Genomic DNA, 144,179 nt, shown 5'->3' with positions numbered 1-144,179 from the left:
AAGCTCCTTTGGGTGTAACATTTGGTAGTCAAGACACCCGCCGTTGCCTCTAAAGGTAAAGCACCCCCATTGGAGCTGTCGAAAAAAAAAATATTTCCTTTTGCTGTCGTTTTTGAGACGGGCTCTCGATCTCTAATTTCCGTCTTGCAGCTTATTTCTTAAGTATGCATTTATGAACCGTCTTACTTTCTGCTAAGATGTTATAGGGTAAACATTTACGTGTCACGAAAATCATGAGAGAGACCAACAATGCACAAAAGATTTACCGCTTAGCCTTAAGAAATAAGGTGCGAAACCCAGTTCTACTGTCACGAAATGAGCAAACTTACTGAGCAAAACTACTCGTGTGCTTTCCATAACATCACACTTACATGCCACTACTGGTACATACCCGCAGTGGCTGGCGAATTCAGCTTATTTATGAGAACTGCTCTTAATTACAGTAGAATTATGAAAATCGTGTATATTGCAGCCGCGTAAATCGTGTTACCATCAGTGGCTGCGCAACCCTTGTCTTCAGCCACACTAGCCTAATCCCAATGAGCCCCAGGCTCAACTTTTGCTTGAGCTAGTTCGTCAGAAGTTATGATTAAGGCGCAGAAAGATAAGAAAAAGAAAAAAAAAAGTTAGGAGAAAGAAGTGGTGCCCGTCCTGTCGATGTGTGTTCTTTGTCCTCGTGTCTTCGTGCCTTAATCCTTCTTCTCAGGCACTCAGGCACTTCTCTCTAGCATGCATGGCATCGTATGACTCGTTATGAGCTACTAAAAAAAAGAAAAAGAACTTTAAAGCAAACAAGCAACCAGCTGACTCGATGTAGGAAATGGAATGTTACACAGTTGTCGCAGGCGGCACATGCTTACAGGTCGGAATGCACAGCCAAGTTCTCCGAGGAATGTAGCGGCTGTGCAGGCCAGTGGCCAAGGGGCGCTCATTAGGCTGGCCTTGCCGCGGCGTGCCGGCCACACGCATTGCGTCATTTGCTCCGATCTGTGTTTGCGAGCGGGTGCGAAGAAAACAAAAAAGGCGTGCCCGCGCAGCCGCGAGGTCGCCGTCGATCGATGCCTGCCGTGTACGCATACTGTAAGATATCGGACAGCGAAATGGCTGCCGCTAGTCGACAAGTGCGCGCTCGCGCCTGCAAGGACGCCCACGTTACAAAACGATCGGAGGTGGAAGAAAGAACAAAAAAAAAGTAAGAATCAGACGTCTAATCTCGGTTGACCTGAACGCGAAAGATTTTTTTTTTTTTTTTTTGCTGGTTTCTCGCACGTCATCAAAGCGACGTAACATGCCGGTTGCTGGAGCTCTCCTGAGCCACTAAACGTGCATAGGAATATCGCCATTGCAAACAGATATTATGATCGTCTTGACGCCGCCTTTTCAGATCCGCAGCTCACTGATGGCACTTTATGGGGGAAATTTAAATGAGAAAAGGAAAAGAGTTCCTGTGAACCATTGTTTCGGATAGCAGCGAAAGTCGTGGGACATAAAACAGGCGAAAGCAACACGTGAAGTCAGAACTATGTCAACGGCGCTCCGTGTTCAGTCCGCACTGAAGTCTCTTCTCATATTTTCACATTCATCGATCACATAAAGCTCTCCTGACCCACCGTGTCATTTGCCCGGCACTCGCTTGCCATCGCACAAGGCTCCGAGAGCAGCATGTGACGTCATAATGCGTCATCTTGCCCATCGGGCTTTAAGGTACGCTTCCAAAGAACAGGGGCCGAAATCAAGGCTTTTCGTTCGTAGGTGATCCATGCTTTTGGCCAGCTACCTTCGCTAATGACATGTCGAGCCTCAGCATTGGCTGAAATTTTCTCTTATGAACAATTCTAGCGTGAGAGCTTTTTACAGCGAAGCTGTCCATGGCTAGGATCCCGGGATTTCCTCGTGGCTGTAACGACGAAAGAAAACTATCATCTATGGATTGTACCTCCAAATGCAACGGCTCATACCCCCGTAAGGCAGAGGCTACAAGCGGTCAGCAAAGTGAAGCTAACAGTGTATACGTTCTTTGGAATCACGCATACAACATACAGAACAGCATACGTTTTAATAAAGAGCAAGCTCAAAATGATCATCCGAACCACATAATTGATGATAAGGCGCTCCTGCGCCTACATGCAATGCGAAGCACGTATAGCGCTCCCAGCATAAATTTTCTGGTAAAGATTACACATGCGCAAGCTGCCGCGGCGACGGCAGCTTGCGACGGGGGGAGTGACGTCCCTAGCATTTCGTATATAAAGGTAGCCAGCCTCAACTGATTTTAAAGTTGTTGCAGCACCGCTATGGGCGGCGGCATGCTGGCAAAATTACCATTACTTCCATTACTAGCCTTATTCTAAAACCATAAAGCATTGCGTATACCCCTCAGCAGTTGTAGTGGTGGTTTTCAACAGCTTCTCGGGACATCCACTTTCGCAGGGCCGTGATGACGAGTCAAGTTTTGTGAATGCGGGCCCAGGTGTATCATTAAAGGTTTAATGGCACGTTTTTGGCATCGGCTGTTCTATACGCAAGAAAACATGAGAGACTCGAGATGCTCGAATTTGCGCCACATGTACCGATGTTCCCATCAACTGAGAACATCGAAAGTGGGAACACTTCGTCACAGCGCGTTCATGAACACAAAAGCAACATGTGTTTGCTCGGACGTTCAGCTATCACGTGCTCAGCCTCGATGCTGTCGGTAAACGAATAGCACGCTTTACAAGGAAATAGTGTCACTCTTTATACTGAAGTGGCCATTTTTCAAATTGAACACTTAGCACTCCTACTACGTGAATAACTGTTGCTATGTTATTCTGTAAAGTTGAATAATTTATCTCGTGCCCTGCTTTACCTAGGCACAACATTTTGAATATATTTTTCAGTTTGCTTATTGTAGTACTGTATTTGTAATTTACCGAGGGGGGGGGGGGGGGTCGTTCTTGTGTTTTCATGCATGCCCACAATGTTTTTATAATCATAGCAGGGCTTGTTATATTACAAAATATGTTTTTTATTTCATTAGCAGTGTGTAAGGAGATGCTTCTGCTTGCATGTGGAACTGGCTGCTCTTCTTCTCCAAAGTGACAACTGCGTTCGAAACGGTGAAATGGCGAAAGCTTCAATCACAATAAACATGTGACATCAGTTCTAAAGTTTGCGTACAAAACAAATATTCGTGGGATATTTTTTTATTATTCTCGCTTACAGAATCATTATTGCTTATTCTTAGCTAGGTGATGGCAAGGTATTGAATGCACTTTCGCAACTCACGCAATTAAAAAACCGCAGATCGCGTCACCTTAACTATACATATATGACATTTCTTTCTTTCTTTCTTTTGTTCTTTTTGTTTTCTTAGTACGAACAGGGTTTTTTTTAATCGCCTGTAAAAGAGAGGGCTGTTCTGTCTTATCCGGTGGATTTCTGGAAGAGGTGAAAATTAACTGCATGAGAAATCGCAATGTCAAGGTAGCCAAATAGAAGGATTCACTCATTATTTTCTTAATATTTATTTAAGGCTCAAATTGTGCCTCGGAAATCGGCGCCGAGCAGCAGTTAAATAATGTCTGATTAGCAGAAATCCCGAGGCTAGCACCGGTTCCGAGTTTTGCGTCCCCAAAATCTGCCAGAAGGTGCAGCACTTTTTAAGGACGGATATCTCAAAAGCGGCGCTATAGGTATATAGGATTCATGCAAAAAATTGTTTTTCTTTTCTTTTTTGCTGCTCGGTTTTAATATAGAAATTGCAATATGTGCGTCAATAATTGAAATGTTAAATTGGTGCATATTTTTAATTAGCCAACTGGGCATTCCGATTCCTTACGGAACCACATTAACAGTCAACCGCACTGTACAGCCACCACCACACTCGTCTAGAGCATGGGAGTGGCGTGCACCGCATCGTGCGTTCGTGCTGTCTGTATAGTGGAAGTCGCTCAGTCGAGACCATAGGTCGAGATGCATGAATCGAATTCACCAAGCTCTTCATTCGTAAGTGCTGTTTGCCTCTGGCTGGCCACCTTCTCGAATATATCTTGAATCGCGAGTGGCTCGTATCTGCTCTTACGAACAGCTTAAGAGCGTTTTACAGTGTGAGCTGTTATGGGCTCATTCCAATACCCGTTTCGGTTCGCGATGGTGTCCGCCGCCGCCACCTCCGCCGCGGTGTCCGGTGTCCGTAACCGCTATCGCCGGAAATGAGCAAGAAAAGCACCCAGTTCCCGCCGGGATCGAACCCGGGCCCGCTGCGCGGGAGTCAGATAGTCTACCACTGAGCCACGCAAGCGCTTGCTATGAGGCCGCGGAAAAATACCCTATAAACGCGCCCTAGCGTGAGGAGACACGATGATGATGATAATGATGTAATTTCATCCCTTGTGAAACGGGGCTGTTACAAATGATCACCTAGCCTGCTTCATTTGATCACGTATGCTATACACGTTTGTATCTAGCATTTTTGTATACATCTCCTTAATCGTTTTTTTTTTTGTTCTCCCTTCAAAATCTGCCTTGTGCCGCTACCTGTTACTGTAAGAGATCCGGTCTCTTCTCTTCCCTGCTTTTCCCTCCCCCCCCCCAATACACGCGATGTGACATGCGCGCCGCGTAGCGTCGAAACGTGCACATTTTGCATTGCAGTTGCATATTATTACACCAGGTAGAACACCATGTAGCAGATGCACAGGTAACGGTGCAAGGCAGAAGGTTTGAGGAAGAAAAAGAATTTTAAGGAGTTGTATATATGAATTCTAGAAAATATGTATATTGTGTACCTGATTAAATCAAGCTGGGTAGTTGTCTATAAATCATCATGATCATCAGCATTAGCATAGCATCCTGCCACTTGTCTTGCGATGTGAGATGCGCGCCGCGTAGCGTCTATATGTGCACCATTTGCATTGCATTGGCAAATGATTGTACCAGGTGGCACGCCATGTAGCAGTTGCAAAGGAAGCGTTACAAGGTCGATGGAGAAGTCTTGAGGAAAAAAAGAAGATTATGGGGATGTATAAGTATGGATGTAATGAAAAAAATGTGGTCGCAGTTTCACCTGAAAGGCGAAGCACCAATTGCGATAGCAAATTTGTAGAGAGCTATACGGAGTAATGATAGTAGCTTTATCAGGTGTATAAACTTGGACATGCAGCAGCACCGGCCACACGCAGAACTTGTCGACGCCGTCGGCGTTTTGCCCGCGTTCGCACAAAATGCGTGCGGCGTTGGTGACTGTTGCCGAAGCCTCTGGTATAAATAGGCACTTGGTGCCGCAGCTAAACGTCGCCTCCCTTCCCTCCCCCCCCCCCCCCCCCCATAAGAAGGCGCGTTTGCTCTACATATATGGTGATTGCAAAGGAGGAAAGAGACGCCTACTTCTGCAGCCCTTAAGGGAGCACGGCGCAGAACGCGCGTTTGTTCTCCGCCGTGGGTTCACTCTCCGTGAAAGCGCGCGTCCCTCGCGCTGTTTCACTCGTACATACAGCGTTCGGCGGCGTGCAGCGACGATTTCATCTCCGTTGACGTCATACGGAACCTCACGGCGACGGCGACGGCGAAGCCGACGGCAGAAATCTGCTTTGGAGTGTCCATATAATTGCTATCGCAATAAAATATGTATGGCATACCTGATTAATTCAAGCGGGCTAGGTGGCTGTTTGTCGCCGTCCCGTTTCAAAGGAAATGCCATTGTATCATAATCATCATCATTATCATCGTATCGTGCCATTTGACACGCCATGTGACATGCGTGCCGCATAGCTTGGATACGCACAAATTTTGCTTTGCAGTTCGGTAATATTTCACCACGTGTCCCGACATGTAAGTTGCATATAGCAGTTGCATGCTGCATGTAACTGGACCTGGTTAACTCAAGCAGGCTAGGTGACTATTTGTCACCACCCCATTTTGAAGATGCCAATAAACCATCATCATCAACAACAACAACAACAACGTTGCGTGCCACGGGTGAAGAGATGTGAGATATGCGCCACATATTCTGGATACCTCTTCGGTACACGTTAGGGCGTCTCCTCGCAAGGTACGAACCACTGCTGAAGAAGCGAATCGTAGAGCTACGTACGCGGCTGCAACCAGGCACCATCGGGCTCCGCAGACTGGTGCGCAGAGAGCAGTACAAGGCGCAGCTCGCCGCCGACGCCGGGTGGACAGTTCAGATCGTTCTCGTGAAAACGAGCTGATGAACCTTCGGCGCGAAGAACCTGTTGTGCGTGGTGCCGAAATTGGAGCTACTCTTGAGCCGCTCCTCCAGCTTACGCTGTGACTGTGCTGCGTGTGCCGCGCATGCCTGTGACTTTTTTGTGAATACGGGTACGTTTCTTTCTCAGAAATCGGTGCATACATCTGATAGCCCACCCCAAATTGTGCTGCCTTTGGTGCAGAGATGACAGCCTATGAGCGATAGGTCACGCGAGGCGATAATGTAAGCCTTCGCTTTGTATCGACTGCTGCATCAATACTGGCGTATATGCTGTAACGTTGATAATAGGCAGCAGAGAAAGCCATTCTGACAGCGAGAAGCGCTAGTAGCCACAACCAGCCCACGTGGCAACGCATGCTCAAAGCAACCCAGCGTTTATATATATATATATATATATATATATATATATATATATATAAATGACAGACTGCGCAACGCACTTTTGTGGGCATCCAGGCCGTGCTGTATAGGCTAATGTACTGGGGGGCTGTGCCAGTTCAACGGAGACCTTTTTTTTTGTGAAGGAGCCCTATGCGTTTGCGCGTAGCATATTTTAATCATCTCAACATAGAGGAGAGCCATCCGGGTTCATATTGCATTAGAGAGCATCTATTGTGAGCTGCGACTTTAGTGCCGAATATGCGCCGGTATATGCATGCGCTTGAAAATGGGCTCCCTCAATCTAGACCGTATAACGTTGCAGTAGTAGAAACGCTGCGTGGACGAGAATAGAGAGGACGACCACACATTCGCGTCGTTCTCTCTTCTCTGGTCTGCGTAAAATTTCGGTTGCTGATGCAAATTGATTCTGGGGAAATCAGCAAGGTAGAGGAAGTTTCATGAAAGTAGAAAATTGTCATTACATTTGTCATTGGAGGTTGTCACTGCACGGAGACAAAGGAAACCAAAACGGGATATTCGCGAAATAAGTTCTGCGGATTTCCGCGGAACCGATTTGCCATACCCAATGCTCTTCGAGTTAGCGATTAATTCGGCCTCACCCTGCGATCTGCTAGCCTTCTGGTTAGCTCGGATGGTAGAGCGACCGCCCGGGCTATGCAAATCCTTCTCCGGGTTTGATTCCCAGAGAAGGACAATTTTTTTCTTGAATGCAAAGCTTTCTTTCTGAGAAATTTTGATTGGGTTTCCTTTGTATCTGCGTGCTATACTCTTAGATTGATGACGTCTTTTCCCTTTCAGTCCGCGCTAGAACCATACTATAAAGGGTCGTTCACTTTGTGGGAGCTGGTATCACTCCTTCCGTGAGCAGTGCCTTCTTGGGAAGCGGCGGCGAGATCGTCGCAGAAGAGGCAGCAGGCTCAGGCTGACCGACACCAGCTAGCCGGGGGGCTCGGACCCGGGACTTCCCCACAACCGTTAGGCAAAACACTATTAGTGCTCAAGCAAGTATACATTCAGCATTTCTTCTGCTTAGTGGGGTGAATCTGCCTTTACGATGCCTGATGTGGATTTCTATCAATTAAATATTATTCTGCTCCATTTCATGCCAAATTTCAACTACCTCAACTATAAGCAACTATCAAAGCTTGTCATCTTCACGGCTCTTTCAGCCTTTCCCACTCTATCATCGTGATTGTGAAACTGCGAGTGAAACACGAGAAAAAAATAATAAGCGAAGCAATACAAAGTACCGTGCGACTAGAGCACGTTCTCCTAAAGCTCCCTTGAATGCAAGCGCTTCCTCGCGCGTGGGTCAGAACTCGCTCGGGTTGGCGAAAAAGGAAAAAAAAGAAGGAAGAAGAAAAAAAATTAAGTTTCGAACAACGCTAGACAAAGCGTCCAGGAAGAAGGACCCCAGAAAGCGCGCAGGGACAATGACCAACAACGGCGCCGCTAGAAGAGCACCGCTCGCGCATACGCATTAGCCCTTTCGCTGTGACCTCATCCTCACCTCTCACTTGTCAAATTTCGGCACGATTGTCGCCCTGCCGCGGTCCCTTTCACGCCCGACCAGGCACGCAGTCGCCGCTTCGAGGTCGCGGCGGCCCGGAACATGGCGCCCGCTTTTATGCGCCGTGGCGTGCAGGCATGCGGCATGGACGTCGTCAATTTTGCCGCGTTTTACACTGACGTGCCTCCAAGTGAGTCGGAGACGCAGCGCGCCTGGCGCCGCTCTTTCACGCGCAGACGGCACTGCTCTCGCTAATGCACCGGCCTCCTTCCCAGCGTCGTTGCCCTCCTGTTGACGCTTTCGAGAAGGATTCAGAAAAGGACGCAACTCGCACAAACGGGGCATAAAGAGCTTTAGCGCCGTGGCGCGCGAATCCACGTACTGACGTTCAATGGGAAGCGTCCGCTCCCACTAACTGATTGACGCGCGCGTCTGACTGCGCGAGACACGGGCGCGAAAAGAATCTATGCTTTGATGCGTTCAGTGCATTGTTGCGAGCAATTTTTGGTCGATATTATTTGTACCGATATTATAAACCAGGGCTCGCGTTCACAAGAACTTTTTACGGTAAAACTGTTCGTAAGAGAAACTTCTGACCAATCCTGAGGCTCGACATATAAGTGAAGGCGGTTGACCAATGGTAAATAGCACTAGCGAACGAGAAGCTCTGTAGTTCCGGCCCCAGAATATTTTGTTCCCTCTCACATCCGCCCTTAAAGCAATCTCACTTAATCTCGACCCTAGTCACCATCTGTCGGCGCGGTCAGCGTAGGGAGTACGAATTTGCTGACGGGACAGCTGACAACAAAGTCATGACGGACGCACACGTGCGGCAAGCATGCTATAGAGGAACCAGCTGAGCGCTATATATGCATGTATATCGGTGGTTCGTTCCGCCTCTCCTCGCAGTCCCCGGCAAGAAGATCGCTGCCATCTAAAAGCGCTGCAAATTCAGGGGGAGAATTCACAAAGGTAAAAAGTCACCACATATCTGAAAGATTAGCTGCAAGGTTATCAATGTTCAACGTGCGCAGTAAGGTCGCGCGACACATATATCAGCTGCCTTGTGAATGTAGTAAGCCTCCGCTACCTCATGCACCACCTTATCCCTGTCTTTATAAAAACTACCTTGGCGTCTGACAGTACTGGAGCGTAGGCGCATTATTTTCAATGCAACGCTAAATTAGATGCTGGCTGGCCCTTCAGAGGATCCCTGTGTTCCCTCAGAGGTCTATTCTCGCACCGTTCCGTCTGGCCGATGTAGTTTTTTCCACACGAGAGGGAAATGTCCTAAACCACACCCTTATTGGACGGGGCATACTTGTCATGGTGTTTTTACGATGCAACCGTGCTGTTCTTGCTCAGCACCTGCTCAGTCCTTGTTTACACAGCAGCACATATCTTGGCAGATAAGTCTTGGCCGAAAAGACCCGCTGAGCAGGAACTGAGCAGGTGCGTCTCAGGGTGTGGTTAATGACATTCCTCTGTTGTGCGAAAAAAGAAAACTACATTGGCCAGACGGAACGATGCGTGAATATACGCCTGAGTGAACACAGTGATTCTCTGAAGGGCCAGCCAGCAGTCTAATATAGCGTTGCATTGAAAATAATGCGACTGCGCTCCGATACTCTCACACTACAAAGTAGTTTTTTAATATAAATAAAGGAATAATGTGCAACGTGAGATATCGCGCAGGCTTACTACATTCATAACGCAGATGATATGTGCGTCATATGCGGCCATCTGTCTTAATTACTCCAGAAGTTGGAAACTGATTGCCTTGGAGTGAATCTTTAGGATATGTGGCGTCATTTTAGTCCTCGTCACGTGCTTTTAAGGGTACCCATTCATTGTGCTTTCAATAAAATATATTTGTTGATAGTTCAGCGCGGCGTCCGTCCGGTGTTTCTTTTTCGCACTGCGAAATATCGCGCTGTAGTTTCAAGTATGGATTACCAACTCGGCACAGGATGCGGTTCTTCTGAAACAATTTTTACCCTACATATCCTTGCGATGCACTTCAATGTTTCAACGAACTGTGCTTGATATTTACTGGAACTTGTTATGTCTCTCGTTATGAACATACTACAAAATGCACTGCGCGTACTGGAACTGTACGTAAACGCTTCCTCCATCTTTCTCATACTATTGTTGCGATTATGCGCGCAGTGCTGTATACAATGTACTCATTTCATCTTTCTGAGAGTTATGCGTAACAGTATTTAGACTTTCATACATATATATCTTTTTTTCAAACCGTGTTGTTATTTAATAGCCGGTCTATGCATTCATCTCTTGTACTTATATAGTTAAGCAAATTAAAGAGGAGTAACCGCGGCAGCACCCATGAAAGTGATGTCTCCAAAGTGCAACTTTCATAAGAGTAACCTTTTTTCTATTTTTTAACTCTATGCCGTAAGGCAGCTCTCTTCAATTTAAACAAAAAACGCAGAAGTGCCTTGTGGCGCTAACTTTCCTTCAAAATCTTTAACATCACTCACGCTATTGCTGCAACACGGATTCGAATTGCCGCGACCAATAGCGCTATTACCATGCCTTGTGCCCAATGTATACTCTGCAAGGGGTCATCAGGCACGTATAGATCTCCTGCGTTCACCCAACCAAATATAATATTTCTCTAGTAAGTAAAATTGTGCTGTTCGTGCTGGATTGGCGTGTCCTTCCGTACGTTGGCGTCACGACCCGGATGCTGCGTTACACCGCTCAATGTCCGCGTTGGTACGCATCCGGAGACCACCTATTCGTCTAATATATACCGTCAGTATATAAAACACATAAATATTGCGCGTCCCTTCAAACCTCAGTATATAACATACCGTGTCCCCGAAAGCCCTCTTGCATGATTGCAGTAAGCTAGCTCTAACAACTGACAACTGAACGGCCGGATCCGGCTCTTGAGCTGGCCCGAATCACGGGGGCCCCGGGGGAAAACGACCCCTTTGCCGCAGATTCGTTTGGCGACTATGGCGAAAGCCGGATGTGGTAGTACAAGTACGGCCGTCGGTGGTGTATACGGACGACGCACACACACACGCACACACGCGCGCGTGGTCGGTTGAGAGCGGCGGCGTGCGAGCGTTTCAGCTGATCGATGGTGCAGGCATAACACCGCTCGAGCCTACACACACCTTTATGCACGCTCGGCGATGCGCCCTAACCGCCAACGTCGTGCCAGACGATCTTAACGACGAATAAAACTGGCCGAGACGGGTTGGCTTAGCCAGCCATCGGTTATACTCTCGGCGCGCTTACCAGGCCGAGCTCGCCGAGACCCGCGGCGTTGTGTGTTGCTGTCGCTTGCACCTGCTTGGCATAGCCGCACGTGCAGCGTCTCGTCGGCGCGGGTGTTTCCGCGTGTCTGCACTGCACACCAGATACGCCGGGCGACGCTGTTAATGCCCGGACTGCGCACTCAAAGGCAGCTACCACAGGGTTTCGAGTGTGCTCGCTCACTTTTTTTATTCTTTGCTTAAATTATAGGGTTCTCAAGGCAACGCAGCGGCAATGAGAGGCGCAGTGTGTGGGACGATTAACAGCGAACAGCTGGGGGGTGGTATTTCGTAAGGAATCTTTTTCGACTCATTCTGTTCGTTTTTTATCACGCATCCTGCCTAAAGGATGATCTCGGTGAGCCAATGACGATGGAAACAAAAAGAATGCAAAAACGAAAACAATCTTTACAATAACGCTCGTGTGCAGTGCATTGGGTGCACGTTAAACATCACTGTTTATAGGAATGGTAAAGCAGCACGAAAGACACGAATACACATGACCAGCACAAGGGCTTCTCGCCGTCTGCCACTAACTGTTAGCCACAAAGTCAGCAGTGATTATCGGTGTGGTCAGGCGATAGCGTTAAGGGCCCCGTGTCGCAGAAAATCCGGTGTCGGTGGTGGCGGCGTTGTCCGTTAGAGCAAAATACTCCCAAACCACGCACCGTGAACCAGGCAGGTCCTCCGCGTAGCGCATAGGCGTTACTGAACTAATTGAATTTCTCAAAGTAAAATGGGTCAGAAAATTCGTAAAGTATGATTACACACAACCAACAGACATGATATCATCGGATTGTAATTTCAATATACGAGAAAACATAATTATGTTACACGGAAACTCAAACTTCTTTTCCAGCTGCCGTTGGAGGTCTGTCTTAGTGGGAGCGGCGCGCCCCGCTCGGTTCCTTGCAACACCATCCAGATGGCGCTCGCCTCTGCGCATCCGAGGCAGCGGCAGCACCCACCGTGCGAGGGAAAGAAAAAAAACGAACCGCAAAGCTCGCCGTCGTGCATAGCGTCATCGTTTGCAGCTAAACATTACGGTTACGTAAGCTGCAGTTGCCGCGAAGCGTGAGAAGCAGTCAGGGATATTTTAATGCTATCGCGTTCCACTCTTATAGGCGAAGCTTTAAGCGCCCTCCAAGTTTGTTTCAAGCGCTTGCGTGGGTTTTACGTCTTCCTTTCGTTCATGTATTTCGCTGTGCATTACCATTTCTAAACGTTGAATCAACTAGCTCAAGCTTCCGTACTGAAAGAACCCCAGGTGGTCAAAACTAATCCTGAGTCACTCACTACGGCGTCCCTCATAGCTCATTTGTTTAGCTACTGGAGGTTAGCTCTCTAATCTCGAATACCAGTTGTTCGTGTGGTCCGCGCCGCAGGGCAGATAGTAAAGACTGCAGTGCTGCCTTCGAATCCATACTTTGGCTGAGCAAGGACACCACGTGACATTTCAGTGGCTTCCAAGTCACTGCGGCATCATAGGCAACGAGCACGCCGATAACGCTGCTCGGTCGGCTCTTCAAGGTGACAAAGAAGAGTCGATACCGTTATCAAGGACAGATGCCGCTAGAAAACTTCGAATGCTCACCCGTGATATAACATTCTCCGCGTGGAACACACGAAGGTTTCAATGCAACCGACTGCACCACCTAGATATTTCTCTTCGCCTTGACCTCCCAGCTGGTCTCTGCCGACGCGAAGCTACCCTGCTTTATCGAATATGGCTAGGAGTAGCCTTTACGAAGTCCCTTGCTTTCCGAATCGGATGAGCCGACGACGCCTCATCTGATGAGTGTGGCGCAGAGGAGACTCTTCAACACCCTCTCTGTGACTGTCCTCGATACGATTTACAGAGACGATCGCTCGCAATCGTGATAGCACGCTTGGATTAGAGTGTACTAGAATGGGGGAGTGGGTCCAGCGGACGCCTTAGCAAGCGGCGAGGGTGAAGCAAAAAAAAAATGTCCCAGTTTCGCTCTAAGGGCGAAGCAATGAATGCGATAGCAACACAGCAATGTCATACGAAGTAAGGTGAGCGGCTTTGGTAGCAATATGAATTGTAGTAAACATGAGCTGATTAAGTAATCAGGTGTGCTGCGGAGTAAGTAGACCGACATGAAGAGAGACTCGATGACCACGAGAAGGCGCGTGTGAAACGGTGGTGTTGATGAGAAGCGCTTTCCGTGGGTAGCGCGTGCGAAGGGACACACCTGTAGAGCTGCACTGCCGATCCGGGCAGCATTGCATGTGTAGCGTGCGTTGGAAAATGCGGCCCGACTATTACTAACTGAATGAACAAGCGCGGTGTGAGCGCGCACAAGCAAGCATGAACAGATGACACTGAATGACTGCAGACAACAACTGTCAAAACGCTGGCAGCAAGCGCATACGCCGCAGCGGGAGAAAGTACTACGTGCGGTCTATCGCTTCAACGGAAACTGAGCGGCGAATGCAGCGCGCATACAAAGGTCAAAGCCGTGTGGAGATAAGAGACGGTGCGGGCGAGCGACGAGCGCGGTTGTTGGCAGAGTCGAAGTGCCCCCCCCCCCCCCCCCCCCCGTTCCTCCGGCGCTGGCTTCCCGCTTCCTTGCTTGCGCGTGGGAGATTGAGTGGAAAGTTCCCCTTCGCCCGGTTGCAAGATAGGCCTTTGGTGCCGGAGCGCAGCGTCGCCCCGCCTCCCTCCGCGTCCCCCACATGCTTCCGCTCGGGCATACGGCGCGCGGCGAAGATTTTATCTATACGGAACCTCACGGCGACTGCTACAACGACGGCGACGGCGACGCCGACGGCAGAAATCCGGTTGAAGTGTCCATATAATTGCTATCGCAATAAAAGGAAAATGTGGCGGCGCTGCCGTCGCCTTCTTCTGAATCTCCGGCCAATAAACATTGGCTCCCGCTATTTCGGCAGCGCTCATTGGCTGAGGCGAGCTCGCGGGCTGAGTAGCTGCCGTCTGCTCGACGCACCGTCGTTGTTGCGTCGTTTGCGTTTTTTCCGCCGCTCTTTTTCCATTTTATTTACAATAGATCGGTGGGGAATAATCTCAGTGTTACCGCCACCGAGTATCCGCCTGTCAAAGCTCCATGCAGCTGCGGTAGGGTCTCCGACGCGACAAGCGTCCGGCCGGCGAGCGGGGCCGCTTTTTCGGAAGAGAGTGATGGTGGCGCCACCTGGATTTTCTATAAAAAATGCCTCAGCGCAGAGCCCTCGTTGGATGCACTCCCCCAATCTAGTACACTCTACTTGGATCAAAGACCTTTAACAGAGGAAACCACTTTAGAATGCCGCCATCACAAGACAACACAGCGGAGGGCGACGAAAGCTCTGTTTCAGTTTTTAAAGACTATAGAATTGGACAAGCGGCTGTTGCCTGAACTGATGTTTACAGTGCTACAAGTGCTACTGTGCTGTGCAGTGATTGTATGCGGTGACAGTGACCGACTGTGCTTGTGCATCTGTGCTCCCTTTCTTTCTCTATCTCTACTTTCCTGTTACTTTACCTCCCCCTCCCCTCACTCCCCAGCGTAGGGTAGCAAACCGGACCTTCCCCTCTGGTTAACCTCCCTGCCTTTCCCCTTTTCTTCTGTCTCTCTCTCTCTCTACTGGAGGTTAAACCCCACGATTTAATTTTGCAGTTGAAGCGTGAACAGTTCAGTATGATATGGCTTAAATCGCCCGAGGCTTTCGCATCCTACGGACACCTATACATATAAAGCAAGACCCCCGGTGTCAGGGGCGTAGTCAGAGGGGGGGAGGGGGGCACACCGGAAACGAGCCCCCCGCCCTAAAGAAAATATTCTGTGTACCAGGCAGCCGCCTGCCCAGAATCCTCCTCCCGTCCCCGGTTAAGTGCATGCCCCGCCTCGAAAAAAAAAAAAATGCCTGGCTACGCCACTGCCAGGTGCCACAAGAAGTACGTATTTTCTTTAATGAACGAGGAAAAGGGGGAAACAGGTTAACACGTTAACTTAGGAGAGCAGGCATGTGGCTAATGAATCCTTTTCAGCTACCTGTAATGGCATCAAGGCTGCCAGATTCGAGACCCTCGATGTGGATAAACGAGGAAAAGGAGAAAATAGAGAGGCTCGATTTTTGTTATTCATTTTTTTTCCTTTTCCTCATTGTTTTCTACATTTCAGTTTCAGCCAGAGCTAATTACCCCCATGCTTTCCTTGGCTTCATTGACTGTTGGCTTTTATGGTCGTGATTAACAAAAAAAAAAAAATTCGAGCCCAATGTTTCCCTTTTTCTCGTTTCATTCATATCGAGGGTCTCGAATTTGGCCGTTGATGCCTTTATAAGTAGCATACGAGGGTTTATTTACCACGTGCATGCTCTCGTAAGATCACGTGCTACGTGACGCCATCGAGCAAAAAAAAAAAAAAGGAAGTTCCATGGCATCCGCCCCACATGGCCCTAAGTGGCGCTGGCTAACACTCCCAGGGTTTGATTTAGTACACATAAATAACCAAGATATTGGGCGGATTGATGGCTGTTGCCATAGTACAATTGGTCGTGCAACGCACGCCTAATGCAGAGGTTGTGAGTTCGTCTCCCACCCGCGTCAATTAAGTTATCTTTTCGTCCGCTTTCATTTTTCCCCCATTCCTCTTTATTTTCTCCATTTGAATTTCAACCGCAAGTAATTACCCCTATGCTCTCCTTGGCTTGACTGCCTGCTGAATTTTTTGGTCATCTGTCTTTTTTTTTTTCAATTCACTTGGTAGAATATAAGCCACATACAGAGCGTAAATGACATTTTCCAGTGGATACGTCTATAAATTCTGAAGGCACTTAAGTCGTTTTTATGAGTATTTCGGCCAACTTACTGTGCCAGGTCTTTGTTGTCCTGGTAACACCGTTATTTGGCCACATAAATTTTCATTTCATTTCCTTCTTAAAGGCAAGCGCCTTTAAAGAGAGCTGCTAGTTTTCAACTGTCATGTAATCGGTAATGCATAGACTAGTCACTTTATTATTATTTTTTTTTCATGTAAAGTGAGCACACAAATAAAAGGGTGCATGACTACAGTTCACCTCTTGGAGAGAAAGAGAGAAAGGGGGAAAGAAAGACAGGGAAGTCAGTCAGGCGCACGTTCAGTTTGCTACTCTCCGCAGAAAAGGGTGTTAAGGTAAAAAATGAGAAACATTAATCACTTGAATAATTATTAAGCAATCGATTAAACAATAGATTATTATGTGATGAGTTATTTAATTAACCAGTGCGATCATTCATTGTTTATAATTATTAATTAATCAATTAATAATTAATTTAATTTGCTAATTAGATAGAAATAAATTCCCGGGGGAGCTGCATCACCAGCAGGTGCACATGGAAACTACATACAGTCGCTCACTCAGGTCTGTCGACTTCATGAAATGCAGCAATGCTCGTACCGCTTTCTGGACTTGCGACGCATGCGACTACGGTCCAGTTCACCGAGAGTGATATTGAAAAGTGGTGATCCAGCGTGGTGCATCGTAGAAGGCGTAGGGTCATCGCAGCAGGGAGGCAAAGGAGATGTTGGATAGAATTCTCACGTCCGCAGATGTCGCACCAAGAAACGAATAGCTTCTTCTTTTTCTTTTTTTTTTTTTTGAGAATGCCACACCGAGCCGTGGGTCTCTCCCACTGCGTCGGAGTGGGAGAGATCCCGCAGTAGCTGCAGCTTCCGAGAAGAGTGGATAATTCTCAAGCGACAGGTGGAATGACGCGTGGCGTCCCAGATTGCTAGCGTGATTTTTCGAGCCAGTGATTCTAGTTTGCTTGCAACACCCGCTTTAGAGAGATGTATCCAAATTGTCTGGGCACCGGCATGGGTGGACCGAGTGAACCTTCAGCGATGGAGAGTTAGAGATTGATTCACAGAGAATAGGAAAGCCTGCAGACCGCACCCTAACTGTCTAGCGCGTGGCTGACACCTTAACATTGATCAGCAGTCAGTACCAACGATGTCGCAATCACTCGGCAGCCGCTGAAATACAACGTTATGGCCCTTATCGAGATCACCAATTGGCGTTCACTTATCACATATGAGCATAAAGTTCGTGGGATGCAAGCACAATGCGTTCCAGACCAAAATAAGGGATACAATGAAAAAAAAAAATACTGTCGGAAAAAAGACCGAGGCCTTCATCGTGTCTTGAATGCATTCACGAAGAAACTCAGAGTGCAACAATGAAGTTTCCGCGATTTACGTCATGCGTTAGAACTCCGTGAGCAATGTCGACATCACGAGGCCTTAATGCGCAACCGACCTCCTCGTCAAGCGGTGCGCGACAATCTTGATGAAATTTGCTCTTTGCATTACAGGCTTACAGGCGCGCGCCCCTTATTTCAACGTTGTTTATGATCGAGTACTGCTCAAGCTGAGTCACCTTGCGCAGCAGCGTTTGATTGCTTTGCGTCAGCAGCAGCCAGATTCGCATTTTTCAACTTCTTGCAGCATCAAATTCTTCCACACTGCAAAACCGTGCCTATAATGCGGGTCATCTCCTAAATGCACCGCTCAATGCGCTGTGTTAAATCGGCCATCGAACTCAGTGGTGCTCTGGCACAGCATACGAAATTGCCCTCAGAACTTTACATACTTTATTGTCTTTGCTACATAACGACGTAGACTACTTCATGCTGATCCATAGCGAAAAACGTAAATGGCTCATGGCCTCATATAAATGTTCTTTCCTCTCTATATTTTCATTTGTTGAGGAGGTGGAATGGGAGGGTAGAGGCTTCCAAATAGGTAGCAATGATCATCCAGCGTGTATAGCTTTCTGCTCGAAATAGGAAGGACAAAGTACGAGAGAAAGAAAGTAGTTCAACTTTATCTTTATGCAGCGCGTGTTGGCAGCATTTGTAGAGTACAATGCTTAACAAAAAAGGAACGTTATTGCTTATATCATTTATCTACGGAAACGTACATTCTCTCTCTATATATATATATTCTTTTGCGAGTATATTATATACCTGTATACTTCAACTTCTAACAAAAATCTTCGTCTGCAATTTTTATGGTATTTTGTAAATAATTTTTGCCGCTAGCATCGATCGCCACACTATTCATTCTGCAACAATTTTTTTATGCTACAATATATACAAACCGATACCTGAGACAACAGAAAATGTATTTTTAGATATACCTCAAAAACGTTCATTCTTCGGCGGCATCGAAAGAGTGTAACATAGTCGCGAATTTTGTGAGTGAAGCTTTTCGAAAAGTATTAAGTAGAGCGTCAATGTATTTTGATAGCACATTTCAAGGTCGGGCATCTCGAAAGTCGTTCCGAGTCTTAGGACTTACGCTAAGCTGACATGACTTCTTTGATGCTTGGCTACAAATTCACAATTGCAACACTTCTCCTAAAGTTCATAAAGCGAAGATGGTTAAAGCGCATTTTTAATTAACCACATGTTCATTGCAAGCAACCTCCGCCTTTTCCGCGGTAATCTAGATGAACAGCTGAGCTGGGCTATCTCTTTCATGCAATTTTTAAAGAATCAGTTCGTACTTTTTTTGTGTGAACAACAACAACAATAACATTATAATAATCACCAACAACAGCAACAACCAACCAAATAACAAACAGAAACAGCCAGTATAGATCCGTCTCCCCCCCCCCCCTCCCCCCTCTGAACAAAATTATCCTTAATTGCGAGTGCAGTGACTGCGTTGTCTTTATTGTGTCGCCTACTCTCTTGTGTTCTGCGTGTTGCCCTGCGTGTTGCCCCTGCGTTTGGAATTGGTAGCTGAGGCCCAATACTAACAGTGACTACCTTGCTTAGTTTAGTAATGTTACCAACTCTATTGTTACCAGCTGCAGTCATACTAAGGTAGCAAAGTGCGTGACACTAGATAGTAACTACTACGACTTTTCTTTTTCTTTTTTTTTAGTGTAGATGCGACGCAAATAATAACTACGTGAGCGCAGCATCGCCCAGCCACACGTGAGCAGCTATCGCAAGCAGAGGTAGGCGTCACGGCTACCACTCAGAAGGAAGCTCATCACAGCAACGCTGAAGGTATAGATAAGAATGGAGCCTCATTCGGAACCACTTTGGTGCCTGCCAATGTGGACTGCACACGCCTACAATACGCACGCATCGCGGCTCGGGCCATTACGACTCTTTTCCCTGTCGATGAGCCTTGTGATATTTTCCATTTCCTCTGTATGATTCGCGTGTGCAGAAGAGCCCGCCGAACAGCTTCAAACCGCATCTATATAGCTAATCGAATTGCCACGCTCTTTCTCTATCGAAATCCAAATCATGCTACAACCAACGCTTTGTGAAAAGCTCGATCTAATAAAGCCGGCCTTACCAAGCAGCCGGGTAGAATGAGCGAAGTGTGAAAGGCGATTAAAGAAAACGGTGTGAACGGCCTCGCAAATACAGAGCGTGAAAGAGGAAAAGACTGCTGGAATAAAAGGATCGAAACCGTCGAAGAGTTCACGCACAACGACTTCAATATTACTTTCCATTTATCGTAGTACTCAGCGCAGTGCATACGTTCAGTTTTAGCCACCTCTCATCTCTATTCGACTAAAACTGTTTCGTTCACACGCACTCCGTAAGTGCCCGAAGACGCTATACATCGAAACATTCCCTCCCGTAGACTCGCTTCAAGTATTCGGTCGGCCTAAATGGGTTGAGTGGCCTTCTCTACTGGGAGTCGCAGTTGCCAGGCTACGGGTCACCACGGAAAAAAAAGAAAATGGCTCGCCATGAGAAATCTATTTTGGCGGCCGCGGCGCGGATACCACACAGGCGTACGCCGAGAGTGCAAGATTTATGGGTCCTTTGTTTTGCATTCACTCGTTGGGCGCTGTGCCGTTCATGTGTACACACGTATAGGAGCGACCTTTAGCGAAACGCGCGCCGGCATCCAGGAAGCGTGAAATGCACTGCTTTCTGGGTTATCTCACAGCGGTGCACCCCCGGACCATCCTCCGACCATCCGCACGCGCTCCTCCTCGGCCCCCGAAACAAATTCGAACACGAAGGCGCCCACGAAGGTACGGCGGCGGCGAGGCGTGTACTGCTGGACCGCGCAGGCGGGTTTGCGTGTCCTCGACCTCCGCTCACCGAAGTTACAGCTGTTTCTATAATTGACACAAAACGCTGCGTGATATCAGTGGCCCGTAGTGACGTGCCGATTTTGATTGCCGCCGTAATTAGCGACTCGTAACAATGATATGTATTTATATTTTTATGCTGATTGGTGAATGAGCAATAAGCGTGAAGTATACAGAAAATCTAGAACACACCTCCATGTCCCTGGCTCCTGCATGCAGCCTCCTTTATTCCTGTAATAAACGTTTATCTCGCTTCTAAAACACGAGTACGACCGGGGAAGCTGTGATTCTATGGTTCTATTGCTCTGTTTGTTATTCCCAATAATTGTTTTTAATCTGCCTTTAGTGCTGGTAATTATACCACTTATGTACATTGTTATTAAGTGAAGAGATTTCAACTAGTAGTAGTAATAGTAAATGTTTGTTTTCACATAACATGAAAAAAAGAACGAGAGAGAAATAAGGAAATTACTGTTGACCGCACTGTAACTATCTTGTACATTAGCTGACACCCGAAAAGCGGTCAGCAGTGGCAAGTAATCCAAATGGTGTTATGATACAGTTATGTCCTGCAAAACAAATGTGACAATACAAATAAATTGAATTCACTTGAAATGTTCGGCTGTGTACAGGTGATCAATATTGAAGATGAGACACCTAGATGGGGTCGAGACAACCATGCCTCTTTTTGAGAACGGCAATGTTCTAAGTTCTAGCGACAAGTATGAAGGATGCAGAAAGAAATAAGCGATTCATACCCCAGTCACACGGGCACTTTCAAAGACCTTTGAACCAAAGATCCTTTACTTCAAGGGAGATTGCGCGCTGTCACACGAGCGCATCAAAGGAGGCCTTCTCGAAGGGAGCTTTGAGTCAAAGGGGTCCGCATTCGTCCTTTGAAATCTCAAGGGAATACTCTCGAGCCTAGAGGGTGTCCGATAGCAGAAATAACAATGTTTATAAATACGGAAGTTTAATTTTGACCTGTTTAGAACAAGCTTCTAAGTACTAAATACTAGTAATAAAATCCTAAACATTTTTGGGACACCCGCAATATCGATCATGAACTCGCCGGTACAGCAGCGTCGGCACGGCCTGTCATCAGCGGCAACACATTACAATAAATACCTCTGTATTTGGTAAAGTAACGACCTTACTACGCGTACATTTTGTTTTGATGTTTCAATGTAATAGAAAAACTAAATATCGCAGAAAAAATACTGCATAACTTTATTATAGGGCGCATTCCGGCCCATATTTTTTATTACTTTTGAGGCGACGGCAGCGCTAAGGATACGTTGCGGTTTCTGTTAAAAGATGAAACGGAGACCGTGTAGCACTGACACATATCCCTTGAACTTATGTTCCTTTGAAAGCTCTATGCTTCTTAACTTCAAAGGACCTTTGGCACGCCCGTGTGACTGGGGTATCAGTTTGTTAAAACAATAATAATTAATGGGTTTTAGCATTCTTTAGTCTCTGCAGCACAACACCATGGTCTGTGGGAGACGTCTTATGCAGTGGAAGGCTCCGAATACGTTTTGATCGCATGGCGTTCATCAACGTGCACCCGCAACAAAATAACCGCAAAGTTCTTGCGTTTCCGCTTCCTTACTGAATCCGCGACTGGACATCGCACCCGCGACTTCATGCTCAGCAGCAGAATGCCACGCAAACACTGCACCACCAAAGAAGATAACTTTACGCCCCTTGCGTCACCACAAGGCGCCTTTATTTCAGTGGCTCCCTTAAAGACGCACGTAGGAAGGTTGTCATCTCGGAACTTCGAATCACTGATGCGCTTGTCAATTCCAAACAAGTGTCCGACCTTCGCAAGAGGCGCACGATCTGGTGTATGACCCGACGTTGTGTGATCGGCGTCATTGACCCCAAGTGAGCTGCCAGCAGTCCAAACAAAACGACCCGCCGTACTGTGCCAGCGCCGGATGATTCTTTGTGCTGTTGCAGCCCCGATTTGTTGATGCATCAATCTAATATTTATAAGTGTTAGCAGAAAGTCACCTTTGGATGTTTGTACTCAGTGTAGGCCCAAAAGTTGTAAGTTAGCGTTGAAGTAGAACTTCCGAGTTATCTGTTTGTGTGTTTTCTTTACAGTCTCACCGTCTGCACGGCATGTTCACATCATTGGAAGCGCATCCTATCATTGTTAACCTTGAGGACAATAGTGCAGGAGTATAAAGAAACAAACAGGTATTTATGCGACCTTACGACGATGTCTCCACACTATAACAACGAAAAAAAAAAGAGCAAGCAATGTTGTTTTTATAATTATTTCGGAGCATGGGCTGATTCTGATTGCCATATCAGAATACTTGCGACAACAATTCACCCTTTGGCTTTCGAAGTCAGTTAATATATAGCATTCTGGCTTTCCTTTTGTTTGATGTGTGCTGTAATGTCGCGAACTTGGCATTCGCATTTCCGGAAATCCTTGACGCGTGTCGTAATACGGAAATCCGACAATTCTCCTGGTGGACGGAAATCCTTCAAATCCTTCTACGGAAATCCTTTCATATGTGTTGTAATATGCCTCACATGAGTCCAGTGGTTTCACACCTTGTAACTGCATATGAACTCAGTATATTTCGGTGCATCCTGCAGGAAATGCACCAAAGGCGTGCGTATACGTAAACGTGGGAACGTATACTTGATTCGCGCAACACACAGCGCGAGGACAACACATGATGAATAAAAGTGGGATTGGTTAAAGGGGGAGCTTTATTTGCGCTGCGACGACAACGCCTCCCATCGCATAATAGGAGAGCACGCAAGGCAACACGGCATACGTTTTCGCTTTCAAGCCGACTCAACGTGGAATATCAGGAAGTTGCAAACGCTTTGTATCGAGTACTCCCCAAATGCTCTCTCTCTCTCTCTCTCTCTTGCTTGTTTTGTGCGTGAGAAACGTGAGTGGTGCGTCAGGGTTGCCCAACTATATGCGAAACAAAAGAATTTATCATGGCGGTAAGACAGTAACTCGAGCTGTAACGTGCTACGACTCCATTTACACAACCGAAGGACTTCACGCATTTATTTACTTATACTATGTCGTATGGTGAACAATGCGGTCAAAAAATAAGAGGAAAAAAAAAAGGGGGGGGGGGGGGTTAGTATACAGCAGTTATTCGTTAACAAGACACGCAACCACACTTTTCGACTGGTACACAGTGCGCTGAATTCGCCGTCGTCGCATCTTTACGACCTGGCTGAAGCGCGCAGTCAAACCAGTTTAAAGCACCGGCGACAGCGGAATCGAGCATAAGCCACAAAGTGCGCACAGAGAAGAGCGCAGGGACACGAGTGTGCACGGAGGCCCACGGTTCCCCCCCCAACCTCGGACTGCACTTCCTCGATGGAGGGAGCACGCATCCGCCTCCTCCGAAACTTCGTGGCCGCATTGTTTCAGCCGAGAGCGAGCTGCCTGCTTCAACTCTTTAGAGCCACCGGCAGATGCGTCGTTTGCGTCCCAGCGTGTATACGTTGGAAGAGGCGGAGGAGGAGCCCCTGCAGACTGGGACGAGGAAACGTTGCTTCTGCTGCAGACGTGATTTGCTAGACGAAATCGCATTCTCTGGCCCTCTCACACATTGGGCGGGTGCTAGTGGAACGCTCCGGCGTGTAGCTCTGTACACCCGGAAGAAGAAGAAGAAGAAGGACGACAGCGCTGCAACTACAGCGTGACCTTGCCAAATAACGCGCTAAGCACGACTCAGTGTGTGGTTAGAGAAAGCAAGCAGCGAAAGACGGCGACTTTTCCGAGACAGCCAAGGGCGGCGTTCTTGCAATGCATCCGGACTGCCCCGCTTGCTGCAGTGCCGAGTACTAAAGGGAGCAACAAAAAGATTCCCTCTAGAAGCGCAGAGAGGTTTACCAGGTGTTTCGACTTGGCAGCTCGTTATATTTGCAACATAATTGGCTAAAATGTCTTCCCTCTTTACTGTGTGTCGCGAGGCGTTTTGCTTGCAGGTGATTGTCACTTCGCGCAGAGCATATAGTATACCAAGGTGCTAGGTACTTGTTTGTTTTTTATGCTCGTCCTGAAAGCACCATTGCGAGGTTACGGTCACATGCATACGTTTAATGCCATTTAGACGGGTAATCACAAAAGCAGTTACTAAACAATATAGCAGCATCCAATGTGCCTATGGACGATATAATGGTTTGGAGCACGTAATTCCATGGCGAGAATTCAAGCATGGGGGGAAGTCCACTTGGGCGTTTCACTTAACTTTTGAGAAAAACGCTGCTTTATGGATTGAAGCACAAAGTTAACTGGAACGCGCTTGCATTTCCTCGGACATTTTGAAAATTGATATCTCGAAACTGGTTCAGTCCTGAAATCGTTCCAAGTGGATACGCCTTGCGAACTCAGCGGCTATAATTCGTAGATTGAAAGATGTGCCGTACAATAACTAATGAAAAAGTTAATTAGCATAATTATGTTAATTATTCAAATAAGCGTTTTGATTTCTCGTGGAAGTAATATTCGCCTCATCGAGTAGTTTAGATCAAGGATTATAATTGTGCTATCTGCCACAGACAATTTTTTTTTTAATTTGGTGCAGCTAAAATGAAACACCCTGCATATATGCGTCGGTAAACTCGTTCGTGAGTCGACTCATTCAGACTCACCCACACTCGTTGCCACTTGTGTGGCTAAGAGAGTCTAAGTGAGTCCGGGTAGGTATGAGTTTGAATCGGAGTGAATCGAGGTGAATCGAGGTGGCCGAGAGTTTGAGCCAGAGTGAGTCCTAGTGAATGTGAGCTTGTGGGAGGCCGAGTTCAGGTAAGTGCGAATCACGTTTGATTCCGGTTGTTTTTGAGTAAGAGAGACATTCACTCGAAGTTGAGTTCACATGATTTCGTGTGGGAGTATCCGCGAGTGGGGTTGTGTCCATTAATCTACGATTCTGGGTGATCAATCCGGGATTCTGGCTGAATATGAGTCATCTCGAGTACGAGCCAACCAGCCCGTGAGTATGACTGAGCCAGACTGAAGGATTTTTGTGAGTCCGAGTGCAAATTGATTTGGCGTGGTCTAATTTGCGGTGAGTTTGAGACCGAGGGAGCCCAATTGTGTCTCAATTTGCGGAGTCTAACGAGCGCTAAGCTTGAAGTATATTTTGTGAGTGTAACGAATGAGCTCCGTTTATTTTTCCAATCTATGTCATGCGGATCTTAGCTAGCAATAGCTAAGCTGGCAGCTGATGGTGACGGTAGCACAATGTGGTCGCAGTGTATACCTAACCTCTCTACTGCACGACTGCGAAGGCAATGAGAAGTCAAAGCCTGCATGCAGCAGAAAGCGAGGCGGCATGCACAAGAAAACGCCGCTAAAAAAAGCCACGCTTCTTCTCTTTGACTTTTTATTTTGTATCAACGATTATGTGCAGCTGTCGCTGACTTTCCAGCTTGAATTAATTGGGAAAATAACTGGAAAACCGATTATAATTTATTTTGCCAGAGTTCGCACTAGCGCGGCCTGTATGCTGCGAATGCAAATATTTATGGCGATGAAATGAAGAAAACTGCGCAGGAAAGGAATCAAGGCGATAAGCAAACAAAGGCAGCTCTTTATTTTAAGCAGTCAAGAGTCGGCAATCTATAGCTTGCATGCAATAACTCGCCGCACAAGCGCGACCAGACAGCCAGAGAGCTTACCTATACAGAATCCACGCACAGCTATAGCGAATCAGTTATCAGCGGCCACGACGCCGCCTTAATTGAGGTGCTCGTAGTTATAGCCCTCGAATTCGCTGCGTTATCACTAGCCTAAACGGCCCGCGTTGTTCGCGAAGCGACTAAGTATACATTCAGGTCCTGGTGGGCGCCCGCCGAATGTTATAGCGATTGATTCTAATCGACCGAGGAAAAATTGCGCGGTGGAGAGCACGAAGTGGCACTCGAAGCTAAGCCACGCATGTTCCTTCCTTTCATTATCAGTAGCAAAGAAGGAGGCGACAACTATTACCACACAAGCGCAGGCAACCGTTCCCAGCCCTTCCCGCTTGGCGGCAACTTTCGACACTGCGGAATTCGGGCGCGCTTTTACTGGCAGCGATTTCACGCTAGATTCGAGCCCAAAAAATGCATATTGAAACTTCCAAATGATAGATACTATCCTTGACTGTCGCCCGACAATATTTCATGCGGTGCCGATGGCTGCAACTTAAGACACATTTGAGCACGCCTCCGATTATGCTTTGCCGAAGTCAGTGAGCCGACGAAGCCGGACAACGCAAATAATTCAGGCCCTTAGCATATCATCATCATGAGCCTATATGCCCACTGCAGTACGAAGAGCTCTCCCAGCGATCTCCAGTTAGCCCCGTCTTGGGCTAGCTGATTCCAACTGGCACCTGCAAATTTCCTCATTTCATCACTCCATTTTCTGACATCCTCGACTGCTCTTCCCTTCCCTTGGTACCCATTCTGTAACTCTAATCGGAGGACTATGTTGTTTACGAAAAACTTGGAAGCTTCAGCCGCCCTTCCTCGGTGTAGGAAGTCTCAGCGTATCTGGTTAAGTAATTTGTAGCCACCACGATCCATTTTTTTTTTCAAGTGAAGATGTAGGGCAGGGTCCAAGAAGATCCATTCGAACTTGTGACATGGTGCTTTCGGCGTATCTATAGGCTGTAGAAGGGCTGCCAGTTTCACAGACAGCGATTTTCGCCTTTCACACTCGCGGCAAGTCTTTACATAATGCTGCACGGAAGCTAACAATTTGGGCCAATAATAATTCAAATTTATTCTGGCGAATGTTCGACTCACGTCCAAATGTGCGTTTATCGTGACGTGCTAGTGCAAATTCTTGTCGCATAGTCGTCGGCACTAAAAGCAAAATTTTTTCGCCGTTTCACTTATACATATAATGTTCCTCTTGTAAAGGGCATTTCATCTGAGGCAGAACGATGACAGGCCTCTGGGTAAACTACAGGGGACTTGGTTGGTGAATCCTTCGAGGTGTTTAATGAGCGGTAGTAATTCTTCGTCAGCGCTTTGACGTTCCGCAATTATAGTGGTTTCGACGATGCCTGGGAACAGAAAGTCCTTTTCCTCTGATAGTTCTGGGTCTACTGGTGCGCGTGACAAGCAGTCGGCATCGGTGTACTTTCTTCCAGATCTGTATATACCGCCGTAATTTCATATTCTTGCTATCGGGAGCTCCATCTCGCAAGTCGTCCCGGTGGGTCCTTGATGTTCACCAGCCAGCAAAAGTTAATGGTGATCGCTGACTGCTTCGAATGAATTAATTTTTGGGTTTTACATGCCGAAACCACGATTTTATTATAAGAGACGCCGTAGTAGGGGACCCCGGAATAATTTTGATCACCAGGGGATCTTTAACGTGCCCCCAATGCACGAGACACGGGCGTTTTTGCATTTCACCCTCATCGAAATGCGGCCACCGCGGCTGGGATTCGATCCCGCGACTTCGTGCTTAGCAGCAAACAGCAAACACCATAGCCGCTAAGCCACCGCGGCGGGTGCTGACTGCTTTGAATGGTCTGCCATATAGGTACGGACGAAATTTACTTATGGCCCAGATCGCGGCTAGACGTTCTTTTCCCACTGCCCGGACCGCCATTTGGGACTTCAGTATTGTGTCACTGCCGTCAGTTTCAGTCGGAAAGACAAACATTATGTATCGCATTGCGACAACTGAACGATCGACTGTTGTCCGTGCAGGTGCTACTTGAAGACCCCCCCCCCCCCGCCCTCCTTTCTCTATTTCACCTTTCTATTCCCTTTTTCCCGTCCCCCAGAGAGGGCATCTGCGTGGTACTTGAATGCAGGATAAGTGGCTACAAGTGAAGAAAGGAAACCGAGTGGCTCGATTTTTGTTAATCATGGTTACATGAAGTCAACAGACAATGAAGCCAAGGAAAGCATGGGGTAAATTAGCTGTGGTAGAAATTGAAATGAAGCAAATAATGAAGAAAAACGAAAAGAAAGTGGATGAAAAGATAACCTAGTGCCGGTGGGAGCCGAATCCACAACCACCGCATTAAGCGCGCGTTGCACTAACAATTGGGCTACCGCGACGGCTATCAATCCGGCTACTATCTTGGGTATTTATGTTTTTTACTAGATCTGACCCTTGGACTGCTATCCAGCGCCACTCATGGCCATGGCGGGCGGTTTTGTAATGTCGTTTTTTGCCCAATGGCGTCACGTAACACATAAACTTGGGAGCGCAGGCACGTGGTCTCGAATCTGGCAGCCTTGATGTCATTAGGCGGCATACGAGGGTTTTTTTTTTTAGCCCCATGCCTGTTCTCCACCTTTATTTCCCCATTTACACTTCCCCCAGGGTAGGGTAGTGAACCAGGGGCTGAATCCACAAAGCTTGTCATTCGTAAGTGCTCTGTGTCATTAACCGGTCAATATCGCTAATATTTCCAGTATAAGGATTGGCTGGAATTTGCTCTTGCGAGCAATGCTACCGTAAGAGGTTCTTGTGAATACAAGCCCAGAATTTTTTATGCGGCTACACTCCCTGCCTTTTCCACCTCATTTCTCGGTCTCTCTCTCTTCACTTCTACGATTATCAGGCTCCCGTAACGCATTTTAATGACGGTATTCACTAACCGTCCCGACGTGTACCGTGGCGGTGTCAGCTTTCGCAGCGTGGACTTTCTCACTAAAAAAGCAGCCGTGCGCCTCCGGCCGCAGGAAGCCGGGTAAATGTAGCGTACCCGTCCCTTCGGACGTTATTGCGACGTACTATTCAGGCGTATTCAGGTGCTAACATGTGGGGCAGAAACTTGGAGGTTAACAAAGAAGCTCGAGAACAAGTGAAGTAGCCGACAAAGAGCGATGGAAAGAAACATACTAGGCCTAACGTTAAGAGACAGGAAGAGAGCGGTGTGGATCGGAGAGCAAACGGGGATAGCCGATATTCTAGTTGATATTAAGAAAGAAAATGGAGCTTGGCAGGCCATGTAATGCGTAGGATTGATAACCGGTGGACCATTAGAGTTGCAGAATGGATACCAAGAGAAAAGAAGCGCAGTCGAGGACGGCAGAAAACTAGGTGCGGTGATGAAGTTAGGAAATTTGCAGGCGTAAGTTGGAATCAGTTAGCGCAAGACAGGGGTAATTGGAGATCGCAGGGAGAGAGGTCTTCGTCCTACAGTGGACATAAATATAGGCTGATGATGATGATGATTCAGGCGTAGCCACAGATTTGTTCCGGCGTGACTGTAGGTTGCGGCCGTTGTAGTATAGAGCTGGCGACAACGCAACAGGGAGAGGCTCACCCAAAGAAGTCGCTTTACGACCAGAGTGATCATTGCGAGAGTGTCTCTTTTGCGTCGAAAACACGCGACGCGCCATTGGGAATTCGCCCTTGCGCAGAGCCTCCGTCGCCGTTGCTGCAACCGGACAAACGCGTGCGTTTCCATGGCTCCGGCATGAGGCCTGAGAAAAAAGGCATAATACGGTTCTCGAATCATGTTCGGGGTGCTTCTAAACCACCTATGTTTTTCATCCATCAAAATGCCTTCAGGAATCGGAGCAATGCTGAGACTTTTATTATCTGGCTCAGTATCTACGACGAAGCGTATGCCGAAATAAAGTTATTTTCTCTTTTTTTTTTTAATTGGGTGCATGCTTTCCATTGACCTGCGATATGAAAATATCCCCAAACTTCAGTGACTCTTTCGTTTTTCCTCCTTAATAACGCTTTGGCACCACTTTGTTTATTTCACTTTTTCCATACTGGGTGGCTTCGATCCCGACGTCTTCACTTCTCTGCAGCCGACGTCTGCACGTCTTGCTTTTCGGTCTGCTTGGCTGTTCGGGCGCATACCCAGTGGTATACGTTCTGGGGGATTGGCCAACAGCACACAATGGGCACTGTCACACACCCCGTGAACGAGGGCACTGACGCCGGACCAAATTCCAAAGCCGACTTATCAGCTTCCGAAGTTAATCCCACGAAAGCAAGGACAATTAAGAATGGGCCCTCTGGTGCGCCAGCGAACGCAGGTTGCTGTCCAAAGACCGAGTCAGAGCCCAGAGTTGCCAAAACACAACAAAATATATTCTTCACATAAGGCAGTTACACACACACTTGCACACTTAGGCTAGACACAACACAATACAAATCAGATGGGTATTAAAAAACACAAGAAAATAATTAACGACAAGCACGAAGAGTCCAACACGTAAAGTACAAAATGAAAAGGAACACTAAGTGTCCAATCGTATTCACCAGTGTTGGTCTTGGAGTCAGACGATCTCGGCGTAGCTCGGGACAAATCTCGAAGAAGGAACTTCTTCCGGAAATGCAGACGCTCGATGAACTCGTCGACTAGCTTGTCGGGGAATCCCCTTCTTCCGCAGACGCTCGGTCTTCACGTTACAACACTTTACCGGTGCGGACTGAACTCTCGAACTCCTCGAATTCCACACGCTGATTCTCGCACGGCGGTTCTATAGTTTCCACAGGCGTTCTCGAACCTTCCTATCGGAGTCGTGATCTTGTAGCATGGCCAAAGCTTGGGAAGCTTCGAGTCTTTTCTCGAACCTTCGACCGCCGCTGTCGGAGCGTTGTAAAAAAAAAAAGGGGGGGGGGGGGGGGGGGATGACTGATCCCATTGGCGCACACTCACGCTGTAGTTATCTCTTTGGACTCGCCGGGTGAGAAGGTGTCTCGGCGCGCGCGTGTGCTCTCTCTCTCTCTCTCTCTCTGGTTAACGTCGCTTCGTCGAGGCTCTTCTAGACGTGTCGGCGCCGTTGTTAGCGTTGTTGTTTGAGGCGTATGGGCTCTCCCCCTCTGTTGAAGTTGCCGCGGGGTCGGCGTGTTCTTTCGCTGGCTTGCGTGACACGCGGCGCGCGCCCGGATTACGCGCTCTTTTGTGACAGGCACATACCCAGTGAAACAAGATGTTGTCTACTCGGGGCAAGGCAGCAGCAGCCACCACCTACCAAATGGGGGGGGGGGGGGGGGGGTGCGTATGAGGCAAAGAAAGCGTCGCTTTGAAACCTTGGTGAAGCCGGCTTATGTTCCTTGATTCGATGCAGAAGAAAATTTGCGCACAAAGAGCTGAGTCGTGTGTTGAACTGACAAATTGCGCCGCCAGTTGGGTCACCGCTCAGCAGCGGCAAGACGGGTGAGCCGTGTGTTAGCTCCCAAAATAAGTAGAAAGAATTCGGTATCTTAAATAATGAGTGCAATATACGCTGACCAGTATTTAAATTACAGCAAGCTTAACACTAAGTTTTCCACGTATTTTAAAATATCTCATATGTAGCGACTTGAGTAGTTTACTCAGGTTACGAACAAGTTTGTTAGGACCACAACGGGGGTTGTGCAACCTCCGGTAAACCGCAGATGCCACGTATGAATTGCACGAAGGCCGCACGCCGTCTGCGGGGCATCGCCTATGAAGGCTCAGAGGCGTACTATGGCCTTCCCTTCGCCCACATCTTTTTATCACTTATAATATGGCTTCCCGTGCTTGTAGGCTGTGGTTCATTATTAAATTCGCGTGTTATTACAGTTTCGTAATAATGTGTTCCCAGCGGCACGCTAATGGGCTAACGCTCTTATTTTATTCAATGCTTTCGCTTCGAACGCCGCCATCTGTCATTGTTACTCTAGATACGTGTTGCCTTGACAAGTTAATTGCGCCGCGTTTCAGCCTTTATTGTTTATTAGCTTCTGTCTATCCTCGCCTTATAGGCCACTTGGTGCAAGGAGTCAGACCTGCTGACTTCATCTATTACGATTACAGCCGACTCTATTTCCCTTTCGTCGCCAATTCCTCATAAATTTCGTCTATTGTTGGACATTCCTCAGGCTACGTATAGACATATGATGTGGCTGAAATGACACAGTGTTACGCAAAACGCTGCGCCCCGGACAGAAATCCTGGGTGCGCTGGTGCCATGACTTTCAAGTAGGCTGTCTTTCTTTATGTCAATAACCAAAATTCAAGACAAGCAGCATAATTTTGTCTTCGCAAAGAACGCACACACAAGGTAATCGAGATGTGCTGCAGTTATCCTTAGTATAGGGTCATTCCACGCGAAACGTCCCAGCCCAAAAAGCGACCATCGTTGATTTTCATGAACAAAATTGGGCTACATGGCTATTGTGTGAATAAGGTTTTACCAAAGTATTTTGGTCGAATAAAATTTTTGATCACGTGAGCGCTCTTTGAAGTTTCCGAGAAGAAGCAATAGTTGGTTGGAGGTAAATTTTTTTTATTCAAGTGTGAAACTAGGTGTAATTACAAATTTTATTTTAGAGCATTCTAGAGGCATCCTTTTTTCATATAATGGGATAACTGAATGCATTTTAGAATTTATCGTGTTTATTTAGGTCAGTAAAAAAGCAAGAAATGTTACGTTTTCAGAGCTCTTTTTTACATAAACTGCGCAAATTTTTCAAATATAATATTTTTTCTTCCTTTTTGTATATTGCCATAGTGTATGCTAAAAATAATTTCAGATTCTTAAGGCATATATTTTTTTCAGAAAAAAACCTCCAAAGTTGGCAAAAAATGGATTTTTTGCGAGATTCAGGCCACATTTAAGCCTTAAGGCCCTCCAGATAAAAATATGTCAGATAGCTCAATATGCGCACTGACCTCTGAGCTTGTGATTTAGAAATTTTATTCGAGTAAATTTTGTTTGAAGCGAGAAAAATTTTTTTTGAAGTCAACAATCAATATCACCAGTAGGCACTGCGTACGTGCCGCCGCTCGCTCGTCGTCCACTCGTTGTCGGCTGCGCGTCGCCGTCTGCCGATCAGCAGACGGCGGCTAGTATATGGGGTGATCATTTTTAAGATTTATGGAATTTTTAAAAATCTTTTGTAGAAGATATCACAATTCTATTTCCTTGAGCCTGATTGTTCAGAGGCGGACAATTCTTGCACGAAGAATCGAAACGCATATTGGACTAATGAACAAACAACTGCTAATTAACTTCGTAAATAATTACAGCGCATATTGCAATTTACGAATTGCAGCCGCCGAGTTTGAAAGACGCATCCACTTGAAAATAATTTCTACGATGACACCAATTTTGAGATGTTATTTCCTAAAGTGTGGGACGAAATAAGTGGGCGTTCCAGTTACTTATGTGCGTCAATGCATAGATGCCCATTTTGTTAAATAAATTGAAGTTTCGCCCGAAAGTCGAAGCATCGATTGCCATAGCAAATTAGTGGACGGCTATAGGAAGTTAGGAAACTTGCAGGCGCAAGTTGGAATCAGCTAGCGCAAGACAGGAGTAATTGGAGATCGCAGGGAGAGGCCTTCATCCTGCAGTAGACATAAATATAGGCCGATGATGATGATGATGATGATGACGATAGGCCTAAGGATACTAGTTTTATGGTAATTTTAACTGGGATTCATAGCGCTAAAACGACACAAGGACGAGGAAGAACAAGGATACTAGTTTTATCGGCCATATAAATTTGAACACGTACGCATACTAAGTAAATTAACAAGCATGGTGACACGCGTGCACAAGCAGACATGATTAACCCTCCTCACTCGATGGCCGCGGAAACTCACTGTCGAAACGTTGGGGTGTGGCAGCGCGGCAGCAGCAGCGAGCGAATTAACCTTCGTGCTGCCACTGTCGTCAACGCGAACTAAGCTGTGAAAACACAGCGCAGGGCGGACTCGGTTCACGACGCAGATCTCTTTCAAGATACAAGCCGCCAGGAGTATAACATCCCCCTCCCCTCCAACTCCCCACGTGGAAGGCAGCCTTCTACTCCTGGCGGCACGAAGGTCAATTCGCTCGCTGCTGCTGCCGCGCTGACTCACCCCAACGTTTTGACAGCGAGTTTCCGCGGTCATCGAGTGAGAAGTGTTCATGTCTGCTTGTGCACGCGTGTCACCATGCTTGTAAATTTACTTAGTATGCGTATGTGTTCAATTTAATACGGCTGATAAAACTAGTATCCTTACGGCCTATCGTCATCATCATCATCATCATCATCGGCCTATATTTATGTCTACTGCAGGATGAAGGCCTCTCCCTGCGATCTCCAATTACTCCTGTCTTGCGCTAGCTGATTCCAACTTGCGCCTGCAAGTTTCCTAACTTCCTATAGCCGTCCACTAATTTGCTATGGCAATCGATGCTTCGACTTTCGGGCGAAACTTCAATTTATTTAACAAAATGGGCATCTATGCATTGAAGTACATAAGTAACTGGAACGCCCACCTATTTCGCCAAACACTTTAGGAAATAACATCTCAAAATTGGTGTCATCTTAGAAATTATTTTCAAGTGGATGCGTCTTTCAAACTCGGCGGCTGCAATTCGTAAATTGCAATATGCGCTGTAATTATTTACGAAGTTAATTAGCAGTTGTTTGTTCATTAGTCCAATATGCGTTTCGATTCTTCGTGCAAGAATTGTCCGCCTCTGAACAATCCAGCTCAAGGAAATAGAATCGTGATATCTGCTACAGAAGATTTTTAAAAATTCAATAAATCTTAAAAATGATCATCCCATATACTAGCCGCCGTCTGCTGATCGGCAGACGGCGACGCGCAGCCGACAACGAGTGGACGACGAGGCGAGCGGCGGCACGTATGCAGTGTTTACTGGTGATATTGATTGTTGACTTCAAAAAAATTTTCTAGCTTCAAACAAACTTTACTCGAATAAAAATTTCTAAATCACAAGCTAAGAGGTCAGTGCGCATATTGAGCTATCTGACATATTTTTATCTGGAGGGCCTTAAGGCTTAAATGTGGCCTGAATCTCGCAAAAAAATCCATTTTTTGCCAACTTTGGAGGTTTTTTTCTAAAAAAAATATATGCCTTAAGAATCTGAAATTATTTTTAGCATACACTATGGCAACATGCAAAAAGGAAGAAAAAATATTATATTTGAAAATTTTGCGCAGTTTATGTAAAAAATTTCTGAAAACGTAACATTTCTTGCTTTTTTACTGAGCCAAATAAACGCGATAAATTCTAAATTGCATTCAGTCATCACATTATATGAAAAAAGGATGCCTCTAGAATGCTCTAAAATAATATTTGTAATTACATCTAGTTTCAGACTTGAATAAAAAAAATTACCTCCAACCAACTATTGCTTCTTCTCGGAAACTTCAAACAGCGCTCACGTGATCAAAAAAATTTTTTCGATCAAAATACTTTGGTAAAACCTTATTCACACAATATTCATGTAGCCCAATTTTTTTCATGAAAATCAACGATGGTCTCTTTTTGGGCTGGGACGTTTCGCGTGGAAGTATAGTATTACAAAAGTGACGATCCATGCTTCACAAGTTTCCACCGCGAGAGCTGCGACAACGCGTTATTGTACACAGCACATTTGGGCTCAGTGTATAGCGTGACGTGCAGACAAACGCTCGTCAGCGCCCGTCGAGGCGACGCATTGGGTTGAGCACAAGGTCGCGAATTCGATTCCCGGCCGCAGCGACTGCATTCCGAATAGAGCGGAATGCAAAAACGCTCGTGTATACGGCTCTTTGGGACACTCTAAGGAACGCTAAAGCAGGTCGGGATGATTTAATGATTATAATCCAGTAATTTCCCTTTTCTCACTTCTCAGTGGCCCGAGCGGCACTCCCGGCTAGAGAGAGAGGAAAGGCAGGGAGATTAACCAGATGCGAGTTTCCGGTTTGCTACCCTGCACTGGGGTCAGGGTAATAGCGGTTCTAAAGAGGGCAAAGAGAGAGAGAAAAAAAAACAGGAACAGGTAACAAGAAAGGCATTCCAATTACACGCGTTCCCACAGGCCGCTGAGATATGATGCTGATGATGATGATCATTTAACGGCATCCCCTTTGAAACGGGGCGGTGACAAATAGTCACCTAGCCTCCTTGATTTAGTCAGGTATGCTATATCAAGAAGGGGCATATCAAGAAGCGCAGTAGCGCTTGCACGGCCTCCTGATGCGATGCCAAGTCTCGTCGGTGTTATAAAATACTGTCTTCCGACAGGAGGCTGGTCGTCCAACTGACTGAGCACGACGGAAAGCGATTGTCTCCGCACTGCGTACTGCGGGCGCTGGCATAGAACATGACAAATTGTTTCCTCGTCACCGCAACCGCCACAGGCTCCGTTGTCGACCATCCCTATGCGGAAAGCGTAGACATTGGTAAACGTCGGCTAAGTTATTGTGAAACCAGTAATTTGAAGGCTTATCTCCAGAATTGGCCGGTTGAACGGTGTTGAACGATAAGGAAGGAATAAAATCGAGCGAAATTATGTATTTCATTGCGGTGGCTCAAGCTGGTCAAAATTAATAGGAATCTCTTACAGCAACTGTGTTGCTTTAGGACGTCAAACCCCTTCACTCATAGCCACGATGCTCAGACACGTATTTACTAAAAGGAATGGTGGCCAAATTCACAAAGCTTTCTTTTTATACGAACCTCTCGTATACTTAGCTGATCGCCTTCGTCGATAACGTGTTCGCTAACACGAGAGCATTTTCTTACGAATTGATCTACCGTACGAAGTATATTTTACGAATATGACCCCGAATTCCCTAAAACAATTTTGACCCCATTATTTTTTTTTTTGCAAAGATAAATTGTTTTTACTACAGTGATCTTCACTAAAGATGTGGAACAAGGAATCTAATCTTGTGTGTCTGTGTCTTCAGGACAATGAATTGTGGTGGCGCCCTTGAATGCTGACAAAAATGAGCTAATGGATAAAAGTATAAGTGAACAATAGAAATAACTTTTAAGTGCCAAGGGCATGGAGGTTAAACGGCACCTATCACAGGCCGCCCCAACACCATGGGTCCGGCGCTGCCATAATAGTGACGTTGGCGTCTCTGATGGGCTCCTAATCGATTGGTCGCTCATGGACCGCCCGTGGCCCATGCATTACGCGTCACTTACGGCAGTGTGCCCGTAATGACGGCCACATCCCGACGGTCTTCGTGCCATCCCATCTGGCACCCGAAGTTGTAACCTGGCCAGCCTTCGGTCAATGCCGGGTTACGCTGTATTACAGCTATGTGTTCGGCGTTTAGTAAGCGACCGTGAAAGGTTGTGGGACGTAGAATGGTGCTACGAAGACTCGGTTCTTTCGTTTAGTTTCTTTGTACAGACGATCTTCCAGACCACTTTTGCCCGCACGATGTCATTAAACAGAAGTGCTGTACAGAATTACAGCACTTTGGACGCACCAACTGCATGGAACGCCTTCATACTCGTGCGCACCGCAGCGCGCTATCGCTTGGGCGTGGCCTCATGACTACGACGATTTTGTTTTCTATACACAAAATTTGAACAATTCTGGCGCTTCATTTCTATTACAAAAGTTTGCACAAACGACCGCAATAAAATGGCGGTGCGAGACGCTGAGTGACGCAGTAAATGGGGGCTAAGCGGGGTAAAATGAGATAGAAATTTCCAATTTGATGTTCCTTCGTTTGTTATTAATGGTAACTGTGCAAGAAATAGAACGAGAACCGTCCTTGGGCTCTTGTATTCTTGGTCTGAGAAGATTATGGCACGGTAATTATTCGAAGTATAAAATAAACATTATTTTTAAAAAGTTTGAAGTGTCTCATTTTGCCCCAACCACCGGGGAAAAGTGAGACAGGTCGATGGGGGGAAAAAGAGACAACTCCGAAAAGAACATCATTCATTACTTACAAACGAGCCTCTTGTAGTAAGTGCTGTGCACCACCAAGTAGGCATCATGGGCTCAGTCGCGGCAACTTCCGCATTGAATCCACACAGAGCTTGGTGCTCGCTTGCTACGCAACTTCTTGCAAACCAAGCACTGCCAATTGCCTATGGTGCGAGTCGTGTGGCTGGCAGAACACTTTTTCTTGACCTGCTTGCACGCTTAATGGATACTTTCGCCTTCACTTCCTTTAGCTTTCCCCTACGATTTCTACACTTTGGGCAGGGCTGCGAGTCTTCTGGCAGCCTATGCCAACAACTTGCGCTTTCGGGTATATGAGGCGAGAATTGAGCTCAGCTCTGCATTCTCTTGTTTAGCTTTTATTGTTCTTAACACTGGAGAAATTTTGTGGCAGGTTTTACCAGTTTTATTACGCTCCGAAGTTCAGCGAGTTTTCGTGAATGCCGTGAATTATTTTTGAGCGGGCTTTCGCGAAATAATTCGCGAATTGCACACCAGGTGTGCGTGTGCGTGCGTGCGCGCGCGCGCGCGCGTGTGTGTGTGTGTGTGTGTGTGTGTGTGTGTGTGTGTGTGTGTGTGTGTGTGTGTGTGTGTGTGTGTGTGTGTGTGTGTGTGTGTGTGTGTGGGTGTGTGTGTGTGTGTGTGTGTGTGTGTGTGTGTGCGTGCGTGCGCGGCGTGCCGGCGTAGCGTGCGTGGTGGTGTGTGGTGTGTGTGTGTGTGTGTGTGTAGTGTTGTGTGTGGGTGTGTGTGTGTGTGTGGTGTGTGGTGTGTGTGTGGGTGTTGTGTGTGGTGTGTGCTGTGTGTGTGTGTGTGGTCGTGGGCGCGCGCGCGCGCGGAGCGGGGGAGGGGGGTCATAATTATTGCCTGATTTTAATCTTAATTTCTAAGGGTTCGAGATAATATTTAGCAGAGTCTAGCGGACTTCTAATGCTGTCTTAAAAGAAGCTCCTGCGATAGCGGAATGACAATAGTGATTTTCAGCGCCTGACATTCATAATGTAGAAAATGCGTTGCAATAACTATCCCCGCAATTTTTACAGTACAAGACGACGACGCTCGAGCAGCTCTGAGAGCAGCTCTGGCTCCGAAAGTTTTGACGTTTTTCGGTGGGACGTTTCCTTGCTACCACCTGGAAACCAACATCACTGGATCCGTGAAGTGCTCCGCTCTGAAAGGACACCACTTTTTCGGAGATTGGACCTTTTTTCGGGAATTACGGCCAAGAAACCACTTGCCCCTCGTAGCGGCCCCGCTAACCCTAACGATAAGTTGGGCGGCGGTGGCGACGCCGGTGAACACGCGCTCGACGCCGGCGACTTAGACCCCGACGGCTTCGACCCCAACGATGGCTTCGACGGCTGACTCCGGTGCGGCGGGACCCTCTACATCGACCCACGACATCCCACGAGGGCCCTGCGGCGATGAAGGTATGGATGTATCCGACCCTTATGCCAACCGCATGTCGACCCTTCCCGATAGAGATTCCAACTTCCAAAATGGCAGCGCTCGTTCAGCAGCACTGAATGACACTGAGGCGGAAACGGGATAGGAGAAAGTCTTGTCACTACGTGAGAAGAAACGGCAGGCGAGGGAGCGCAAGAACGCGCCAGGAGAAGACACCTCGTCGCACTTAACCGACAAACTGAGCAAACAACGACACCGACCACGCAGGAGGCGTCTGCCACCGCTACCGCATCAAGATCTGAAAGTGGTTATCCACCCGCATCAGGGCTTACCCCTTAAGAACATCAGCAGCCAAGGGCTGGCCCGGGCCGTCGTGGAGGCATGCCGAAACAAAATACGAAGTGACAATTTCATCCTACGTATAAACCAGGATCGAACATCGCCGTTGTGTCGACACCGGAGAAAGAGGACGCACGGATGATGCAGAACATAAAAACGCTGAACATTAATGGACGACCCCATCCCGTTAATGCGTACGTAACGACTGGAGAAGGTGCAGTACGAGGCGTAGTGCACGGAATCGAACCCCACACGTCACCCGCAGTTTTAAAGGCAAACCACCGGATCCGCACCCAGGGAGTGGAGGTAGTGGAAGCCCGAATGCTCGGCCACTCCCAAAGTGCAGTGATTACTTTCTTCGGAAAGGCAATACCAAGATACGTACACTACTACGGTGGAGAGAAGGCCTGCCATCCGTACCGTAACGCAACTCAGGTGTGCAAAACCTGCTGCAGTGTAGGCCATCGAACGGATGTGTGCCCACAACCGGACTTGTCTGTGTGCCGCGTGTGCGGGTTACAGGACCCACCGGAAGAACACGAGTGCAGCCCGAAATGCGCTGCCTGTGGGGAGGATCACCCCACAGGTGACCGCAGCTGCCGAAGACGACTTAAACCTGTGCGACTTTCAAAGAAGACTCCGCTAGCCAAGCGCACACCACGGTGGTTTGCCAGCGAGGATGAGGACTCTGAACTAGAGGCCTACTAAGGACTCTGGTCTGAACATCGACGCAGCTGTTCCCGTTCGAGCTCGAGGGAGCGGACCTGGTCCGGGCAACCTGTAGTACAACCACGACCAAGGTCCCAGTCGCGACCGAGAAACCAACAGCCGCAACGGGCCCGCTGGCGCAGAGCAAGTCACAACATAATCAGGTGAGCTGGGCACAAGTCGCGTCTCACACTGCCAAACCAAACTCTCCCAAAAAGGCGCCGACGCCCATTAGACAGAACCCCGAATATCTCAAAATAGTGGAGGAGAACCGTGCCCTCAAGAGTAGCTTGGCGGAACTCAGAGCCGAGTTTGAGGCATTTCGTAGATCGGTTGCTCACAACAATACAAATGCACACACACAGGCCGACACAAACGGACAGGTGATCACAGCGACAGCGCACACACAGGCTGAAACTAGCTCGCCGACGACGACGCTAGACCAGGTAGCCCAAAATGTGCAGAGACTATTCGCTGAGATTCATAGGCTCAAACGACATGTCGATGACTCTATTGCGTCAGTTCGCACGGAACTCCGCAAGCGCACGAGCGTAAGCCCGGGAGCGCCGACGCGGGGACCAAAGGGTATGGATGCGACTGACAGCGATAGTACCATCCATGGCTAAACTAGGAACACGTGTCGCAGAAAGTCTTGAGGTGTGGCAGTGGAACTGCTGCACGTTTCGTACTAAACATGCTAATTTCATACAATATACGGAGTCGGTGCGTATTCCTCCGGATATCATTTGTTTGCAAGAAATAGGAAAGCACAAGAGAAATCTTAAAGGGTACGACTTGTACATCCATCCCGATTACCCACAGGTCACCACTTTCGCCAAAAAGGGTGTCGCGCTAAGTGTAGAATACATTCATGGGGAGATTATACAACATCAAATAATCACGATATGGCCACATAAGCACGGCAAGCCGAAAACAGTGATTGTAAACATATATAGCCCTCCCAGAGACAGACTGGCGGACTTTGAGGATGTGGTTTCCGCAGCGATGCGTTTAGCGTCTAGGCGGGACAGAGTCTTGGTATTAGGGGACTTCAATGCGCAACACTCCGAATGGGGATACGCGGCAGACTCTCCGAAAGGAAAACTTTTGCTGGGTTTGATGGAGAGGTACGATTTCACCCTGTTAACTCGTCTTGATGAACCCACCAGAATCGGTAATAGCGTCTCGAAAGATACCTCGCCGGACTTAACCTTTACGAACCAAGCGGATGAGATAACGTGGACAAATCTAGGGGACAACCTTGGAAGTGACCACTATGTCCTCAGCCTTTCGGTAAACTTGTCCCGTATAAGACGCAAGGTTGGGCAGGCCACACTGACAGATTGGACGAAATATCGCGATCGCCAGGGCAGCACAGGTCCCATAACGAACGTCGGAATCTGGGCGCAGCAGCTTCTCAACACGCTGGCGGGTGTGACGAAGGTTGTAGACACAACGCGAGACACCCCGGTAGTGGACAGGCACCTGCTACATTTATGGGAGGCCCGCCGTAGCCTCACCAAGAGATGGAAAAGGCAGAGGTTAAACAGGAAGCTTAAAATCCGCATGGCTCAGTTAGCTCAGGAGGCGAACACGTACGCGCAGGAATTATGCGACGGTAACTGGCGCCAGCTCTGCGATTCCTTTAGGGGGACCCTCAGTACCAAAAAGACATGGCACATTCTCCGCAGCATGATGAATCCCGGGGGACCAAGATGGCAGCGCACATGACGCTCAAGCTACTGGAGTATGAATTCAAGGGCAACGACGAGGAACTTATTGACCACTTAAAGCATATTTATATAGGTACGAATTCCAAAGAGGCGAGCCGATGCCGTAGCTATACGGGGCCGGAACAACCGAATCTGGACGCACCGATAACTACGGCGGAGGTTTATGCCGCGGCGCAGTCCTTCAAAAGAAACATGGCGCCAGGGCCCGATCAGATTACTAACGCCATGATTCGAAACTTGAGCGACGAAACCATAGAGCAGTTAACTGAATACATTAACGAGAATGTATGGGCGGATCAGGGAGAACTACCTGCTGAATGGAGGGAAGCAAAAATCATCCTTATTCCAAAACCGGGGAAGCCCCGAGATAATCGAAACCTACGACCTATATCGCTAACATCGTGTGCCGGAAAGCTCTTTGAAAAGGTTATACAGACCCGGTTATCGCGCTACATAGAAAACAACAATCTTTTTCCCACAAACATGTTCGGATTTCGTCCAGATGTGTCGGCACAGGACGTTTTTCTGATGCTTCAGCAGGACGTTCTGCACCCGGTAAGAGGTTCCGAAGACAGCATTGTGCTTTCTCTCGACGTAAAAAAGGCATTTGATACGATTTCCTACGATGCAATACTGGAAGGACTAAAAGCAGTAGGTTGCGGGACGCGCATTTGCCAGTATGTACGCAGCTTTCTGAGAAACCATACGGCCACCATCCGTCTGGGCTTAACTAGGTCGAAACCCTTTGCAGTTCCCGATCGAGGAACCCCACAAGGGTCCATACTCTCCCCTCTCCTATTTAATCTGGGAATGCGTAAACTCGCACTAGATTTGGATGCGAAGCAAGCCCTAGGGAGCGCCATTTACGCTGACGATATTACGCTGTGGGCAAATCGGGGATCCTACGGGGATAAGCAGGAGCTTCTCCAGTGCGCCATCCAACAGGTCGAGGCCTTCACGCAAGGGGCCGGCATGACATGTGCCCCAGAGAAGTCCGAATTTATTCGTATAAGAGCGAAGTACGCGAGACGAGAAAATCGTCCGAGTTTCGAACTTTTCTTGGACGGGGGGCGTGTAAGAGAGGTGGATAAACTCCGCGTCCTGGGATTATGGATCCAACAAACGGCTAGAGTAGCGCACACGCTCCGCCTCCTCAAAGGTACTACACAAAACGTAGCCAAGATGATCCGTAGGGTTACGCGAACCCGCGAGGGCTTCTCGGAAGAAGAAACAATCCGACTGGTACACGCCTTTGTCATCAGTAGGATAACGTATGCACTCCCCTTCCAAAGCATTACCAAGCAGGAGCTCAAACAGCTTGAAGTGATCATTCGGCGGGCATTTAAAGCTGCTCTAGGATTCCCAGAAAATACCAGTACAGAACGTTTCGACAAATTAGGAATCCACAATACCTTCGAGGAATATGCGACGGCCACCCTCATCGCGCAAAAGGAGCGGCTGTGCGCATCAACGCAGGGTCCGGCCATATTAACCAAACTGGGCTTTGCCCTCCGCCCCCAGTTCAGTGCAGAAGAGACAGTGCAGATGACCCAGGAAGTCAGGCAGCACATAATAGTGTCCCCAATTCCGAAGAATATGAGTCCGAGATATCATGTAGGGCGCCAGAAGGCCCGAGCGAGAACCTTGCACCAGAGATTTAGAGGACAACCGCACGTGTACTACACAGACGCGAGTCAAACGGACAGGGACAAGTATACGGTGGTAGCCACGAACCAAAATCGTGTGATAGCTGCATCGGTCAGGGAAAATCTACCAGCACAGTAGAAGCCGCAGCGATTGCACTTGCAATTAGGGACCCGGAGAATAGGGACGTATCTGCTGCCATACTCACGGACTCACAAACCGGCTGCCGCCTGTATCTCTCCGGGACGGCGCCGCGCTTAGTACTAAAAATTCTAGGGAGTCAAATTACCGGATTCCACAACCTCACTTGGTGCCCCGCACACGAGGGCATGGAGGGCAACACAAGGGCGGACCGGCTAGCTCGCGTACTAAGCATCCGAGCTGCGGACCGACCCAGTGACGAGCCTCCTTCTACACCGCGCGACATCCTCGAACACCAAAGACAGGAGCGGAGGCAATATGGACGCCCTCATCCTAAGTTAACCAGTCAACAGGCGGGGAATTGGCGCCGACTTCAAACACACACATACCCAAAGCTACATACACTTAGCCGTATTCACCAAGCACGATACACTGACGAATGCCCGTGGTGCGGGGACACGCCAACGTTACCGCACATCCCGTGGATATGCCCAAACAGACCGAAACATATAAACTCCACACTACTAAAAACACAAGATTTTAACAGGCAGTGGGAGGCGCGGCTTGCGGACGAGGACCAGGACAGCCAACTGACTCTCCTGGACCAAGCCCAGCTAACCGCTCGTGCCAGTGGAGCCCTGGACTAGGGGCCCCAACCATGGGACCTAAAATTTCATTTTATTCATTAAAGTTTTTTTTTTCTCTATCTCTCTCTCTTCGTCATTCAAAACACGAAGCACTCTTCGAAGTATAGACAATAAGCGCTTTGCCATCGACGTAAGCAGGTGTCCTAGATCTACCTTTCCATGACCTGCAGCATCGTTATCCTTGTGTGAATTAATTAATTAATTAATTAGTGCTTTGTCCGTCACAGTAAATTAGGGAATGGCCCCAGAGAAAAATTATGGCGGAACTCATCTCACGATGACTCTCGGTGGTAATGCGAATAGCAATCTAGCAATGTAGTGACAGACCATTTTTCCAAGTCACGTTTATTTACCACGTGTATTGAAAGGGTATGCCGCAGCAATACACGTGGTCTCCACAGAAAACCGAGAATCGATATCAATAGCTACAGTCAGAGCCAAACATTTCGACGTAGCGGAGGAAGCGGTCATAGCACTAGCTTTAATTAACCCCAAAATTGAAACAGATATAAGCTACTCCAAAGCTGCCATTATTAATTACTCGAGAGGAAGAATCTCAAAAACCTATCTCAACTGATCTGAGTACCGGATCACTCTGGCGACCCTGCACTATTGAAAAATCCATATGCCCTGCCATAACTCCCATATTCAATAATACGATACGAAATATATAGGATCCCATACAAAAACCAGCTTTTCCTACATGTCAAATGATGTTATTGGATATAGGAGGTATGGGAAATACGGGGTATTTTCAGTAGGGTGGGAACGAGACAGCTCACAGTATGGCTCGAGGCTCTATCGGCTGACCCGGGATCAACGACTCGAGACCGGAACGCACAGAGGAAGGTCTCATCAGCTACCAGTAAATCAGCCAATACTTTAAACTAGCTAGACAAACACTACCGGCACCTCGCGAAAGTCTTACCAAAGCTCAAGAAATTAGATGGAGACAACTCCTAACCAATACTCTCCCAAACCCGGTCAGAATGCACCACATCAACCCAGACGATTTCAAACACGATAGCTCAAAATATGGTCAGAGAGCCACGACGGAACACATATTTTGGGCTGCCCCACAGAACAACACCCGAAGAACTCCAGGCGCTTGTAGGCTCGCAAAAGTGGGAGACGCTGCTGGCCAGCTCTGCTCTGGAAGTACAAGTCCAGGTCAAAGCACGAGCCCAAGAGATCGCCTTCAGCACCGATGGAGGGTCATCTGGTGGGGTCGCAGAACCCACCACTCCCAGTACCGATAATAAAGTTTTACGACTGACTTACCACGTGTACTGGTAATTCTGAGACTTTCGGTGCGGCGGCTATAGCCACAAACTCCAGTATCATCTCACTTCTCTAGGACACTCGCTTGAGAAGTTCACACATGAACATGGAGCCATGACGACGACTGTATGACGCCGACGCAGTAACGATGGAATGAAGAAGACGAAATGGTATCGATCGAACGACAAAGGCGTATAACGACGACGAGATAACGACAATGACGTGTCGATTCTTAAATTATGACCAAGGTATTGTATGACGACTATGGCATGTAGATGGCGGTATGACGACAACCGGATGAAGAATCGGGAATAACGACGATGGCCCGACCAAGACGGCATGACGACATCAGTTTGACAGCGGACGCATGATAGCGTCTGCGTGATAATCAAGATTGAATGGCGACAGCATGATTAGGGTAGAATGACGAACAAGTAATGCCGTCGATGTAGAGAGTACTAGAATGGGGGAGTGGGTCCAGCGGACGCCTTAGCAAGCGCCTAGGGTGAAGAAAAAAACGCGGAAAAAGTGGCGGCGCTGCCGTCGCCTTATTCTGAATCTCCGGCCAATAAACGTTGGCTCCGGCTGTTTCGGCAGCGCTCATTGGCTGAAGCGAGCTCGCGGGCTGAGTAGCTATCGTCTGCTCGACGCACCGTCATTGTTGCGTCGTTTGCGTTCTTTCCGCCGCTTTTTTTTTCATTTTATTTACAATATATCGGTGGGGAATAATCTCAGTGTTATCGCCACCGAGTATCCGCCTGCAAAGCTCCATGCAGCTGCGGTAGCGTCTCCGACGCGACAAGCGTCCGGCCGGCGAGCGGGGCCGCTCATTCGGGAGAAAGCGGCGGTGGTGCCACCTGGATTTTCAATAAAAAATGTCTCAGCGCAGAGCCCTCGTTGGACCCACTCCCCTAATCTAGTACACTCTAGTCGATGGATCAACGAAGGCGTTATGACGACAACAGCAATGAGACAATGGGATGAAGTGATGAGGAAGGTCACATGATTGCGTGACAACAATGGTATGACGACAACGGTATGACGACGATGGTGTGTCGGATGTATGGTAGCTTGGAGTTACAATGTCGGTAGAATGTCGGGGAGTCGGATGTCGAAGTTGCAGTGGTGACGATCGAACGGCCGCGGCGACATCCCGACGAAGGTATGACGACGAATGCATGACGACGACTGTATGGCGACGATGCGGTGACAGACGATGGCACGACAACCGCGTGAGGACAATATGATGACGACAAGTGTATGATGAAAGTGGAGTGACAGTGACTGTATCACAAAACCTGTATGGCGACGATGACGGGACGACGTTGGCGTGACGACGATGGCATGACAAGTGTCGGATAACCAAAGTTGGAATGACGGCGATGCAACTACCATGACGGCATGACCACCCCGAGCCATACCTAGTGGCGTAGGTTATTAGACAACTTGGGTTACTTGGTCGGCGTAGAATGCGTGACGAGAACGGCATGACGAGAGTAAGATCATGAAGCTGAAATGACGACAATGGAACGACCGCGTCGGCATCACGACGATAGATAGATAGATAGATAGATAGATAGATAGATAGATAGATAGATAGATAGATAGATAGATAGATAGATAGATAGATAGATAGATAGATAGATAGATAGATAGATAGATAGATAGATAGATAGATACTCTCCTTTGATTGGGGTGTTTAAAGACCCAAAGAAGTACTTCGACAAACACTTTGTGCGGAAGGAGTTCGGCTTGGTGTGTAGTGTGGCGACAGACTGGTTTCTGTCGGATGTGGCAGCAGTGTTTGGAGGGCTAGAAGTTTTAGAAAATGCGTCCTACTTTTTCGTGAGCTCTACAATTGCTAGTGGTCGCTTAACAAAAACAGCGTTCATCGCAAACAGCGAAGGACTATTCCCTTAAACAGGATCCCACAAGGCTTTAAATCCGCATAATTTCCTTCTTGCTTTTTGAGTTGGTTTCTTGCCCGTCCAATCAGTGTCATTCTTTTCTATCGCTCCTCATACGTTGAAACTGATAAGCATTTGCCGTTGCCAGATGTACAGAGCGGAGGCGGTGGTCGAAATGCAATATGTTTTCTATAAGTGGTGGGTGGGTCACAAAATAGCAGTTTCAAAGACGTTGCCGTGAACCTTTGTCGCTGGTATTTTTCATACTGAATTTTTGCCAGCGCGCATGGGGGATCTAGCAACAAGTTTCGCTGGTACGAACCACAGGCCAACTTGTAAGGAACGTCATCGGCATTGGGAACACTTCCCTTTACGATGCCCTCTTGTGAATGTTGCGGAAGCCCTGAAAACGTTTTTTTTTTTCACCCTCTAAAATCTCTACAACAGGGGGCACGCATTTTTGTATGGGCAGACATAGCACTTGATTTGATGACGCCTACGTGAGAGTAACCAGCAAATATAGACACCTGAACTGCTTGAATGATCACTGTATTTACTCATTTATTGATTATTGTCAGTGCCTTGTAATCATTGCTTCCACGATACGTACTATCGACTCAAAAAGTTTAAGGGCCAAGAGATCTGACAAAAAGCTGAATATCTCCGCAGCCTCAAAACGCAGCCTGGTATTCCCATTTCCAGCCTTTACTGGTATAAGCAAACAACGTTGTGATGTACGGTTTTACTGGCTATTTTTAAAGGCTGCTCGGATACTTAACGTTTTCTGAGATCTCATGGTCCGTAAACTTTTTTGGTCCATAGTACATAGGAGGCACATGATATTTGAAAATAACAATTTCGAAACTTTAGTGACGTCTGACATTGAAGCTTCGTGGGGAAGAGTACGAATTGCGAGTGCTCCCGTGGCCGTAATGTTGTCTTATCTATATCGTCTCGTGAGTCATCCGTTGGACAACTAGGGCGCTATAACGCAAAGCTGATCCTAGCTGTTTTTATTCAATGTATGCAATCAGCCCTCTACGATCGGTCAAAAAGTTCCCTTCGCCTGTCTGTCAGGCCACGTCAAGAAAACCACGAGAACTCCCCATCTGATCTGACGTGTGGACTCTGATTACGCATGATTAGGCTGAACAAAAGAAAACTATATTTCTTATTCGACATCTTTCCATTAGCCCTCCGCTATTCGTCAAACGTTTTCGTCTTTCGGTTTTAACAGCGGAGCTGTTGTACGTTGAGGCTACGCCGTCCGTCTGTCCACCGGTGCCACGCAGGGGGCAGGTTCCCAGATCCACCGCTTGGGGCGCTGCGTTGAATCAGAGCGCGAGCCGGGGGAGGGAGAGGGAGAGTGCGCGCCCTTTCTCGCCATGGATTCCGCTCCCCGAGAGTGGCAACGCCGTCGCCGGGCGAATTCTACGTTTCGAGCACGGGAATCGGCAGCGAAACGGCAGCGGCGGGAGGCTAATCCGGAGCTACGCAAGAGGGAAGCGCAAGCCAGACGTATAACCGCCGGAAGACCGCTACCAACGAGGGTCGTCGGCGGGAAGCGCAAGCGAAACGGCAGCGGCGGGAGGCTAATTCGGAGCTACGCACAAAAGAAACGCAAGTTAAGCGTACTTGGAGGAAAGCGAACCCTGATTTGTCCCAGCAAGAGGCAGAACAAGCGCCGAGAGATCCATTTGAACGACGGTGCAAGATATTTCCTCGACCGGGAGTTAGCAGGGAATGTTAAGCTGTAAAAGTCAAAACATCACCTATAATCGCACTAAAACCACTGGTAAACAAACATAATCGCAGAAACTCACATACAATGACAGAAACCCACAGATAATCACAGAAGCTCATACAAAATCACAGAGGAACACAAGAGAACCACAGCTCCGTTGTTTCAACACTGGGTTTACTTTAAGGGCAGTCTTCGATCGTCGCGTCCGGATGTAGAAAAAAACTCTGGCCGTATGCTGTATGTGCGAGTGAAAGCGCGCGAGGGACGCGCGCTTTCACGGGGAGCGAACGCACGGCGCAGAGCAAACGCCACTTCTTCCGTCGCGCGAAAGGCCATGGGGGGACGGGAGGGAGGGAGGGGAGGCGACGTTTACCTGCGGCACCAAATGCGTATCTTGCGACCGGGCGAACTGGCGACTCAATCTACCACGCGAAAGGAGGACAGCGGGAAGGCAACGCAGGAGGGAGGGGTTGCGGCGTCTGCTCTGCGAGGAACTTTGCGTGGCGCCGGGCAGTCGCGCGCACCCTTTTCGCTCAGTTTCCGTTGAAGCGATAGACCGCATGAACCTTCGCTCGCTGCTGCTGGAGCGCTTACTCGCGCCAGCGTTTTGATAGCGGTTGTGTGCGATCATACAAACAACGTGCAGAACTACGTTGCCGACGGCGGCGGCATTTTGCCCGCGTTCGCACTGAACACGAGCGGCGTTGGTGACGTGTCTATGAAGAACGTGCCAACCTATGCCGTACACCCTGTGGCGGTGTACCGTAGCGACCATAAGGCCATGGTCCCTGTGGTCACTAAATAAATGAGAACCACCGTATCATATATATTTTTCATTCTTTAATAGTTCAAATAACCAATTACACCATCACATCTTAATAGTCATAATTGGAAATACGTAATTCCCACCATAGTACAGCTTCGCTGGTCTTCCATCTCTACCCCAGTGGAAGGGCTGACAGCTTTTTTTTTTCTTATCTGTTTTGGCGAGCAGCACGCAGAAATAGAGGTTTCGGTGGGGCCGTGCTAGCGCAATAAAAGTAGATAATCGGATGAGAGAGAGGGGTGCCAGCGTCGGTGATTGGTTGGCTTCGCCTTGCTTAGATTGCGGTGGCTGGCCGAAAATCGAGGTGGCGTGCAACAGAAGGTTAAATATACCACAAAAACGGATCCTCAGCGAAGAATAGTTGGCGGAGCAATGTCGTACGTGATGAAAAGGCTCCACAACGTAATACTGCCACGCAAAATTTTTCTTATGTGCCAAGAAATTCATATCCCCGGCAACTCCGAGTAGCCAGTGCCATAGCAATTTGCGGGCACAGCCATCTCCTATTCCTTTTGTAATAGGGCAGTTTCGGGGCTATTCCGGAAGGATAAATCACTTTTGGGGGGCGTATTAGTGCCTTTTTAATGCATACGCCTCATGCGAGTTTTCATTGTTTTGTGACGTCGGGCGACAGACAGACGGAGCGGGCGCAGGCCAAGAAGTTATGACCAATAGCGGAGGACTAAGGACAAGGAAGGTGCAGGGACGCTATAAAGTAAAATGATTCCAAACTGTTTTGATTCCACACTCCTGGCGTCAAATTTACGTAACCACCGACGCAAGCATCGGGCGGTGACCCGCAGCGTTGTCTGAACAACCCAATCAAACACTCTCCTCGTTTATAGGAGGTTACCTTTGTTCGCTTTCAAAACCAATAACATTGTCTACACTCAACGGTTTTTCTTGTATAATTGGCTGACATGAGGTGTGGAGCACGCTCTAGTGGAGAGGGTTTCGATGGGGCCGAGCCAGCACAGTAAAAATAGATAACCGCATGAAGAGGGTGGTGCCGGCTTCTCCGATGGGTCCGCTTCGCCTAACTTAGCTTGCGGTGGCTGGTCGAAAATTTCGGCGGCGTGCAATGGAAGGATGAGAATGCCGCTAAAACAGATCCTCAGCAAGAAAGAGTTGGCAGAGCGATGTCGTATGCATGCCGAAAGGGCTCGATAACGTTTTACTGCCACGTAAAAAGGTTTATCATGCGCGAATAAATACATGCTCACCCGCAGGTGCGAGTAGCGAGGGCCTGAGCTATCGGCGGGCAGCCATGTTCTATTCCTTTCGGAACGGGACAGTCTGTGGCTATTCAGAAAATTTTTCAGTGTTGTTCGGCATATTAATACATTTTTTTCGCGTACACGACACTTTGACGTGGTGAATTTTCGCGGTTTTGAATGGTCGCGTGACAGACAAGCGAAGTGGGCGTAGCCAGAAAACATTGGACCAATAGCAGAGGGCTAATGGTGAAAAGGCGTCGAATCAGAGAAGATTCTTTTTCTTTTGGGCGGTTTAATCATGCCTAATCAGTGTGTACACGTTATATCAGATGGGGAGATATCGCGGTTTTCGTGACGGTGCGTGACAGACAGGCGAAGTTGGTAGTGGCCCGAAAATGTTTTGACCAATCGGGGAGGCTGATTTCAGAAATTGGAATCAAAACAGTTTGGAATCATTTTACGTTTATCGCCCCAGAATCGGAAATATTTTGTTTTCTTTTGTTACGACCTGATCATGCATAATCAGTGTGTAGACGTCATATCAGATGGGGAGTTATCGCGGTTTTCGTGGCATCGCGTGACACACAGGCGAAGTGGGCGTGAACCAAACATTTTTGACAAATCGAGCTGGGCTAATGGAAGAATTGGAATAGAAACAGAGTGGAATAGCCTTACTTTATAGGGCCCGATAGAACAACTTTCCGAAAAAAAGACTGCAGCGAACTATTTCAGCTCCCAGTTTAATTAAAGCAATCGAGACAGATTTTGATGCTAAATATTGCCTTGTGAAACTAAGAACTTACATTTTTCTCAAACAAGCCTCTGATTACCTTCAACAAGCCCCCGATTTTTCTTTCTTTTACATTTAGAATTATCGCACCGGTACCGATAAATTTAAGTTTCTTGTACCTCTCCATTACATATCGAAGCGAAAAAGCAACAGTAAAAAAGTCAGAGAATATAACTGTCGCAATAATGTGCTCAGGTATTCGCTTTTTCCAACTCTATTCACGAATGGAATGAGCTATCTGGTGAGATTAGATATGCCTGACTTCTTACACGACATTGATAGTATGGTGGGAACCTGGTACCATGTACCCAGTTGACTGTTACCTTGTGGTATCCTGTTACCATGCTGTATAATGTAGCCTTTCGCATTTTTTTTCATTTTTTTATGCTTTGCCTTGGCCTTTTTTAATTTAGTTTGTATAATTAAGCCCCCTGCTATAATGTACCGCGGACGTTGTAGGTTTCCAGTATAAATAAATAAATTAGCCTCCTATGCATTTTCATTATTGCATTCAACGAATATTTCCACACACTTTATGACAAAATTTTCCCTGTGGTTTAAACCGCGCGCCACAGTTTATGAGAGTGCTGACATGTTGTCGTGCCTCAAGTTCGACCTTAAATGTAGATCCTAAAAAGTGCATCTCTAACTTAGGTGACATTACTGACACATTTCTCCGTCACCATACTCTTTGCACGAGCCAACATGAGATTTTTGCTTTCGAAAAAAAATATTAGAGTGCAAACTATTATGCAAACTATAAGTGCCCGTAATCTCCAAGCACTTCAGAAGCCCTCCTTAGTGTAACAACGACCTCCGTGACGCAAAGTGAAGTTATCGGCCTGATTTCAGCAACATTACTCAGCTGAAATTATTTACGGCACATCTATGCTTTTAACTCAGGCCAGCGGGCTGACTTTGATCGCCTAAACTTTCGACATGGCCAACCACTCAAATCTATTGTACACTGACCTAGCCTCATACTAAATAACACTGGTATATTTGACTGAGCCAGTTACTTCCTTTTCAATCACTGTCGATGTTCTTTTTCGAATTGTGCAACTCGTTTGAAGCATATGCACTATTGGCGTCAAAAGTCTACGTCAGGCTCCGCGGGGCTGAAGCAACCAAATAGTTTTTTTTTTTTTCGTGGACTAATTATAGTCCGGTAACGCATCATCATAACTCAGGATTTGACGACTAACCCTATAGGTTATGCTCATCCATGTTCCATGATCTAAAGGTAATTGTAGGTACGGCACTTGAGACACCGCAGTCGTATGCACAATTAAAAAAAGAAATAATAATAATAATGGAGAAGAAAGAAGAGAAAAAAACGCACATAGAGCCTTCTAGCCCGCCACTAATCCCTGCAGCACTATACCGCTACCTACAGGTAGAGGTTGTATGCGGTTGTTCGAGTACTCCACGGTAGAAGTTGTGCTACAGGTAAAGGTTGTGCGAGTACTACATACACCTGTGAAGCGGATTTATCTCTGATTCATTGGAACAGCTCATTATTTGCTGCATGTGCGTTGTAAAGCATACACATATGCGCGTATTACTCTAAGATGATAATTCTGAATGTAAGTATAGCTTAAGTCGACAGGTCTTGGCTACCGTATGTAGACTTGCTGGGCACCTTCAAATGTGCGCGCAACTGTGCTCTCTCCATCTCCTATCTCTCTCTCTTTTCATACATATACCCCTTTCCCCCAGTGCAGGGTAGCAAACCGGACGTGCGTCTGGTTAACCTCCCTGCCTTTCCTCTTTTCTATTTTTATCTGTTTCTCTGAATTAAAAGAAATATTCCAAGAACGTACTTTTCATACAGAGCACTCACACGTTACTTTGTCTTTATAGAGTGTATGAAAGCTGCTGAGTAGCACGCTAGAAAACAAAAGAATTAAGGGAAACTAGAAGACCAACTTGAAGGTCGCCCGTAAATCTGCTCGGATGATTAAATGTGCGGTCCATTTTGATTTTGTTGGAAATCTTGGCAACTGTTTTGTCCCCGTCTTCTCCACAAACTATAAGTTGATCAGTGATTAAACTTGGATAAATCAAGGTAATATAAACGCATTGCCACGATAAATCAATTTCGCCAGTGGGCGCCACGGACAATCTTCCGTCTGCCCCGTCTTTGTGCCGCATACTTGTTCACCTACGAGTTCATTTTCCTTCTGAATAACAGAACTGGAGACAAACTACAGCGCTACACAGAGAGCTGTAGCCTACACTGACCGTCGCACCAACAGATACCGCAGTCAACACAAAGCCACACGAGCACTCGATCATCCAGCGCCCCTGTCCTTGCAGGCCAAGCCTATATTTTGATTATCTCTCTGCTTCTTTGCTTCACTGTATTTTTCTCTAACGTCCTCTGCCGTTCTTGGCAAGGCCCGACTCGTGACTTGCTCGGGACATTTCCTTTCAGGTTCCACGTAGTGTCCTTAAAGAATCGGTGGATGTAGTTGCGTATGACTGCCGGTGGGAACAGGAACGAAAAAGAGAACCACAGAAACTAGTTTCTCGAAAGCGGTGGCCGGCCGGAGGGCATCGCCGACGGCCGGGCGACGAGACTTTTCTTCGCAAGGGCGTGTGCCCCGCACGCCGCCAGCGACGAGAGGTGACCACCGCGCGAGCACCACCGCTAGCGGCTAGCGGAACGCCGCCGTAGCCGGCCGTATACTGCAGCGGTGGAAAGCGGGCCTAGCCGAGCGAGAGAGTGCATGAATGGGGGAGGGATACGCGAGGGGATTTATGCAGCGCAAGGCAGCGGCGAAAGCCGCCGCCACCGCCGCGCTTGAAAAGGGAAACCAGCGTTGCTCCAGAAGTGACGGAAGAAGGTGGAGCGGGAGAGGGCAGTAGCCAGACACCCAACGGGGAGGCTCACTTTCGGAGAGGAAAAAACAGAGAGTGTGACCGAGAGAGGCGTGCGTGTGTGTGTGTGTGTGTGTGTGTGTGGATTCGGTCTCCCCTTGCCCTTTCTTCCGTCAGCCCGGCCAGCGCGGGACGGCCAGCATCCCGAGCAGTCCAGGAACGAACCATCGTCGCGAGCAGAAGCAGGATTTGGCGCGTCTTTCTCCGAAAGTCTGTGAGCGAGTGCCGCGATCGCCGAACTGACAAAAAAAAGGCCAACTCGGCACCCTCGGATTTTTTCGTCTGCGACCGTCATCCTCGGCGTCAATCGTTCTCCGTCCCGCCGGTTGTATACCATACAGCGATGAAGAACCGCGGTGTCTGCTCGTCGCTGGCCTGCGCGCCCCTGGCCCTGCTCCTGGCGACGGTGGTCTCGCAGTGGAACGCCGAGGCGTTCCCGCAGGGTGGTCCTGCCGAGTCTTGTGACTCGATGCTGCCCCGGCACGTCTACACGGCGCCCAAGCCGGCGCACGAATCTCCCTACACGTTCGTGGCTTCTGCCAACCGTTTCTCCTTCCAGAACGTCGACGGCATCCAGGGTGAGAGCCGTTGTTGCGTCGGTGATACTGGCCGCGCAACGCTGAAAATGTGTCGCTTTTGTCACCTCGCTTTTGTCACGTTAACCAAACCACACGTTTGCTCGGTGGTGCTACAACATCGAAAGCTTGTACGGCCGCCGATGTTTTTCTTTTTATTTTATTTCTCGTTTCAATACATGTTGCAATTGTATTTAAGCTTTCTGGTGAAGCCAACTCGATTCAACAGTGACATCAGAAAGGCTGGTTTGTTATCTGCCAATGATTTCCTGAGCCTCCTGTCACAATGTCTGTGAAGCACAGGTGTAAGGCTTGTCCTGAACTTCGGGAAGTTATAAGCACAGGTGAAATAGATAAGGGAGCCGGAAAAGCGAGTCTGACTCAGAAGATTGCATCTGTACATATCTGCGTAGGACCACTATTGGACCAATACTGGCAAGAAAATTGGCCAATATCGGACCAATAACGTCCACGCGGCTCAGGGAAGCTGCGGTCATAATGTCTGTACCATTTGTCATCAACTTATGGATTTAGTGTTGATGTCAACGTGATACTGTATTCATTACTCCGTTTCACGCAGATTCAATGTTTTCTACTTCTCCCGAGTTACATTACTCAAGGCTAAATCTTTGCATTAGAAGACGAAGATCAGCTTAGTTTGTCAAATACATTTTCATCCTTCAGTTAATGTGGCAAAAAAAAAGAAACGACAAAGACGGGACATGGTCCTCTCAATGCCCCTGTCCCGTCGTGTTTGTCTTCGTCATTTCATCAGCGCCACAGTTCCTAGCGCGATGTTAATAACACTCGCGACCAGTAATAAACTCTCGTCTTCATAAGTTCTATAGTGAATGTTGCATAATTTGCGCCGCACTATGAGTTGACTGCCGCTTTGTTTCATGTAAGACATATATACCTCGTTTTTCACTTGCTGTAACTGTGCACACGCTGTCGCCGTCAAACGTTTTCGCGGCATACAATGCATTCATCACAACTTTTCGTGTACAACTAGCACCGCCGTTTAATTGCAACCATCCTAGTGGTGAGCATCCAGCTGATTTAAAATTCTAACCGTCGTTCTCTCAGCGCCCTCGGGTCTCCTGCTACCGTGCAGCATTAAACCATCAGACTGACAGAAAATGAACCATCGCAACTTCCATGCCAAAAAGCTACTCTTTCACTCTGTGATCAGTGTTGTTCTGTGTGGTATCCTAAAGCTGAGAGAGACAACCGCAAGGGTATATAGGTTTTGTGCACCCTCTACGGACAATAATAACGTTCCTCGTATTCTTTTCCGATACAATGAAGCTTCAAAATGCATTGCCGTGTAACTTTCTTTCTTCTTATTGTTCTTCGGTAGCAGGGCTTTTCATGTTTGCGCAAGTTCTATAGCGCCAACTAACTCGATCCCGTACAAATGTACTATGGTGTTGGGCTGCTGAGCACGAGGTCGCGGGATCTAATCCCGGCCACGGTGGCCGCATTTCGATGGGGGCGAAATGCGAAAACACCCGTGTACTTAGATTTAGGTGCACGTTAAAGAACCCCAGGTGGTCCAAATTTTCGGAGTCCCCCACTTCGGCGTGCCTCATAATCAGATCGTGGTTTTGGCACGTAAAACCCCATAATTAATTAATTACGTACAAATGTGTCGGAAAGTTCGGTCCGTCCGTACGACACATGAAATTTCAAAACTGACCGAATTCGCAAAGCTTTTCATTCGTAAGACCACTTTTTTTTTTAAACCGCCATCGTTAATATGTTCGACACCACCATTGGCTGGTACCTGTTCTTACGAACAGTTTCAGCATGAGAATCATTTTGTGTATACAGACTCTGATAAGTTTCGTGATCGCTCGACGCCGCACGGTGCGTGTCTCGCGCTGCAACGAGACAGCGTGAAGAGGAAATTGTGGACAGGTTTAGCGTACCGCTACCGCCTCGACCAGTTTTACGTGTTCTAGGTAAGGCAATGTAAGGTTCATGCGCGGGCGAAGCCGATCTAGCGTGCTCGAAGCTGACAGGGGGCACTTGCATGCTGGTGGAATACGGAGTTTCCTACAAAAATAACCAGAGGGAACTATGACGCCACGATGGTTTAGCTACTATGATGGTTAGTGCTTGGATTTGTCTAATCTTCATGCTTGTGGCTTGAGACGTTCCTGTGGATTTGCTTACTACGCTTTATCTTTCTAAATTTCAAGCTGTTGCGTATAGTTTTCTGAACATTGTAGCAAATCCATGTGAATGGCAAAACCCGTGCTGGCTGAATCGCCGTATAGTTGCAGTTATCGTGTAGACACTATAGAGCGCCAGTACATTTCGCAGGAAACTCTATTATGGCTGGCGGTAATGGTTAAGTGATAGCGCTTTGCGGCAACACTCTACTATCGTGCTATGATGTCAATGTTAACATGCGAACACTTGTTTGTCACTACTTCTCTGGACTGCTCTGTTCACAGTATTTTATTTCGAACCACTGGGTTCGTACTATAGGTGCAGACATATGAAGGATTTGATTACACGAGCAAAAAACGCGGAAGGCCATCTTTTGGTGTCCTTTCTCCCGTGGCCGACTATGGTAACGCGCGGGTGGTCGCGGGGAGTGTTGCTCTCAAATGGGGAGGGGGGGCAACTGTATACCCACTTCGTTATGAACAATGGAGCGAGCCTGTCGCCGGAAACATTACACTTCCGAAAGGCACTAAAAATTCGAGAATACGTGTTGTTGTTTTTTTTTTTTTTTCACGCGTTTATGTGGGTAACCCGGAAACGCTATTTTAATGTTGCGAGGCCGGTGGCTGGTATACTTTACAGACTATATAATATACGTTCATTATATTTTCTGCGAATGGCTTGCGCGCGTGCAAAATAGAACGACTCGTGACCAGAATATTGGCTTTCACTTACACGCAATGCCTTCCTGCGCTGAATGAGAGGTCAGTGGGACTGGATGCTGAAAACTGGATATATATAGTGAATGGGGCCAAGATGCTAGGCTCTGAGGAATAAAAGGAAAGCGTCTTTCTTACGGAAATACGCTTAAATTTGATTGTTGGTTTTCTTGCAGGTAAATACCAGTTGGCAGCTAAACAGGCTTCCTTACCATTCAATGAGTGACCCATGGGCCTCCTCGAGGTTGCACAGACATGCTTCTAAAACGTGCGGAAACAGGCATCAACAAACAAACAAAAGCTCATCAAAATAACGGGCCACCCATGGGGGACGTCACTTTCGAGAATACTACTTTCCGCAGAACCTATCTTACACCCGATATCTTTGCTGTTATACATCCTTCTCCTGGGAAAGAGGGGGTAGATGGGGTTTCACAAGCTCGTCGTAGGCAAACGAACTATAGGCGTATCGTGGGCCGTTCGCCTAAAGGCGGGCGAGGAACACTTATCACCGCTTTCTCCTGTTATTTTAAAGCACGGGCAATGACGCTACCTGCAGGTCGCGTAGGTTTAACTTTTAAAAGGCGCCCACAATAGAAAAAAAAAACACTTCTGAAAACTCCCGCCTTTCACTGTGCGCGCAATGTAAGAAGGTAGACGAGAGGGAGATTTTGCGTAAGAGTCCCGCCCTGACAAGCTTATAACTTTCCTCCATGGGGGACTTTATCGGTGAATTGCCTCGAGCTTTCCGACTGTAAACCAAGCGGCTCAGACGTAATCGGCCCGTTTTGTTAAGAGCCCGACTCTTCGCCTGGTGTGGTGCTTGTAAGCATTTCACATCCTAATTGTGATCGAAATCCCCCATTGAGAATGTACGCAGTGCCCATAGTGCATTTAGCCTATGACTGCGCCACCAGAACCCGCAGGGAAAAAAAAGAAAGAAAGAAAAAACCTAGAAGAGGAAGAATCCTCGCATGTAAAGCAGGCTAATGACCACGCAGTATAGAATGTATAGTCAAACCATTGTTACGAATGGACGCCCCATTACTTGTAGGATATCGGCCTTCGGGAACCACTTTTCTTTTTTTCTTTCTTTCTTTTTTGCTTTGTTGATGTTGGGCCATAACCCCTCCTGCACCTGCTATCTTGTGAGGCGTCGTCAAAATAGAGGCCTCGATAACGTCGTCACTTGTCACAGGAAAGCGGCTATGCAGGTGATAAATGTTGCAGCACTTGTTCATGCGAGTGAGTATTTACAACGATTTCGTTCTTAGAGATATATTTTTACCGTGGCCTATACCTTAGCCCTCAACCCCGTTGGTTGTCTTTGATTGGTCGGTGCTGACTTACGAAACGTTGTGCCGTTTCGTAAGAACAAACGGCTTTCAAAACCCGGGCGCTAATACGCTTTCTGTGCGTCGATAATCCATTCATGGATGCAAATATACTGTAAGGTTCTTGTGGTATAGCTGAGAGGTATAAATATCAATTCCCACCATAGGTGGAAATAACTATACCGTCTGATAGTGCAGTGTGCATTCTGGTGCATAAATCGCCTCCATTATCCGCCTCAATATGGGAGGCACGACTATACAAAAGATGCCAAATGATATGGATCGGCCAGCACATTCATTGATACGTTCTTCACACGGTGCTTCGTGCAGTCATATAATCTGCGGATGAAGCCACTGCGCGGATTTTTCAGTGTACTCGTAAAAAAACGCCGAGCCGCGATACCATGCCCGCATGTTTTACGGCCTGCCCAGTTCTAAACGTCAAAGAGCTAGTGGTGCAGAGCCGTTGCGTGCCCATTGTTAAAAATAACGACCATTGCATATTTATCGTAAAGTGCGATACATTGCGTATATCGCTGGTAAATATTGGCGCGAAATTTAATGCCGGGTCAAATAGGAAGCCAGACACGTTTCTATATCCATACTGAAAGTAGTTTTCTGGCTTGATGATTTGAACACTCGATGAGTATAACCTTCTGGCTTGATGAGTATAACCCGCCGAGAATCGGCCACGAGGGTTTTGCCCTTACGTACAGTGTATTACAGTAATCTTGCGCGTATACTCCCGGCGCTTGGTGTTACCCGGTTTAAATCATTCAAGGCATGCTTCGCAAACTTCTTCCTAACTGCCTGTTGTAAGTTTGCTGTAGCACTCAAGACGCGTACTCCCCTAAGATCGCAAATGTTGTGCCTGGCTGTGCTTCCTGCCGGCCGTAACGTGGTCCATAAGGACAGAATTTATTCGCCGTCAACGTCCACTTCCCAGACATGGCTGTGGACGTATTCGCTGCTTCCATGCACCGCGAGCCACTTCCGCAACAGCCGCGCATGCCGCCTGAGTGAACAAAGGTGTCAGATGAAACGGTAGCGAGCGGCAAGCTCGCATTTTGTTTAAGTTCGTTTGAATACCGCAGGCATGCGACACATATACGCCTTATCACCACCTGCGGATGCCGGTGGCAGCAGTAGGCATAACAGCCCTGCTGGATATCGATTCGCGAGGATAGCGAGCTCGCTCGAGGCGACCGATAAGACCGGTATGCAATTTGCCACCACCCGCGATGGGTTGCGCATTTCAATGGGTTACTTTCGAAAGTATGAGTTTAAAACACGATCGCGATGGCAATGATGCATACAACGGCGGTCTAACAGAAAGCTCGACAAGTCCGAATCTCGGATCCCGTCGAGCTTGTATGCATTGCATCCACAAAGCGCAGCAGGGAGCCTCCTTGTGTCATCGCTGTCTGCTTGCTCGTTGAGGCTGAAGAATTTCGCTACTAGTGTTTGAAATCAGTGCGCCGCCTGCGACTGCGGTCTGTTGCCCTTCCGCGAGAGAGCTCGGCGAGGAAAAGCCGGACAGATCGAGCGCGTAGTCTGATTCAAGGGAAAGATGGGCCGCTTGCGTGCGTGGTTGTGCTTGATGCAGTGCTGACGGCCACCTGTTTCCGCGGGCGCTAACAGCCGCGGAGGGAAAACGGACCGCGAGTCTGTAGCGGGACTGCATGCGGTGTATATATATATAGCTTACTTGCCTTCCTTGCCCTCTTGTTGGCTTACTTGCGTGCTTGTGCCTATTTAGTTGGTTTTCTTTTCCTGTGTAAAAAGGTGAAGCTAATGCCCGGGAGAGATCTCTATGAATGCCTTTCGGACAAAGCACGCTGACGTCGTTGACGCTTGCATGCATCGGGAATGAGCTATATCTCGCTCGCCGCGTGCACAGGGCTTTGCGGGGCCTTCCCAAACAGGTGGCCAGACGGTAAAACAAACACGCCGAAACGGACAAACAAAAATCCTATCTCGAAGTCTAACGCACGAGACGCGTTGGGCCGTCAAGCGTTTCGGGGGTCGACAGGACGCGACGACGCATATATATATATATATATATATATATATATATATATATATATATATATATACACCCGATGGAAACGTCCTCTGTCGGTTCGGCTGGCGGCCGAAGTTGTCGTTCCCTCGGCGCGACACCGCGTTTTCGTTTTTTTTTTTTTTTTTTTTTTTTGCACCCTCCCTTCGTGTCGCCGCGTGCAACTGCCCGCCCCGCTGTCGCAAAGTTCCTCGTGTACGCGCCTCTGTCCGTCGCGTTTGTAAGACGTGTGCTCTATGCACGAGCGCTATGCGTCATGGAACGAAGCGATCCCTTCGCGTGATTCCTGCGCATGCACCCGGCCTCGCAGTGCTCCCATTCCGTGCAAACGCTTGGCGTGCCCGGCGCAGCTCGACGCTGTTGTCTCTCTGGCCGTGACGGAAAAATCGTGCGCGCGGCCGCGGGTATGCAGCGGCGGCGGCAGCTCATTTGCGCGTGCCTTTCGCTTGACGCGTGAGATGGGACGCCTTGCGGTGGTGGTGGCGACGGCGGCGGGGAAAGCGTGCCGCATGGAAAACACATTTCGCCGTCCCAACTGGAAGGAAGACGGATTCGCGCAGCCCTCGAGAAACGAGGAGGAAGGCTCGATGAGAAACGGAAAGCATCCTGTTGTCAGCGTGCTCTGCCTGCGACGGCGGAAGAAAAGAAAGAAGTAGAACGACAAGGAGAACGTTGCACGGTGCTGCATGGTAAATCGCAGTTGGTTGTATGTTTCGCAGGAGATTGTCGTCAATGTGGCGCGACTAACTGGGAGTTGACAGATTGCGAGAGGGCTGCAGGGCAACGACTATTACGGGTGACGTATTTCTGAAATATGTACCTTCCGCGAGATATATAACCCGGCGACACTGTGCGCATTGGAGACGGGAAAGCAGGCTGGCAGCACGCCAAAAGTGCATGTCGCAAGGCGTTGGCTTTGGGCTTCTCGGTTAGCTCGCCTACTGAAAACACTGCTGTCACACGCAGTCTGTCAAAGTGACAAGCAGTCCCACACACAGAGACGTACAACTAGCAAACCAAGTAGCCCAAGAGCCAACGCCCAGATTGTCTTAAATAGTTTCTTCTTCGCTCCTTTTAGACTTTTCTCTTACCTTCGGTGCACCTCTTCCCAGCACAGGTTATTAGCCCAGCGGAGATTTATATCCTTTCGTTATATCTCTGGCTTCGATCCTGCGATTGTGCGACAGAAATTTTTACTTTATGGTTTTCAAACACGAGAGTCCATATTGGTACTTTGAAAGATGAGCATCAATATACATTACCCACAGCTTCAAATTGGCAATTGAGTAACAAGACACGAGAAAACAAGAAACTGTCAGTTCTCCGTCACAGTGCTCAGACGCCTTCGCTCCCTGACTTACGGGGGACAAAGAGCGTTCACTCCACTGCCTTTAGAAGGTATTGAAAGCCTTAGCTATTGCTTATTCTTAGATCCTTCAGTGCTTGAAGAATATACTTATGATATAAGTGTATGCTAAGTTTCGTTCTCCACATGCTTTTCGGTGCATTCTCACATACTCGCTGGCGGAAAAAGGCATTCAAGCGCTATATAGTACTATTCATGAAGTGCATGCCGTGTTCAACGGCCTGAGTGACCGTTTATAGTCGTCCTGTGCAATCTCTCCCCCGCGGTGAAGCAGTGCTCACTCTCTTCCTCTTTCTATTGCCTCTTTCTCTTACCCCCAGTGTAGGGTAGCAAACCGCACGCTCGTCTGGTTGCCCTCCTTGCCTTTCCTCTCCTCGCTTTCCCTCTCTCTCTCTCGCTGCAGTACAGTTTGGCCCCGTCGTAATTACTTACTTTCGTAATAAGATATGGCAGTGCCAATCGATACGCACCTCCCTCGTTTCCCTCAGACTGCCTTTTTTTGTGTTTCGCTTTTTCTCGCCGTCGCGACCTCGCGCTGTTCGAGCTCAGGTATAACGTTCGACGGCGCATGCTCGCAGCTGTCGACCCCTACCCCTCCGGCCGTCAGGACCCCCATCGCTCGATCACCTCGCGACAACGCGTTAATTCCGCGCAACACGCTCGCCCATTAGCGGGTCGACAGCGGCATTTGGTGCCCGCGCGGTTCTCCATAACGAGGACAGCAGCGCGTGCGTCCAAGATCGTAATCGAATTGGCGTTCCTGTCCCATTTGCCGCCAGCGTTCGAGCGTTGGCGGCGCGCGGCTTTGCCGTCGCGGCACAATCAATTGGGCCTCGTTGTTGTCCGCGCGCGCACGAGGGCACGCTCGGCGTTTATTATTTTCTTTAATTGAACCTTCACGCGCGTCAGTGCTCCGCTCGACGGAAAAAATGTCGCTGCCACAGACATTACCCGCGTCGTCCTTCGAGAGGACATGCAAATCCCACACGCGCGCATACCTTAACGGAAGTCTTGTTGCTTAACGGCTTCGTATAGTTGAGTGCATATCGACAAGGCGCGAACATGTTCAGAGAGCAACGAAAAAAACAAAAAAAAAAAACGTGTAGGTGGTGGAGAGGGCGACGGAGAAGTACTATAGACGAATGCAGTCTTTTTTCGCTGGTATAAATGTGGCCTCGGGATATGGATAAATGTCTGCAACGATATAAACGCGTGGACATGAATATGCCCTCGGGGAGCAGTATATATCTCGCACCTTCGCACTGCACGAACGAGCAGCGCGTGCGCCTCCGGAGGCAATGCTTGCGAGTGGAAGGACTGGAACAGAAACAAAAAAAAAAAAAAAACTAAAGCTGGGGAGAGAGAAAGAAGAGAAGTAATGCACTGCTGACCTCACGAATTAACTCTCGCACACCTTCGGGGTATCCATTACATTGCTCGGCAGATAACGATCCGATGGACGGCGCGCGGCCGAACCATATATGCGCGTTTACGCGCTGCAACCCGAGAAGGCCACGCACGCGGCGTCGCCGAGCGCTCGAGCGCCAGGAGCGAAAGCGCAGCCATTCGGCGTGGACAGGAAAGGTGAAATCTCTATCGGGACTGCCTCCCCTCCTTCAGTGCTGAGCGCGCGCCGAAACGCGAGATTCGCAGCAGATTGAAAAGTGCGCTTGCGCATGTGCGCGCGTGCGTTTGTCCGTGCGCGCCTGTGTGTGCGTGCGTGTGCGCATGCGCGTTTGCGCGCCTATATCTCTGCGCATGTTTGTATTTGCGCGCGCGCACGCGCGCTGGAATGGGCACACACAGGACTCTTGTCTGTAGGGTAGCCACCGTTCGCCTATTCTTTCAGGCCACCTGCCAGATAAATGCGTTCCACGCCGTCTGTCAGATAAATGGAGTGACGGAAGCGTGAAGTCGCTGATTTGGAAAAAAACGAGAAAAAAAATATAGGGAGGAAAACGCGAGCGAAAGAGCGGAGAATGAAACAAGGCTCGAGGAGGAGGAAGAAAGAGTGGCAGCTGAAAGCGTGCTGGGGGAGGGGGCTCGAAGATATTTTTTCTTTTCTTCTGCGTCCTCATATCGGAATGCATCGCTTTCTTCGCAGCTTGAAACAAACGGTAGCCATTAGGGGAGGCATAGCACCGGCGATCGCGCAGCGCGCACCACTCGGAATTGCCTCGCCCGAGAGTCGATTGTTTGCGGCGATACCCCGTCTTTCGGTGCGGCGCCTCCGTGCGTATATGCACTACAGTCTTGATAGTTCGTTGATTGGCTCTGCAGCCGACGGCGCTTTCATACACGTGGTACGGCTGCGGCTTGTACCGGCTCGTTGAACTTAAATTTGCATAGGTGGGGCGTAGTTGTCTTTTCAGTTGGTGTTTTTTGCTTTCATTTCTTTATTCGTTTATTTCTATTATTCTTTTGTCGTTTTGTTTTCTACATTTCTTTCTTTCTTTCTTTCTTTTAACGGAAACGCAGCAGGTATCAGGTGCTTACATTCCGCGTACCACTGAAGTAAGTGTTGGTTACTTGAATGAATGCACATTTGATTTAGACTCCCCAATTATAGCATCTGGCTGTGGAAATAAATAGATTGTATTTTTCTGCTTACAACACGGGAATAACAAGGGAATTGAATGAAATTGAATTGACCGGTAACGGTGACCGTCCTCATCAGAAGGCATACTTCCAGGGGTTCACTAATCGTAAACTTTTTGAGAAAGTAATGGGGATACGACTATGTCGCCAATATATCGAGAATGTGTTATAACCTTAACGCGCGCTTTATTCATCAATTGAAAAGCTCAACCACCATGTGAACGCGAGCACAAAATCTTATAGCACACGGCAGCCGAGAAATATCACCACCGCATTTCGTAAACTGCTCACGTGCTGCAACGATTTCACACCGGTGTTATAAAACAGACCAAAAGTTTCCAACAAGCGGCGGAAAGTCAATGCTTGTTTTAAAATATGCCTGATCACAACACGCAGGAATATCAAGCGATATCGTTTTGAGGCCAGTATTCCTCCAGCGAACGATTTACATGTACCGCTTTATTAAAATAAATAATTAATCATTTATTAATTAATAAGAGGGAGGGGAGGTGCTTTACGCTAAAGCCTATACGCAGTATTGACAGGCATGTTTAGCTAAGTCTACTGCGAACTGCCTAGCTGTAGTCGCTTAGGTAGCAGTATAGATGGCTAAGCGCTCAATTCGAAGCTATTTGCTCTTTGCGGCCTTAGCAGCCGCCAAACAGTTTTCCCGTGGTAGCGCGGCTGAGCCTCCTGAAAATTGACGTCGCCGTAAAAGCTTACAGCGCTGGCGTAAACATGCCAAAAGTTCAAGCGGCACACCCTGTGACTCGAGCAGTGGTGTAAGCTCGTCTTTTTGCGAATTGCTTCATTGCGAGTTTGCCTATTGACCCTTTTCGCGGAGCAGTTTGTTTTACAGAAACCAGATGGCGCTCACGGCGGCGCGCCATACCTCTCCTCAGCGACCGCGCACGAATACGAAACCATTACCGCTTCTACCTTGCTTCTGTGCAATCAGCTGTCGGAAATGCAACTGTGTTTTCGCTAACGCACTGTGCTCCAATCATGCTAGATTGAATCATGTGATTTGAAGACGTGTGCAGTAGTTGGCTTCAAAAATGGTGACTGGCATGTTAAGGAATGGAATGAATCTGTGTGGCTCAAGTTCGCGGACCGCTGCTGCAACTGTCCGAATGTGTTACCGGCACTTCGAGATATACGGCTTTCCTTGAAGATACAGAAATTTGCTCATCCGCCTGCGTTGTATCGCTAACCTTCAAAGAAAGGGCTTCAGCCCCGGAACGTCGGCAAGTGTGAGTACCACTCGTTAAAACAATGACAAAGAGAGTAGTGTCGCTTCCTGTCATAGTAAGTTTCGCGCACGTTATCTATACACATCTTACGCCCACTCTATCGCCGACGTATCAAGAATAAGTGAATGGGCGCACACTTGAATATATGTGCACTATATACGCACCATAAATGACGGACTACACCGATGGTGCACGAATGGTCGACGAATGGTTTCGTGATGGTCCACAAGAGTAAGCGAGTTACTAGCGGTAATATATATTTGCTACAAGATATTACAATGTACAAAACAGCTACGTTTCAAGCCTCGTGCGCAGCAAGAACAAATCTATCGGAACTGAGCACACCCGCGAGCGATTAGGGCGAAAATAATCAGATAGTGGCCGCACCGAGTCAGAAATTGACAAGCCGCTGCTTCAAAATATTTGCCAAATAAAGAACAAAGAGCAAAACACGCTAATCATGATTCAATTCATGAGCGGAATGTTTGGATAGCTTGGAATACATATTTAAGCCCGCTATTAGAGCAAGCACCATATATGCTACTTGCGCCATTTGGACATAGCTTAATCAGATCCGAAAGCGCTTTTGCATGTTTTCTGAAGCTGTGATCAAAGCTTCGTGTCGTCCACCCAGTCACCGTCTACGATATCTCCCGAAACAGAGGTTTGCTAAGCCGCGCCGGAGTCATACACTCCCATTGTAAACAAGGAGGTAACGGAGGCAGTTAAGGCAAGCAATGGACGCGTCACCACGTGATCAAACATGGCAGCGCCCACGGGATCGCCGCGAAAAGGGTCAATATATGAACTATGTGTGTGTGCGCGCCACCCATGATCAGGCGACAGCGTAATTGGCAGCTTCTAGGCTCTTGTAATAATAGGATTCGTGCCGGGCCTTCCTCTCTTACACAGCGCGGTAAATTTTGCCTCTCGAATAAAATTGCTTCATCAAACCGACGCCGTTTTTGTAAGGCGTGCTTCACTGTGCAAAATGCTTTTTTTTTAGCGTCTTTCTTTCTCCTAATTTTGGGTACCCTTTCTTCTTCCTTAGTACAGGATAGCCAACCGGGCATTCATTCCCGTTAATTTGTCTGCCTGTCGACCCCTATTTCTCTCTCTCTCTCTCTCTCTCTCTCTCTCTCTCAGTTCCCTGAAGTATATATAGGCTCTGTCTAGGAGATTACTTTCTTTCGAAGCTTCCCCGTTTCGTAAAATTTGAAGGTTAATTGAGCGTTGGAAGGTTGGTTTGAAAGTTGAGACACAGAGAACTGAAAGATGAGCAAATATCCAGGGACCGAAGTAAGAATGCTTTTCATTCATCAGTACGTTTTGCCATTGGCCGGCGTCTTCACTAATAATATGTCCGGCATTATGATTGCCTGGCACTTGCTCCCACAAACAATTCTAGCGTAAGAGCGTTTCGTAAATACGAGCCAAGATTCTTTCCAGATATCACCCCCCGTAAACTTTCGACGCCAACGACAAAAAAAAATAATAATTTGGCCGTTTTAGGAATAACTGTGCAGACTTCAGAAATGTACTGTTTACCGTCTTCATCCCAGCCCTGCCGCCCACGCGCCTTCACGCCCACTGAGCCGCACGGCAACACTTTTCCCTCTCGTCGCTTGTAGAACACCCCTGCTTTATACTTCACGCTTCGACTCACGAAAGTGGCTCGACTCGCAATACTCGGGTGAAAGCATGTGCCGAGTAGTGCGCTGGGCCGAGACAAGCGCACGCGCTATATCTGCCTCTGCGGTATCGTACCTGCCTGTCTTCATTTTTTTTTTTTTTTGCGTATACTGCGTCTTTCTTTTTTTCTTTTTTACTTCTTCTTCCTTTTCCCTTGTCGAATACCGCGCGTGCCACCCTCTCGCACGCGTTCGGCCTTTCCGGGCAGTCGACGCACAATATCTCGACGCCGTGTCGCACGCCGGCGCGCGCTGCCGTCTTTCTTGTCTTCCCGGAAATGTCGGTTTTTGCTAAAGTTTTCGAGCAGCAGCGAGAACCAGGTTGGAATAGAGAGCGAGAAAAAAAAAGTGCAATTCTTTTTCTTTTTTTTTCTGTACCTCGTAGCGCTATTTTCTTTTATTTCCATTCTATCGTGTCCATTTCCTCGTGCCGACCGATGTGTCGTGCAGCGTTTTAGGATTAAAAAGAAAAAAAAATCTCCTTCTCTATAGCCCTGCCCCAAATAGCCATAGACAGCCGGGCTCCGCAGATTGGAGGCGAGAGAAGACGACGGCGATCGCACTAAGTGCTTCCGCACGGCTGGGTTTTTAAAGAACGAGCGAAGATCTTTATTATAGTCGATATCAGGCTTAGAGTTGGGGAGCTTCGCCCATTTCGCTGGCTTACTGGCTGACCAGCAGCGGAAGAAGAATAAATTCAGTAATAAAAGTAAAATTGCACAGTAACAGTTTGCAAGCAGAGGCGCACTACGCCATCAAGCCGGATGCCTTTATGGGCGAGGTAGCTTCGCAATCCTCTTCTTTTGTTTTTGTTTTCTTTTAACTGTTCTCGGCGTTTTGGTGGATGCGGACTGCTCCTATTCTCTTAGTTTCGTGAAGATCAATCAGTCACTCAAGGAATCCCAGGAGGCCTAAATTATCCAACACCACGGCATCTCTCACTGCCCGTGTGTTGCCTTCTTAATAATAATGATACTACTACTACTGCTACTACTACTACTACTACTACTACTACTACTACTACTACTACTACTACTACTACTACTACTACTAATTATTATTATTATTATTATTATTATTATTATTATTATTATTATTACTTTCATTATTCTCACTTGCATCAGTACCAAGACTACCAGGTTGTTCCTTGGCACGTTAATAAATTAACTGATTGATTGACTGATTGATTGATCGATTGATTATTACTACTACTGCTAATCATGTAAACATATCCAAACACCATAAAGAAAAAGGAAAGGGGCGCCACGCCCACCCGCCTGAAGAGCGAAGAATAAGATAGAGCGAGAATGAGAAGAAGGTGACAACAGAGGGGAAAAAGCAGAGGATGGCACCACCAGAACAGCGTTGACACTCAAACAATCCATCATTTGAAGAGGAAGCAAGCGCAGCGCTTTAAGCGTATACAGTCCACGCATAACTCATATTTGCACACCGCGGAACACAATCATAATACAATACAGATCGCGTGTTGCGCAGGCACCACCTGTGCAGTTAACAGACGCATAGTTGGAGCTTATAGACAACTTGCGCATAGGGTTCAAATATAGCACATTGCACTGCGCTATACTATACAGTGTACCATACAGTGTATACGTATACTGTATAATGTACACGCCGAGTTGCGCCGAGTAGTGGCTACGCAACCGCTGTGAACAGTCTGCCACAAAAATTTGCGACGCAAGAGTTACGCGAGAAAGAGCTTCCGCACAGCCTGGACACATAGCCTTCAACGCAAAGTAACAATATGTGGTATTTTTTACCACCTACACAGCTATCCATTAAATTAGAAGCGCCATGCTTTGACAGAGCCAAAATTCACAGTGGCCGTGGAAAGCGTGTCCCATACGCTTTCGGGGCCGTCTGTGCACCCTGCGCTATAATGAAAAGGAACGCATTCAATCTGCGCTCAAAAAAGAAAAAAAAAGAAAAGCGATTCTTGGGAACGCCCAAGTCATTAATATGGTAAACTTAAATATACATAGTCAAAGTCTCGTTCACCTATACCTAATACATAGTGTTCTAGCGCTGAATGACTATTCACTCCTCATTCCTCGCAGTGCTGAATAGAGCGGGCAATCGGTCATTGTCCGAACAAAAAGTTATAGGCCAGTGCTTCCAAAGTAACTCCGCACAGAAGGCTGTATTTGCGCTTCTCGAGTTGCCGAGGTCTATACGGGCCTACACGAGAGACTGTAACAACGCCGCCTGCTACCGCTGTATGACGCACGTTGTTTGCTTCGTTCGCACTCCTCTCTCTTTCTATTCCCTTTCCCCCGTGCAGGGTAGCCAACCAGAACTGCCTCAGCTGGCTAAACCTCCCCACTTTTCTACACTTCCTTTCTCTCTGTCTGTCTCAACGCAAACATGGCGTTCCCCTTCATCTTGGCGCAGGCTTTCGAGCAAACAATATTCAGAGTGAGCGCGGGTTTTTCTGGAAAAGCGGAGCAGGCGCGGACCGAGTGGCGTATACCAACGTGCTAAGTAGGCCGTATCAAAGAGTTACATCGAAGAGAAGAGGCGGACGGGGATCGAATGCACCTCTCTCGTTCTCGCTCGCGATACAATCAATCCGGAATGGTATACACACACCTGCCGACTCTTGCTGTTGGCAGCTGCGGCGGGGTCCAAAAAGTTAGGAAATGGGCAGGAAGAAAACACAGAAATAAAATGCATATAGATAAGGCAATGCGAACGCACTGAACGGGACTTGCCGCGGAGAGACGGTGTATGAGTTATTGCGTTCGCGAAATCTGGAAGGCTGAAAGGGGTTGCCGACCGGAGTGCGTGTCCTCGTCAGTGCTGCTTTCTTTTTTTTTTTATGCCAAGGCATTATATGCCCTATTACGCGAAAATCCGGCGTCAATCGTCGGCGGCATGGCCGAGTACGGTACCAAAATGGCCGACGGCGCAAATAAAAAATGCTCGGATTAACGTCAAATTTCTCAGGGAGGTTCCGGTAAACAAATTAAATAAATGGTTCTGAAATGAAAATTTGGTACTTTTTGGACTGGCTGGGAGTCGAACCCGGGCCGCCAGGGTGCGTGATGAGCACGCTTTCCCGACACCACGGCAGTGCCACGGTTCTGGTTGATTCAAATTGTCTCTGTGCGTGCGTCATTGCAGACGTCACGTCGCAGCCATCATGGCTGACTAAAGGTTTCGCCAAAGGGACTATAATGTTTTCGCATTGCCACACGTAAGCAGTCTTAAGTGTCTCTGCTGAATTCCTGCATTTTCTTTTCTAGCTTTTTTTTTTTTACATTTATTGTGTTGCAGGGTTGCTTAGCTATAAGAGAAAACGAAAGAATAGGGATTTTTCGGGGAAAGACAGCAGAGCGTGGCTTGATTTTCCGCATCGAGCTTCAGAAAAATTATAAGAACACCAAATGAGCTTCTCTGATTGTAAAACACATACCAAGGGCATAACAACAAATATAAAACAACAAAGTAAGATCATGCCCAGCAAACGAACGCCACTTTACGTAAGTGTAAGAAAATGGTGAGGCTGGGCCAGCCAGCTGAGTTCGGCCTCTTCCCTCCATCAATTCCGCACTAAGTCGTCACGAAAAATTCAATGTGCTTGTGTTTATTTTCTGTTGTAATTATTGATAGACGTTCTGTTGAGATAGAAAAAGAATATCATGCAAGATGGGCACTTTAAACTGAAGAAAGAAATTTAGCATTACCCCCCCCCCCTTTCTTCTTTCTTTTCTTTTTTTTTTTGTGATGGATTGGTATGTAGGATCGTCTATATAATTTCTATGCATTTAGGTGTGAAGGGAGCGAGAGAGGAAGGCAGGGAGGTCAACCAGACGAGCGTCCGCTTTGCTACCCATACTAGGGGTAAGAGAAAGTGGAAATGGAAAAAGGAAAAAAAAGAGGGAAACAATAAGATAATGAGCACTGAGCGCACACAGCACAGCATGACTACAATTGGTCACGGAGGCCGGTGTTACTCAAAAACTGCAGTATCACACGACTTACAGCATTTTGCGCCGTCGGCGGATGTGGTCAGAGTCCAAGAACTTTCGTTTCAGAAAATAGAGTCCAGCCGCCTTAGTGCGGTCTGTAAGGAGATGCACTGGACGTCGTATTGAGGGCAAGAGCACTGCAGGTGTTCCATGGTTTCTTCGGAATTACAGGTGTCACACGTTGGTGCATCCGCCATTCCAAAACGGAAAGACTATGCATTCGTAAACGTCACACCAAGCCATAGGCGGTAGAGCAGTGTTGCATCGCCGCGGGAGAGGCTAGTTTGCACTTGCAGCCGTAACAAAGGGTCCGGGGTCCGTAGCCAGCAATTAGATACGTTCGGACAGCTCCAGAAAGGTTGTTGTCGTTGTGCAGGCAAGCAAACGAAGTTATTTTGCAGCGTCCGTTCCTGCCAGTGGAAGCGAAATAGTCTGGGTGCCTCCGTGGGCAGACCGAGCAGCCTTGTCGGTAAGGTCGTCGCAGACGCTGCCACAATGACCCGGAAGTCACTGAGCGATGAAATCGCGCCCTTTTTCCAGAGCATAATGGTTACGTTTTCTCATTTCACATATCATCTGCTCATACTTACTGTGACGTACAGCACATTTGACGTTCTGAAGAACAGCTTTTGAGTCACAGAACTCGACCCAGTTCTGTGCTAGCTGGTCGGTGACACACTTGGATCAATGACATAGTTTGGTGTGAAGCATTGCAAGAAGACAATGGCGCATTCTTCGAATGGTTAACGCCTATAACGGCAAAGAACCTCTTAATCAGTATGAAAATAATTAACAGTCATAACGAAGATGGTTATAATAAAGCTTTAAAGCTTTACTAAAGAGTGGATGACTCGCCAGCCTACCCTTTGTTGGCCGGCGAGTCATAAGCTTTTAGGTTGGGGAAACAAAATATGTCGGCAGTGCCAGCCAAATCGTGCCAGTCACGTGGTCACGTTTTCCAACGACCCTCAGCGACAATGCACGGGGATCGCGGCAACTGTCCGTGTGAGAAAAAGAAGACAAAATACATATCGCCGCAAAAAAAGCAAAAAAAAAGGCAACGCAGAGTCACCGAGGGAGAGAAGGAAGTGTTGCGGCATTCGCACAGTGAGTCAGTCGTAAATGGAGCGAAATCGAACCACTTTATCAGAAGCGAGATTCCGCAGAAATGACGCCACGCAGCTATAAGTAGCCCCATTCTCATGCGCTCGCTTCGATTGAATCTTGAGCTCCGTGGTCCATTCTACGCATGTCGTTCGCTGGCGACCTCGATCTAGACAACGTGAAAAAAAGAATGCTTTATTTCCGACTGCCACGGTGCGCTACATAACGATGACTCCCCCTCCACTCGAAATAAGAATATAAGGAACGGAAAAGATTATTTTAGGCTTCCTGGGTGTGCCGTAATTCTGAGCGTTTTCTTACGCCGAAGCTTCTTCATTGGTTCTTTGGTGGCCTCGTTGTGTAATTCGAGACAAAAACGCGGGAAAAAAAAGTTGTGCGAAAGGAGGCCTCAAGCGTTTCCCAGCTCACGCTTCTGCGTGACTTTAACTTTACCGACAAGTGGCAAATGCGTCTAGCGTCCCGGAAAGAAGTGTTCAGACGGTGCGAATGCCGGCGCAGACTATACCGTACACTGACTTCGCTAGAAGCAGCAACGCCGGTATACCAACAGCCGTCCAGAAATGTAAACATCCCAGGGCTCGGAGAGCATTTTCAGCGCTGTACGAGACAGTACGCATATAGCACCCACCGGTTATACTGTATATGTGCCCCGGCGTATATGATAAACGCGAGAGGCCCCTCGATTAACACCTTTAACCACCGGTAGCGGGAATACCGGGGGCGCCCTGCTCATCCTCTGCGCGTATGTATACATCACTCTCGTCGTCGCTTCTCTAAGGTTTTCTTTCCTTTACTAACCTAGTTTCGTTTTCTTGAGAGCAAGGGGAGTCATTCCGGAGCAGTCATTACAGCTGATCCTAGACTAACCCCCCGCCGTGGCGCTCGTCTTCCCGCCGCCGCCTGGTTCCATTCGTTTTTCTCATGCCTTATTGCTCGTTTCCTGACCCGCTTTCCCGCTCGGAGCGTCGAGCTTCTGGATGGAAGCGCTTTTATTTTAGATTTTTACAATGACCGGCTCGCGAGTAGCACGAGCGGTTACGGCAGGAAAACAGACAGAGGAAAAAGAAGGGAAAAAAAAAATGGCATCGCGGCGGAAAGCGAACGCGTTGAGGTGGTTGAAAGGAATTGGGGGGAGGGGGGGGGCGGCTAGAAAATAATAAAAAGGCGCCTTTCTCCGTCCTGGTGGCTCCTGTCCCGAAACGCCGGGCAAAAGAGCATAAACGACAAAGCACAAGAAATGTGGGCAGCGAGAAGGGGCGATAACGCGTTGCTCTACGCGCTGCTGCAGGCGCACTCACCGCAGACACACTATTGCTGCTGCTACTGCTGCGGATGAGGATGGGGAGACCGAGCAAGTTAGTTTATGGCACTCCATGCCCGGAAAGTGGCGCGAACTGTCATTAGAAATTCGGAGGGGGGTGGGTGAACAAGTCGGGCTTCGTTCGCGCTTTACCCGGTGCGTGGTATTTAGCCGGCCACGCGTCGGAGCGGAAGTTGTAAAAAGAAAAGAAAAAAAAAAAAGCGGTTTCAGGAAGCTGCGCTAGTTCTAGACGTTAATGCATGTACGCCTCTCGTTTTTTTGTTTCCTTGCTTTCTTTGTTTTCCTTTGGAGCAATTGTTAGAAGGATGGTGCAACTTTTCTTTCCCAAAACTGAGGGAAGTTTGTACACAAACTTCACTCCGTGCTTGTGAATGAAGTGATATGCGAGTGAAAAGGTCAGGGGGGATTGTTAAGCCTCCTTTACAGTTTTTTTTTTTTCTGTCTGTCTGTCAGGACATCATCAGCTGGGACAATACGGAACGGGAAAACTGAGACGCTCACTGACAGAAAGAAAATAAGTCGAGCGAAAGACTGCTATAGGTTAACGACAGTGGGTTCCGCTGGAGTGTACCATGTAGGGGTAATAATAATGAAACATTGAGATGACCTACAACACTCAATCACTTTATCGTGTAGCATCTCCACTATGTACTACAGCGCTTCGTCATGGTCACTATAGATTTGGAAGCCTAAAAACCGTTACGCATTTTGTAGAGAAGGCGCTGTGCGCGGCTGCACGTCTTGCTGCCAAAGGCCAGGCTCCATTGCGGAAGTCGCAATTGGAATCTGATTTTGGCCGCTGATGTAACTCGCGGTTATGACTGATGCGCTTGCCTCGGTCAATTGCTGCTCCCAGCGAGGTAAAACCTACAAACGCCGTCCATCGTTAACAAGAGCGCGGGGTTTTTAGATCTTGCGGTGACTTGTGAGAGCATACCTAACCGATATCTATTCCCGCACGGATCTACTGACTAAATGTGATTTAACGCCACTTCAAGAGGCAAACCTCGCGTTACTTTTACGGGGCCCCACTCAACGGTGAACCTTCTCAGTCGGTATTCGAGACCACGGTCCAAACATTACCAAAGCACCGCAGCCCTTCGATATGCACGTGCCAAAACTTCGCACGGTTTGCTTGACAGCGGTAGAACAAGATCATTGTTCTACCACTGTTGATCACTTCAAACTTCCACCTTCCTGTGAACCTTTCTCTTGTTTGTATTACTACCAACTTTTGTTCGACAAACAAGCTCAGCTCACCCATATATTGACTTCACGTGTGGCATACCGCCAGGTCCTTTGGCAATCGCGATGTCAGAAGTCACAGCACCGCACGTTTCTGTCTATTCGCATTGCGTATAAATAAGTAGCACCTGTGTCCACAAAACTTCTCTTATATACGTAAGAGCGCTTCCTCATTGGCCGGTGTTCTGTCACATGCCACTCTTGACTACGATCGGAGTGATAACGGCAAGATCGCCGCGGCGACGGCACTTACAAACGATGGGCTGAATTCACAAAGCTTTTCGTTCACAAGTGCTCTCCGATAGCTTTTTTCTGAACATGCTCCCAAGTATTTAGGCGGCTCGTCGCGGAGAACACAGCCCTTACCCGCCTATACATCAGCGACATACCCGCAACAAAGTGCATAAAACGGCAATGAATGAAATAGTAAAAAGTATGTACGGGGCCGGACTACCCAATTCCACGTGGGAGAACAGTTTCTCTCGCCTTCGGCGACGTCGCATCGACTAGGAAGAACAAAGCAAGAACACGCAAGAGAAAACGAGCTGTAGCGATTCCAAAGTAGCGAGGAGGGAGCAAACAGGGCGCGAATGAGTGCAGGCGGGGGTGAATGAATGGCGGAAGAGCGCCAGCGGGCGGCTTCTAAAGTGGCTCGTTGTTTCGGCCGATCAGCCGTGACGCCCGCATTTGCCCACGCGCGACTGACGGCTTCCTGTGCGTCTATAGTGTCTCGCGGCCAGTGCGCGTGCGTGTGTGCGTTGGCGCGCGGCGCTACGGCGGTGCACGGCCTGCAGCAACAGGTGCCGTCGCGACGGTGTCTCCCACGGGAGCCGCCCATTTTCACGCATCACTTGTAACCGGTGGACCGACACGCGAGCCCACCGAACTTGCTGCAGATTGCGCTCCGGGAGAACACGCAGACTTGGAGCACTGCCAGGGCATCGAATTGAGGCCGCTTTTAATAAGTAATCATAGGGAGGGACGCGGGCAGGCGTAATAGTGATGTGTGTCGCTGTGGAGTGACGGCTTGGTATACCTATTATAGAGATTCTCCCTATAAGAATACGGGGCTACCTGAGAGAGAGAGAGAGAGACAGGCCTGTGTATTTTGACTCTTCGCTGTTCTCGGCATTTTAAGGGTGATGAAGGGTGAGGATAGCGCGCGCGTACCGTATAAGTCGTAAGCAATGCGTGCCACTTTGAGCGTGTATACAATTATGTATTGCCATCGCAGCAACCCTTATGACCAGCAACTCCTATATGACAAGGCCATCAGTGTCACACTTTCAATTGCTGCAGCATCTACGCTAAGTGCGATATTATTTGACGAGGAGAGCACAACTTTAGCCATAGTTTCACAAATGTAAAACCGCATTAAAGAAATACAGACCATTATGATTATACCATATCTACTATAGATCGTATTCCTGCAATTTTCTGTGTTGTGTAATCTCCATATAGACAGATTTTTATGGCGCAATCGAAAGCGATCTCAGTTTAACTTAGTATAATGTTCCAAAAATAATTCGCTCGCGGGCTATAGTTCGTACATTTCTTTCAGTAGGCGTTCGGCCGATGCGATTCGGCAAACGGCGGGCAATGCGATACTGTGGCGCCGCTGAGACCACGCGTACTGGCCGGCTAAGAGATAACAGCGGCGCACACATGCATCGGTGAAACTGCATGAGCAAGAGGGTCTCTCGAGAGCCTTCTCGACAAAACAAGATTTGTATCTTGAGAGATGCTGAAAAACTCCATCACGACTACCAACGTCGATGATCATGAGCAACCGTCGTGCATATGGAAGCTGCACTACGCTGCACACGCTAGCACAACGCGAAAGACGAAGCACGTAACTGACACACTAATACAACGCGCAAGACAAAGCACGTAACTGAATCGTCACCGAGTCAAATCAGCGCGTACAGCGCGTCGTAATTGCAGCCTCCGCGATCAACTTCAGAAACATTTTCAGAGCTAATTGCGGAGGCCACGCTCCGCTGTGCTGAGTACGGTGAACGCCACCTAGGTGGCGTTGGTAGTGCTTCTTGATGCCAGCGTCCCTTCGAATGCTGGCATCGAGGCGTCGTAGTGCTGAGACCACCGAAGCGTTCACTGTCGGTGCGCGTTAGTGTCATAATGCAGTACTTCTCTTTTCTGCTCGTAGGCGGCGGCACCGCCCCGAGCAAGAGCGCGGGTACACGGAGGAGTGTTAGATATATAAGGCGCGTCTGTGTAGCCCTCTGCAAATGCGTTTGTGGCGCAATGGGTTAAACGCTCGGCGATCTATCGTCGCGGACCGAGAGGTCGTGGGTTCGATTTCCAAATTTTGCATGTTTGTGGAACTTTTTCTTCTGGTTTCTTTCTTTGTATTATGTTCTATGACGTATTTCCGTGACGGAAATGACGTATGACGTATTTCCGTGACGGAAATACGTCAGTGAAGTCTTGGTGGACCCCGGCATAAAACACTTTCGTGTTAAAAATGGTTTTCTTTGGCAATCATATTCGATCTCACGTTGCTTGCAATGGCCCGATGTCCAGAGCCTGGATAATGTAACGATCGTATTGCAAAGCTATTTCTTCCCGCGCTTCGTCAGTGGCCCGAGCATGTGCCCCGCCCGCGTTATCACCATGGTCGGCGGGGCGTCAGTGGTAGACGATAAGAAAGGAATGCTTACACATTCCGCCAGCCCAGGTATACGATGAAAATAATTCTGTCTGGTATAATTTAAGAATGCCTTTCGACCGATTCTATTCGGTCAGTGAACAGCCATCCCCTGGTGCAGATACACATTCATTTTGGCAAATAACCAGTCAGAAATGTTGCGTGTTCTTTTCGCCCCCTTCATGAATCATGCCACCCACGCTGTTTCATTTAGTACGATGCACTGTAACTATACCATCTAATTAAGCCATGCCGGGATCGAAATTTCACACTGTACGGTTATTGCGCGACATACATATACTGCATGCATTGCGCGGGCATAAGGCACAGCTGCAGTGCGTGCAGCATACATTTCACGGACGAGACTGGTCAATCGTCACGTGCATTGATCTTTTGTTTCCCAAGCGAAGAAAGACGCGTTCAATTTCTTGATCGAGTAAAACTTTTTTTCACCTTCAGGCAGATTAATTTACGTTCTACCACTAAATTTGGGCCGCGTTCCGCTCGAAACTAAATAGCATGCATTAATCCATGCCTCCGAGTGGTATAAGCCAAGCTTGCACGTAAAATAAAAGAGGGCACCTACAGAGTTAACGGTGCACTGCGGGAATCACTGGGAGAGGAATAAGTTTTTTTTTTATTTTATAAATGAGAATTAACCGTTGACTTAGCAATAACCGGTTATCTGAGCGATTACCGTCTACCTTTGTATAGCTAGTAGAGCTGTAGGTGGTTGTGTACGAAGGAGAAATGAACTGTAGAAAAAAGTACAACGTAAATGTCAGCACAATTCACGTCAACGCACGTCACGCCCTACATGTATAAGGTATGCGCACTGTGAGAAATATGTGTGTCATCTACATCGCTCGCAATGTGCAACCCATTCTCACGAATATGCAGAGCGCCTGCTTCTAAATTACCAGCGAGAGGCTCTCAACCTTTGTGAGCTAGAGCTAGGTAACCTTGTGCTCGCGTATAGCAAGAAGGCGAAAAGCCTATTATAACACCAGCTCGGTTATAGCCCACATGCTGTTCTGAGAAGTGCAACAGGCATCGTTGAAAGCGAGCATGCACGCGGATAGAGAAAAGGAACAAAAGAAAAAAATACCGCGTAGCGTATACAAGCAGAACATAGTCCAGTTTTCTATCCCTTATTTTCGCGTCGAAAGGAGAGGGGGGGGGGGGGGGGGGGGGGGAGTGTTGTTGAGCCAAAAAGCGCGCGCAGGATATGGGCTTGCGCACCGCGTGGACTAATTGCCCACGAATCGAAAAATAAGGAAGAGACAAACAAACGAACAAAAAAACTGCGAGCTCGGATATACGAAAAATGGAGCAAGGTGCGTTGTTCGCCGACGACGGCCGACTGGCCCTCGCACGCTGCAACAGTGGGCTGCGGCTAATAAGCCTCGAGATCGAGGGCATGGTCTCCCCTCGGCACTTGGCGAGGCTCGGGGCGGCGTTTTGCCGCACGATACGCGAGCCAGATCGAGAGAGCCAGGGAAAGTATACATGGCTAGGGAAAGGGAAAAAAAAAAAAAAAAAAACACGCTGCGGGAACGAGACGCCAGCCGGGAGCGTAGCATATTCGCGGATCGCAGGTTACGCCACGGGGTAAGACATTTATTACACGACTGGACAGTGCATACGCGGTCCTTGGCACTCTTTCCTCGTAACGTTTTTTTTTTTTTTTCTTTGTCTGGCCTACACCGTATAGAAAGTCTTTCGCACAGGTGATGATAGAATGGGCAGCGAAATGGGAGGAGACCAAGAGAAACCGTTGACTTTGTCGATGGGCGTAATTTTTGCGATGTGCGGCTGCAGTAAGAAGACGTGCAGAAGTGCGTGCGCCCTTCGGCGAGTCCGAAGTATTGAATGCACACCCTCGAATCCCCTATTTCTTGTTATCCGGCTGGTTCAGTGGTCGTCCCTTCGAAACCTTCAATACTTTCGGTTCGTTTTTACACGCGTTCATACACTTGCGACGGCAAGTTGCACTCGGTATTTGTACTGGTTTGTGAAGCCTCTAGTGTGTCGTATATCTTATTGCAAGATAAGAAATAAAGGCGGGAAACGAGGCAAATGGGCTCACTGAAATGCCAGAAGCAGCGGCTGTCATTTCCCGAGTTCATGCTACGTCGCACCACACGCCGAGGCTTCGCCTTAAGGCGCGTAGTATAACTCTACTTTGCTAGCTCGAGTTCGTCAACACGCACCTGCAGCGGTGACTGAGAAGCGAGAGTGCGCAATACGTCACCGGCACCGTCTGCAAGGGAGGCCTGAGCTTGCTATCGCCAACTTCCACTTACAGCCTACTGCGAAGATCATTTGGTCCTTATTTTTAAGCGAAGCTTTATAGGCTCACAAGTGTCGGCGGTGGTGGTGTAACGCTAAAAAGTGGGCGGATCCTGGTGGCAGTGCAGAAAGGGTCCAAGCTCAATGGCACATACACCTGTGGGCTCGGGGACCTGTAACGCGCCCTTGAACTACCTTTGTCACACGTGAGACCCAAAGAGACAAAACCACCCGCCCTTCCCCTGTCGAGAAAATGGGGGTAAGCGAAGCTTGTCGTCCGATTCTAGCGTGAGGGCTTCCGAAGCCCAGCCGAAACGTCAGCGAAGAGCCGCGGACCCCGATTTGCGGGAGCGCGATGTCGAGGCCAAACGTCAGCGAAGAGCCGCCGACACCGAGTTTAGGGCAAACGAAGCGGAACGCCTGCGACAGCGTCGTCTTGCCACAAGCTTCGCTAACCCACACTTTCTCGACAGGGGAAGGGCTGTGAATTTTTTTCTTTTATTTTTCTTTTTTTTACGAAGTACTTTGTTGAAATCATTACTAAGGTTCTTCGGGGCAGCTATGTCATATCGCTCAGACGGCCGATGTTCTACAGTATTAGGAAACATGGTTACAGCGCTATACTATACGCATTTCTAATTACGTCGCTTTCCAGTTTGACAACAGGAACACCCAGAACTGCTCCAGAATCACTCGCAAAGTGATCTCGGTTGTACAACTGCGGCCGGCCCGATCGAACAGCAGCACTTATTTTTTGGTGCGCTCAAAGGCACTCCTGTTCGCCCGCTGAAAAGTGCCGTGAGTCAGCTTTTAATTACAGGCGAATGCGCCGTTTAGAACACCGGCTACCTTCTCGCCTTTCTTTGGTAACATCTCAACTGGCTCGGTATTTCCATCACATAGCACTCTCCGAGAGCGTTTCTGGCGAAAAAAAAAAGATAATTGCACCCGATATCTCGCTGCGATCGATGACATGGTTACCTGAACGCAGAAACTCTCCAAACATGTGTACACGCTTGCGTGAAATACGTTTGGCTCACTTGGTTTACGTGAATTCAATCGGTCGACAAGTGGAAAAAAGAAATACTAGTGTGTACTTTGCCTCATTCGGCATACGTGACTTCAGACAATTAACGAGTTAAAGACACGCATATCGATTAAATGAACGACGAATTTGTGGGAAAGTTCATCGGTCGATCGCCGAACGCCGATTCGAGGGCGGTCAGCCGCAGCTGTGCGATGGATAATGCGTAGATTCTCAGAGTAATTAGCAGAATCCTTATCGGTATACCCTTACCGCCCTTATCACTTGATCGACGGCTGTACGCGCGCTATATGTAATCCGCGCACCCCAAAAGGAGGCCGCTGGTGCGATTCCTTCCCAGCCGCACACGTAAACATGGCGTGCGCGCACACACGGGCACAAATATCTACGCTCCGTATAGTTTCGTGAGGAATCGCAAAGCGTATAGTTTCACAAAGCTTTTCATTCGTAAGTGCTTAGTGTCGATATGTCCAACATTACGATTGGCTGACGACTATGCTCTTACGAGCAGTTCATAGTGTAAGAACTTTTTTGAGAGCACGGGCCCTGGTTCTATTTCGGCAACCTGTACAATATTAGTCGCATTGAGATAGTATACCTTCTTAGGAATTGCGCTTCCGCGCGTGTCGCACTCATGAATGAGTCTGCACGTACAATTTATGCGTCCCGACGTTAACGTATTTGAAGTAGACTCCGCTTATTAAACGGAACTCGAAGGGACAGAAACATGCGTTCCTTCTGTCCGAAGTTTCCTTTAGGCGAAGGACACAAATATCGCCAAGAATCGTTACATTAGAAAAACGTCCTAGGGTTTTAATATTGCTGTGGTGAAAAAAAAAAGAACTTTACTGCGCTCTTCTTCTAGTATTGTAGCTTCTTTTGTGCAAGGTTGTGCTCATGCGCGGAAAAATCCCCAATGATTCTGCGCAGTCCTCGAATTCAAAATAGCGCTGCAGACTTTCAACTGCATCTTCCCTCCACTATGACGTCCTTCATAGCCCACTGTGATGTTTCGGGACGTGTGGCACACAGACACACACACACACGTGCGCGCATGTCTGCGATAGTGGGGTATAGTGTACCCACTTGTTTTTCGAAGCATGGAGGTTGGTCCGTGGTCGTTTTGCCGACGCTCGGTATTCACAGCTGATTTTTTGCTCGAAAGTCTGAGACGTGCAACTGACTCGTTTCGCCGTCCTTGGTCGCGTCGGGTTGCGTGAGCTGAAACAGAAAAACAAGCACAAAAAGAAAATGGAGAGCGACTTGTGACTGCTGCCGGCGTATATACGCCTCGGCGTCCTCGCGTGCGCCGCCCCTGCAGGCATGCGCGCTCCTGTGTAACCGTGGGCAGCGCCAGGCGGTTTTGCGGCATCGCACGAGGTGCATGCTGTGGCGCATTGCCATTCCACCTACGCCATCGGCGAACATTTCTCTGCCCACAGCTCGGCGGTGACGTTCCATCGTGGTTCCAAAGGTACAGACCGTTGGGCCATAGTTCGAAACTGCGGTATAAACCACACAGACAGCAACAGAAGACGGATTGAAGGAATGATTTCCGGGTTCCACTGATCGCACCGGGTTCCACTGATCGTGTGACGCACGGAAGTCGTTGGATTGCTGAACACGACTGCACGGCATGCAGTGACGGCGTGCCACTCATTTAGCAGCCGTGGCCACAGCGAGGCAGTTGCCGAAAGAAAAACGAAGAGAAAGAGACAGAAACGAGAGGTCGTGCGTTGTGGCTTCTTTTCGCCACTTTCAACATCTCTTGCTGCCGAGAGCCCCGCTCTGGATCCGCCAGTGGATCGGATCCCGACATTGCCTGAACAAAACATATTGAGCCATTTATGTATTCCGTTGTGTCACTATATATATATATATATATATATATATATATATATATATATATAGGTGAAAGTTTCAAATAGTGAAGACGTCGATGCTATGCTCCACAGGAATGCACCTATAGTCAATGAACATGCAGACGCCTCAAGCATAATACGAGCATAATTCATGACACGTAAACGACCACATACGTCCGTTTCGCAAGTACGCCATGCTCGTCCAAATGAGCTTTAGTAATGTGTTACTGGACTCTAACTGACGCTGCACAATTAGCCTATACTCGTAAGTTGCATAGAGCGGAGGCGTGCGAGTGAAGAAGTAGCCTGCCTAGCAAAAAAAAGTACTTTGCATGCTGAGGACACTCATGAATAACTGCACTCTTTCGTTTATTTCCAGGGTCTTATTCACAGTCCACAAATGTATATTTCGGCAGTATATAGAGGTCGACAACGGTCTCTCAATGACAGCGACTGCATACTATATCTAGATGCTCGGGATTTCCATGCTCGGAATTGTCACCGTGCTTCTAGAATTTCAAAACACCGGACGGAGGTCGACATTAATAAAGTTCGCCTTCGCCTCGGAGAGGTTCGCCACGGAAGTAAAAGGTCTGAATAAACGACAGTGACAAACAGGAGTGCACGAATGTCGTGAAGAGCCGGCCGGAGCGTTGTCTAACAGCGTCTGGTATATAGAAATTTCGTGTGATTCGGTTCGCGGCAATCCGTCCGCGGTGTCCCTGTACGTCGATGCGCAAACTTCTCCATCGTCTTGTGGTCAGGTTGTGTCGATGTCCGGCTCTTTCGAAGAAGTTGCGAAAGAACCAGGTGTCACCGCACATCATCTGTAACGGGGTCGACAGGTTCGTGGAACGGGAGGAGCGAAACGTCAGTCGGCCGACGCGGCGCGTTTGTGCGCGACACACGATGAACAAAACGGGCGCGCGCCAGCTACGCGGGTTGCGCAACCCGGCTCGACTCGCTGGAAGAGTATACGGGTGCGATTCGTTATGGTATATGCGCAAGAGGACGACGGGACTGTTTTCCACTTTTGACTTAGACGATGAAATCAGGGCGTTAATTCGGACAGCTGTGCGTTTTATTTGTATTGTTGGTGGTGTCGTTGGGTATTTTTTTCACAGACCATTTGCGGTGGCCGCCGACATATTATGTAGCGACTCTTTTAAGCGAGTAGATTTATTTGCTCTCCGTAAACACTTTTGGTATACGCCTTTCCAATCGATCACCGGTGATCGACGATTTTGAGCACCCCATTACTTCACGTTGGAACAGTTTGGCAGCTTCTGCGAGAAATGTGATATGAACTTGTTGGTTGTACAGCGTGTGAAAAGCGTGGTATATCGAAAGAATAATACTATAAGCGGCGTGGATTCCAGAAGACACATAGAACGCAACCGCACAGCGCTGCGCTATACACATTCCGCTTATACGTCTATTATATGACTGTTGAATGAACGAATTCTGGGGTTTTACTTGCCAAAACCACGATTGGATTATGAGGCACGCAGTAGTGGGGGGACTCCAGAATAATTTTGACCACCAGGGGATCTTTAACGTGCCCCCAATTCACGGGACACGGGCGTTTTCACATTCCGCTCTCTTCGAAATGCGGCCGCCGCGTCCGCGATTTCATCCCGCGACCTCGTGCTTAACAGCGAAACGCCATAGCCGCTAAGCCACCACGGCGGGTTAAATGCGTGTTATTCTTCGTACTTTTAACTAAGCGTATCTCCGATACAATGAAAAAAGAAAAAAAAGTCGGCCTTCACCATGCCGAAAAATCAGGTCGTGCTGTTAACTGAGCATTCGCGAAGAATCCTTGCCAGCGCTGTATACATGGGAAGGAGCATGCGGTCGGTTTTTTCGCGCACTTGGTGACGCGCAATTCTTTGCGCGAGAGTCTTTACTTCAAGCTTGTACACAAGCTTAAAGTCCGTCTCTGCGAGTGAGCCGACGTGTCCGCGGTACTTGCCCAAACACTCCCCTTACTTGAGGTGCAAGTGTATTTGTACAGTTACCTTCCGCCTCGAGTAAACTCTGGAGCGGGCACCGCTAACATCCGGGCAGGTGATGCGCTGCCGGCCAGTTTCTATGTATACATCCGCGGACCAGTGCGTAGCTCAGGTCGCCGCATGGAAGAGCGGAAAGTGGAACAAGTGGGGCAGGCGCGTTCGCAGTTCGCCGAGTAAACATGCGCAATTTGCTCGGCACGAGGAGGTTGTGTCGCGTGCCGCCATTTGCCACGAAACGCATGTCCATGGGTGGCGGCGCCAGCTGCGTGCCCTCTCTTCTTTTTTTCCTGGCCGTTTGCATACGAGCGTGAATTGGTTGCGCAGTTCCATTGTCCCGCTCGGGCCGACTGATCGCGCGGGCTACGAGATATGCGTGGGCGTTTGTACTCTGATCTCGATCGCCCGGTGGTTTTGTTTCCGCCGCGTGCTGAGACATTACGCCATCGATCAACGCTGCCCGTAATTAAGCGGCTGAGTTGCAGGTTTGACCAGCTGGCGGTCAATGAATGCGCATTTCCCCGCAGTAAGGACAACAAACAGTGAAAAAAAAAGAACACTGACTATGCAAGAACCGTCCATTGTGCTCGAAGGAGCAATATGGTTGACGTATGTATATATATGTGCAGTCATTATTCTTTTTTTTTTGTTATCCCGCAACTGTTTTCCCCCTCTCGCGACTGCATTAAGTACCGGTGTTAGGTAAGGCAAGGTGTTAGATCGCCCCGAGAATGCTTGCACGCGAGTCTGCCGCACGCAGGTTGCGTAAAGGTCACAAGGCCTTATCAATAAATACGTTTTTACTACTCTGCTAAAAGCAGCCCTCACGCGAATCTCTGTGAAGGCACCTTCCATGCACTTTTTCGCGCAATTAGTTATCCATCGACACTTGCTGCAGGAACCGCCGGCCGCCCTGTGGGGCTCAAAGGACAACGCTTCACGTGACTCTCGGAAGCTCGACGAATTTCCATCCCAGAATCCACCGTTCTCGCTTCGAAGCTACGAGACCTAGCAGCTTATCTCTCGTTCTAATAAGTGTAACTCTCAACCACGCTGCTATATAGTGGGTTAAAACAACGAGGTTTTGCCTACCACCTTCACAACGGTGGCGGCGGTAATCGTGTCAAAATGACGGGGGCGACACGGTCGCGCGTTGACACCGCCGCGCGTTTATACCAACGCGGGCGTCATTCGAGCCGTCCTTGGTTGTTGCACGACCGACAATGACTGCTGCAGCTGAGAGTGCAGGCGTTGAGGGTCTTCGCCTCATCAGGCGCGCGTGGGCATCTTGCTGAAGTGTCGCCTGCAGTGTTGTAGTCTGCAATCCGCACTTCAAGGAAGGAGGCGTCCCACGCTTATAAATGCGCAGCAGCCTTGGAGGCAGCGCTTGTCAATTGGCTGTGCTTAAACGTAAGTGGCGGTAGAGCGGGTCACAAGGAGGCCACCACGCATTGCACGCATACATACAATCCACGCAAGTCCGTTAACCGAGGGCGCGAATGAGGCTCCGCGCCTTGTAATGACCGATCACTTGACTGCATGCAGGCTCACCGGGTTATGAATAATAACGAGAAAAACTCGTTAGTCCTTACACACGGCAGCGGGCTTGCGCGTAAACATCCGGATAACATCGGTGCGTGCAATTTAACACCTCTACCGTGCCGGCAACCATTATAGACGGTCGCGCTGTTCGTCACACACATGCATACACGTGGTACTTTTGCCGCGCGCTGCAGCGCTGACGACTGTTTCCTAACGTTAAGCATGCCGAGGTCGCCTCGCGCGTCTGGCTGAACTTCGGTCACGGCGAGTCGATGACGTAATCAACCCCGGTGCGGTAACCCGTCTCTCCACTCGCGGGTCTTGCGAAACCAGGAAACGGCGACGACGCTCTGATCACGAAAGTAAACACCGTGGCCAGATGCACGAGAGGAAACACGAAAAAAAGAGAAACAAAAGCGGAACACGGCTGTCCGTGACGAATATTTTGCAGTTTAGGACAAGGAAAACTGGGCGCTTGCTTGCCTGCCTGCAAAGCAGACCTGCATTGTAGTCGCAGGTTTTCCCCTCGCTACCCCACGAATGGATTGCTTAAACTCTAGGCGGGTTGGTTACTCGGATGGAGAGGTCATAAAGGCTGTCTGTTAACTGACCTCTTAAATATGGCCCCAGACTGCGGACGCCTAATGATAGTGTTTTTGATCAAAGACGAGACGACTAACGTTTAATTCAAAGCACGTGTGTTCTTCGAACGTTATTAACGTATTTTTTTCTTTTTAGAGCCGCGGGGATGTTCAAAACCGATAAAATGAACTTGAAAAAATGAAAAGGCTGGAGTTAGACTGGGCCAGTGCCGCATACGTGCACAATGTGCTTAAGCGGCGCAGGATTCATGAAATGTATATTAATGAAATTTATAATAATGTATGTAAGTATGTAAGTAAAGAAAAATGTATTGAGACACTAGAAGTAGGTCGCGGCCATACTTTAGCTGGGAGTACCGCTGCTGCTCGCAGCGACATTGTAACCGCTACCTTGCAACGCAGTTCTGAAAGATTGAGGAAGTCACGAAGTATTGAAGAAGTCACGAGGAAGTCACGACCACTTTCAGCAAGTGCATAACAGGCGTTCGGAAGCAGAGAAATGGTCTCAAAAAGAAACAGTGTCGCTATTTTTTACATTTGTTTTCGTTGGCCTAATAATCTTTCTGTTGAATCCAGCGGGAACACGATGAAGCATCTGTAATCACAGTAGGCAACGCTCTGAAGCGCCCAAGCTTGATATTACTAGCCCCAAGGTTGTCCTCGAAAAGTAAGAAAAAAAGAAGAAAAAATTTTGCCGTCTGACGCACAACCTTTTTGCACGATTCAGTGCCGTTGTAACCTCGCCTTGTTACCTCGCATTAAACAGCTGTGCATATACGTATATAAATGAGCGGGAGGGCGAGGCCACGTCTCTCGTTCTAAATATCATCAGCCGGCACGCTTCAATCTATTTCGCGTCGGGAAATAAAACCGAACAAGATGGATGCCCCGCGAGGGTGTGAACAGGACAGGCAATAAACGGGACAACGTGTTCCGACTACCGCCTCTATAGCTGGGGCTGCCCACCTTGATCGTCGCTCAGTGCCACCGTCGTATATATAGGAAAGGCAACGTTTGCACGCGTATGCGGGCGTTTGCGCTTTCGTGGCTGCGGTTCGTTTGAGGGGTAACAGATCGCGCTATTGTTCGGGGCGGCGGGCGCACGCGAGCGCTTATATGTAGGAGAGAGAGAGAGAGGCCGCCGAGCGCGCCTATCTGTCTCGGCGCGTCGGGACTGCCAGCGACGTGGTGTCCTTGCCGGTGACGGATGAAGACGTGCCTCCTACATCAGGAAGTGGGGCTGCACTCAAGGTCGCGCCCTGCGCATGAGGCGATCAACAATGAAAAGTGCACGCAGCAAACCACAGCAGCACCTTCTCGCAGACCGCTCGTGTGTGCTAAGAAAGCGAGCGAGCTTTGACGGATGAGGCCAATTTAATGGCGTCTCTTTATATATATATATCCAGGGTCGACACGCGCGCTACAAAGAGTGTATTGACGGATAATCGATAATCTAGAACAATGGAAAAATAATGCTCGTTTTTTTTTCTTTTACTTTATCTTGCCTTCGTGACAGCTCCAAGATGGAATGTTCCTGTTTTGAGTAATGTGTTCGAAGAAGTCCAAACTTTAAACCCGCAGTGAGAGACGGCTATTAATGGCAGCACCACCGCTGCCACCGTCGGGTGTGCTGCGACACGAAGAACAAGCGTTTCCACGAACGCCACCGCGATTCTAGTACACTGTATACCCGCCGTCTCATAAAAATGGTCTTGCGTGACTACGTGTGCGCCGCCATAAATAAATGTTCGGATAGCATTCACACGGGGAACGCCCTAAGAACTATGTGCCCGCGGCAGAGTCTTCCGCGTATATCTCTCGCGTCGATCGTGCGCACTGAAGTGATTGCTTTTTCGCGTTACTACAAAAAACAAGGAAAGAAAGATCGCAGCTGTCGATAAGGACTGGGGTTGGGGAATCGCGACAGCGAACATACGTGATTGCCGAATGGCGTTGGCGAATTTGGCCCCATGCAGAAGCGCTTATTCAGTGCAATTAGAACCAAAATGCCATCCGAAATACGATGCTTTTCGGATGGTTTCATTCTGACCACCTGGGGCTCTTTAGCGTGCACCCAAAGCACAGTACATGAACATTTTCTCATCCCGCTCTCTTCGGAACGCGCCCGCCGTGGTCGGGAATCGAGCTCCCGACCTCGCGCTCAAAAGCAGAGCGCCATAGCCACTGAGCCGGATGCTTTATATAAAACACCCATATAGCAACTGATTTAGTGAACTTCACGAAAAGCGAAGCGACTCGTATATGCAGGACCTAAGGCGCATGTGTGTCTCAGACAGGGGAGATACATTCCCCCAGGCACTTTAGAATAAGTCGGTTGAGGCACTCTTGACGTTCTTGCGTTCGAGTGGCCGATTAGAGAGACTATAGTTCTCACGGAGGTTCCCCACCTCCTGTATTTTTTTTCCTGTCTTTGCTTTATCTCCCGCTATTCTTTCCGTCTTTCACTTCCCCTTACCCTTCCGCCAGTGCAGGGTAGCAAACCGGAATCTCTTCCCGTTAACCTCCTTGTCTTTCCCACCCCGTCTCTCTAAAAAAATTATCGTAGATAGCTATGGGATAACTCGGTTTTTCGTGTATAAAACACACAGATGAAGCTGTGTTTATATACCATTACTTATTATATTCCCGCACATATGAATGCATCAAGGTAAATCGTGCAGCACAATTTCTTTTTCTGTGCTTTTGCATATTTTACTCTCGCAAACGTTGTCTCCCATATAGCGTGTAGGCGGCGATCGACGAGCGGTCAAAGAAGTCGCCGCTGAAATGTATACGCGAGGACGCCACAGCGCTTTCGGCTTGGCACGAGCTGCGCAAACAGGAGATTCTAGAGAACGCGGCCCGTTCGCTTGGCCATTCAGCCCGAATGCGGATGAGAAATGATGAAGGTCCGCATTCTCATGTTTCGGTCTGAAGGAGGATGAGGAGGATGCCACGAACGAGAGAGACATAAAGAGAAAAGGGGGAGAACGACCTTCAGGAAACAGAAAGAAACAGAACAAACTGGTCGCCGATTCCTCAGTGCGAGCGCCGCTGAGCTAAACGAAAAAAAGCATCGGAGCGCGAAGAGCTCTGCTCGGCAGCAGCCTGGACTGCAGCGCAAACCAAAGCGTGGCCGCCGGGAGTCCAGAATTAATAGCGACAAACGAAGGAAACAGAGAGAGGGAGAGAGATAGAGGCGCGGTGGTTGTATTCTATACGGGGCCGCCGAACGCCACATTGCGGCCTTATTGGCCGTGTATTCCAGCAGCGCCGCCGGCCTCTTGAAATAGAAGAAATAAGCAGAGCGCTGCAATCTGCGGTGGCAGTCAGCGTGCCCACGAGAAGAAGGTGGTTGCTTAATGTTTCGACCCCGAGAGGAGACTTCCCCGATTTCTGGAATTAGGTCTCTAACTTTTTTTTTCTTTTTTTTTTTTTGTGGGGAAGAGGACAGGGGAGAGACGTTGTGGTTCCTGTCGCACGATGGCTGTAGCGTGCGCGCTTGTGTACGTCGATGTGAACTTCCCCACATTCCGAAGTGACGCGTATACTGTAAGCAACGCGGCAGAGGCTCGGTCGCGCCATTCAGCCACCGCGGCTGGTAGGTCTAACTTGTGATATCGGGCGGAGAAAGTATTTGCTCCGCGCTGCTCCAGTTCACTACCATAAGACAACACGTGAGCAATGAAAACAACTTCAAAGATGTGTGCGCGTTATTCTGCCTATAAACATAGTGTACGTATACCAGTGTTGCCCCTTTCACGTGCCGTACGTTTGCGCGCACTGAGTAGCATGAACAACATTAGATATAAGCTTCTGGCAACCAAGGTCACGTACTTAATGCTGATAAAACTGTGGTAATCCAAATTATTTCGCTTTCCATCTATTTCTCTCTCGCTCTCTTCATTTGTTTACTTACTTTTGAAGCGAACATCACGAGAGCTATGGGCGGCAGAACTTCCGATTTGCGTCTCGGAATTTTTGGACGCAGTACGTCACGTCGACGGCTTAGGTATTTCGGTGGCGTAACACTTGTTAGGATGTGTAAACACACGTTTACAGCGAAGCTGTATACCTCTCGTTGGTCGGAAAATTTCGTGGCGTAAACACAAAACTTCAGGTTAACAATTGAAGGCAAACGGAATATATTAGCTTGCAATCACCCATACAGCATGCATATATATATATATATATACATATACTTAGTGACGTCACCACGCTTTTATATATAAAAGGTAGACCCGTCTTTCTAAGGCTGCCGTGGGTAGACCATTGAAACTAAAGACATACATGCAATGCTCGACCATGTGTGGTGTTTGATGCAGCTTCGCTGGACATTCACGTTCGCAGGGCGGGATGGCGGCCAATCTTTGTTGTTGTTGTTTTTTTTGTTTTTTTTTTATTTATCTTCAGCGAAATGTCATTCTCACCACCTTTCATTTCTACTATGCTTCGAAAGTCGTTATTTGTGTCACGAACAACAATATAGTTCAGACCGACGAAGCGAAAGGCGTGTACAGACTCCAGCCATTTGAATCGGCTGTGAGCAAAGTTGTACTAATAGCTCCCTGCTGGTAAGAAGACGGCTCGCTGTCCCACGAAAGTGACAGTGCAGGATATATAAACTACGTGAAGTGCTGTCTAAACCAGTTTGGTTTTGTTCACCTCCTCTCGAAAATAAGCAGTCACCGCGGATGCTTCGTGTGCCAGTCCACTCCGGGCTAAAAGTCATGACCCTCACAGAGCCGGCCACTGTTCTTTTTCCCCGCGCCAGAAAGTGAGGAGTGTTTCTTTCGCTAGCCAGCGTTACTACTGGTAAAGGATCTCGGCCAGTGAAAGCTAGAGGAGAGGTTGCACGTTGGCAACGTCTAATAAGAGCATGCATCGAGGCCAGCGCTGGCGGTATATGAACGCCGCGAAAAAAGGACAACCAAATAAAGGAAAGACTCGGCGCTACAGAACTATTCCAAGTCTGAGCGCCTGGATGCCCACGCAGTTCCGTGTGCCGGCGAAAAAGAAGAAGAAAAAGGTCGCGCAACTCGGATGACCGCGAGCAACACCCGTCACGTTCTTCCACGCGCTTGCAAAACAGAGGACGAAGAACGAGAGAAATCATTTCCACGCACCGCTTTCTGGCGGTTCCCCCTTTTTTTCTTTTCTGGTCCCTGTCACGCGGCTCTTATCATCGAGAGGTTCGGCTCGCCGCTTTCGCTTTTCTCAGCGAACAGAATAAAAAGACTGGTTACTTCCCTGTCGCTTGCGCGGAGCCCCTCGGGCGCGTCCCACGAATGGCCTGCGTGTTTGTCATTAAAGACGGCGCCGCATTCGCGAGTGGCCCATGCGGGCGCCGTGCCGTCCATCCAGACGAACGCCGAACGGTCCGAAGAACCGCGACCCAGCCAGCGGATCAGATAGGATCTATACACGCTGCCCGTGCAGTAAGAGCACCGTTGGCGGACGCCCGCAGCTTCAAGGACGCGAGAAGTTGCGGTGCACGGTCCGGCGATCGGGAACGCCGCTAAGCGACGCGTTGGGGGGAGGGGGCAACACACCAGCGCGTGCCCGGCTGCGTGGATCCACCAAAAAGATTACCGTGTGAAGTACACACACGCGCACGCGCGGCATGGCGCGCAGCTCGGAGGCCCGAGAGGCACTGTATAGGAGAGAGGCCGCCGAGACAAAGCAGCGGGCGCGATATGCATATGAGCTTTCGACGCAACAACGCCCGCCTGCCGGCTGCATTTCGGAGACCATTGTTCTGGCACGGACACTGACAGGCGCGAATTACTGGGGACAGCGGGGCGCCACTTCATTATTTCCTATAAATACGAACGGCAGTGGATGCACTATATAGCGTCGAGGAAGCTTTCTGCACCGTTCTGCTGGGCGCTATGCACGGGGATGTGGATGTGGGTGTTCTGGCGGTATAGAGACGTTTTGGGGAATTATTTCGTCGACATTTGCTTTTTTATCCAATGCCTCCGCGTTGTGGGGCAGTGACATCCGCGAAAAGCGGTCACTTAGTGAGAAGGGTGAGGGAGGGGACAAACTAAAAAAAAAAAAAATCTTTAACGTGCTGCCGCGAGCTCGCGATTTTGTCTCACTGAGATGGAAGCTTAGCGCAAAAGCCCAACCACAGCACTCTCATTCATTGTCGGTTGGTGTCTGATCTTCACTGACCTGGCTATATAAATATTAACTGAATGCACGATTGCGACGCACTCGAGGGATCGCACATATACGTATAATGTGCAAAATTCATCGACGGTCGAGGACAAATGGGATAACTTGTCGAGGTGCACTCAGTGGCTATGACGTTCTGCTGCTGCGCGCGAGGTCACGGGTTCAATAACCGCACCTGTCCAATAACAGCAGAATGCAACCAGCAGAAAAAAAAAGCAATGTGTAGTGCTTCGGGTGCAGGTCCACAGTAATCCAGCAGGTCGGAATTAATCCGTAGCCCTCCACTTCTAAAGGGAGAAGCCGAAAGACCGCACGAGCAGAAGTTCACTGGAGCCGAGATGCCCACTGCCTGTGCCAAGCAGGCACAGAAACAGCTTCGATTAGTGGCTGGCTTTAACAAGCTCACACCTTAAAGCAGGATGAAAGAAGGTAGTCACGCGTCGCGCACACGCCGTGGCGAAGAACGAAGCCCGTCCTAAAACTGCACTGCTATGAATTGTATCACCCACCAAAGCAATGCCAGAGTAAGTCACTCAAGCGCGTGCACAACTGACAGTAAACGACATAAAAAATGAAATATGCACATTTCCCCCCACATATATAAACATCGTGGAATGTTTCCGATCCTGCTTTGATTGGCTGCTTGATTTTTACGTCCCGAAGTTGCGCATGAAGTTTGAAAGATGCCCGCAGTGAATACCTCCGGATTCACTCCGGAGTGAATAGCTTCGCATCAATAGAGCAACTCCAGACGGAGTTGCTCAACTGATCCCTGCAATTTTGACAGACGAATCGTTCTTGCATTGCGTTCACGTCGCAATGTGTGGAAGCCACTGCTGAAAACCGAGCCTTCAAGCTCGTCGTAATGGCACGACGCCACCGCCGCTAAGCCATCGCCATGGGTTTGAGTTTCCCCCGTGATAACAGTATATAGCAACAACCAAGATTTGCTGCCCTCACCCCATTACCGGAAGAGATAGAGAGAGGAGACGTTTATTGAAATGATGTCGGGTGGAAGTCCTCAATCTAGCCCCCCTGTTAGCCGCGCGATGTCTGGAACTCGACGGATGACCCGGCGTCGGAACTCGAGGTCCGAGTTGGGCAGCGCCGCCTCCCAGCAGGAATAAGGGTGTGAGTGAGGGGATAGGATTGGGACATTCCCATGGATGTGTGGTAAAGAGTGGCGAGGTCGCCGCAGATGGGACAGGTGTACTGCCGGGAACTGATTTGACCTTCAACATTTCGCGCAGCGAATCTTAAGCGAACTTAGCAGATTTGTTTGTTTTACTCGACAATATACGGTAAAGGATATCCCAACTAATAGTCCTACAGAGCTATCTGTTATCAGGACTCGCTACTGCTTAGCAGGGCTCTGTGTAGCAGCTTCCCCTGTCTTACTAAAATATTACAACATTACTCCGACGAGCGGGCGAGCAATACAATATGTGCAATCATGAGAGCGTAGAGGCATTTCTCCGAGACTCCAATGTTACGGGGGAAAAAAAGATTGAACTCAATAGGTTTACTATCTGCAGCGCCCAGCAACATTTACCGAGCTACGGTGCAAAGCGTAAAATATGATTTTGATCAATCTTCCGACGGCCTATCTACAGTTGGCAGAAAACTAACAAAGTGGCCGAGACAGTTTGTATTATAAAGAGCGACGCCGACAGAAGTCGCTCAAGGTCGTCGTTACACGGGCAGAGCGTTTTTTTTTTTTTTTTTATCTTCCGATCACAGTAAAAAATGCAGAACAAAAAGAGCACGGCGGATCGAGGAATAACCGAACGATCATACAAATGGCGAGGAACGCGAGCACATAAAGAGAAAGATAGGCTTTAACGAGACACGCCCTCCTGGCGCGCGTGCTCGTGGGCATACTACAGCCACCATAGCTTCGCATGCTGCAAACAGCAAGCCGCATCGAATAGCCGCCGCGTCGAAGACAATGGCGGCCTTTCACGGCGGAGCGGCGGTCTGTTTCCTTTCGTTACTGCCGTTGTTTTTTGTCCTGCCCGGTCGGCTTGTTATTAACTGGCTATCATCGCAGGCGCAGGCCGACAGACTGAGAGACAGATATGAGGCCCTTGTTCTAAATTGCCTTAAATATCGCGTCACGCTTATTCTCTCCACTTTCGATACGTGTCGGCGTGTTTTCTTTCACAACCGCCACCCAGTTCAGGGTGCAGTGCACGCATATCGGAGCGACCGCACGCGCAACAATGGACCAGCACGCTCGGCCATCTCCACACTCTCGCGGTTCGCTCGCCAGTCCACGCCCCGGCTGTTAGGCGCCGCAGTGAGCCGTGTATACTATACGTACGCTGCGTACACAAGCGTCTCGGGCGCAGGCGCGAGGAAGGCAAAGAGAATGGCGGTGAGAGGAGGCCCTGAACCACTTCGAGGCAGCGAACGAGCCGGCATTGCACGCACCGGAGTGTGCTTGCAGGGTTGGCGGGGGCCAGAAAGAACGCTCCTTTGGGGGCCACGAACGCTGCTGGCGCCGCGATAAGGCGCATTGTGTGGTGATCGCGCCCGCCTGGCCGTCTCACGCAGGCGTCTGCCTGTCTGTCTGCTTTGCTGCAACGCTTGGAGACGTGCGCCGAATATGACGGGTTAGAGTCCCTGATAGAGGAACACTAGTGAGGGGTCTTACTGGTGGTCACTTGGAATATACGTGGCAGCGCCAACGCCGCTGGCGCGTTGCCGAGAAAGCTCCAGGGCGAGAGAAACTAGGATTTTCACGCCAGTATCCGACTCGGGTAAATAAATCGGGCGTGTGTGTTAGAGCTATGCACTTGCCTGAACGACTGTGGAAGGTAGGGTTTTGTAAGCTACGTGGATTGCTTAATATACGCGCGTGGCTGCAAGCTATAGTGCGAAACACCACCCTTCGATCGCCAATCCACTGCTTCGCAATCAATGGTTCGGGCTCTCGTTTTTTCTTTCGTCACTTTCACTTTTTACTAAAGTATGCGAGCAGCCGATAACCGTCGCTGTTGGCAAGATGTCGGGAAACGCGCGCCTGTATATCCATGAGAGGAGTTGCATTCACCTTTCAGCGTCGGGGGGCGGGGATAAGAAAGACCTGTGACAACAACGCCCGCTATTCGGCACGCCAATCTGTGTCGTCCTGATTCCTTCAAGCGTGCGCGCGTTTGACACGTTCACCGAACAACGTGGTCCCGGAGCTGCATTCTAGGCTGCACCCAAAGAATGTGATATGCCATATCTCCCTGGGAGTGAGAAATGATCTCAATAATCTCTCTCTCTCTCTCTGTGTTACACCACACGCTCCCAAAACCAGAGAGTGAAAGCAAAGAGTGTAAACGAGAAAAAAAAGAACAGACGGACGGACATTGAAAGCTTTTGTTTCCTGTCTTAGTTTTCCTTCTTATTTTTTCCTGACCGGATGTGGCCGATGAATCTAATTCAATTTCAGCGGCTCGCCGATTTTCCCGAGGACATGGCAAGCGCGACCCGCTCTTCGACATGAACCACTGCGCGGCGCCGGCTATTAATGAATGCGCATACAAAACAAGGTCGCGGCAATTACAGGCACAGCGGCCGGACAGCATTTGCCACGCGACACCGGGGGTATCGTTCCAGGTCGCTGCGCCGCAAGGTCCGGAAACGCTTGGAACGCTGACAGATAAAGTTGAGAAACGGGGAGTCAGTTTCCACGCGCGCGCGTGTCTCGCAATCTTGCGAGCCTTGCTCTGTGAATACCTTTCTTTGCTAATTCCGCGAGATAACGTGTATTTCCATGCGGGTCCAGTAATTAAGCGCGTTTCCATTTGCCCGGCCTTGCCCGGCATTGTATACGACGTTGCGAATATATTAGAACAGATAGAGTCAGCCCGAACCACTGATTGCGAAGCAGTCCGTGCGTTCAACAATATAGTATATGTATACCTACGCCGACTGTATCCGCAGAGTTGAGGGGAAATAAGCACGAGTATACGACAGCTGTTGAGGCGCGACATAGTCGTGGGACTTCGATAAAGGATTCCTGAGTCGGGTATTGATGAATATCATATGGGCTGTCCCATTCGACGCCTTTTCTTTCTTTTTTTCTTCATCTTCGTCTTCTGTCCTTCTATCCTCAAGTGGTTCAGTCATGTTAGCATACATATCGCAACTGTTCGTTGGGTGACGCAGAACAAAGTTATACGAGACAATGCAGCTTTCCAGCACGTTGCAGAGCTGCACGATTTTCTTTGCCTTGCTTTTCCCGTTACGCTTTGCAGCATATCCATTTGAATTGGATTTTTTTTATAACACACAGCTCCATAAGTGCTATACCGCTGACGTAATGACCATGTCCGGGTTACTTTTTTTCGGGCCTCAGTCACACACACACACACACATACACACAAACACACACACGCAGTTTATATATATATATATATATATATCAAGGTCACCAGCGAAGCGTTGGGTCAGGCTGACTATACGTGAAGGCAGAAGGTGGTTCAAAGCGCTACACGTCGACGGAGTCATTTCGCGGCGGCTGCGAAATGTGCTAACACGACTGAACCACTTGGCTATTGGAAGGAACGGAAAAAGAATTCGGTGAGCACCTGTTTAATCAAAACCTTCATCCGGACCAGTTCGTTCATTGTTCTAATGAATAAGTGAACGTCTCGAAAAAAAAAAAAAAAGTCGAGGAAGCCTTGTATACGTTCTCCTCGTCTTTTTTTCGCGCGGTTCGCGTATATTCATCGGAGAACTGTGACATAGTACATAGCCTGAGAAAATACCAGATATAATGGCATGTCTTAGGTATAAAGCTCAGCCGTTAAGCAATAGACTAGGAGTCAGTAGCTAAATTGCCAGAATCACCCAGATTGTCGAAGTTATGCGCTTGTAATAACGGTTCGTAACGATCAACTGCGAGACGCTTGCCAATGACAAGCCCCTGTATCAGGAACCCAAATCACTCTGAGGATATATATATATATGAAGGAAATAGTTCTTTTGATCCAGTGTTTAATAAAGTTGTCGCAGTTTCACCCGAAAGGCGAAGCATCAATTGCGATAGCAACTTAGTAGAGAGCTATACGGAGTAAGGATAGTAGCTTTATGCGCTGTACAAACTTGGACATGCAGCACCGGCTGCACTGTTGTCGACGCCGTCGGCGTTTTGCCCGCGTTCGCACAAAATGCATGCGGCGTTGGTTGACTGTTGCCGGAGCCTCTGATATAAATAGGCACTTGGTGCCGCAGCTAAACGTCGCCTCCAAAGAAGGCGCATTTGCTCTACATATATGGTGATTGTAAAGGAGGAAAGAGACGCCTACTTCTGCAGCCCTTAAGGGAACACGGCACAGAACGCGCGTTTGTTCTCCGCCGTGCGTTCACTCCCCGTGAAAGCGCGCGTCCCTCGCGCCCTTTCACTCGCACATACAGCGTTCGGCGGCGCGCGGCGACGATTTCATCTCCATTGACGTCATACGGAACCTCACGGCGACGGCGACGGCGACGGCAACGGCGACCCCGACGGCAGAAATCTGCTTTGGAGTGTCCATATAATTGCTATCGCAATAAAAGTGAACTAAGTTTATTGTCCTTTGTTGTTGATTCCAGAACACACTATAGCACGGCGCACCGGGCTGCGCGTGCCAGCTATCGCAGCGCTACCCGCGATTGGTGGTCATGTGACTGTTCGTATTACCCGCAAGGCCAACCCATTCCTGGAGGGCACTAGAGGTGTCGCCAGTTAAAGCTCATTTTCTCATTTGGGTTCAAAGAGCGGCTTGAGCCAGGCCCGCCATGAAACGCAGGCTGCAACCACAGCTCGTTCAAGAGGAGCCACGTTTTCTCTTTGACACCCAAACCGACTTGCAATAGGCTCGGCAATATCGTTCTAACGGGCATTTGCTCTCGTGTCTCAGCTTGTACACAACATCTTCAACTAGGACATTACACGCAGTTGGCAGGCGCCAATTTATCAGAGAACCGGGCCTCAGCTGCATTCGCAGTGCTGACTGACCCAAAAGGACGCGAGATTTCAACAGCGGCAGCACTACGCTGTGGCTGAAACCATCGCTGAGGGGTGACACCGCGTAACCGAGCGTTGGCGCGGTGAGGACTGTTGATGCGATTTTCTATGCATACGTATATAATTGATCCCGCGTTCCCTAATTCGAGAGCCACGATGAAGTTGGTGCAAGCGCGCTGCTGATGACCATTTCCAAATTTAAATCGCGATAAGAAAAGGAAACGAGGAAGACCGAGTTGGCCAGCATAGTATATACATACGCAGTGTCGGCACTGCAGTGCTAAGAGCGAATATCGCTCTCGTGAACCCGCCGCACCCTAACTCTCGTAGCCTGCAAGCCTCTTTATAACGGCAATGGCTTTCCTGCAGGCCACGGCCTTGGCGAATTAGAATGAAACAAAGAAAGAAAGATTGAGTGTCTGTGGTTCCACTTCTAGAAGCGTGGGAGTGCACAGTTCGCAGCTTGTGCTGAGCGCACGAATCATTCACTCTCGCAGCTGCTCGACGTGGAGTGCGAACTTCATCTGCATCCGAGGTGCTGAGATGCACCGCCCATTTGTGCACTCGGCGCTGGAGGAACGCGTTAGAAGGTCATCGCGATAGATACGAGAACGGGGCGGGCGAGAGCGCCCGCTCATCGCCTGGAATGAAGTACACTATAATGCCTCATCAGGCAGCGCACACGAGGAAAGGCCGTGCCGCCTCCGCAAATATTAAGCGTGAGAATGCTTAGCCACGTCGGGAAAGCAATTACCGGGGCCTAGACGCGATTTCTGCAGTTGTGACCGGTCGACTTTGATCGCCCTGCGGACTGCGATCGCCCCCGCAAAGCTTTCTCTGTGAATATCGCTCAGAAATGAGGATGAGGTAAGCAATCTTTCTCATGGCTTTCGTGAATTTGAGGACACAAACACACACACACCGAACAAGATGACGCAGCAAGGAAGCCGAAGGCCCTATACGATCTTTCACTGACTGTTTTCATTTCTCAAACCCGTCGCGGTGGCTCAGTGGTTTGACGTTCTACTGATAAACACGAGGTCACGGGTTCGCTTGCCTGCCTCGGCGAACGCATATACCAACTGGTGGCGGAATGAAAAACGCTGGTGTGCTTATATTTTGTCACAAATTAACAACGCCAGGTGGTCCGAAATCAATCCGGAGCCACCCAAGTACACGCCATGCGTACCGCTTATACGCACGATTATATACATGTATATACATCCTCAATGACGGAAAGTGAACGCCTCGTGAAAGATGAGCGGCATAACGTGGAACAGCGTCTGGTTGCTCTGTCGCTTTTCATGCTGCAGCAGGAGGCATTGCGGGATCCGCATTCCGATAGGAGAGGAATGTAAGTATACGCTCGGCGTACAGCTCACATTGCATCCTTGAGACGTTAAACACGAACGCCTGAAATATAAAGTATCCCACTATACATTGAACGCGTAGTTTACGGATATAATTACGTGGCATTACGGCCCAACCGCGAGCACACGGCACCATAAGTGTTTATACAAAACTTCGCAGTTGTAAGCGCGTGCCTTTACATCCGGCAACCATGCATATACTCAAGCACGCTGCTTTTATTACACTTCGACCGCAGGAGCACCGCTGTTCTATGAAAGTTAGCCACGGCTCTCGGCTACATGTCTCTGTTGTATAGTAGACAACGGCAACATTGAAACCTTTTTGCGCGATGCGCTGACTAAATTTTTCCAGCTACTCTTCGGATCGTCGATTTTTTTTTTTCTTTTGCCTTTCTTCTGCCCGGTACGTGCTCTCACCTGGCTATTTCGGCAGATGCTATGCCCTCGCGCTTCACACATGAGCGGTCCAGGTAACACCATTCCTATCCAACCGTACCCTGCACACGCCAAGTTCGCGGTGGTCAGTTGCTGCCCGTAGCACAACGTATTTGTTTTGCTGGTGTGAACAACGTTTCGTGTCACAGGAGGCGGTTTTTTTTTTGTTTTTTTTTTATCCGCGTACACAGTACTGCTATGGTAGAGACTCTGTAAACCTCCGTCCAATGATAGTCTTTAGGCTTCTCAAGAATAGTACTTAGCCCCATTTATTTTTTTCCCTTAATTCTACACACACCGACTGCGTAGGAAAGAAATATTGAGTGAGACGACGTTATGGCCCAATCACTCCTTATTTTAGACCCTTTGTTATGAAATGCTTCACTGTGTAGTAACCCATACTATAGCGCTCAAATTTTTTCGTATAGCGTAGCAAAAATCGACGGTCATAACGAATCGAAACTGCACCTGACTTGTCCCATTTTACACACTATGTATATACAATGTCGAGCGGCGAATGACGTGATTCAGGTTGCCCTACAAACTGTTATGGTTTAAGCAGTTTGCTACGGTTTAAGCAGTATATAGGTATATTGCATATGCGTCGAAAGAATGTGAAACGGAAGAGTGGGTGAAGAAAAAAGAGCTTCGCGAAGAAGTCTGCGAGTATGTTATAACTGACAAAAAAAAAAAAAATACGGCGCAGCGATCTTCATGACGTGTGAAAAGCTAGTGTACGAATACTTGGTAAAATGAAACGATTCACAGACCTCTTCGCGATCAAAACTTGTAGCTGCTGGTATGATCGCTCCTTTTGAATAGTATCGCGATTCTTCTCTATGCAGTACACTCGCAAGTGCCAACAAAAATATTCCTCATCTATGGTCTATAGAATAAACTAGATTAGTAGAGACCGGTTTATTTGTCGACATAATACTCTCACGGCATCCAAGTGTTGTAGGTATAGAAGTTGTCTCATAAAAGCGATGATCGCAGAAGCATACGCCTGCTACTGCCGTTTCCTCTCACCTCTAAATTCAATCAGCCTCACACTTCCTACCTCCATCACTGGCTCGCTCGCTGACTCACTCACGCGCTAGCGCGTTGGCTGGGAAATTGTTCACTGGTCCGTTGGTCCGATGCTTCCCTCCATCGCACCGCTTATCTCTGATCGTTCACTTTCCTGGCCAAATGGTTCTGACGTGTCTGTCGCTTCGATCCGGAAACTACGCCCCCAGTACACGACCGAAAGGCGCGCCATCGCGGCCAGCGGCACCAATGGTGGATATTGCCGCGCGCGCGGCTATCGCCTCCCTCGTGCCCGGAACGCTAAGAAAGACGAGGAAAATATAAAAGCTCGGTGCCAGGGTTGGCCCTTATTGTATTTTACTTTTTCGCTTCCTACAATATTCGTTTCTCGTTTCCTCCGTCGCTGGCGCTTAGCCGTGGGCGACCGTTGCTCCGTTGGCATGTATGCGATGTACTGCTGGCGCCCAAGCGGAATCTGTGCCGAGCATTTCACGTAAGGGTGCAAGAAGGGAGGAGAAGAAAAAAAGAAAACGAGCTGGAAAAAGAAAACGGCCTCCGCACAGTCAGTGACTCTCTCTCGGTACCACTCGTCCAGTGACCGCGGAGGTGGCGGCGGAGTTTGTGCGTGTGCTGCCGTATAGTTGTTTCCGCCAAACTACACCGACAACCGGCTGCCACGCCCACTGCGACTCTGCTGCAAGGTTGCTCTCGGTTTTGGGCTGGCGTTCACTGGGCGTCGGCTATGTCGTGCCTCGTGGCAGTGTTGCTACACGCGCCCGCTCGGGGCACTTTTATACTGCGCGTGCGCACATTTTATCGCTGCCTTCGCATTCGGCAACCTTGGCACGCGGTAACAACTGGTGGATGTATTCGCGTTGGCGTGATCAAGTCGGCTTACCGATGAAGCCGCATCTGCTCGGACGATCGCCTCTCGATAAGTTTAACACGCGTCTGTAAACGGGCCCACTTTATTATTTTTTTTAGTACTCTACATTCACGAAGTAGCCGCCACAGACAGCTAGTGGGACAAATATGCACGAAGACTGAATGCCGTTGTGCTTATTGGTGCACTAATTGGGGGGCTATCATGGATCACCAACTCATCCATTCATTCATTTTATCATTTAAGGCAGTACGATTTCCCATGTTTGCTTGATCTACTCCAATGGTACTTGTCTGAGCTTACACGAAAATTGGGGCACCGATTCCCAAGCAGCCATATAAGAACATGTTTCGTTTCCAATAAATAAATAAAAGACTTCCGTGCACTTGTTAGAGGATTGAAGGTGAACAGGTACACCATCTTCGTGTTTATCCATCCTATCGAACGCAACGACGACATAACGCCGTGTAGTTTTACACTTTAAATCCCGACTGGGTGTCAGGCAGCTGTAGAAATCTTAGAACCCTAGATCCGCATTCACCGAAAAGCAATTACGCTGGAATTGTTCCTGAGAGAAAATACCAGCCAGTGCTGATGCGGGACATATTAGTAGCAAAGGCAGGCAAGAAGCACTTATACGAATGAAAAGCTTCGTGAATACGGCCCCTCCTACTCACCGTATCGTTGCAATGTACTAAGACTAAAGACTGACATCATTCCGTTCATTCCTTCGGACATGAAGAAGGTACCTTGCTGCGCCATACAGCTCTCTAAAACTACTTTCCTTCTCTCGATTCGACTAACCCTCGACCAACTAAACGCTTCGCATTGTGGACTCCTAAGTGCGCTTACCGTCAACGACCACATGCTGACAAGTTACTTCATCGTTTGTAGTAGGACGTGGCTCACGGTGTCAGCCCCGTCCAAATATCCTTCACCGAAGATCCATCTTGGGTATGGGAGCACCGTGGTGAGCACGTGGCGCATGGTCTCATTGAGCGCCCGCGTTATATACGCTGTGGAATGTCGCATTGTCTCTCGTCGTCCTCGGACCTTATCCAAAAGCGTGCGAGCCAAACTCTAGGTCACTCAATAGACAACAGCATGAGCACGAGATCGCGGGATCGCAACGCCACCAAGGAATCGTCTTACAGGCACATGTAAGCTGCTAATCCCAATAATAAGAGGCTTTTCCAGCGCATCCGACCTGGCTCTAGGTATATTATTAGTCGAGGTGGTTATAGCCAATGGCAAAAAAACACTTAATAGCGAAACGTTTTGTGAATTCGGCCTCTGCTTTAGGAGACCGGTTCCGCGCCACTATACGCGGTGCATTCGCAACGATAGCCGAAGCCCTAATGACGCGAACCTGCGTCCCCTCGCTTTGGCTTGATCTTGGTTACGTGCCTTCTGTACGAAGGAATAGTTTGGTCATCGGGAGGGGCCTGCGGCACGCGGCTGGTCAAGTATAAATGGCGCTCGTATACAAAGCAACGCGTCCGACGATACGCAAAGGGAATGCGCTGCAGTGTTTTCCTTTTCTCGGTTTGCGTGTTTCGCATTCGGCGCACTATAGGCTTTTGCAACCGAGAAAGTGACGAAAATGTAAAATCGCAGTGCCGCCACCTGTTGTAGACTGTGGTACCTCTCATGTGACGTCATCACTGGCTGATTAACAGAGTGTGGCACAGAAGGAGGTCACGTGTAGATTATTACGTCGACTCGTACGTCTTGGCACGAGCGGTTAAACTTTAGGAGCAGCAGCGGGAACTTCGGCTGCTATTTTCTATGCAACGATGTAACATGATGATAGCACACAGAAAATGATGATGGACTTCTAGACTAATAATATAGTATTCTAGCTCGACCTGATATTTTCATTTCGTGCGTCTTTAAGTATACCGGTTATATGCTGTATACAGCATCTCTATGTTATTGGAGAAGGTAACGGTCTCCTCATGATCCTTGAAGTAAAAAAGCGTTTTTATTGGCCTATAAACACGGAGATGAACATGTAACATCACGTGATAAGCTGGCACGTTCATGCTGCATTCTGGATTTTCGCGTCAATTCGTGGTGTCCGAAAGGCACTTCACGGCTGCTTTTCGTCGTCGGCACAACGGTCTAAACCAATATGGGGAGCATATTCACTAAAGCTGGTGGAAGTAATGCGCCTAAACCACTTCCGTGCCGTTGTCTAGCCCAGATATTCCCTCAAACACTTGACTACTGTTCACAAAATAGGCGCGAAATATCATCATTATTAGCAGCAGCCTATATTTATGTCCACTGCAGGACGAAGGCATTATCCTGCGATTTCAAATTATACACCTGTCTCGCGCTAGCTGATTCCAACTTGGGCCTGCAAATTTTTAACTTCATCACCCCACCTAGTTTTCTGCCGTCCTCGACTGCGCTTCCCTTCTCTTGGCACCCATTCTGTAACTCTAATGGTCCGCAGGTTATCTGCGAAATATATCGGTGTTCAAATTACAGTTAAGCCCAGTTTGTGACATCACATTAGAGGGAAAAAAATTGCACGTACAACAATAATATTTTGGCATATCTCAATACTAGTTCGTGATTCTCTGGCCCGTGTGATTTTTATTCCCGTGAGCGCTATAGTCCGGTGATGTGGTTTTAGGAAAATAATATATTCGTTTAACAGGCTGGCAATGTTCAGTTCAGTTAGTGCAGCATGTACCCTAATCTTGCCAATTAAACATTTTAGTCAATTTTAGCTCATTAGTTGTCTGATATCTCGCCAATAAATGCAATTTATTATTTTTAGACCGCTCATAGAAATGTGTTGTGCTTTGTACAGCAAATCGCTTCAATGAAACGGAATTGTATACACTGAAAGAATTTTAACTCTTTAGGTATATTATGGGTTAGTAAACTCGGCTGCTTGTGTTTGTCCAACAAAGAGGTTTTATTATTATTTATTTATTCCACGAGTACATTGTTTTCTTATCTGTCGTGTTAGCCATGTCACAAGCATTGTTGCCCACTGTCGCTACAGTATACGGGCACAGAGCAGGACGTCCTTTGCATCGTTTGCTTTGATCGTGCGGAGGACAAAACGTGGCGAAGCAGTGTTTTACGCGACACTGACTATCGTTTCGGCGATCAGTCAGTGATGAAACAAAGCCGAGGTCAGAACCCAGTTTCGGGCCTTCCTTGGGAAACTGCGCCTTGCTCCTTTTCTTCTTCCGAAACGGACTGAACTGGTGTCATTTGCATACTCTGCATACCATTTGCATACTTTCTCTCTCTCGCTCTAGTGTTTTTTGACAAGAGTACGTAAAACTCAAAGCGCGTGTTCTTTCTTCGTGTTAGCTTCATTCTTCCTGCGCTGCACTTTCTCAATTCGAAACATAAGAAGCACGCGCAAAATATCGAGCCATCGTGCAAAGACAAGCTCAGAGTGTCCATTGTTGCTGGTTGGTACACATCTTGTTAAACATATATATTCTGGGGTTTTACGCGCCAGAGAGAGAGAGATAAATTGGATGGGAAAGGCAGGGAGGTTAACCAGAAGGTAGATATCCAGTTTGCTACCCTGCACTGGGGAAGGGGTAAGGCGAGACAGAAAGATAAAGGAAAATGCACACACATAGAAAGAGGGGGAATCAGAAAAAAAAAAACACCCACACACGCACCAAAACCAGGATGTGATTATGAGGCACGCCGTAGTGGGGACCCCGGATTAATTTTGACCACCTGGGTTTCCTTAACGTGCAGCCAATGCTCCGTACACTGGCGTTTTTTGCATTTCGCCTCGATTGAAATGCGGTCACCGCGGCCGCGATTGGATTTTACACCTTCGGGCTTAGCAGCGCGCAACGCCAACGGCACTACGCCACCACGGCGGGTATCTTGTTAGACAACAGCTTACAAAAACGCAATACAGGACACAGCAAAAGAACCACAGGACAACGCTCTGTCGATCCTGTGGTTCTTTAGCTGCGTCCTGTGTTGCGAACAAAGACAAGCTCATCTGCCAGCTCTCCTAAGCGCTGTCCCATATGTGGGTCTGTTTCCTCTTCTTCTGGCTGTATACAAAGCCAGATCAGGATGTCTGAGAACACGGTGTTATTGGAACGAAATTGCCGTGATGCATAGCTATACATGCGCAGGACGCAGTTGCACTGCCCGATATCTTGTTTTTTAAGGATTGTATGGGAGTTGTGAATCAATCAGCGGTGTAGAACAGTAGGAGATGGCTGATTGATGGTGTAGAGAAGGGGAACGCACAGAATGAAATCACATTACATTATAGGGCGGAGGAGGAATAAATTTTATCTACAGAAATCAGCTCAGGGTGAAGTCGTACGAGGTGGGCGGCGTCCCTAGTCCAGGATGCCGTGGGCCTGAGCCGATAGCTTGGCCCTGCTCACCAGGCGATGCTGGTCTTCAGGGCTCGGGCTTGTCAGCTGAGCCTCCCACTGCTCGACGGTGATGCGTGGCGTCGATGGGTTTTGCCGACATTCCCATACCCAGAAGGCACACTTGTAAGTATAGCTAGTAGATACATGGCGTGTAGGAGGGTGCTGTGCGGGAAAGTGCCGGTCTAGTGGAATATCACCGCCTCTTGTTCGCTTGGGATGCGGAGGGTGGGTAGATCCTCCTACCCAGTCTGTAGTGGCTCAGGATATCGGCGTATTATTTATTTATTTATTTATTTATTTATTTATTTATTTATTTATTTATTTATTTATTTATTTATTTATTTATTTATTTATTTATTTATTTATTTATTTATTTAAGGCATTGGTGGCTTGCTAACACGAACCACGTTCCTTAAGTACCGATAATAAACGCAGCAAATTGTAAAAATGACTAGCTTAGTCGCACTAGAGAGAGAGAGACAAGAAGGAAAGGCAGGGAGGTTAACTAAGGTTTCACCCGGTTGGCTACCCTACACATGGGGAAGGAAAAAGGGGAGCGGCACTTGCCGCCATCACTCTTCAATGGGGGAGTGAGGGCGATGCTTATAATATCCATCGACCCATTCATCCCGTTTGAGTGAGTGAGTGAGTGAGTGAGTGAGTGAGTGAGTGAGTGAGTGAGTGAGTGAGTGAGTGAGTGAGTGAGTGAGTGAGTGAGTGAGTGAGTGAGTGAGTGAGTGAGTGAGTGAGTGAGTGAGTGAGTGAGTGAGTGAGTGAGTGAGTGAGTGAGTGAGTGAGCAGCGAGCGAGCGAGCGAGCGAGCAACAACAACAACAACGGGGGATAAGTATACAGCGGTGCGTCGTATGCGGTTTGCTTGAACTTACATTGGTCGCTCATGAAGCTATACTTCAGTAGGTATTCAGGCTCTCATGTACCGCGCACATTACGCACCACGAACAAACTAGGAATTAGGCTCGATCGCAATGAATATTTCCTGGCGCGTGACAAAATGCAGGTCGCGCAATCTTGAAAGCAGTTCGGTATAGTTATTTATCGCGTGCTCATATCTACCCTCCGAGTTCCAGCACAGTCCAGACCAACAGTTAAAAAATTAAATTATGGGGTTTTACGTGGCAAAACCACAATCTGATTATGAGGCACGCCGTAGTGGGGGACTTCGGAATATTTTGGACCACCTGGGGTTCTGTAACGTGCACCTAAATCTACAAGTACACGGGTGTTTTCGCCCCCATCGAAATGAGGCCACAGTGGCCGGGATTGGATCCCGCGACCTCGTGCTTAGCAGCCCAACACCATAGCCCCTGAGCAACCACGGCGGGTGGATCCAACAGTTTTGTATAGTTTCAGCAAATGCGAAGAAACTACGGTCAGAAAGTATTCTTCGCTTGCGTAGACCTGCTTACAAAACACGGACTTTTTGCACATTCCCATGCATTTACCTTGACGGTACATATATTTAAGCATGTGCAGCGCAAACGCTTGAAACGCGTAACTGCATTCCACAAAAAAAAGGTGATAACATTTTTATTTTTTAAGAAGGAAATACGTTTGTACGGGCCGCGTAAGATGCAGGAACGGCGACGAAAAGCATGACGGGAACAGAGTGCACCTCGTATACACGCGAGCAAATAATTTGAAAACGAAGAAGGGCGCCGCTTACACCTCGGCGAACGCTCACTCTAGATATGCGCCGCAGCAACAAGGCGGCGGCTAATTAAGGAAACACGGTTTCGCATTTACATTCTCGCGCATCGCCACGCACCGTGGGTAATAATAATAGCACGCATCGCGTGGCGTTTAACTATTCACGAGCATCATCATCGCCGATGCGGAGCGAAAGGGGCCGGTGGGCAAAACCTTCTTGCTCGGCGATCCCCTGCGCCTTTCGCTCGATTTCTTTCCTCTTCTTTTTTTCCATCATTTTAACCCCTTTCTATCTTCTCGATCCTTGTTCATTCAGACCCGTTCGCTCATGCGACCTCTGCCGGCCCAAACGCAGTATACGCGGCGATATGCGGCGCACCCAGTGAAAGCGAACGCGTTGAATGCCTCGATTTAGATGGATGGGCGTAATTAATGCAGATGGCCCTCAAGGGCGCTGTTATAACAACGTCAGTCGCAAGCAGCGCGGGAATCCTTTTCGTTCCTCGGTCAGCTGATAGTATATCAAAGGGTGCGGGTGGCCGGGCTGGTGTGCATTACCGTGCGTTTTCTCTCTCGCGGCGATCCGCGTTTATATATATACAACGCTCGTCGCACCGAGTGATGTTATTATAGACGTTCCCACTAGCGCCGTCATTATTGCTGCATGTAGGGTGTGCTCCTGCATGCGCGCGCGCTGTCACTGGACTCTAGAAGCCCGGCGGCGAGAAAATAAGGAGGCCGGCCGACGCGAGCCGCAGCGTTAGACCGTCACGCTCATCACCGTCATCCACGAGCATGAGTTGGCTGCGGGGGCTAGAATCTCCCAGAAGCGGTGAAGAGGCCCGCGCGCGTCTTTCCTTGCGCCAGGGTGCGGAAAATGAGCCTCGGCCGGCGCAACTCATTTACCCCACACCATGACGCCGCTTCTTTCACGGCCCCGCTGTTTGCGTGAAAGAAAGAGAAGCAGAAGACGAAGCGCAAGGAAGCGCGCGTTGCGCAGTTGCACGGGATACGGGGGCGTGTATATACATACGGGGCAGCGTCGCCATTAGAGAAGAATGCGAGCTTTGTTTCTCGAATGCATGGCTCTTTCCTCAGATGCCCGCCGAATTGCTGCTGCGCGGCTGCAGTTTGCAGCTTGAAGGCACGTGGCGTCGGCACAGACGCGAGTCGAGGACCGCTCGGTGCGTCGACCGCTGTGTGACGGTCTCGCTTTCATTTACTGTCGGCTGTCGAGGTCGGGATTCTGCCGGAGAGAAAAAAACTAAAAAAAAAAAAAAAAAAAACGCGTCGATTGTCCGAGACTCGCTTAGCGCGACTTATGCACCATGCGCCCGCACCGAACTACATCATCTTGAGTTTCACTTTCTAGTTGGTACATAGCGACTGTTAGAATAGCCTTTCTCTTACGTACAAGTATTTAGGTCCGTTGGTCAAAAGCACTACCCTGAGCCCCATTGCATTTGACTCGCTAAATTTCGGAGGACATTTGGCTCGAGACGTTTCTCTGCTACCAGGAAAGAAGAAAAAAAAAGGAACTGGGTCAGGTGGGGAAAGAGCGCCTGGTCTTTTCAAATGACCTCGCGAGCACGACCACAGACGCGTCAAACGTACACATGAGAAGTGGCTTTGTTTCTAGACGACCGTCTATGCTTTCATGGGTCAAGGCGACACAGTTGGGGTACGTCATTCCGTGGAGTGGTTTAGAATTCGCTTCGGTGTGTTTGCTCATTGGAAAAAGGTACACTTGTCTCGACATCAGTTACATGACTTCCTCTATTACGAAGAATGAATTAGTGCTTTTTTTCTTCACGCAACTGCTAAGCGAAGGCTTTTACTTAAGAAAATACAATAAGTTAATTAAAAGGCTGTTTTGATAGTGCATTGCGAAAGAGGAGCGTGACATGCTGCCCAGAAAACCTTTCACGCAGCGGGCGTAATACTCCTACATACATCTGTATGTTGAAAGTAATGCAAATTAAAGATGGCCGTTTGGGTATTAAGAATGACCGGGGGACATATAGGGAGGCAATTATGATCCTGGCAGAATTAGAACGTGTGTGTGTGTTTAACTAGCCTTCTTTATTATTATTATTATTATTATTATTATTATTATTATTATTATTATTATTATTATTATTATTATTATTATTATTATTATTATTATTATTATTATTATTATTATTATTATTTTAATGTTCGCGCTGCTTGCTGCTTGCAAGACAACATCGCAACACCGTTTTCTGGCGGCCGAAGCTAAGGCGTGGTCCAGCAGAGGCAGCCTTGAATTCCTGCACGACGAGCTTAATCGCGTCAATGAATTCCACGGGCCTGTTCTTGCTCGTGAGGCGCGACCTTGACGTCGAGTAACCCTGGCTGACACTATCAGCGCAGTCAATGCGTCCGAGAGCTATAATTGGCCGTTTCAATGTGGACAGCCTAACAAAGTGTGCGCCGCCAAGTCGAGCCATTAGTTATCTCGCTGTGACATATTTTGGGTATCGTGCAACGCTGTTCATTTTGTTTGATCTTGAGATAACAGTGCGCTGTCTGAAGGACTGTTTATCTAGCGCAGTGGTAGCCTATAGATCTGGGCCGCGTATTCGCAAAAAAGCTATTTCGCTAGAATTGTTCGTAAGAGGAAATTCCAGCCAATCTTGATGCTGGACGTAATATTAACGAAGGCGGCTCGCAAATCGCAAAAAGCAATTCCGAACGACAAGCCTTGTGAATTAAAGCGCCTGTTCAGATCTTTGCGTGCGACCTAGTTGGACCCAACGCAATGTGGTTTAAAATAGTGCAAACATTCGTTTCTGAGCACTGAATGACCTAGAGTGACCTCTATCCATTAAACTTGCCGCAAAAGTACAAAAACAAAAGTAAAACAAGCCGACAGACACACGCGCTCTTTCATTCTATACAGCTTTAATGACATATATGGGAGCGCGTAATGCAAATAATGAACCGACAATTCTATTTTGGACCGACAATGAACCGACAATTCTAAGAGCTTCACCATACAATATTTTGACATTGCACGTTTAAGCCGGATTATTTTGACCACGAAATGGTGGTCGTACGCACTGTTGCTGTGAATTCGTGCATTGCTTACACATTGAGATATGACAGCTTCACGACCGCATACGACGCCTTAGCGAAACGTTTATATGACCACCTTCTTAAGATGACCGAGATAACTGCCAGAAAGAACTACCTCGCACAAGACGTATATTTAATAGTAGAGCTGCCTGGCATTGTTCTTCTCTGAATGACGACATTATGTGTGTGCTCCTTGCGATCTGTATACAAGGTCTCGTGTGTATACAGCAAGGCATTTGCGGTCCGTGAAAGTCGTCGCCGCGACAATCGGTTGCGCTTGGTTCAGCGACTACCTTATGTCAAAGAAAGTACGTCAAGCCCTCGCCTAAAAGCATTCGCATCGGCTCTTTATCGAAACTGCTGCACCTCGAGTGTCCGTGACGTGCAGTGCGGTGAGACACCTCAGTTGACGAGGAAGGCAGCATCCACAGTGTCTGCACTGCTACACCACGCGTACATCGGAAAGAGGTGTCAGATGCGAAATTATGGGCATCTTTTACGCGGATGAACCATTTCATTCAAGGCGTATAAAAAAAATAAAAAATATGGGGTTTCACGAGCCAAACCCACGATCTGATTGTGAGGTACGCCGCAATTTTTACCACCTGGAGTTCTTTAACGTGCACCTAAATCTAAGTACACGGGTGTTTTCGCATTTCGCCCCCATCGAAATGCGGCCGCCGTGGCTGGGATTAGATTCCGCGAACTCGTGTTTAGCAGCCCAACACCATAGCCACTAAGCAACCACGGCGGGTTTCAAGGCGTATCGTTTATCTGGTTGATGCTGTGTGTCGCCCGCACATGTATTATTTACATAGGTCATTGTTTAACAGTTCACTGAAAACAAATGTCCCTACTTACTGTATTAGTGCAGGTGTGACAAGTTACTGTAATCTGCATGAACGAAGCCTTCAAGAATTTCATGCTTTAATAAAAGGCAGCACTGTACCCGATTATACACTGCAAGTGGACTTCGGGTGCAATGGTTTGCTGCAGCCCAAAGTTTGCGCATTCGAGGACTCGTCTCTTCCGACACCGTGGTATAGATATAACCAACTATGCTTCTTTTCTCGTATAAGCTTGGTGTGGGCTAATAGAAGGAGAACGATCCTGGACTTCAACGTGCGCCGCTCGCTGGTGTACGATAGCCAAGAATAGCGTAGTGCCTGGATGCATGTTAGGCGCTTTGCAGATTCGGCAAAAGAGTTACTGAATTATGGTGTCTCTTCGACTAAACCATCGCCATATTACTCCTCTTTTGAGCTTGTTACGGCGACAGACACGAACTAGACGACATAGAAGAGAGGTTTGCACCGATAACGCCGGGGAAATTGTGTAGAAGTAATTAACGTCTCTTTAAAGCGCGGTCACTTTCCAATGGACTAAGAGGATCACTTGGAAGTGTCCGGAAACTTTCGGCCATGGGACTCTTTCAACCCGCGCGAGAACACATTTAGTCGAGTTCTCCCGCTGGCCTGTTGGAAGGTGCCATTGCACCGGTAAAACATGACCCAACCAGTGTACGTGATGCTCAAGCTCCGAACGTCCCGCCCTGGTGGCTGAAAACATGACGCAGTGATCACGTGCGTCAGATACAGCTCCGTGTCCCTGTCGCCGCGGGGCCACAGAGAGTCAGTCACCTCAGGGCGTAGCCGAAACAATAACGCGAAAATGATAACAGCAGCTCAACCCCGTTCTTTGTTTCGTGCGCACGAAGAGTCGTCAAGAGAACGTTCGAAGGCTTCCGCGTCACACACTCGTATTCCTGTATTTTTTTTTTCGCCTCACACTTTGCTTCGTCGTTCCGTATACGGCACGCATGCGAAGTAACGCGCGCGCACGCGACATTTCGACCGCTGAACGCAAGATCGCGGAGACGACGAGCGAGAGCTGCAGGAGAAAGCAACTGGCGATCGAGCGTGTGTACAAGCCGAGCTGGGTTCCGGGTTTCGTACCTTGTTTAACCGGGCGGTCACGAAGTTTGGAAGCTCGGCTAAACGTGAGATCAGGATGTCGAGAGAAAAAAAAAAAGCGGTAGAGTGCTTTCGTCTTTTTCCTACTCGGTGCTTGCCGCGCGCTAAGAAAGCCTGTTGGCGTTTTCTTGTGGGGTGGTGGGAAGGCCCCACTTGTTTGCCGGCAACGTAGCAAACGTGCGTTGACTTTGAGAGGGTGCCGACCTGCGTGACGCCGCCGGTAGGTGCCCGCGCTATCAGTGGCCATTATTAGAACCGTACGGCTCCAAATTGGGCGACCTGTAGGCCTTCGCGGTCTTGTAGATAAACCCTGTAATTACGCCTTTATTGACGAACGTGATCATGCGATGGGGACCGGTTTTTTTTTTTTTTAACAAATGTCGAATTATACACTCGCGGTCCCAGTCGCTGTTCCATCAAAAATTGTTGACTACTTGGGACTTCACGGCTTTTCAGGCAATAGAATGAAGATTGCAGCTGATAGTGAACTTATGTGAAGAAGGAACAGATATGAGAAACCACGGCAAGGTGAAAAAAAAAATTGTGGGGTTCAACGTTGCGAAACTAAGTGGTTTATGAGGGACGCCGTGGTCAATTTTGACTACTTGGGGTTCTTTAACGTGCACCCAATGCATGGTACACGGGTGTTCTTATATTCTGTCTCCATCGGAATGCGGCCGCCGCAGCCGGGATTCAACCCGCGACCTCGTGCTATATAGCAGTGCAACGCCACAGGCACTACTGGGCAACCGCGGCAGGGTCACAGCTAGGAGAGGTAATCAGTAGTCGTTCTTTAAAAAAACAAAATGCTTCAATCTCCACTGAAAGTTCGTACGCGTGAGAAAGCCCGAATACTTTAACGCTTTACGTAAGTGTAGAAAAAAAATTATCAGGAACGACAGGAAATCTATTACGTGGTTACACCAATCCTATACAGTTTGTTGAAATGTAATGGAGTGGAAGGAAACGTTTGGGATTTGGCGCTGAATATGAACTTAAATTTGAGCTTGTTGGTATAGATTCATCTTGATGTCTTATAGGCGCCAAAACAAAAGCCGCCTTTGTCCATACCTCTTCTTATTGTGTTCTGCTGCGCCACCACGAGAATTGGTACACCACATTTATGTTTTCATATGTGACTGAAGGGCAGATTTCAAACCGAAGTCCATAATGCATGGTCTTAATATTCATTCAGCTTAGTGGCTATGACGTTCTTGCGCTGCTGAATTCGAAATGGTCGCTTCGATTCAATCTGGCCGTGTGCTTCGGTTTAGGTGCACGTTTACAAACCCCAGGTAGTCAAAATTAATCCGCGGACTCTCGCACTCGGCGCGCCTCATGATCAGGTAATGGTTTTGACACGTAAAACCCCATAATGTAATCAAATATTCATTCCGCCAGTCTTTCTTTATATTTGTCGTGTTTTCGTGAATTATATTTGAAAAGTGCGCGTGCGGCAAGCTTACTTGGTGTGCTTGTTATATTTCTGTGTGCTTTACGTTCGCAGAATTTTTACGCATAAACCGTGTGCCTTATGTTTTTACTGTTATTATTGTTTTTGTTCTTGAATCTTGGTCAAAGTGATATCTCTCATTTTCGTCACCACATCTTGATAACATTCCGTCATTTATACCGTGCGCGGCACTGTCAAGCCCAGTACTGGCGCGAAAGTCTAGCCCTCTATCAGGATTTCCATGAAGTGTCAGAAGATGAACGTGACTCCGTGACGTCATAGACACCAATTGCACTGCGCAATTCTGCACACCGCACATAGCACACGCGTAGGCTTTCGCGCTATAGTGCCAGATAGGACAGGGTAGCAAACGCGACACACGCGGCTTTATCTGCTCTCTTTGCTTTGAAATGTTCCTCTCTCGTTCGAACAAAAGTTTCAGTGCATCGTTATGCGAAAGTAAGCTTTCACCTTGACATCTTGTGAATATTGCTTTTACAACATTTATGGACCGATACCCGCGTGTATACAGAAGCGCATCCGAGTAAACACGACACTGATAATATTTATTTAATTTTGGTGTCGAATAATGGCAGGAATTTAGGAAGTCATTACGTTTTCCTGTAGAATTGACAGCGCATATCTACGTCCCTACTGCCGAAAAAAAATTGAAAGTTTCTAGATGTAGGGGCACCTCCCTACACTTGGCAAAAAGGCAAGAAAGACAAAAGAAAAATGTTGAAATGGTGTCGCAGTCTCATGTAATGCACAATGCATAAATCATGTTTCACAAATCACAAATCACGTAATGCATAAACGATGTAATGGCGGCATGACTTTCGCAACATTTTTATTTTATTTTTATTCCATCTTCACAGCGCGCAAGGCTGGTTTGTATACTATACCTGTACTGAATGGACGCCACATAACCTCCTTGGGCTCACCGTCGTTCCCTGCTTTGTTTTTTGCCCCTTCGCAGTTGAGCTGGGCGGCGCACCCTTCAAGGGCTTCTTCATTGCTGCCATGGACCCGCGCACCCAGAAGCGCATCGGCTCCTTCCTCAAGGTGAAGGGCACGCACCCGGTCAGCTGCAGCGCCGTCACGCACAACGACGCGCACCCCAAGAGCCACGTGTCCCTGCTCTGGCTGCCGCCCCAGAACCAGCCTGAGGGAGAGGTCGTCTTCATGTGAGCACCGCCTGTTCCATCTCGCGAGCCGTCCATCGCGCAACTTAGGTCGATGCCCAAAGACCAGGATTGCCGACACCCCCAAAGTCCGCCATACTGTCAAGTTCGCTTTCTTGCCAGTTATTGATGTGCCCACAGGGCAGCTATACACGCCTGCTCTGATTAGTCTAAACGCCGAGATAGCGGAAGTCGACAACATGGCGGAATTCAAGAATAGTACTGCGGGCACGGAAGGATGACAAGGCTTGAGCGGAAAGATATAGAAGCAGGGGCGGGGCGAAGGGTGACAGATTATTTATCGCAGTAAAGGGAGGGGCACTTCGTCGTATGTCTCACTGGAGCTGGATTCCCGCGACAGGCGGAATTGCTGACTCATTCCGCAGACTAGCGCAATCCGGCTGGTTTCAGTGCGTGGTCCCCGAGATCGGGTGGCATGTCGCAGCGCGCGCCTCCCGATCTCGGACGCCATGTTCAGTGCCACCCACTCACGCTTCAACACATAAGGTGGCACCGGAGGATATACTTCTCGCGACCCAGTTTGCTACAGCTCAGCTACGTCACGCTCTACCGTGGACTGAATCAGCTGTTAGTCCCGCCTTGGGAATCTAGCTTTAGAGGCCGCGTATTCACGCAGCTAGTCGACTAAGAGGTAGCGAAGCAGGGATTAACATATAGAGACTTGGGCAATCAATTGAATATTTCCGAGCGCCCCCTCGAGCAACACGAAAGCGAACGCTCAAACTGCTTTCCGAGGGCCTAGTGGCTGAACACGTGCCCCGCATAAAAGTGTTGAGTGAGGGTAAACGTTCAACAGGATAGGCACTTGATACGTTTCAACACGTCAGCTTTGATTACACAAATCACGAATAATCGTTGCTTAAAAAAACGAATACGTTACTCCCTCTCATATTGCTCACGATTTGCGTATAGATAGAAGGGTAGCTGTAGGGAAAAATCTCACAGAAGAGGCTTGATATGCCGCTTTGCAAGTCTCAAGCAATCGCTTCTGCTTCTTGTTGAGCAGTACGAGCTGGTAGGAAAGACCTATTGCCGTCACGTTTATTTCTTAAATATACTTACTACTTCTTCTTCTTTCTGGGGTTTTACGTGCCAAAACCAGTTCTGATTATGAGGCACGCCGTAGTGGAGGGCTCCGGATTAATTTTGACCACCTGGGGTTCTTTAACGTGCACTACAACTACTACAGAAGGTGATGATTGAAATTGGCAATACACTTAGTATATTCTTAAAATATGCTTTCTAGACCTGCGATGAGTGCTTTCAAAATGTTCCTTGAAAACACTTGGGCGAAAGTCACCGCATCTGCAATTAATCAAAACTAGGCCACCTTATGGCGTACATGCGTAGGCTTTTTCTGTACGCTGGTAAATCCTTACGTATAGCCACGCACACTATTTGTTAGCACGCTTTGAAGATCCAGCAAAATCATCGCGTAGTTGCAAGATGTCCTTAATTCATCAACATTCGTTCTTTAGTACTTTGTGATGGTCCTAACGCAGTGCGAATCGAAATTAAATTCACGCGCATTCGTATGCGTTGTCAACACCGTCATCAGCCTAAATATGCCCATTGCATAATTAAAGCATTTCCAGAAGCTCAGCTATTAGTATTTCGTTAAACATGAAGGAATGCAGGCAGGACCTTCACAAGAACTGGACGGGACAAACGCTTTGTAGTATTTGTCTAGATCTCGCGAATGTCCTATTTGCGTTCCTTTAATTCTATGGGCCGACTTGCCCGAAAACAAGTACGGCTATTACAACTATGCTATATCAACCGCGTCTGCACTGTACCCGCCATGACTTCCTTGAATCTATTTACTCCCACGTACGGCCATAAATTCCTCACCCACCTAATCACAAACCGAGCTGTCGAAGTACTCTCGACTCCAACAAGTAGGGAGCCTACAGCCCTTGCATGTAGTCTCCCTACCACCAAATAATTAGGGTCCTAAGGTATTTATCTAGGACCTTACCACCAAGCGGATCACAGCGCCACCCCTCTGCTAAAGAAGACTCTGCGCTTCAGTAAAGCTCCACGGTAGTTCTTAGAGTTGCTCGAGAAACGCGCCTTCACTCCTGCGCATTCGGGTAGACGTCGATAGCGCCTAGTTACAAAATGTTCGTTCAGAAATCACCGCGGAGTTACATTCAGGCGCAGTGTCCACTTCAGTCGAACGGTGGCACTGCCATGCACTTTCTGAAAACTTTTTGAGGCGAAGGCGCCGTGTCAAGCGTTTCAGCGTTCTTAGAATACGGCGGTAAAATATATTCCTCCTTTTTTTTTTTCGCCTGTCACTCTAACCACCCCGCTGGCTATCATTCACGGGAACGATAATGTCCACCCCTGCCTCTGAATTTCCGCTTGTATATCGTATGCTGACGTTTATTCTGTACGCGGGTAGGCGATACTCCAGAAGGAAACTTCGTGTGCTCGCGAGCATGCAATTAAGAACTCAACAAAAACGAAAAGAAAAAACAAACTACGCTAACACTGCCATTTTTTTTTTCACCTACAGGGCGACCGTCGTGGAGTCGTACGCTCGGTACTACACCGGCCTGGTGGCAGCTGTGCCTGCTGTCCCGACGCTGCAGTACATCAAGAAGAAATAGAAAGCCAACACGCTTAGGACAAGAACGGGAGGGGGCGCACCCAAGAGCCATATTATGCGCGCTCGGGTTCACCTCCACAAGCGAAGAACAGATTTTTTTTTTTTTTTTTTTTTTTGTACCCAGAGTTCCGGAAGCCGCAACCGACCCTGCGTTCGTTGATTAGCGCAGCGCGTTTGACTATTCGAGTTTGTATACCAGAGTTACAGAGCCTTTTCTTTTTTAATCTGCATAGTGTTTGAACTGAAATCAAAGAGCGTGGCGAGTTGAAAGGCGCACCTAAGGCGACCCATCAGTTAGGCGAGTTCAAAATGGAACGTGCGCGACGTGGTCTCTCAGTCGCGTCGCACAGGGCTTATTTATATAAAGACACATTACAAACTGTGGCTACTCCAAGCGTGTCGGCGCTTTTATCCAGTCACACAATACGCGCGGTGCTGCCCGCGTGGCTACTTCGCCTGAAGGGTTTAAGACCACCAAGAGATGGCTCTAACGAAGACAATATTTGGAACTTTGGGCGTAGGTGCTTTGCAGAGTAGTCTCCTTGCTTGTAGAGGTGAATCGCCGACGTGTCCTTTCTGCGCTCTGCTGCTCTAGAAGAGCCAGCGCGTGGGTGGGAGTGGCGCCAGAGATTCACAAGTTGTACAGAAACGAGCGTGTCTCGACAAGTTGCAAGGTCGAAAAGCTCTTGTGCTGTGAGGAATCATTGTTACGTTTTATTTTTTTAGTCACTTTTATCCAACAGAATAGCTTCGTTCGAATGTCTTTGTTAAAGACAGGAACGTTATTAGCAAGATTTCGTCTAGGTTATAATCTTCCGGAAATTTCCATACTCGTTGAACGCTTTGGCAGCATTGAATCGCATATGTGGAAGCTACAGCGTCAGTGCAGTTGGAAAATTGGGCGCTAATAACTAGCGATAGATTTCTACATATCTAGTTGCGTTGAATACGTTGCTTTGTACGCGGGAGGCTACGCACCATCCGTTTTTATGCCATTTTATCCACGACAAAACAAAGATTGTGTGTTGTTATCGAGTAAACTAGGATATAGATATAACAGGGATGACGTTCGCTCATTCAGATTACCACGTGTGCTCAGCAGCAGCAGCAGCAGTTTTCTTTTTTTTTTTCTTTTGTACCATACTTCCAATATTTGTATTGTGTCTTTTTAAGTTTTGTTTTTAAGAATAGTTATGTTAAAGATTACTTTTAAGAACAAGCGAAACTCATTGCTTTTATATTTTATGCACCCTCGCCGGTCTATTGTATAATAATACTCTCGCCATACGATACCGCTACGGGCCCACAGATATACCATGGATGCATGCGTCATTTGTTGCAGTCGGTTTTCTTGAAGCGTACCTCTATACTTAACGTATTTATTAGTGCGCAATTTCGACTTGAGGCTTGGAATGATGCAGTCTGTGTGGTCCAGCTTTGTGTGCAAAGAACACGCAGCTTGCAGTGGAGCTTAACAGGAACGCTATTAGCCATGCTTTCTTTAACAAGTTCGATAGAAAGAAACCAAGACACTGTGCATCAGCCACACTGGAGCTGCTGGAAATGGTTTCCAGTGGCGCTGTTAAACGTTTAGCAACATTGTTAATAAAAAACGTCCAGAAAAATGTGGTCAGTCTCGTGTGTGCTGCTTCTCTCTACGCATCAACTTTTCACCCGTCTATCTCTGTGGGGAAAAACCATATGCGCAATAGCACCCACATAAAATTAATTCCATATGAATATATGGGGTGTCTAAGGTGTGCATGTCCCCGCAGATTATATTGGATTATTGGATGTGGGTGTTATTGGGCAAATGCTTTTTTAAGAACGTTATTAAATTTCGCTATCTCTACTCTGATATATAAGCTAGTTCCCCATCCAAAAACTGCTGTCAACTCTTTGTCACCACACAAGTTATCTCAAATTTTACGTATATTATTTGCCACTGTCTTCAAGGGTCAGAGCTAAGCAGCTCTTTCGTGCACTTTTGCAGTGTTTGTAACGCATAGTCAAAACACGGCGATTTATCTAGTTCGTCGTATTCGCACGCAAAGTGCCTGTGTTAGTATCCTTGGTGTGTGTCAAAACAATACATCGTACGATGCGGGGAGCGCGCGCGCCCATTTCCTCAAGCCTAACGCGCCAGGAAACGGCGGGAGTCGCGGGGAAGGCGCATGGTAGCCCCTTCCCCCGTCGCCGCCGCGACGCACGCTTCCACGAGACCTGCGTGAAAAAGGGAAGGTATTCGTCCCTACTAAATGGAGGAAAGAAAAAATATCACCAGCCCTTCCCCTATCGAGAAAATGGGGGTAAGCGAAGCTTGTGGCAAGACGACGTTGACAAGACGACGTTGACAAGACGACGTTGACAAGACGACGTTGACAAGACGACACCAGATGACCCTGATTGGTCGAGCGCGTCAAGTGATCCGGCGCCGGCGCAGCTTTCCCTGCACCTGCTCGACTCTGGGAGCGGAGCATAAATATGTGCGGCTCCGGTATGAGCCCCACGTGATTTCTTTTTTTTTTCCTTCTCTCTTTTTTTCTGCCTTTCTTTCTTTCATTCTTGTCCCTGGCTCATACCCGCATATCCAGTGCGGGTATGCGCCACACGTGATTTTATTATCGGTAATCGTGACGTAACTGACGAGCACGTGATGTTATTAATGTCATGACCTTTCAGTCATGTTAGTCATACATTCGTACTCTTCCATGCCAATTTTGGTATATACCAAGCGAACGAGACGCGAGTTTTCGACAGGATTTCGATAGGGTTTTAGTGTGACACCACCACCACCACCACCACCGCCGCCGACACTTGTGAGGCAATACAAGCTTTGCTTGAAAAAGTAAAAAAAAGAGCGTCTCTGAGGGAGACGCGCTCTCTTTGGTCGAGACAAAATTCTGTGTCTGAATTACCATATCCCACCGGCGACTGAGCTCGTCGCCAAGCCGACCTGGTGTGACATTCCCATTCATTATTACAAAGCGGACGTCCTTCTCCAAGTGCTTACTGCTCACTTTACCGCTCCTAGCAATAAATATTGCTTGACCATACGCCGTTGTTTCACCTTATTCGCCCGAGCCCAGAGTATAGTTGCGATTTACAAGCACTAAGGTTTGAGTACGTGACACGTACCTACAGAATGTGGCTGGATCCGAAGCTTGCCTTCAGCTTTAGCCGCCCATAGAGCGTACCCCATAACGAGAAATCGTTTTGAACAAATCTGTAAACAAGCGTCATGTCTTGGTAAGTAGTTGTTATTGTTGTTCATTAACTGTGACTTTTCCAGCGAAAAAAAAAGGGCATGAAAAGTTCGATTGTCCAGAATACAAGCCATTGTGGTCTGTATTGCTTTACTTTGGAGAAGCAATTGATAGAGTACATTCAACATATAAGGGAGTTTTTATTCCCGATGTTCAGCAGATGAAAGCCGACTACGAAACAGTTGGTCAGGACCAACAGCTCGAGCTCAGTGGAGTGGAGCTGCAGTGGAGGCAAAAGCAACTGTCATTGCTTTAACGTTTAACTTCATCTGCTTCACTTCTATGACCCCGGCGACGAAGGGGAAACATCCTGGAGACTCAAGGCACGGACGTGAAGATGGGGTCGTAATAAGGTTTGAGGCGGCTAACGTAGAACCTATCGCGACATCGACGGCGCTGATCAGATGAAGGCATCACTGGCTCGATGATATAGTTCACGGGGGAACACGTTGAACGATGGAGTAAGGGCGTTGATACTTCGCTGCTAATTTTGAAGTAGACGGTACCCACAGCCAGGCAAAGGAGGCGTCAGTAAATGTGGGATCAGAATGGGCACTGTCTCTAAAGTTTTTTTTTTTTTTTTTTTTTTTTTTTTTGCCTTGGTGGTCGGGAGATGAATGTTCGGGTGAGTCAACGGCACTCTTCAACACGGTTGGCTACGCCTGAAAGTGCAGTGTTTTCTGAGGCGTCAGGATGACAGGGAATGATTATGTCAAGGGTACATGATAGTTCACGACCATATAAAATAATTTTACAAAACACGGTGAAATACCTGTGGTTGTTTGAGCGGCTGAGTTGTATGCAAGATGGCAAAAAGAACCTTGTCCTAGTCGGAGCAATCGGAGGCCACGTACACCGCTCTCAAGCATGTCGCCGAGGGTACGATTCAAGCGCTCTCTGAGGCCGTTGGTATTGTAGGCACTGGTCGCACAATCAACAGAGCAACACGCGGCTTGGAACTCTTGGACGACTTCCGAAAGAAATACATGATCACGGTCGCTGGGCAGTTCCCCTGTTTCACGTAACGGAGGACACGATTGTTTGAGATGAAATAAGCGACGTCGCGAGCAGTAGCCGCGGTGAGACATGCACTTTTGTCATATCGGATAAGATTATCTACGGCGACAATGATCCAGCGATTGCCGTCTGTTGAGCACGGTAGGGGACCGTACAGGTCTATGCCAAATTGATCGTACAGGCGCGAAAGACACGGAAAAGGCTGCAATGGCCAGGCCGAGCGATAAGTAGGCGGCTTGCATTGGGGGCAGGTATGGCGCGAACATATTTGCGCACAAATTTGTGCATTCAGCGCCAATAATACCGGAGGCGTAGCCACTCGTATGTATTAAGCACACCAGCGCGGGCGCTTTCCTAGTCGTTATGGAAGTGAGAGCACAGCAGAGCGGAAGTGGCAGGGATGACGAACAGCCACTTCTTGCCGTCAAGGCGGTAGCTTCAACGATAAAAGCCGTCTGGTACAGAAAAATGAGATACCTGGCGTCGGAGGGCCCGAGGGTGGTGAGGCGGTGATGATGAAGAGACATGGTAAAGGAGGAAACATATACAGGGGTCTTGCCGTTGTTCGGCGGACATGGGGGTGATTTTGACAGCGTTCAGCGAAGGCTCCCGTTGAAGTGAAGCAAACAGTGTGCTTGGAACGGGCGAGCGGCAAATGGCGTCCGCGTCGCTATATATGCTTACGGCCAGAGTGGTAGATTACAGGAATGTCGAATTCCTGAAGACGCAGAGCCCAAAGACCGAGGCAACGCGTCAGGTCCTTAACAAACACAGAGTGTGGAGGATGGTGACGACGTCAAAGGCGTGGCAGTAGAGGTAGGGTCGAAATTCCATTAAAGCCCAGACTGGTCAAACATTTTTTTTTCGGTGAGCGAGCAATTGAACACTGTATTCGTAAGAGTATGGCTCGCGTACGCAACGACGCAATGCGAAAAGCCAGGCTTCCGTTGGGCGAGGACAACTCCGAGGCCTACGCCGCTTGCCTCTTTGTGAACTTCGGTAGGAGCAGCAGGGTCTTAGAAGCACAGGATTGGCAGCGAAATGAGGGGACGGAGCAATGTATATAGTGAAAGCGTCCTTACAGGCCAGTGTCCAAGCAGACAGGCCACTCTGGCCGCTCAGGAGCTTCGCAAGGGGCGCGATGATGGAAGTGAAGTTTCGTAGGAAGCGACGGAAGTATGAACAAAGCCGTAAGAAACTTTGTAGCTGTTTGATGGAAGTAGGCTTATGAAAGTCGGCAACAGCGCGAAGTTTGGATTATAGAAGGACGCCGTCTTTGGGCACAACATGACCAAATATGGTAAGATGCCTGGCGCCAAAGTGACATTCCTTGAGATTCAATTGAAGGCCGGCAGTTGTGAGGCAGCGCAAGATCTCTTTCAGGAGGCTGAGATGGGTATAGGGAAGTCGGGAGAAAAATATCACCCATGATTACGATACTCCCTAATGCTCAATTTGAGCGCAGCTCTGGTGTTTTCATTTCGCGATATATTGGCTGGCGGGGACAATCTGTCTCGTGCGACACGTTGCAAACTGAACGAAGTGTAGCCCCACTGCCTCGCTAATCGGGAGAACGCGAGAGGCAGTGCGTAGGTGACGCTTGGGCACGATTAACAGCCGCCCATGCAGCGCTTTGTTTCCATATGTGGTGTCGGTGGAAGCGCTCGCCGCATGCCTTATCATTGGCGTCATCGGTGAACAGACGACAGACGCTACTCTGGCGCCATCTCGTAGCCATCGCCGCCACAGAGCCCGTCTTGCTAGGCACTACGCTTTTCTTGGTAAGGACGTGTTTTTGGGCTAGTTGGTTCTTCATAATCAAGTAAAAAACAGCGCCAGAATATGCACAGGACCAAACGACGAGTGTCTGTCCTGTTACTCGTCGTTTGGTCCTGTGCATATTCTGGCGCTGTTTTTTACTTGATGACGCTTTTCTTCTCACGCTTTCGTCATACCCTCCTCCTCCATTTTCCCCTGATGGTTCCACTCCACCCTCAACCTCCACTTTCCTCCTCGCGCTTTCTTCGCTATCGCCGTCTTTCATACGCCGTATTTCATACTCCGCTCTTTCATCCTTAGCTGTGCTCGTTCGCTCGGTTACGCCGAGGACGCCGGACGCTCGCCCCAGGAACGGGCGCCTAAGAGCTGCGATCTAAAACCCCGATGTTGTCCAAGTAGCACAGGTAAATGTTCCACTTGAGGGTGCGCAAGATGGTGTCCATCATGCGTTCGAACGTTGCAGGAGAATTACATAGTCAGCAAGGGTGGCTGAACGGTCTTGTTGGTAATGTTGCATCTCTGGTTAGCAGCGCAACGATCTACACGTGAAGTAAGAGAAGTGACAGAAAATAGCGCTGATTTACAATTTTATTACGATAGCAATTATATGGACACTCCAGGCGCATTTAGTCCGTCGCCGTGATGTTCCGTATAAAGTCCAAGTGCGATAACATCCTGCCGCGCGCCGTATGCTGTGGATGCGAGTGAAAGCGTGCGAGGGTGAGCCGAGTATGGTGGCTCGATCTCGCGCGCGCGAGGGAGGAACACGGGGAGGAATATCGCCGTCTTTAATCGCGTGCACGGCACTAGAAGTGGGGGAAGGGCGTTCTACTCAGGCGGCGGCTGCGTATGGCACGGCTGAGCGCAGCCGCGCGGGCCCTATCTTGAAAGTGATCTGCGATGGGTACAGAGTCTAGGCGCGCCGAGGGCTGATACCTTCGTGTGCGCTGTGTTCTCGCCGCTTAGTTCGCGTGGAAGCGAGTGCAGCACGAAGCTGCTGCCGCCGCTCTCCCTTTAAGCCAGCGTTTTTACGCCGAGTGCCCGCGGTCATCGAGTGAGATGTGTTCATGTTTGCCTGTGGGCGCGTAACGCCATGCTTGTTAATTTCGTTAGTAAGCGAATGTGTACGGCCGATAAAACTACTATCCTTACTTCGTATCGACGTCTAATAATTTGATATCTCAAAATTGCCTTTCGGGCGAACCTGCGACGTTCTTATTGCGCACATAAACCAGGCTTTCAGCAATCGGGTTACCCGGTCAGTCTGCTGACGTCAGTAGCGGGAAGTTCGCAACAGCAAGAAAACACTAGGAACCCCGAATATACCATACCCAGAAAGAGAGACACTGGCATCCCTTACATCCACACATTGGCCCATAATCTCAAGAAAGTTGGTCGGCGTACTGGCGTCAATATCGTGTTTTCGGCACCATATAAGTTGGCGCGCTTATAAGTAGGCAGGTTAACTGCGATCGAAAAGGAAAAATAGCTGCGGAACCAACCATAGAAACCACATTCTCGCGTTCGCGGTAGGTTTTGTTTACAACATTCTCTTTGCCTGAGGCCGCGAATACATTGGTCAGATGGGACACTGTCTCAATGAACGATTAAAGGAGCACAACAATGCCTTTAACTCCGTTTCTGGTCATCTTGGCATCCATTGCACAGACCATCATTGCAGACCTATATTCGAAGGCACACAAATTATCAGTCATCACAAAAACAAACTAGAGAGATTATTGAAGTGCATGCAATTCACAAATCTGGAGAGCGCTTGTAATTTAGTGCCCCTTCATTGTCAATGTGCGATAAAGAAGTGAAATGCTTATACACATGACAAGTATGCTGTTTGTTGGAAGCAAAGTTCCGAGCAAGTGTCACATATTGATACTTTCTGTTGTGCCATAGCATGATAATTAAAGCGGGTTTATGTGCGCAATAAAATGTGTTGTAAGTCAGCGCTGTTTCCTGTCACTAACTTACTTCTCATGTAAATCGTCGCCCTGCTAACCAAACATACATAGTCCGAAGGGCATAACATTAAATTTATAGAAAAAAATATGGGGTTTTACGTGCCAAAACCACGATCTCATTATGAGGCACGCCGTAGTGGGGGACTCCGGAAATTTGAACCACCTGGGGTTCTTTAACGTGCACCTAAATCTAATTACACACGTGTTTTCGCATTTCGCCCCCATCGAAATGGGGCCGCCGTGGTCGGAATTCGATCCCGCGAAGCAACCCAACACCAGAGCCACTAAGCAACCACGGCGGGCAAATTTGTAGAAGCCGTCAAGTGTTGCGAAAGCCATCTTGGGGCGGTCAGAATCAGACATTGGAACTTGCCAGTATCCGGAACGCAAGTCCACCGATGAAAAGAATTCAGCGCCCTGTAAGTACTCGAGGACGTCATCAATACATGGCAAAAGATAGACGTCTTTGTGCGTAACCTTATCGAAACGACGATAGTCAAAGCAGAATCGGACGGAGCCGTCTTTCTGTTTCACGAGTACAACGGGTGACGAGCATGGGCTGCAGGATGGACATTTAACGCACGCAGAAGTATTTCGTCAACCTGCTCCGTGACGACATGACGCTCTGCAGGTGAGACACGGTAGGAACGTTTCCACAGAAGTGCATGAAATTCCGTGTCACTGTGGTGGGTAACGTATGTTTCACAGCTCAGAAAAGCTTGATGTCAGCAAAAAGAACAGCGATACTTCCACAGAAGGGCTAGGAGTTGCTCTCGGTGAAGTGCGTCATGTTCATCGGCAACAAAACGGTTCAAAGCAGTAAGCCTTGGGGAATAATCCGCTGCCGGGTTAGTAAGGGTGATGGCGGCGAGCTGGGCATTTGGAGAGTCGGCAGCAGTATCGAAATTGAAGATATGGTCTACGGTTTGGATATGACGAAGAGGCTCTCCGCCGAGCAACGATAAGGGCCACGAATACGGGTTGCACACAAAGAGAGCGGTGCCACTGTGGCGAAAAGAGAGCAATGCAAACGGCGACGATATATACGCGTCGGCGGCGATTAAATGCGTCGGAAGGCGCCAACAAACCCGTGGCTTCTGATACTGAATCACATGAAAAGGAGCACAAGGACAGCATTTGCGCGAGGAACGTCTGTGTCTGCAGCGACAGTGAGCTTGGTGGGGTTCCATAAAGGCAAGTCTTGACAGGCAAGGCAAGGATGACACGTCGCAAAGCGTAAGCTCCAGCTGCGCATGGACACAGTCAATGATGGCGTGGTGGCAAGATATGCAATTACATCCAACAATCGTATTGTGAGAACATGATGAAAGTGCAAGGAACTCGATGACATGCGCGCACCATTGATGACTGCTAGTGCGCCGCAAAGAGCTAAGGGCTCAATCGATTGAGCGTTAGCGCTGCACAGGGACAATTCCATGGGCGGCGTCGTAACTTTCTTGAGCGAACGGCTGAGTTTTTGGTAAATGACTGACACGGACGCTTCAATATCTACAAGCGCGATCGTCTGGAAATCTTCAACACAGACGTCAGTTACATTTACACGGTATGGAGTGCAGAGCGGTCGAGGACTTGAGCTATTAGCTGGCGATACAGTTCGTTCCTCGGGGACTGCGGCGGTTAGTAGTTTTCCGAGTTCATGGGGCTCGGTCGACGTCGCATAGTTGAAATTACGCGAAGTCGCGGTGAAGGTCAGCGACGACTGATAAAGTTCGGCTTCACACGAGAAGGCTGGCCTTGAAGTGACTGTGGCGGCTCACAGAACGGGCGCTGTGCATATGTGGTTGCTGGCAGCTGTTTCAGAGACGTCGGCATACCGCGGCGGTAGACCGCTCGGTTTGTGGTCGAAGCGGGCTGCCTAAGACCTGAACGTAGGACTCATAGTGCCGTGACCGGAGGTGGCGCATTTGCAAAGACTTCGGCAAATGGCAAGGGCGCTAGCACCAAAGTTTTTGAACAGGTTGAAGGGAGTACTTCGGCCACCTGCTGCTTGATGGCCTGGTGGATCGCTGGAGCTAGGTGCTCAAATGCATTGGCAGTGCAAGGAAGAAGAGACAGCTCGCGAGCCACCTGTTCACGCAAGAACTCTTTGCGCCAGTAGAACAGACTGGTCGTTGGTGCAAGCCCGCGATTGACTCTTCTCTTACTCTTTTCCTCCCTTTTTTCAAGTGTAAGATAGTCAACAGGGCTCAGTCTTGGTTAACCTGCCGGCCTTTCATTAATCCTTATCTCTCACTGCCTTTTGACCTCGCCAGACTCCATGCATCAAAGCGCATCTAGGCTCGAAGGCTCGCGCCAATCGCCGGATTAGCTCTCTAGTAAATTTGCTTTCACTGACCCCTTTCCAGTTTAAAACCAAATTACGGGAAATTTTTCGGCGTACTTTTTTTTTCTTTTTTGAAATCGAGCGCGCCAAACTCTATATTTCTCGTGTTTTCATTCTTTGTTTCTTGTGCTCATGGTCGTGGTGTGTATCGGACGAGATTTTGGAGATGGCAGCTATACATATATTTCCGTTCATTCTGAAGCAGATTAATGCTTTTTTCGGCATGTTGGTTGGAAACATTGGTTGCGAGCACATCTGGAGACAGTTGCAGACTGACTCATTTGCCAACCCTTACAAGTATTCGCTAATATATCCGGGCTGCTTCTCACCTAAATGCAAGAAGTGTGACGCCTATAAAGCGGACCTGACACATATATTAAGCGACTGCCCCGGGCTCAAACCTAGGGTGGAACTCGAACTTAATAACACTTCCGACTCGGGTGGTAGCGGTATCCAGCTCGGATCCCGTGGTGCAGCTGCGGACCGTCAACTGGGCTTTGGACATCGCCGAAAGTGAAGGGCTTACGGCCACCTCACGCCGCCTAGCAGAAGAAACCCAGTAATTCAAATAACTCTGCATCTGACGAAAATAAAGTTTTACCTCCTCCTCCTCACTTAGTACCCATGTCCGAACCCATTTCAGTGGTTTTTGAGTGTTAATCTTTTTTCACTCTGTCATTGTCATTTTAGGCGGCTGTTTCCTGACCTACATAACACGCATATAATGACATTCATTTCATGACCTATCATTTATGTTCGTCATACACTCTTGCCATACTATTGTCATTTTGTCATACTTGCCAGTTTTGGTACCTACCAAGTTAACGAAACGACCATGAGAGCACCAAGACGTAGATAGATAGATAGATAGATAGATAGATAGATAGATAGATAGATAGATAGATAGATAGATAGATAGATAGATAGATAGATAGATAGATAGATAGATAGATAGATAGATAGATAGATAGATATAGATAGATAGATAGATAGATAGATAGATAGATAGATAGATAGTAGATAGATAGATAGATAGATAGATAGATAGATAGATAGATAGATAGATAGATAGATAGATAGATAGATACTGTCAAAGTGGCAAATGTTCGCGAAGAAATGCTTCGCATTAAAAAAAAGTCGCAGTTTCGGCCGAAAGGCAAAGCATCAATTGCGTAGGCAAATTTACTAGTCGAGTATACGGAGTAGCGATAGCAGTTTTAGGGGCTACATAAACTTGGACACATTCGCTTACTAACTGAATTAACAAGCATGGTATCAGCGCGCTCAAGCAAACATGAATAGATCACACTCGATGACCACAGACAAGCACTGTCAAAACGCTGGCATTAGCAAGCGCTGCAGGAGCAGTGACCGAAGGTTCGTATGGTCTATAGACGAGAAAACGATCACCAGAAGGCGCTACTGCGCCTCCTGACAGTGCCCCCAATGTGGAAATGTCAAGCAGCGCGGTCGCGCCGTGGTGCAGTCTCCGCTTTGTTTACATTGTTTCGCCCGCGCTTTCCTTCGCTGCTCGTGCTCACGGCGCTCCGTTTTCGACGGCGGCAGATCGCCTGCTTGCTGAACAGCGATGCAAAGACTGCAGTGCGATTTCAAGACGGTTGCCGACGCCAACAGTTTTTTTCGTGGCGGCAACCTCAAGAAAGCAGAGCGTCTGCTTCCACACGTGTGTGGTGTTGAAAAATTGTGGGCGGTGATGTGACAGTGAAAGCCAAGTGCGTGTCGGAGGTGTCCAACAAGATTGTATACGACATCGAGTTAGAGGTACACCCCCGAGTTCAGTCATTTAGTCACTTTTATTTCTCTATGGTGCAGTCACAAAGCGGTCATGCATGCTTGCAGAGATGTGCAGAGACGGTGACGATTGCGGTTGGTTTCGTTGGTCGCTGGGCGCGCACACGCGGCTGCTCTCATTGCTCCCAGGGAGTGGCATCCGCACTGTCAGCACAGAAAGAACAGATGCATTAGGCACCAATAAGACAATAAAATTAATTAACGATGTATACGTACTACATATGCGCATAATGACTTAAACCATGCTGTATAAATATTTAATGTATAGCATGTCTTATTCAATCCAGATGTTAGAGTCATGGCAACTTATTGCATTAGTGAGCAAGGCATCTTTCACTGCTCATGAGAAATCGCTCGTACAAACTGCTCCGCGAAATTAACCCAGATCACGGTAACCAGCAATTACCTTGGGACCATAGCACGAGCGCAAGAATTAGCGATACATGCCTCATGAAAGCAAATCTACTTTCTCGTCGGGCGAATGCCCCGCCGCAGCTAAAGTAAGCTCACACCGATGACCGGCTACTACGCGAAACGAAAATTCTTCTCAGGAAGAGGGAAGAAGGAAGAATGTGCAAGGTGACAATTACTTTAAAGCATGCTTGGATATTGTGAACCTAGCCAAGCAACAAACATAATGCGCACGTATCGGGCAGCTGCTTTCCGATCTGCCGCTTACCGACGCACGCGATGACCGCAGCTTGCATTAAATACGGATTGCCACCACACAAAAGACAAGTAGCGCGCGGACCCTTTTGTTGCCGGCACAACTAGCAATTTAAGTTGTAGTGTTTGAGAAAGGGATATAATTCTCTTGACCTCGTCCTTGCCGATCGCGAGTGAATGAACAGTACAATCAATTAAATACGGGGGTTTTACGTGCCGAAACCACGATATCACCATGAGGCACGCTGTAATGGAGGGTCTCAGGAATAATTTTGACCACCGGGGGTTCTCTAACGTGCACAAAAATCAAAGTACACGTAACAAGTGTATTCTTGCATTTCGCCCCTATCGGAATGCGGCCGCCGTGGCCGGGAATTGAGCTCGCGTCATCGAGCTTAGCGGCGCAACACGTATCCATTTACCGCTAAGCTAACACGACGGATGTCACTGTACGATTCAAGTACGCGACACGTCTAAACAAACGGCTATGCGCTAAATACAGGCGCAATACAATTGCGCTTTTATCGAGCGGCCGTGATATTGCACGCGAATGTGAAAGTGCGTAACTTATTTGACTCGGCGCACTGCAGTTATCCACGCTTGTCGCCTGTCCTTCTCGTACCACCTCCCCGGAATTCTCTAAGACTTCACGGGCGGCTTTCGACCTTTCGAGGCTGTTGTGGCAATCAACAACACAGCAGTATTGCGTGCCACCTTTCCTGGTTGATGAGGTCGCGCTCGCCGTCGCGAAAACAACGCGTACGATCGCTCGCGCCGTAGAGAACACGGGCGAACGCTGGCCCAGCGGCGACCTTCGACACTTCCATCCTTCCGCCAGGGGAGTATTCGGCGCTGGTGCCACGCGAGCAAACTTTAGCTTGCCTCGTCTATCGCTTCAACGGAAACTGTGCGGCCGAAAGCACAGCGCATACGAAGGTCAGAGCCGTGTGGAGATCGCTTTCAAGATACGGTGCGCGCGACAGCCCTCAGCCGCGCTAAGTACACAAGCACAGCAGAAGCCGCGCACCCTCCCGCCCGCGCTGCCTTCCTGCTTTCCTCCTTTCGCGTAGGAGATTGAGTCGCCAGTTCCCCTTGCGCCCGGTCGCAAGATACGCATTGCCGCAGCTAAACGTCGCCTCCCCTCCCTTCCATCCCCCCACGGCCTTTCGCACGACTAGAGACGTCGTGTTTGCTCTCCGCCGTGCGTTCGCTCTCCGTGAAAGCGTACGTCCCTCGCGCGCTTTCATTCGCACATACGGCATACGGCGTGCGGTGACGAGTTTATCGCCGTTGGACTTTATACGGAACCCCACGGCGACGACGACGGCGACGGAAGGAAGGCGATTGGAGTGTCCATATAATAGCTATCGCAATAAAAACTAAGCAGAAGAAGGAACTAGGTGCAAACCTGAAACAAAGCCATGTGCGCAAGGAACGCCAAAATATGGTGAAACAAAAGAGTAAGACAAGAAGCGAAGCACAAGAACACACTGACGCCTTGAACGAGGGACTCAAGAAGTTAGCGCGCGCAAGAACGGGCTGCACTTTAAATTGGTGATCCAGGCGCGGGAATATGCGATTTGTGGGCCTGATGTGGCATGCGCTGAAACACGTCCTGCAGTGACAAAGCTTGAGAAAATGGAAAAGAAGTCCTATCAATCCTCGATTTTCTAGTGAGGGCAGATTTAGATGTATTTTAGTGTTAGTGATGCTAGACGTTCGAGAGTGATTTCTCCCAATGAAGCGGGCTGCTTTGTTTGAACTGACTAGAGCTAATCGATGCGGTACGACTGATGCGGGTTCCAAATAAAAGACGTGTACTCCATTTTTTAACGAACCAGTGTTCTATAGGCTAATAGTTAAATAGACTTGTTGGCCGAATAGAAATTATGCCTGATATAGCCAAGAGTTTTGCACGCACTGCTAGTAATCGCATCGAAGAGTTGATTCCATGAAACTGTTGAAGATAAAGGAATTCCCAAGTATTTTCTTGTGTGTGAATTTGCAATAATGATGCAATTTATCGAGTACTGGAATGGTTTGGGGTTAGTAGCCCTATAGTGAAAACTATAGCCTTAGTTCTTGAAACAAATTATTTCCAAGTCGGTCATTTTCGCAAGGTCAAATTGCAAAGTGTGAGTGTCGGAAGGATTAATTATTCGACTATAAAATATGCAATCATTTGCAAATAGTCTAACTGTAGATTTAATATTAGTGCTGATGTCATTTACGTATAGTAGGAGTAAAATCGGTCCCAATACAGAGCCCTGCGTCACCGCGGATTTTACTAGTGATCGCAGAGAAAATTTATTGCGCAGTTGCAAACTGGTACCGATTAGTTAAAACGTTAGTAATCCAGTTCGTAGTCCTACTATTTATATTAAAATAGACAAGTCTCAATAATAAACAGTTGTGAACTACATTGTCGAAAGCCTTCGCAAAATCAATAAATATGGCATCTATTTGTGATGAGTCGTTAATAGCTTGGTATAGGTCGGAGACTAGCTCGAATAACTGCGTCTCGCATGAAGGACCGTGTATCCCCATGCACGGTTAACGAAGAGAAGATTGTGCTCAGTTAAGTATTTCATATTGCTGATGATATACTGTGTTCTAATAGTTTACATAGTATACTGGTCAGTGAAATCATGATGTGTGGTGTTTTATGGCGCAAGGGCCAGTTGTGGCCAAAGAGCGCCATGCCAGTGTTTGTGAATGTGCAGTGGGGCGATGAATTCTGAGAAGTAGATGAAGCGTGGCTGTAAAAGGGCCTAAAAATAATCGCTGTAAAATGCGTAAAATATACATGTACTAAAATCATGGCAATGACATGAGGTGTACTATGAAATGAAGAATGCATTGAGAGGTAATGACACGATATTTAAAATATTTAAGATGCAGTAATTGGCAAGAAGCACTACTGCCTAAACAGAGCCCTTGAACCACAAGGGCCTGGAGGCATGTGCTATAAAAAAAACTATCACAGCGGCATCCTCTGGAGAGAGGATGCGCTACGAACTAGTTGGGCTAATAACATGCAGGACCACATCGTTCAAAAAATCGACGACTGCTTTGGCATTAAAAATCGGTTCTTCGCCAAGAAACATAATGGGGTGAAGCGGGACATGATATCGGTACGCTTGTGGAAAATATTTCTTTCTTTCTGTTTCGGCTTCCCGGCACTCCACGAGGACATGGAGGACGGTCAGCCTCTCACTACATCTACCACAGGTTGGAGGATCATTTCCATTCAACAGAAAATTGTGAGTACCATATGTGTGTCCTATTCTTAGACGACAGAACAGGACATCAGTTCGTCGTGTTTTCGTTGCGGGTGACCAGAAACCTAACTGTGGCTTAATTAAGTGAAGCTTATTATTTGTTTCAGCGTCCCACAAGCGCTGCCAGTGGTCTCGCAGTTTTCTTCGCAGAAAAGGCTTCAGATCTGCGGGAGGAATAGTAGCCGCAGGATTAATAGCTTGCGATGTAGTTGATGTGGCCAACTGGTCTGCAAGCACATTACCCTCAATGCCTCTATGGCCAGGCACCCAGCATATAGTCACATGCTGGTTAGATATATACGCTCTGCATAAACTGGAATAGAGCTCAGTAAGTACAGGATTTTTGTTTTTGCAGAGTGACATCAGAGCTTTCACCACGCTTAGGGAGTCTGTAAATATAATTGCTTTTTGAAGTTTTGATGCCCTTATATGATTCACAGCCGACAATAGTGCATAGGCCTCAGCCGTAAAGATACTCGTTTCCGGGTGGAGTACACCGGATTCCGAAAAGGATGGGCCGACGGCTGCATAAGATACCCCGGCATGTGACTTGGAAGCATCTGTGTAAAGCTGTGTACACGAGTATTTAGATTGGAGTTCTAAGAAATGCATTTTAATGTGTGCCTCTGGCGCATGTTTAGTGACCTCCAGGAACGATGTGTCACACTCTATGAGTTGCCAGTGCCACGGCGGCAACAGTTTCGCTGGAGCCATAGGACATTGTTCAAGCAGCGGAACACCCATTTCCTCACTAAGATTCCTTACACGCAAAGAGAACGGCTTTCTTGCTGCAGGTCGATTATGGAAGAGTGTGGCAGCGGTCATGTCATTTATAGTTGAGTAAGAAGGATGTTTAATGTTTGCTTGTACTTTCAGAAAATACGTGAAACTGTTGTATGACCGCTGGAGATGAAGCGACCACTGATTCGACTCTACGTACAAGCTCTGGATTGGACTTGTCCTGAAAGCACCGGTCGCGAGACGGATACCCAGGTGGTGGACGGGGTCTAGTATTTTTAATGCACTGGGCGTTGCTGAATTGTAAACTATAGATCCGTAATCAAGGCGTGACAGGATAAGACTTTTATACAAGTTAAGCAAACACTTTCGATCACTACCCCAAGTCGTACGCGACAGAAGCTTTAAAAGGTTCATTGTCTTCAGGCATTTTGCCCTCAGATACTTAAGGTGAGGAATAAACGTAAGTTTAAAATCTAAAATCAATCCTAAAAACTTGTGCTCGCTGCTCACAGAGAGCGCATCTCCTTTGATTGCAATACTTGGGACTGGCATTACGCCTCTCTTGTTAGTAAAGAGTACGCAAGTGCTCTTCTGGGGATTTACCTTAAAACCATTTTCATCTGCCCATTTGGACAATTTGTTTATTACAAGCTGCACTTGTCGTTCGCAGATGGCAATATTGCATGACTTGAAGGCTATCTGCACATCGTCGACATAAACAGAATAAAACATAGTGCGTGGGATGACTGTGTGCAGGGAACTCATTTTTACAATAAATAGTGTGCAACTAAGCACGCCCCCTTGTGGCACACCGGTCTCTTGGGTGAATGACTTAGAAAGAGCGTTACCCACTCTTACGCGGAATGTGCGATTCGATAGATAACTTTCGATTGTGTTTAACATGTTGCCACGGACACCCATCGCAGAGAGATCTCGGAGAATGCCGTAGCGCCATGTTGTATCGTAAGCTCTCTCTAGGTCAAGAAACACTGAAAGACAGAACTGTTTATGTATAAATGCATCCCTGATATAAGACTCAATGCGAACAAGGTGGTCTGTTGTGGACATACCTTCCCTGAAACCACATTGGAAGGGGTCTAGGATTTTGCCACTTTCAAGCACAGAGATCAAGCGCCGGTTTATCATTTTTTCAAATAACTTGCAAATACAGCTTGTCAATGCTATTGGTCTATAACTACTGGGTAAGGATGGGTCCTTGCCTTGTTTATGTATAGGGATGATCACACTTTCCTTCCACGAAGATGGAATGTAACCCGCTGCGTACATGGCATTGAAAAGACTTAATAGTGTTTTAAGGGTTTCAGGGTGCAGGTGCTTAAGCATTTCGTACATGATACGGTCGCCACCTGGTGCGGAGTTATTGCAACAGTTTAGAGATGCCTTAAGTTCAGCGAGAGAAAATGGTCGATTGTATGTATCATTTTGCGTACATTTACGTTCGAGGGGCTGTCGCTCTGCGCGTTCTTTGAACTTCAAGAAGTGTTCTGTGTAGTGTGATGCACTGGAGATGCGTTCAAAATGTTCACCCAGGAAGTCAGCCTGATCTTTCAGGCTATCACCTTCTGTGTTTACCAAGGGGAGTGATTTTGTGTGACGTCCTTTTAATGTGTTTACTCTGTTCCACACTTTTTTCTCGTCTGTATAGGAATTTATACTGCAAAGATAGTGCTCCCAACTATCTCTCTTAGCACGTCGACGTGTTCTTCTGCCTTGGGATTTGGTCTGTTTGAAATTTGTGAGGTTTTCGGCAGTTGGAGAGTCGCGAAGCAATCTCCAAGCCTTGTTTTGTTGTTTCCGCGCCTTTCTACAATCGTCGTTCCACCATGGGATGCGACGCTTTTTGGCTAGCCCGTTAGTTTGTTGGATGGATTTTGTGGCAGCCTCTATTATGAAGCCTGTAAAGTAGACCACAGCATCGTCTATGTTAAAACCTGCAATGTCACCCTTAGCTAAATATGTTATTTCTCTGAAGAGAACCCAGTCTGCTGATTCAATTTTCCATCGGGGAACATGTGGAGAGCATTCAGTCTGTTTTGTTACATTTATGACTATTGGGAAGTGGTCACTTCCGTAAGGGTTCTTTATAATGTTCCAATCAAGGTAAGGTATTAGTGTACTGGATACTATGCTCAAGTCTATTGAGGAGTAGGTTTTGTGCGCAACGCTATAATACGTCGGCTCCTTCTTATTGAGTAAACATGCATCCGAGGAAAAAAGAAAATTTTCTATTAAACGCCCTCTTCCGTCACAACGGCTGTCTCCCCACAAAGTGTTATGCGCGTTTAAATCCCCGACAACTATGTATGGCTCCGGAAGTTCATCAATGTAGTTTTGAAATTCGGTTTTCTGGAGTTTATAATTCGGCGGGATGTATATAGAGCTAATAGTAATTAGTTTATTAAACAGCACCGCGCGAACAGCAACTGCCTCTAGGGGCGTACGGAGTTTTAGTTCTCGGCAGGCAATACCTCTATCGACTATAATAGCCACACCACCGGAAGACACGACTGTGTCATCGCGGTCTTTACGAAAAATGGCGTATTGCCGGAGAAAGTTTGATTGTGTAGGTTTAAGGTGTGTCTCTTGAACACACAGCACCTTAGGATTAAACCTGTGTAGGATTTCTTTGACGTCATCGAGGTTGTGTAGGAGTCCTCTGACGTTCCATTGTATTATTTGTGTATTCATGTTGGAAGTGTTTTTTTTTGTGCTGTGTGTTTAAAAAAGAGACTAATTTAACTTACAGAGCCCTTGTCGGGCCCTGTGATGCGGGCTTTTTCTTTTTTGGAGCGGTCGAGGGATTCTCGCCGCTCCTTTGGCGCTGGCTGCGCCGTCTGGCTGGAGGATGTGTCCATCGGCTCTTGCGGAGCGCTGGACACCCGCTCTTGAGAACGGTTTGTTCGCGGTGAAGGCCTCATCTCGAGGGACGAGACCTTGGAGGCCACCAGCCCGGAGGTCGATGGCCCCTTCTGGGATGGCGGAGCAGTGCTAGCTGCAGCCGCCGAGGGGGCAGATGGCTTCACCGCCGGCTCACTACGTGTGGGCCGGACGGCAGCCGGAAGCCGCTGCGACGCTGCCCCCTGACGCGTCACATCGGCAAAGCTGGTTTTTGGGAGGTAGGACACCTGCCTTCGTGCCTCTTTAAACGAAATGTTTTGTTTGACTTTAATCGTGACAATTTCTTTTTCTTTTTTCCAGGATGGGCAGGACCGCGAGTATGCGGCATGCTCGCCATCACAGTTTACACAATGTGGAGTATTGTTGCACGACTCAGATGTGTGTTCAGAAGCACTGCATTTGGCACAAGTAGTTCGACCTCGACAGCTCTGTGAGCTATGGCCAAACCTCTGGCATTTGAAACATCGCAGGGGATTAGGGATATACGGCCTGACTCTGAGCTTTATGTAGCCTGCCTCGATAGTCTCGGGCAGTACACTTGAGCCGAAGGTTAGAATGAGATGCTTGGTCAGAATTTCTTTTCCGTCACGCCTCATCTTGATTCTTCTGACATTGATCACATTTTGGTCACTCCATCCCTCTAATAGTTCTGCCTCACTTAGCTCCATCAAATCATCATCCGAAACAACACCACGACTGGTGTTCATAGTGCGGTGTGGGGTCACAGTGACAAGAAAGTCTCCAATTGATACGAGGTTCTGCAGTTTCTCATGTTGTTTGATATCTCGGAGTTCAAGAAGAAGGTCGCCGCTAGTCAATTTCGTAGCTTTGTAGCCGGCCCCTATTGTCTCTGTCAGGCATTTTGAAACAAGAAAAGGTGAGATCGTTCTCACCGCCTTTTCGGGTTTTTCACAATGAATTACGTGGAATCGAGGGAAATTTTCAGTTTGCCGGCCAAAAAATTTGAATACATCTTCGGTGCGCCCCCGCTTAAGGGGGCGATCAGGTAATGCAGGGAAAGAAAAAGCCATCAAAAATAATAATTTTTCGGCAGGAACGCCAGCCACCCACCATGGAGCCCAACAAGGGGACGATGTAGGACCTGTAAACACAAGTCCCACAAACGCCAGCTGTACGTACCCGCTATAACCAAATACGTATAACCAAGGGTGGTTATAACACACAAGGTTAACCCTCGCCGCCAGGAATGCTGGAAGTAAATGGAAGAGAAAAGAAGACAGGATAGATTGAAAGTGAGAGAGAAAGACCAAGATTGAAGAGAAGGACAGGAAAAGGCGACTACCGATTTCCCCCGGGTGGGTCAGCCCGGGGGTGCCGTCTATGTGAAGCAGAGGCCAAAGAGGTGTGTTGCCTCCGCCGGGGGGCCTTAAAGGTCCATACACCCGGCATTAGCTCAACCTCCAGGATCCCCCTTTCCCCAGACACGGCTAAGCCACGCACAGCTACGCGTGGGAGGGTCCAACCCCCGTGTGCTCGGGTCCGTGGTGTCGCAACACACCAAACGCCTGCTGACGCAGACGCCCCTGCGGGGGGTCATGCAGTGAAATGGGTCTCTAGTTAGAAACAGATGATGAATTGCCGGACTTAACTAGTCGAATTATTTTAGCTATTTTCTATCCGTCCGAACGCATCCTGAAGCAATAGTTTGTTTAAAAAGTCGCAGTTTTGCCCGAAATGCGAAGCATCGATTGCGATGGCAAATTAGTAGACAGCTATATACCTAGTAAGGATATTAGCTTTATTGGCCGTATAAATTTGCAAACATTCGCTTGCTAACTGAATTAATAAGCACGGCGTCACGCGTGCACAGGTAAACATGAACACATCTTGCTGGATGACCGCGGAAACTCGCTGTGAAAACGCGACAGACAGGAAGCGCTGCAGCAGCAGCGAGCGAGTTGACCTCCGTGCTGTCCCTCGCTTCAACGCGAACTAAACGTCGAAAGCACAGCGCTTACGAAGCTACCGGCACTGGGTGCACTTTGTCCACATGGCAGATTGCTCTGAAGATGAGGCCCGCGCGTACGCGCACTTCGTCCAAGTCGCAGATCGCTGCCAAGATACGACGTTCGCGCGGCATGCGCCGTACGTAGCAGCCGCCGTAGTAGAACGCCCCCCCCCCCTCCTCCTCCTCCCCCGTCCCTCGCGTGCGACAGAAGACGGCGCGTTTCCGCCCCGCATTTCTCCTTCCCGCACGCGAGATTGTGGCGCGATCGTCGGCTGACCCTCGCAAGCTTTTACTCGCTCATACAGCATACGGCGAGCGGTGACGATGTTATCGTGTTTGTACATTAAGGCGTCACATGGTGCGATTTTCGTCGCACCGGAAGTGCGATTTCCATCGCATGCGACGAAAATTGCAGTCGCAAGGCCGATTCTGCGATTTTCGGCTGCGACCAACCGGTTGGTCGCAGCGTCGCAACGTCGCAGCGATCGCTGCGATTTTCCGTCGAAATTACGCCGAGAGCTATTTCGCGGTCTGTTTTGGAAAATGGCGTCGTTCGCTCAACACAACGTTTATAGATACTTTTTTTGTCTATAAATGTTGGCTCAACAAGCCTCGAACAGTGGAGCCGTGGATTGCGCAATCGGTACGTACCATCAGCACCGACACGCGAACAGTGCAGATAAAAACTCGCAGGTCAGGTTCGGTTCTGTGATTTGTATGCGTTTGTTGACACGCTACGTTGCTAATCACGCGACGCTTTTTTTATGTTGGCTTCGGGTGCTGATAGTATGTAGTTTTGCGTGATTTTCCGTTATTCACACTCGCTGCGAGTTAGTAAATACTACGGAGGTGTGCCTCACGGGAAGGCATGGCCTTCGAATGGCGTCCCCATTTTCTGGTTGTAGAGACAACTCGCGATATACGAAAACGCCACAGTTTTAGCGTGGTATGCTTTTACGGACGGAACAATTTAAAGAATATGGAACTGCAGACAAATGCTACGGTCACGCTATAGGCACAACCATTTAGTTGCAGTCGGTTGGTTTGGGCTTTCATGCGCATTTTCCCCAATGAATTGTCTCATTTCAAGTTTCTGTTACTTCCGCTGCGATACGCGTCTGCTTATCAAGCTCGCAAAGCGAACGTGCAAACTATATATCGTAATGAATGTTCTACAATAGCATAGTTAAGGCTTTGACTGGGAATAAATAGTATTGTC

General features: G+C 48.2%; 1 protein-coding gene across 1 annotated transcript; it reads left to right on the top strand.

Annotated features, from left to right (window-relative positions):
- Window positions 1–55,513: 55,513 nt before the first annotated feature.
- Window positions 55,514–122,820, top strand: LOC119437287 (putative ferric-chelate reductase 1). The gene is made up of 3 exons (XM_037704345.2): window positions 55,514–55,986; window positions 118,354–118,561; window positions 121,101–122,820. Exons 1-3 carry the CDS (start codon window positions 55,752–55,754, stop codon window positions 121,192–121,194), a joined length of 537 nt encoding a protein of 178 aa, XP_037560273.1. The 5' UTR covers window positions 55,514–55,751; the 3' UTR covers window positions 121,195–122,820.
- Window positions 122,821–144,179: the final 21,359 nt, after the last annotated feature.

This window comes from Dermacentor silvarum, chromosome 1 (assembly GCF_013339745.2).
Source record: "Dermacentor silvarum isolate Dsil-2018 chromosome 1, BIME_Dsil_1.4, whole genome shotgun sequence".
NCBI classification, from domain to species: Eukaryota; Metazoa; Arthropoda; class Arachnida; order Ixodida; family Ixodidae; genus Dermacentor; species Dermacentor silvarum.
This window is presented reverse-complemented; position numbering and strand designations above follow the sequence as displayed.

Coding starts and splice junctions, on each gene's coding strand:
- LOC119437287 (XM_037704345.2), top strand. CDS start 55,752: ATGAAGAACCGCGGTGTCTGCTCGTCGCTGGCCTGCGCGCCCCTGGCC. Junction 55,987..118,353: donor GAACGTCGACGGCATCCAGG/GTGAGAGCCGTT, acceptor GCCCCTTCGCAG/TTGAGCTGGGCGGCGCACCC. Junction 118,562..121,100: donor GAGGGAGAGGTCGTCTTCAT/GTGAGCACCGCC, acceptor TTTCACCTACAG/GGCGACCGTCGTGGAGTCGT.